The sequence below is a fragment of the Siphateles boraxobius genome, unplaced genomic scaffold (genome assembly GCF_051911475.1).
Source record: "Siphateles boraxobius isolate OS27281-9 unplaced genomic scaffold, OSU_SipBor_1 30, whole genome shotgun sequence".
NCBI lineage: Eukaryota > Metazoa > Chordata > Actinopteri > Cypriniformes > Leuciscidae > Siphateles > Siphateles boraxobius.
The window spans coordinates 9939369-10083547 of NW_027508920.1; the positions used below are offsets into that span (position 1 = coordinate 9939369).

The 144179-nt window shown below is 42.5% G+C and overlaps 1 protein-coding gene and 1 long non-coding RNA gene across 2 annotated transcripts in view; both read right to left on the bottom strand.

Annotated features, from left to right (window-relative positions):
• Window positions 1-1040: 1040 nt before the first annotated feature.
• LOC143757262 (uncharacterized) lies at window positions 1041-64202 on the bottom strand. Its single transcript, XR_013210461.1, has 2 exons — window positions 64011-64202; window positions 1041-1186 (listed from the first exon to the last, which is right to left on the bottom strand). It is a non-coding gene; the product is annotated as an uncharacterized LOC143757262 (long non-coding RNA).
• A 78730-nt stretch (window positions 64203-142932) lies between these two features.
• kiaa1549lb (KIAA1549-like b) overlaps window positions 142933-144179 on the bottom strand; it is a 338844-nt gene continuing 337597 nt past the window's right edge. Inside the window, exon 22 of the mRNA XM_077248220.1 lies at window positions 142933-143437. Within this exon, the coding sequence (XP_077104335.1) occupies window positions 143162-143437 (276 nt within the window). The 3' untranslated portion in view covers window positions 142933-143161. The remainder of the gene's footprint in view (window positions 143438-144179) is intronic.

Consider the following 144179-nt stretch of genomic DNA (forward strand, 5'->3'; position numbering starts at 1 on the left):
TTTCTTTCTTTCTAACTAATCCATCTGTCTTTCTTTCTAACAAATCCATCTTTCTTTCTTCCTAACTAATCCTTCTTCTTTCTTTCTTTCTTTCTAACTAATCTATCTATCTTTCTTTCTTTCTAACCAATCTTTCTTTCTAACTAATCTTTCTTTCTTTCTTTCTTTCTTTCTTTCTTTCTTTCTGACTAATCTATCTATCTTTCTTTCTTTCTTTCTAACTAATCTATCTTTCTTTCTTTCTAACTTATCTATCTTTCTTTCTAAGTAATCTATCTTTCTTTCTCACTAATCTATCTTTTTTCTTTCTAACTAATCTTTCTAACTAATCTATCTTTCTTTCTTAACTACTCTATCTTTCTTTCTTTCTTTCTTTCTTTCTTTCTTTCTTTCTTTCTTTCTTTCTTTCTTTCTTTCTTTCTTACTGATCTTTCTTTCAAATCGATATTTCTGTCTTTCTAACTAATCTTTCTTTCTATCTATCTTTCTTTCTAACTAATCTTTCTTTCTATCTATCTTTCTTTCTAACTAATCTTTCTTTCTATCTATCTTTCTAACTAATTTTTCTTTCTAACTAATCTTTCTTTCTTTCTATCTATCTTTCTAACTAATATTAATTTCTAATCTATCTTTTTTTCTTTCTAACTAATCTTTCTTTCTTTCTAACTAATCTCTTTCATTGAAACTAATCTTTCTATCTATCTATTATTTATCTATCTTTCTACCTAATCTTTCCTTTCTAACCAATTGTTTTCTTTCTTTCTAACTATTCTTTCTTTCTAACTAATCCATCTATCAAACGTCAAACTACTTTAAACTTCAAACTACTTTAAACTTATTCAAACTCTCTGGTCCGGCTTTCTCGAGCCAACTTAAAGTTTGTCTCATCAAACTTTTTTTTCTAGTTCTTCTTCTTCTTCTTCTTTTTCTTAACCAAAATTTTCTGACTCAAACTCCTCCTAGAGTTTTAACTCTACAAACTCCAAACTCGGGTCAGACCTTCAGACTGTTCTGACTCGAGTTGCTATATCTTTTCAGACTGATTTGACTTTCAGTTTTCTTAAAAATTAATATTAAAAACCATAAAAATCCCATTGACTTTCATTGCAACAGTTCAAATTGAGCCAAGGCTACGGTGGCCCAGTAGTGTACAACACAAAAACTCAAATCTAAACTCCCTGAAGCCCTAGATTCAATTAACCTGTTAAGTGTCACCCCCCTTTTTTTGAATAGACATGAAAATGCACATTCCAAACTTAAATGGTATAGGATAAGAATCCTTTGGAATATAGACATAAAATTGGTCTTGTTTTAAAGAAGACATTTGGCAGATTTTTGTAGAAGTGAAATAAATTAAGAAAGTGAAACAGAAAAAAAGTTACAGAAGTTTGAGTTTATGAAAATGTACGATTTAAAAAATTAATTATTCATATTTTATATAAAATATATATTTTCAAAACCTGGACAACTCTTAAACTGCAAAAAAATCAAAGCCAAAAATCTGAACAAGTTGTGTTTCAAATTTTAGGTTGATATCTCAAGAAATGAGCTTTCAGTAAGATTTTGTTTGGGCGCAGTACCAAACTTTTTCACTAGGTCACAACCAGACTCCATTACTGCCCATATAAGGGCGCCTCCATTTCCATATGTGGTTTGAGTGATCTGAACCATCATTTTCACAATTTTCATACAATTTATAGAGTAGACATCCTATTCAGAAGTAGTATTGGAAGTTTGGCAGATTTTGATATGAATTAAACCTTGAATAAACACATAAAAGAACACATATGTGCGTTATAGCTCGCGGCCACATCACAAATGGTGAATCTATTATTTTTTCTTTATTTTTAAAACATTTTCAGACCTTTTTTTTCTAAAATAATTGAATGCTTGCCATCTTTTGAACTCTTGGCATGAAAACAAACTGGTTTCTACCCCTTCTTTCATGATTTTTCATGTTCATTGCTATTTCAAAATAAAGGTCTGAACACGCCTAGGAGTATGAAAATATTCTTGTTGCAAATTAATAAATTACGGCTCCTCTGTAATTTGTTTTGAGAATCAGTAACCAAATATGGAAACTAGAGATTGTAAGCTTTCAAATGATATATAGTTTGTCAAGATTAGTTTAGGTTTAGTATAGGTTATTACTGTTTTAAATATGTAATGGATTTGGGCCCACCGGTGGGCCCATGACACTTAAGAGGTTAAACAACCATTTAGTATTTTGAACTTATCTATCTATCTATCTATCTATCTATCTATCTATCTATCTATCTATCTATCTATCTATCTATCTATCCATCTATCTATCTATCTATCTATCTATCTATCTATCTATCTATCTATCTAATCTTTCTTTCTTTCTAACTAATCTTTCTTTCTTTCTACTTAATCTGTCTTTCTTTATTTCTAACTAATCTATCTGTCTTTCTTTCTAACTAATATTTCTTTCTTTCTTTCTTTCTACTTAATCTATCTATCTTTCTTTCTAACTAATCTATCTTTCTTTCTTTCTTTCTAACTAATCTATCTTTCTTTCTTTCTAACTAATCTATCTATCTTTCTTTGTTTCTAACTAATCTATCTATCTTTCTTTGTTTTTAACTAATCTATCTTTCTTTCTTACTAATCTATCTTTCTTTCTTTCTAACTAATCTATCTTTCTTTCTTTCTTTCTTTCTTTCTTTCTAACTAATGTTTCTTTCTTTCTAACTAATGTTTCTTTCTTTCTAACTAATCTATCTTTCTTTCTTTCTTTCTAACTAATCTTTCTTTCTTTCTAACTAATCTATCTTTCTTTCTAACTAATCTTTCTTTCTTTCTAGCTAATCTTTCTTTCTTACTTACTTATCTATCTTCCTTTCTTTCTAACAAACTAATCTTTCTTTCTTTCTAACTAATCTTTCTTTCTTTCTAAGTAATCCATCTTTCTTTCTTTCTTTCTCTCTTTCTAACTAATCATCTTTCTTTCTTTCTTTCTAACTAATCCATCTGTCTTTCTTTCTAACAAATCCATCTTTCTTTCTTCCTAACTAATCTTTCTTTCTTTCTTTCTTTCTAACTAATCTATCTATCTTTCTTTCTTTCTAACCAATCTTTCTTTCTTTCTAACTAATCTTTCTTTCTTTCTTTCTTTCTTTCTTTCTGACTAATCTATCTATCTTTCTTTCTTTCTTTCTAACTAATCTATCTTTCTTTCTTTCTAACTTATCTATCTTTCTTTCTAAGTAATCTATCTTTCTTTCTCACTAATCTATCTTTTTTCTTTCTAACTAATCTATCTTTTTTCTTTCTAACTAATCTTTCTAACTAATCTATCTTTCTTTCTTAACTACTCTATCTTTCTTTCTTTCTTTCTTTCTTACTGATCTTTCTTTCAAATCGATATTTCTGTCTTTCTAACTAATCTTTCTTTCTATCTATCTTTCTTTCTAACTAATCTTTCTTTCTATCTATCTTTCTTTCTAACTAATCTTTCTTTCTATCTATCTTTCTAACAAATTTTTCTTTCTAACTAATCTTTCTTTCTTTCTATCTATCTTTCTAACTAATATTAATTTCTAATCTATCTTTTTTTCGTTCTAACTAATCTTTCTTTCTTTCTAACTAATCTCTTTCATTGAAACTAATCTTTCTATCTATCTATTATTTATCTATCTTTCTACCTAATCTTTCCTTTCTAACCAATTGTTTTCTTTCTTTCTAACTATTCTTTCTTTCTAACTAATCCATCTATCAAACTTCAAACTACTTTAAACTTCAAACTACTTTAAACTTATTCAAACTCTCTGGTCCGGCTTTCTCAAGCCAACTTAAAGTTTGTCTCATCAAACTTTTTTTTCTAGTTCTTCTTCTTCTTCTTCTTTTTCTTAACCAAAATTTTCTGACTCTAACTCCTCCTAGAGTTTTAACTCTACAAACTCCAAACTCGGGTCAGACCTTCAGACTGTTCTGACTCGAGTTGCTATATCTTTTCAGACTGATTTGACTTTCAGTTTTCTTAAAAATTAATAATTAATGTACAACACAAAAACTCAAATCTAAACTCCCTGAAGCCCTAGATTCAATTAAACAACCATTTACTATTGAACTTATCTATCTATCTATCTATCTATCTATCTATCTATCTATCTATCTATCTATCTATCTATCTATCTATCTATCTAATCTTTCTTTCTTTCTAACTAATCTTTCTTTCTTTCTACTTAATCTATCTTTCTTTATTTCTAACTAATCTATCTGTCTTTCTTTCTGACTAATCTTTCTTTCTTTCTACTTAATCTATCTTTCTTTCTTTCTACTTAATCTATCTTTCTTTATTTCTAACTAATCTATCTGTCTTTCTTTCTAACTAAAATTTCTTTCTTTCTTTCTTTCTTTCTACTTAATCTATCTATCTTTCTTTCTAACTAATCTATCTTTCTTTCTTTCTAACTTATCTATCTTCCTTTCTTTCTAACTAATCTTTCTTTCTAACTAAGCTATCTTTCTTTCTCTTTCTTTACTTCTAACTAATCTTTCTTTCTAACTAATCCATCTTTCTTTCTTTCGTTCTTTCTTTCTTTCTAACTAATCCATCTTTCTTTCTAACTAATCCATCTTTCTTTCTAACTAATCTTTCTTTTTTTCTAACAAATCCATCTTTCTTTCTAACTAATCTTTCTTTCTAACTAATCTTTCTTTCTAACTAATCTATCTTTCTTTGTTTCTAACTAATCTTTCTTTCTTTCTAACTAATCTATCTTTCTTTCTAACTAATCTATCTTTCTTTCTAACTAATCTATCTATCTTTCTTTCTTTCTAACTAATCTTTCTTTCTTTCTAACTAATCCATCTTTCTTTCTTTCTAACTAATCTATCTTTCTTTCTAACTAATCTATCTATCTTTCTTTCTAACTAATCTTTCTTTCTTTCTAACCAATGTATCTTTCTTTTTTTCTGACTAATCTATCTTTCTTTCTAACTAATCTATCTTTCTTACTAATCTCTTTCTTTCTTTCTAACTAATCTTTCTTTCTTTCCTTCTTTCTTTCTTTCTTTCTACTTAATCTATCTATCTTTCTTTCTAACTAATCTATCTATCTTTCTTTCTAACTAATATATCTTTCTTTTTCTTTCCTTGTTTCTAACTTATCTATCTTCCTTTCTTTCTAACTAATATTTCTAACTAAGCTATCTTTCTTTCTCTTTCTTTCTTTCTTTCTTTCTTTCTTTCTTTCTTTCTTTCTTTCTTTCTTTCTTTCTAACTAATATTTCTTTCTTTCTAACTAATCCATCTTTCTTTCTTTCTTTCTTTCTTTCTAACTAATCCATCTTTCTTTCTTTCTAACTAATCTTTCTTTCTTTCTAACTAATCTTTCGTCCTTTCTAAAGAATCTATCTTTCTTTCTAAATAATCTATCTTTCTTTCTAACAAATCCATCTTTCTTTCTAACTAATCTTTCTTTCTTTCTAACTAATCTATCTATCTTTCTTTGTTTCTAACTAATCTTTCTTTCTTTCTAACTAATCTATCTTTCTTTCTAACTAATCTATCTTTCTTTCTTTCTAACTAATCTTTCTTTCCCTTTCAAGGGAACTCGAGCTGCGTTGAGACGCGGTGGGAACGCTCTGCGTGATTGCGTCGTGAAGCACGTGTATAATCAGTCCAATGGAAGAACGAGACGTCACCGGCGGTGACGTCATAGACCAGGAAGCTATAAAGCACACCAGAAATCAGACCGCGACAGCTTCTGTTGCCTTCAGCAAGCGCTCTCTGTATACTGTCCTTGTCTATTTATTGTTGTCTGTCACAAGCACATTATCTATCTATATATATATATTATGGCGAAACAAGAATTCAAGCGTTGTGTTGTCCCTTGCCCTCGTTTCATCACGGGTGGGGACACACATCAGCTTTGTGTTGCTTGTTTGGGAGTGGAGCATGCCCAGTCAGTTCTCGAGGGAGCTGACTGTGAGCATTGCGAGAAGCTGTCCGTGAGGACGCTCCGCTCTCGCCGGGCGTTCTTTGAGGAGGACGGTTCGGTTCGCGCTCCCCGGGGTGCGGGTCCCGCTGCTGCCGAGGCACAGCAAAGGCTTTCATCTTGGGGTTCGCATATGGATCTAGTAGCGGGGCTTGAGACGGGCCCAGCCCTTTCTCAACCCTTACCTGCTGGATCCGGTGCCTCTGCCCAGGAAGGAGCCCGCGCTGCGGCTTCTCCTTCCCAGGTTGGGGCACCATTGTTGCGGCTATCCAGTTCTGAGGATCTGGATGTCGTCAGTGTTGATTTGGGGGATGTTGAGTTTTCGCTAGCTCATGCCTCCGATAATGATGAGGAGCTTATGGAGGTTTTATCTCGTGCTGTAGCTAGATTAAATATTGAATGGCCAGCCGATGATTCTTTGAGTGTTACTAGAAAAAGTTTATTAGATGAAAGATTTTTACCATCTAAAACACAGCCTCCACGTCGGGGACTCCCGTTTTTTCCCGATCTCCACAATGAGGTTTCGAGATTGTGGAATAAACCGGCGTCATTCAGAGTATTTAACCCACAAACTTCCTGTTACAGTAATGTTTTGGGTGCATCTGATTATGGTTATGTTAAGGTGCCTCGGGCTGAAGAGACGCTCGCGAGCTATCTCTCTCCCGAGTCATCGTCATCATTAAAAACCCCGACGTTACCCAACAAGCCATTAAAATCTACATCTTCGCTGGTGGGTAAAGCTTATTCGGCAGCAGGTCAGGCTGCGTCATGTCTGCACACTATGTCTATACTGCAGGCATACCAGGCTGATCTGCTGAAGGATATCGATGAACATGAGGAAGTCAGCGCTGACGTAATTCGAGAATTGCGTCGCGCAACAGACCTGTCTCTCCGGGCCACCAAGGAGACGGCCAAATCAGTGGGCCGTTCTATGGCAGCCCTGGTGGCCACGGAGCGGCATCTTTGGTTAAATCTGTCTGATACAAAGGATAAAGATAGGTCTGTTCTTCTGGACGCGCCACTGTCACCTTCAAGTTTGTTCGGCGACGCTATCAACTGTGTCGTCGATAGGTTTTAAGAAACGAAAAAACAATCGGCTGCGTTCCAGAGGTTTCTTCCTCGACGTTTCAATATCCCCGAGACTGCTGGGCGAAAAATGATTATTAAATCCGAGCAGTCTCATCCGAGTACAAGCTCCTCACAGCACAGAGTGCATCAAAAACAGAGCGTCGCCACTCGGGCTCCTCCACAATCTGGGGAATCTGGGTGGCGGTCGCAGTCCAGGCCAGCTAGGGGTAGGCAAGATCTGAGGACTGTCATCTCTAAGAAGGCTTGGGCCAAGAAGAAGTCCTGACGCCCAAGGCGTCAGGCTTCTGAGGGTGGTCCCCTCCGAGGAGGGACAATTTCGAGAAATCGTTCATCCTCGGCACCCTCTGGGGGGCGATTCTCTGAGGAGAGTCGCAGCGCTGCCACATCGGTTGTTCCCTGCCGGTTCGCCGCTTCAGGGCACCGAGGTGTCAGCGTCCCCATACGATTCTCCGAGGAGGATCGTAGAACAGTCAGTTCGGTTGTTCCCTGCCGGTTCGCCGCTTCAGGGCACCGAAATGTCCGTACAACCGAATCCCGAGGCCAGTCTCGAGAGACTGGTCCCCTTAGTAGAATTTCTGGCAGCGTGGAAACTACTGCCAAATATTTCTCAGTGGGTCCTGCATATAATAGAAAAAGGTTACAGAATTCAGTTCGGTTCTCGTCCGCCCAGATTTCAAGGGGTCCTTCCCACAGTGGTGGACCCAAGGCAGGCTCGGGTCATGGAACTAGAAGTACTGACGCTTCTGCAAAAAGGGGCTATAGAAAGGGTTTCTCCTCCCAGCAGAGAGTCAGGGTTTTACAGCCGTTACTTCATTGTTCCCAAGAAGGATGGGGGGTTGCGTCCTATTCTAGATCTGCGTCAGTTAAACAGCAGAGTTCAGAAACTCAAGTTCAAGATGCTTACACTCAAACAGATTGTATCACAGATTCAGTCCGAGGACTGGTTTGTCACAATAGACTTGAAGGACGCTTACTTTCATGTATCCATTCATCCTCATCACAGGAAGTTCCTGAGGTTTGCTTTCGGGGGCGAAGCATACCAATATCGGGTCCTTCCATTCGGCCTAGGTTTATCACCCCGCACCTTTACGAAATGCGTGGATGCAGCGCTGGCTCCTCTGAGACTCCAGGGCATTCGCGTATTAAACTATATCGACGACTGGTTGATCCTGGCTCGTTCCGAGCAGTTGGCAGTTCGGCATCGAGATGTCGTTCTGTCTCACTTAAAAGGGTTGGGGTTGCGGCTAAACACCAAGAAGAGTGTGCTCCTCCCAGCCCAGAGGACCACTTTTTTAGGGGTGATGTGGGATTCGACAACTATGCAAGCACGATTGTATCCAGCTCGTATTTCTGCGATTCTCACAGCCGTAAATATGGTAAAACTAGGCCAGTCACTCACTGTGAAACAGTTCCAGAGACTGGTGGGTCTCATGGCAGCTGCGTCCAACGTAGTTACTTTTGGCCTTCTGCACATGAGACCCCTGCAGTGGTGGCTCAGGACAAAGGGGTTTTCTCCGAGGGGAAATCCGTTTCGCACGATCAAGGTCACGCGGCTATGCCTACGTGCCTTGGTCATGTGGAAGTAACCTTGGTTCCTCGCCCAAGGCCCAGTATTGGGGGCTTCTTGTCGACGCGTAACGCTATCGACGGATGCTTCCCTCACAGGCTGGGGGGCGGTCATGAGTGGCCGCTCGGCGACAGGTGTCTGGCAGGACCATCAGCTTTCGTGGAATAAAAACCGACTAGAGATGATGGCGGTATTTCAGGCTCTCAAATACTTCCTGCCAGACCTGAGAGGCCATCATGTGGTCGTCCGCACAGACAACACATCGGTGGTCTCTTACATCAACCATCAGGGGGGTCTGAGGTCCCTATTATTATGCAAACTGGCTCATCATATCCTCCTATGGGCCCAGGGAAAATTACTGTCACTCAGGGCAGTTTATATTCCAGGGTATTTGAATGTGGGAGCAGATATCCTGTCAAGACAGGGGCTGAGGCCCGGGGAGTGGAGACTTCACCCCGAGGTGGTGGAGCTCCTATGGGAGAACTATGGTCAAGCTCAGATAGATCTTTTCGCATCTTACGATACAACCCATTGTCCGCTTTGGTTCTCCCTCACATATCCAGCTCCTCTCGGACTGGACGCTATGGTACAGGAGTGGCCGAGGCTACACCTGTACGCATTCCCCCCGATATCATTGCTTCCGGGAGTTCTGGAGAGGGTTCGCCGGGAGGGGGCTCATCTATTATTAGTAGCCCCGCACTGGCCGACCCGAGTGTGGTTCTCGGACCTAGTGTCCCTTCTGCACGGCTCTCCCATGGAGATTCCTGTCAGGGGGGACTTGTTATCTCAAGCAGGGGGCACGATATTTCACCCTCGCCCGGAGTTGTGGAAACTGTGGGCTTGGCCTCTGAGGGGGCCCAGCTCTTAGAATCCGGTCTCTCGACTGAGGTCGTTGAGACCATCCTTCAATCCAGAGCTCCTTCCACGAGAAAACTATATTCATTGAAATGGAAATTGTTCTCTACATGGTGTGGAGAACGTTTTTTAAATCCTGCTAACTGCCCGGTTGGTACAGTTCTCGATTTCTTTCAAGACCGTTTCTCTGCTGGATTATCTCCCTCCACCTTAAAGGTGTACGTAGCGGCTATATCTGCTTATCGCTCCCCTTTGGGGGCTTCTTCTCTTGGGAGAGATCCTCTTATTACTCGTTTTCTCCGTGGTACACTGAGGCTTAGGCCTGCATTGCACTCTAGAGCACCGGCTTGGGATTTGGCCATTGTACTTGAGGGTCTGGCCCTGGCTCCCTTCGAGCCTATTGAAGAGGTTTCAGAGAAGTTCCTTACACTAAAAACTCTATTTCTTCTCGCTATTTCTTCTATCAAGAGAATTGGAGATCTGCAAGCCCTGTCGGTGGCTCCTTCATGTTTGGAATTTGCACCTGCTATGGTGAAAGCATTTTTACACCCTAGGCCGGGTTACATTCCTAAGGTCCCCACTAATGTGGCGGGCCCTATTGTGCTGCAGGCTTTTTGCCCTCCACCTTTCGTTACCCCAGATCAGGAAGGTCTCAATCTGTTATGTCCCGTTAGGGCATGGATGCCTACGTTCACAGAGCTGCCCTGTGGCGTAGATCAGAGCAGTTATTTGTCTGCTTCGGTTCAAACAAGAAAGGTTGCCCTGCATCTAGACAGGTAATGAGCAAGTGGGTAGTTGAGGCTATCTCACTTGCTTATGAAGCGGCCGGACAGCTCTCACCTATGGCTGTCCGCGCCCATTCTACTGGGAGAATGGCTGCCTCCAAGGCTTTAATTTCAGGGGTTTCCCTGCAGGACGTTTGTAATGCGGCAGGCTGGTCCTCACCGCATACATTTGTCAGATTCTACGACCTAGACCTCTCCACTCCCGGGGCTAGGCTGTTTGTTTCTTAGTGTGCGCAAGGACTCCACACAGAACGGGCATTTCTCATTATGGCGTAGTGGACATGGGGTTCCCACCGCGTCTCAACGCAGCTCGACTTCCCTTGAAAGGGAACGTCTCAGGTTACGTATGTAACCCTGGTTCCCTGAGAGGGAACGAGACGCTGCGTTCTCCTGCCATACTTCCTGCATGCCCTGATCGACTTGCTTCAGGCCTTTTCAGAAGCTGTCGCGGTCTGATTTCTGGTGTGCTTTATAGCTTCCTGGTCTATGACGTCACCGCTGGTGACGTCTCGTTCTTCCATTGGACTGATTATACACGTGCTTCACGACGCAATCACGCAGAGCGTTCCCACCGCGTCTCAACGCAGCGTCTCGTTCCCTCTCAGGGAACCAGGGTTACATACGTAACCTGAGACGTTTTTTCTAACAAATCAATCTTTCTTTCTAACTAATCTTTTTTTCTTTCTAACTTATCTTTCTTTATTTCTAACTAATCTGTCTACCTTTCTTTGTTTCTAACTAATCTTTCTTTCTTTCTAACTAATCCATCTTTCTTTCTTTCTTTCTTTCTAACTAATCCATCTTTCTTTCTAACTAATCCATCTTTCTTTCTTTCTAACTTATCTTTCTTTCTAACTAATCTATCTATCTTTCTTTGTTTCTAACTAATCTTTCTTTCTTTCTAACTAATCTATCTTTCTTTCTAACTAATCTATCTTTCTTTCTTTCTAACTAATCTATCTTTCTTTCTTCCTAACTAATCCATCTTTCTTTCTAACAAATCCATCGTTCCTTCTAACTAATCTTTCTTTCTTTCTAACTAATCTATCTATCTTTCTTTGTTTCTAACTAATCTTTCTTTCTTTCTAACTAATCTATCTATCTTTCTTAGTTTCTAACTAATCTTTCTTTCTTTCTAACTAATCTATCTTTCTTTCTAACTAATCTATCTTTCTTTCTTCCTAACTAATCCATCTTTCTTTCTAACAAATCCATCTTTCTTTCTAACTAATCTTTCTTTCTTTATAACTAATCTATCTGTCTATCTTTGTTTCTAACTAATCTTTCTTTCTTTCTAACTAATCTATCTTTCTTTCTAACTAATCTATCTTTCTTTCTTTCTAACTAATCTATCTATCTTTCTTAGTTTCTAACTAATCTTTCTTTCTTTCTAAATGATCTATCTTTCTTTCTATCTAAACTATCTTTCTTTCTTTCTAACTAATCTATCTTTCTTTCTTTCTAACTAATCTATCTTTCTTTCTAACTAATCTATCTATCTTTATTTCTTTCTAACTAATCTTTATTTCTTTCTAACTAATCCATCTTTCCTTCTAACTAATCCATCTTTCTTTCTTTCTAACTAATCTATCTATCTTTCTTTCTAACTAATCTTTCTTTTTTCTAACAAATCCATCTTTCTTTCTAACTAATCTTTCTTTCTTTCTAACTAATCTTTCTTTCTTTCTAACTAATCTATCTATTTTTATTTCTTTTTAACTAATCTATCTTTCTTTCTAACTAATCTATCGTTCTTTCTTTCTTTCTTTCTAACTAATCTATCATTCTTTCTTTCTAACTAATCTATCTTTCTTTCTAACTAATCTATCTATCTTTATTTCTTTCTAACTAATCTTTATTTCTTTCTAACTAATCCATCTTTCCTTCTAACTAATCCATCTTTCTTTCTTTCTAACTAATCTATCTATCTTTCTTTCTAACTAATCTTTCTTTTTTCTAACAAATCCATCTTTCTTTCTAACTAATCTTTCTTTCTTTCTAACTAATCTTTCTTTCTTTCTAACTAATCTATCTATTTTTATTTCTTTTTAACTAATCTATCTTTCTTTCTAACTAATCTATCGTTCTTTCTTTCTTTCTAACTAATCTATCGTTCTTTCTTTCTAACTAATCTATCGTTCTTTCTTTCTAGCTAATCTTTATTTCTAACTAATAATCTTTCTTTATTTCTAACTAATCCATCTTTCTTTCTTTCTAACTAATCTATCTTTCTTTTTAACTAATCTATCTATCATTCTTTCTTTCTCACTAATCTATCGTTCTTTCTTTCTAACTAATCTATCGTTCTTTCTTTCTAACTAATCATCTTTCTTTATTTCTAACTAATCCATCTTTCTTTCTAACTAATCTATCTTTCGTTCTTTCTAACTAATCTATCTTTCTTTCTTTCTAACTAATCTTTTTTTCTTCCTAACTTTTCTTTCTTTCTTTCTTTCTTTCTTTCTAACTAATCCATCTTTCTTTCTTTCTTTCTAACTAATCCATATTTCTTTCTTTCTAACTAACTAATCTTTCTTTCTAACTAATCCATCTTTCTTTCTTTCTAACAAATCCATCTTTCTTTCTAACTAATCCTTTCTCTCTTTCTTTCTTTCTTTCTAACAAATCTATCTTTCTTTCTTTCTAACTAATCTTTCTTTCTTTCTAATCTATGTATCTTTCTTTCTTTCAAACTAATCTTTTTTTCTTTCTAATCTATCTATCTTTCTTTCTTTCTAACTAATCTTTCTTTCTTTCTAACTAATCTATCTTTCTAACTAATCTATCTTTAACTATTCTATCCATCTTTTTTCTAACTAATCTATCTATCTTTCTTTCTAAATAATCTATCTATCTTTCTTTCTTTCTAACTAATCTATCGTTCTTTCTTTCTAACTAATCTATCGTTCTTTCTTTCTAACTAATCTATCGTTCTTTCTTTCTAACTAATCTATCTATCTTTCTTTCTAACTAATCTATCTATCTTTCTTTCTTTCTAACTAATCTATCTATCTTTCTTTCTAACTAATCTATCTTTCAGTGTTAATTTCGTTGACGAAAATAACGACGAAAATTATTCGTCAACGACATTTTTTCACAGACGAAAACGAGACGATAACTAAATAAAACCTAGTTTTGAATGACAAAGACTATGACGAAAATCTATTGACATTTTCGTCAACGAATAAAAACTAGACGAAAATGTTAGATAGTGACGATTTGGGAAGCGATCCGTCAGAACTGATGTCCTGCGTGTGTGGTAGATGCGCACATTTGTAGGCTACTGTAACGTGATCTACCCCGCGGTCATAAAACGTTAAAAAATGTGAACGTCTGGGAGAATGAGTAGAGCAGACATATAGATCTCTGAATAAGAGTGACGATGCAAAAAAGAGCTCTATTCGGTGCGGTTTTCTTTGCGCACACACCTAACCCGAAGCGTGCAGTCATGCACAATACACCTACAGCGCGCAAGTAGGCTACTGAATTGAGCTCTCTTTCGTGTCTGAATGGAGAAATACACAACAGTATGTCTAAATGTCCTTTTTGGAGAGTATTCATGTAAACTATGCTGGTTATGTCTTAAACTGTGAGTGTGTCGGATGTGCATCAGTGCAATTGTATCCGCATGTCATTGGACAAGATCCGACGTCTTAAAGTGACAGTGGCAATAAACCTAATGCGGTCCGTGTCCTTAATTTTGATCAAGCAACAAAAGAAAAAGAGAAAAGCATTCACTGTTTGTTAATAGCTTTAATAAGGATTAATTATATTTAATTCATACAAATAAATATGTCTGCTTGAAAGAACAAAGAATGATGTGTAAGTAGTTATAAGGAATGAATATATCATTCATTGTAAACAAGACTGTGTTGTACTTTAGGAAAAGTGGTTTTATTTCATTTTAAGATATTTTTTAAGTAACAGCAGTTAAATCTGTATCTGTATTGCATGTTCAAACTTAAAAATCATTCATATTAACCCTTCGGAGTCTTGGGCTATTTTGGCCGTTTTTGAGTACTTTTATTTTTTTTAAATTTTGCAACATAAACAAATGTTTAGCATACCAATGTTTGGTATAATTTTTTTCAGCACAACATCACCTATATGATCAGACAATTAGTTTTTCACTTTGATGTACTCTATCAACATACTGGACCCAAAATCACACAAAAAACACAAAATCCGAATAGAAAAATTATAGCTTTTCTACTACAAAAAACACAAACATGCTCAATGAAGCATTTTAAAAGGTTTAAAATGTAAACACAAGTTGTAAATGTCAACATATACAGGTACAATTCAGATATAATCAACCTATATACAAAAAAAATATGATTTACAAAAAAAAAGCGGGTGTAGCCATAGGCTTTTTTTCTTTCTTTTTAGCTCAGCCACTTTTAAAAAAATGTTGTGCACACAATTATTCAGAGAGCTATATTTAAGGCCTTGCGTTCCCAGAGTATGAGGGTTCGCAAATAGTGCAAATACAACATCAAAAATGTAAAATTGAGATAAAATTAAACTATATACAGCAAAAAGCAGGTGTGGCAATAGGCGTTTTTTCTTTTCCTTTTTGCTTAGAAACTCTACAAAACACTTCATGTACAATTACACAGATAGCTACATTACAGGGATTTCATTCCTTGAGTAAGAGGGGTTCCTCAATAGTGCAAATATACCATACAAAAGGTAAAATGAACACAAAATCAAATTATACATACAACTATTTACAACAAATATCAGGTGTTTTTTATTTTTATTTTTTATCTGTGCCTCTCCTCAAAACAGTTTATCTAAATCTACTCCTAAACTACTCCTAAACTACCTAAACTATCTACACTACTCCTAAACTACTCTCAAAATCTACTCAAACTCTTCCAAAAACTAGCAATAATCTCTCTCTATATATATAACGTAAATATGTCTCTCTTTATCAACTCCGTAAAATCCTCTGCCTTTCAATTTTGCGTCTTAGCTCAGTTGGCTCCTCCTCCATTCCCTAAAATGTGCAGCCTGAAGAGCAGAGTCAGCAGATTCACACATTTTTCTCCGTTTTGTTTTATGACAAAAACCGACGAAGTTATTAGAATAAATGCAACGCCTGTCGCATCCCATCTTGCGTTCTTTTACGAACGCGTCAGTATTTTTTTATATAAAGTTTAAATGATCATATCTCCGTTTTTACTTGGTTTATCAACATAAAACAAAAAGTAAAATAGAATTTCAAGCCAGCACTTTCGACAGAAGTGGACGGCAGCGCTCAACGTGACTTTGTTTTTATGCTTCGACGTCTTAAACTGGTCATGTAACTTGATCACGCCGGCGTGATCGGCGACCCCGAAGAGTTAATAGGTTAATAGATGTTTTCTCCGGGAGTATATGGGTTTGGAAATTTTCGAGAAATTCTAAATTAATGCATTACAATTGAACTAAACCCATTATATTTTAGTCGACTAAATCTACTGTAGATTTAGTCGACTAAAATGTCATTGTATTTCGTCGACTAAAACTAGACTAAAACTAAAACAATTCAGATGACTAAAATATGACTAAAACTAAATGGCATTTTAGTCAAAAGACTAAGACTAACACTAAATCAAAATTTGCTGACAAAATTAACACTGCTATCTTTTTTCTTTCTAACTAATCTCTTTCTTTCTAACTAATCTCTTTTTTCTAACTAATCTGTCTTTCTTTCCTTCTGTCTAACTAATCTGTCTTTCTTTCTTTCTTTCTCACTATTCTATCTTTCTTTCATTCTAACAAATCTATCTTTGTTTCTTTCTAACTAATTTTTTTTCTTTCTTTCTAACTAATCTATCTTTTTTCTTTCTAACTAATCTTGTCATGATTCTGCCCTCTTGTCATTTCATTTCTCTAGTCTTGAGGCAGGATCATGACAGACCCATGTTTTGTGTGCAAGCACATGGTCTTGTGTTTTGAGCCATGTGCTTGTGTTGTCTCGTTATGTTACCCCGCCCCCTTGTTATCCTCGTCTCGTCATTATTGTCTAGTCTGTTTCACCTGTCCTTGTCTAGTCAGCTTCACCTGTCTTTGTCATTAGTGTCTCCCTATTTAATCCCCTTGTGTTTGCTGTCCTGTGTCGGTACATTGTCTAACTTTGCGTGTATATCCCTGTGAGTATTTGACCTGAAAACCTGTTCATTTATTGTGAGTTTGCTTGTCAAGTCAGTATCTTGTTTGTCATCGTGTCTTAGTTTAGTTGTACTCTGCTCCAGTCCTGTTTTGCCCCCTCGTGGGTTTTTGTTTTCTGTTTTGTCCACAATAAATTGTGTGTAGTGCATTCAGTCTGCTTTTGGGTTCGTCTATCCTGCAACCTCATAACAGAATGTACCGACCAAGACCGAACCCTGCAGACCGCTTGCCCGTCCCTGCCAAGCGTTATCCGGACCCCCTTAGAGAAGTCTGGTTGTCTTCTCCCCTCAACAAGAGGAGTGTCACCCTTCCATACTCACCCGAGGGTGAGTGGATCTTGTCGAACTTCTCTCGTCTGTATGACCACTTCTCCCGGGAGGAGTCCGAGGCAGCATCCTCGAGGTCTTCACCTTCTGCCCGCCTACCTATCATTCGCGAGGGTCGAATGATAGGCGTCGCGACTCTTGGGGACCAGGCTGGCTCCCTCACAACTCCTGGCACTTCTTCTACCTCCTTCGGTCTTCGAGGGAAACGAGGGAGGCGAACCTCGTGGGACTCTCCTTCAGAGTCCTCAGCGTCGGAGTCTATCCTGCCAGAGATAACCCCTCCTTCGCACGACACAGTTCCCGCCGTGCTTCCCCAACCCGTCTCAGCTCCGGCGATGGTCTCTGCTTCTCGACCTAGGAGAAAGAGGAGGAAGAGGGGAGCCTCTCGTTCTTCAAGCGCCATCCCAGATCCCGCTCCAGCGAATGCAGTCACAGAGCCCGCTGCAGTCACAGAGCCCGCTGCAGTCACAGAGCGCGCTGCAGTCACAGAGCGCGCTGCAGTCACAGAGCGCGCTGCAGTCACAGAGCGCAGTCACCGCGGCAGTCACAGAGCGCGCGGCAGTCACAGAGCCGGCGGCAGTCACAGAGCCGGCGGCAGTCACAGAGCCGGCGGCAGTCACAGAGCCGGCGGCAGTCACAGAGCCGGCGGCAGTCACAGAGCCGGCGGCAGTCACAGAGCCGGCGGCAGTCACAGAGCCCGCGGCAGTCACAGAGCCCGCGGCAGTCACAGAGCCCGCTGCTGTGAAGGCAGTCCCAGCACCCGGTGCTGAGAGAACAGTTCCTGAGCCAACTTCTGAGAGAGCTGTTTCCGAGCTCGCTGCTCCAGCTCCTGAGAGTACTGCACAGGAGAGCGCTTCCGAGTCTGATATGAGCACATCTTCCGAGTCTGTGGATAAGAGCGCTGATTCTAGTTCAGCTTCAGTGAACACTGATCCCTTTGTGGTGGCGCCGCAACCAGTTCCATTGTTGCCCTTCTCCGTTCCTCAGTCGTCTACCTCTCTCCCTGTCATTTGTCCCATGCCGCCTCCTGCCCTGTCCCAGTCAAGTTTCCCCAGCGTTTCTCCTCGCGTCACCCTGTCCCAGTCTGCTTCCCCCAAGGCGTCTCTTCGTGTGCCTCCACCCAAGTCCGCCCGGAATCCTCATCCTAAGCCCACATCCCGTAAACCCAAGACCACCGTCCCACCTACCCACCCTGGACAGTTCCCCAAGAACTTTGTTGTGCCTCCGCCTCCTTCCTTGTTTATTATTTTTATTGATGCATCCCAACCCCATTATTGTATATTCTTGTATGCCGTTGCTTTTATTTGTCATGTTTTGTTGGTTTGTGTCTGTTTCCCAGTCTGTCATGTCTCGTGTTTGATGTCCTCTTTTGGAGCGTCTGGTAGCCGCTCCTAAAGGTGGGGGTTCTGTCATGATTCTGCCCTCTTGTCATTTCATTTCTCTAGTCTTGAGGCAGGATCATGACAGACCCATGTTTTGTGTGCAAGCACATGGTCTTGTGTTTTGAGCCATGTGCTTGTGTTGTCTCGTTATGTTACCCCGCCCCCTTGTTATCCTCGTCTCGTCATTATTGTCTAGTCTGTTTCACCTGTCTTTGTCCAGTCAGCTTCACCTGTCTTTGTCATTAGTGTCTCCCTATTTAATCCCCTTGTGTTTGCTGTCCTGTGTCGGTACATTGTCTAACTTTGCGTGTATATCCCTGTGAGTATTTGACCTGAAAACCTGTTCATTTATTGTGAGTTTGCTTGTCAAGTCAGTATCTTGTTTGTCATCGTGTCTTAGTTTAGTTGTACTCTGCTCCAGTCCTGTTTTGCCCCCTCGTGGGTTTTTGTTTTCTGTTTTGTCCACAATAAATTGTGTGTAGTGCATTCAGTTTGCTTTTGGGTTCGTCTATCCTGCAACCTCATAACAAATCTGTCTTTCTTTCATTCTAACAAATCTATCTTTCTAACTAATCTATCTTTCTTTGTACTAATCTTTCTTTCTAATCTATCTTTTTCTTTCTAACTAATCTATCTTTTTTCTTTCTAACTAATCTATCTATCTTTCTTTATTTCTTTCTTACTAATCTTTCTTTCTTTCTAACTAATGTATCTATCTTTGGTTCTAACTTATCTTTCTTTCTAACTAATCTATCTTTCTTTCTAACTAATCTATCTTTCTTTCTTTCTAACTAATCTCAATCTATCTTTCTTTCTAACTAATCTCAATCTATCTTTTTTCTTTCTAACTAATCTCAATCTATCTTTTTTCTTTCTAACTAATCTATCTTTTTTCTTTCTAACTAATCTCTTTCTTTCTAACTAATCTGTCTTTCTTTCTAACTAATCTGTCTTTCTTTCTAACTAATCTATCTTTTTTCTTTCTAACTAATCTGTCTTTCTTTCATTCTAACAAATATCTATCTTTCTTTCTAATTAATCTTTCTTTCTTTCTAACTAATCTATATTTTTCTTTCTAACTAATCTATCTTTCTAACTAATCTATCTTTTTTCTTTCTTACTAATCTATCTTTCTTTATTTCTTTCTTACTAATCTTTCTTTCTTTCTAACTAATCTTTCTTTCTTTCTAACTAATCTATCTTTCTTTCTTTCTAACTTATCTATCTTTCTTTCTAACTAATCTTTCTTTCTAAGTAATAATTCTTTCTTTCTAATCTACCTTTCTTTCTTTCTAATGTTGTGGCAAAAATTCTGTTAAACATCATCACTGCATAAGAGACACTCAGAGTCAAATTAATAAAAAGGAAAGTATTTATTCTTGCAAGAATAGGTTCAGTCTAGTACACAGAAGTTACGCTGTGCAAGAGAGTGACACACAACAGGAAGATATGAGACAGCCTTTATACTGTTTTCAAGGTTCCTCCTCACCCGCTGTACCTTTCACTCACCCAGATAAGGTCCTTACTGCTGTTCAGTTTCTACTTAAAGACACAAACTGGTACTTAAATAAACTGGCCAAAACTGACCGTCCCTAAGGTCAGAGGTCCTGTCCCATATGTTCCTGAAAAGTCACGCACAAGCACGTACACACATATACTTTTATACATTGAATAGGTTCTTTCTCTTATGATACCTGTTTGGGATCAATGACTATTAAAATTTCTACAACAATTCCCCCCTTTTTATCATTCAGATTCCCCAATCATAATACTAAAAATAATAGAACAAATTTTAAGTCATTTCATCACACTTATACTCTTCATCTCTGGTTTTCACATAACTGACCACTCTCTTAAACATTTGTGAAATAACATTTGGAAAAGTAAAAAGCTTAGGCTGTTTTTGTGGGGATAGTCCCTTAAGTATTAGCAAGCAAGTAAAGACTTTATCTGCGGCCGGGCTGAATGAATAAGCACTGTTATTGCACTCCCGACCTAGGTCGGACCCTCAGTCACCTCAGTATAAACAAGAAATAGTGTATAGTTTAAGTAGGAAACACATCAATTTAACACCCTGGTTATCATTACACATCTTGAAACCCACATGGCATTTCAACAGGCTAAGAAATACGAAGAAATAAAAGTAGAATAAAATCCCTCATTTCGACCCCTCTCCTTTTACGTCATTACATAGCGGATAACCACAGCTTTTAACCTTCTGTTCATATCAAAAACATTCATAGAAAGAAAGAAAAAGAAAAGGAAACATACACTTTAACACATGTCACAGTAGCTCCCACTACTTGTATCATCATATTTTGTTCATCCAATTGAACAGACTCCCAGCTTTAACCAGTCTCTGTACTGAGCTGGAGACACATTATAATGCATGGTAAACATAACAATATTGATAATCCTATCGCTGAAATTGGTAGTACAGTACCCCCAACCCCCCAAAGATTAACCAATCTTATCCATTTACCATCAGTCCACGCCCATTTCCATACATCGCCTCCATTTTCCTAACCATATTTTCTTAACTTTTAACACCATATTTAATAAAATCTATCCTGAAAAGGTTTTATATTTTTTTATCCATTCTTTTAACCAATGTAGTTGTTCAAAATTAACTCTAATATTTCAAATACGGACCATCTTTTAGCTTATTACCATACATATTCTCCCATGATCGGCCTTTCTTACCCTTAATGGACGGCCTAATCAAGTTTCTTCAATAATAATCCCTATAATTTACCTGAAATATTTTCTAATGAATCCTTAACCAATCAAATCATTTGATCTAAGCCCTATTTTGATTCAATCAAATAAAATCATCAAAATCATCACAAAAACAGATTATTTTGCTAAACTCAAACCATTAGTTGGTGCATCTTCCTCCAGGTGTGTTGGTCATCTCGTTTGCCCCATGGACATTCCGTCTTCACCAGGGTGACACTTTGCGTGCCGTAGCCATGGTCTTCCATCGCTGGTTCGGGAGGTACGTTACTAGCACGTCCTTGAATCCCTCACTTTGTGCTCTATTGGATGGTTGAGGCCTGTTGGTGTTGTCTAAGGTTAGAGGCTTGGACCCAGGTGTCACACTCTCCAACCATTTTCTGATCCTTATAAGGTTTTCCCTTAAATCACGATGTACCCCTACTGGAGTGAACCATTTCTTCCCTGCTTTCACCTGTGAATGGAGACCTTAAGTATTTTGTTAGTGACCGCTTGTCTTGCCGCTCGTCCCCTTTGGTGTGACCTGTGGAATTTTCACCATTTGTTCACCTTGCTGATGATATGCATAAAGAATTTCAAGTTTATTCTCAACACTTTTCCAATTAAACTCTGTTTCTTCTCATTTTACAAATCATCTTATCACTAAATAATTTCTTCCTCACTTAATAGCACTCGGGGTCCTTTTACCCTGAAAAACACTCAACCCACTTTGCTCATGTCCACAACACAATATTTATACATTTGGAACAGAATTAGTTCTGTTTTCTGCAATCCTTCCTGACATTCTGCAAAAGGAAAATCTTAAGTTATGCGCTGCGCAGGTGTGGCCTTGTTTCTTTCTGCCACAATAACAATCTAGGCCAGGATAGTTAGTCAAATTCATCCATAACCATTATTTTATTGGGCACATTCTGCCCTGCATCAAAAGTCTGCATGCTCTGTAAAGAAAAACAAATGTCGAGGTTATTTTCAGATAGTAAAGTACACGTAGTTTCTTTTGTCTGCTGTGCTGCCACGGCCTTCGCTGCTGCATCTGCCCTGGCGTCTCCTGTTGAAACAGTCCTGCAATTTTGTTATCAGCGTGTGCGGCACACTTACAGACAGCAATTTTGTTAGGGAGAAGAATGGCTTCTTGCCAGGCTTTTACCCTATTAAGCCCCTTGTCCTCCCAACATATGCCGTCCCTTAATAAACCAAATTTTGTCAATTGTTATCAAAATTGTTACCATCCCCCCTTTTGATGCATGAATCATCTCGTGCATCAATCTAACATAATGGTGTTTGGATAAAGTTTGCCATCAACACTAACCCAAATGTTGTCCCAAAGCCAAAATTCCTCCAGACATCTTTCTCTGCCTCTGAAACAAAAATATTACTTAAAGCCACAAACACATCTTCTTATCAGAGTATTTGGAGGGCAACGGCCCTCAGACTTACAGTGTATCCTGCTTTTCAGGCCTGTTGTTTGGTCTCTTAATCCCGTCATCTACAAACATTGTTTCTGAAAATTCTGTTTCAATTGTTTCTGTCAGGTCAGGTCGTGCTGTACAGACTTGGTCAATGTCAGTCAAACAACATTTTCCCCCTTTTGTTCACAATATTCATAAATGTGAAGGACTCTCTGGATAATTTGATATTGACTTAGCCAATATGTCACTTTGTTATTGCCTTCAAATCTATAACATTTTAGTTTATCTCAACCCATTATGGACGACAATCTACCACTTCACAAATCCAATTTACATAAATGCTTTTAATCCATAGATTGATTCATAATTACCAGTAGCAGACAGAGCTGGATAACTAATCCATTTAAAGCTCGTCCCATGTTCTACATCATCTTTTCATCAAATGGACTCAACAGAATTAACAGCTTCTTTAAAATTTGTCATTTGCCTTACCCCATCTGTAATGATAAAACCCTCATTCCAGAGGTTAATGACACAATATACACACTATTCAGACACAGTATTCGTACCCCAAACTAACACATACAAGACATAGAGTGCAGTCACCATCACACACACTCATATTAGACACATATTTTAACTGTTCATTTTTAATGTTCGCTTTTCATTATATCATCTCTAAAAAGATTTAAATTTTAATTAAGATTTTAAACTTCACATTTTACTGTAGCTTTTACCTAATTTTACATGGTCTCTTAACCAGTTTCAAAGCATGTCTGTTCATTATTCATTTGATCTTAGGAAAGTCAGCTGGATTTTGGTTCATTATCACTATTTTGCTTCAGCTTGCTCTAGCAGGCCGATTACAGAAAGACAGACACAGTTACCATCCCTTCCTCCACTCAAGCAGTCTCTCTCACTATAAACAAATAATCTTTTCAACAGCCTCTTAAGACTGTAATTTAGACAAAATGTAATATTAAATTTATTACATTAACCTTTTACCATTCACCTTTGTTATCCAGACTCTTCTCAAATCTACAAAAGCCTGTCTTCATCTTTAGCCACCACCATGCCTAACGACCTTCAGGAGTTAAAACTATGTTATAAACATATTAGCTCAACATTAACTCTTCTATACATTTTACTTGCCCATATGGCAACCAACATCATGTCCCTCATATAATTAAGTTTTGTTACTGTCTCCGCAGCAAATAATGGCAATCACCTCATGGAATCAGCTGGCTCCTGAAAGCCCACTCCCGTTATCTCTTTATCTCTAATTTTCTTCTCTTCAGGGTGTCATCCCCTGGCATAGTTGCAGACACTTGTCACAATGAAAAACAAGCCATACAATCAATGCGGTTTCTGGTGAGTGGTATAGAGGAACTCACATTTCTGGGTCAGACTGCCGTAACATTAATTTTCACCTCACAGCCCATCTCACCTTCTCAGTGCTCTGCTGACCCCGGTGGCCTCCAGTAATCAGCGCTCAACTCTCATACCTTTCTCACAAATAACACCTCCATCCGGAGGTGCCCAATGTTCGTGACCCCCTGCGTTAGGCTGTCCCCTGGCCAGGAAGATCATCCCGTCATTGAGTAGCCACTCGTACACACGTACACACTGGTGACCGCTCTTTCCCAATACAATCAGTTTTCTTCAACAGAACTCAGCTGTTTTCTGGAGCTTAGGAAAGGCACGTTCAAGAGTCACCAGAGGCATTCCGATTGCCTAATAGTGTTCACAGGGAGACATGTTAATAACAACAGTATTTAATCACTTAAATCCATTAACTATCTTAAAAGCAGCAACCTAGCTACTTAGACTATACTCAGTGAATTTAGATCACAACCGTACATTCAGTGTACTTCATCTATAGCCGGAGCCATCGGTCCTGAATGGTGGAGACTAAAATTAGACAAAGTTGTTACTGGTCCTAAAATACGCTAATCAAAATGTCACCTCTATCGTTTAAGGTCTGCATTATTTTAAAGACTTCTTTAAAGTCATTCAGTTTTACATTTAAAACATTTACAAATACAACTTTGCCCTCTGAACGGCAATTGTTTCTTTAAACATCTCTGTGTCTATGATTCTCAACTGAAACACTGTGCTTTACTTATTATCACAGATGTCAGCTTTTAGCTTACTCATTGAATGAGAGAGACTCTGAGACATTCGGACTGGTACACTGCTCTCTCATATACTTCTAACATCAAACTTTTATCTACCATCTTTTAACTCTATCCCAGCTTAAGGCATCTTTGCCAGAAATTACATGTGTTTTCAAATAAACATAGTTTTACAGTTGTCTTTTGCCCACGTCAGGGAATCTAGACATTACAAATTTCCATTCAGATTGAGTCTCTGTCGCACTGGCTGTTTCAGCCACAGCACACATCAGATTTAGATAAGCAAACTGTTTCATTACAGCCAATAGCAGACTTATCTTTTGAAAGCAAAACATCAGCTTCTAGCTCTTTCATGGTCAACTTTTCAAGCTGTTTGTTTAATCAGATGCCTTTCAACACATTTTACATTTAGCAACTGTTAATTCAGTAGCCTACTACTTCTGCTTATTTGTTCTTACATAAAAATAATTATTCTTGTTCTCAATAACGTTTCACATTTCTCAATCTCAATAACCATAGTTTAATATTTGAATTAAGTTTTCTCTTGGAGTTTATCAATCTCCAATTAGGATTTACTTTTTGACGAGGCAAGCACTCTCTGCTTGTGATACTTTTGCAGTTATTGTAAATCATCTGTGAGATTAGTCTCTCTATATACTCTAAACCCTTTTTAAAATGTTTAATTAACACACAATCATCCTTTTAGTTACTTTTATATATTTTGCAACTCACATTTGTTGGAGTCATTAATTTTACATCAACCTGTATTCATCAATTCACTTTTAAAAATTACTATTATAGATCTTTTCTTCAAAAGGATTCACTTTAAGACTTCAATCTTTTGACCTTGTTTTTATCTCTAGTTCTTTCTCAGACGAAAATGTTAATACCATCATATTAAACACTGATCTACTTTCAAACCTACATTATTATCAGAAATGTGTCACTATCACATTTTTTTTTTACACCACCTCGGTGGGCATTTACAGTTACGTGTTAAATGGTCCTGCTGACCACAATCAAGACACTCTCTGTCATCTAGTGGGTTCATGTGTCAGCCTCAACTACAGCATCAGACACCTGTCCTTGACTATAGTTTGATCACTGTGAGCTTGCAAACGGCTCCAACTTACTGCACACCCTTGAAGCAGTGTGTGTCCCATTCAGGAATGTAAACAGAGCCACTGATTAAGCAGTTCTCTCTATTCTTTTACAGTCCACCAGTGGCGGATTTAATCACAATAGCCAAATCATAATCTTCATCATTATCATTGGCCGCACATTAATTTTGCTGCATCGAAATGCTCAAAATATTCTAAGTTGTTTTCACAAAGTTTTCGTTTAACTTTAGTCATACTTGTCCAGGGAAATTATCCCCGACCCATAATTTCATTTATAAAACAGACAATATCTTTTGCTTCAATTACTTAATATCAACAAATAACGTCTCAGGTTACGTATGTACTGTACCAACAGGGCAGAAACGAGATTAGAAGGCGTTCTCTGCACCAGGCAGAGAACAGCGTATTAGTCTTCTCGTGGAGGGAGCTCTAGACTGGAGTATGGTCTCCACGACCTCGGTCGAGAAACCTGAATCTATGAGCTGGGCCCCCTCAGAGGTCGAGCCCACATTATCCACAACTCCAGAGCTCCCAGGAGCAAAGATATCGGGAAAAGCGTATAGGTGTAGTGGCAACCACACCTATTACATTACATCCAGTCCAAGCGGAGCTGGATGCGTGAGGGAGAACCACAAGGGCAATGCATTGTACAAGCGATGCGAAAGGTCGACTTGTAGTTTGACCGAAGTTCTCCCTAAGAAGCTCCACCACCTCGGGGTGAAGTCTCCATTCCCCGGGCCACAGCCCCTGCCTCAACAGGATATCTGCTCTGATATACGAGACCATCAGTGTGTTGTCCGGACCCTTCGCCGACCAACCACTCATGATTGCCCCCGACTTGTGAGGGAAACATCCGTCGATAGCATTATGCGTCGACAAGAAGCCCCCAACACTGGGCCTGGGCGAGGAACCAAGGTTCTTCCACATGACCGAGGCACGAAGGCAAAGCCGCGTGACCTTGATCATGCGAAAACGGATTTCCCCTCGGAGAAAACCCCTTGGTCCCGAGCCACCACTGCAGGGGTCTCATGTACAGAAGGCCAAAAGTAACTCTGTTGGACGCAACTGCCATGAGCCCCAGCCAAAGACCTTTCACCGAGCGGCCACTCATGACCGCCCCCCATCCTGTGAGGGAAGCATCCGTCGATAGCGTGACGCGTCGACAAGAAGCACCCAGCACTGGGCCCTGGGCGAGGAACCAAGGTTTCTTCCACATGACCGAGGCACGAAGGCATAGCCGCGTGACCTTGATCATGCGAAAACGGATTTCCCCTCGGAGAAAACCCCTTGGTCCCGAGCCACCACTGCAGGGGTCTCATGTACAGAAGGCCAAAAGTAACTACGTTGGACGCAACTGCCATGAGCCCCAGCCAAAGACCTTTCACCGAGCGGCCACTCATGACCGCCCCCCATCCTGTGAGGGAAGCATCCGTCGATAGCGTGACGCGTCGACAAGAAGCACCCAGCACTGGGCCCTGGGCGAGGAACCAAGGTTTCTTCCACATGACCGAGGCACGAAGGCATAGCCGCGTGACCTTGATCATGCGAAAACGGATTTCCCCTCGGAGAAAACCCCTTGGTCCCGAGCCACCACTGCAGGGGTCTCATGTACAGAAGGCCAAAAGTAACTCTGTTGGACGCAACTGCCATGAGCCCCAGCCAAAGACCTTTCACCGAGCGGCCACTCATGACCGCCCCCCATCCTGTGAGGGAAGCATCCGTCGATAGCGTGACGCGTCGACAAGAAGCACCCAGCACTGGGCCCTGGGCGAGGAACCAAGGTTTCTTCCACATGACCGAGGCACGAAGGCATAGCCGCGTGACCTTGATCATGCGAAAACGGATTTCCCCTCGGAGAAAACCCCTTGGTCCCGAGCCACCACTGCAGGGGTCTCATGTACAGAAGGCCAAAAGTAACTACGTTAGACGCAACTACCATGAGCCCCAACAGTCTCAGAGACTGTTTGCAGTGAGTGACTGACCTAGTTTTACATTCTTTACGGCTGTGAGAATCGCAGACATACGTGCAGGAGACAGACGTGCTTGCATTGTTGTCGAATCCCATAATACACCTAGAAAGTGGTCCTCTGAGCTGGGTGGAGTACACTCTTTTTGGTGTTGAGCCGCAACCCCAACCTCCTTATGTGGGACAGAACGACATCTCGATGTTGAACTGCCAAAAGCTCGGACTGAGCTAAAATCAACCAATCGTCGATATAATTTAATACGCGAATGCCCTGGAATCTCAGAGGAGCCAGAGCTGCATCCACGCATATTGTAAAAGGTGTGGGGTGATAACTGTAAGGAACTCAGCTTTTTGGAAATATTAATAATCAATAATATCTTGTTATTATTAATTATAAATATTTGGGTCAGTTAATTGGATTAACTTGATGTGGCTGAATTAATATTACAATCAATTAATCAGTTCTTCCAACGAACTATTTTGATTATTAATTTATTCTAATAAAGGGTATCTTCCATGGCCACCGAAGAATAATTATTTCTTCGCCTGTACAGTACTTTGAGCCAGTAGCAAAAACCGTGATCGTAAAGTGACTTGTATTGCAAACAAAACAGAACCAAATTCATATTATGTACAAGTTTTATTAACTAAATATAGATATTTATATGAATATAACTAAACTAAACAACATACACACATGAATACATAAATAGGTTAGTGATAGGATGAAATTGGAAACCGGAAGAGGGTCTATGAGAAGAACCATCAGAATTTCATTGTCACAATTCATTGAATTGAATACTTGCATTTGTAATGGGAACAATTCTTGAAGTTGTTGAAAATTGGAGTCGTTGATGGTTCCGGCAGTGTCAAGTGGAAGTTGGTTGAGCGTTCTCTTTCTCCAGGAACGCATGACTGGTTTGGTGAAGGCCTGGGACTCTGTTGAGGCCACGCCGAGCACCCAGGAGAAGTGAGGAAGTCGGAAGGATGGGTGATTGGAGTCGTTGTTGGTTGGAGTCTTTGAGAGTCTTCTCTCTTTTCCATGAGGCCGGATCTGGTTGGAATCGAGGCCTGCTGGGCCCTGGGGCCCCCGTGGAGGGGGAGGGGGCTCCCCAGTCTCACCAGAACAGTGTTGCGGCTGGATGAAAAAACTAAGAGAGAGCGGTCACTGTTGCCTGCCTCTGATATACCCTGAGAAAAGAACCAACCCCTAAGGTTTGAAAGGACCTATGAGTAAGGTGACATGTCCGAGAGGGGAAGCGGCTCTTAGTTGATTTATGGTCTTTGTCCCCAGCATGCTTAGACTGTTCATTCAAGCTCAAATAGACATAACAAATTCACATTGCATTCTAAGAGAAGGTGATGTACATCAAAGTGTGTGTCATTAAATGAGGATTAATTTGCTAGGAAGCATGATACAGGTGAGGTTATATTGACCGTTGGGTGGTTGTTCAACCACATACACCCCAATCAAACATACCATGTTGTTATACCTAATAGTACACAAGACAGTAAATCATCACAGTTTCTATGAGGCATGTTCCTTCATAGATCAGAGTAACACCGCAAAGTTTATTTAATTAAAGATGGTCTCTCTCTCTTAAGCATGTGGCGCATGTGGCCACATTCCTTTGAGGTCGTAAAGTCTGTTATCAGTCTTAAAGTGTTCTGTAACCGGACACCCGGCTGACAAAGTAACTTCATTTGTGAGGTTAGTTTTGGGGGAGAGTTTCATAGACCTTTATATTCATTAAATATAGTGAATATGAATAATTAGTGTGTGTCTGATTGGTCCAGACCCTACATCCCCCCCTTTCGACCGTTGTTGTCCCCCTCAAGGACAACCATGATCGAAGTTGAAAGTGCCGACAGATCAGACACACCTTTGTCATAGAAGGCTGGAAGGCCATGGTGGCCTCTGGTTGCTCGCGTCTTCTGGAGTGGTGGTCGTTCCACGGCGGTTGATGTGGACAGTAGCCCAGTACAGGTCTCTGCAGCAGGTGTTGGGGCAGAAGGTGCCTTCACTGGGTATCACCTGTCATTCTGGAGTTAGGGTGAAATTGTGGTTCTTGAAGAAGGATGAGGTTTCCAGCTTTGATTCAGGTTTGGCCTCAGCAGGGCAGCGTGTGTCTTGGATCAGAGACTGCAGACCAGCTGAGTTTGAGTAAAGTCATTCTGGAAGACAGTAAACAGCTGTTTCATGGAGTTCACTGTCTGGTTCAGCCGAACGCTGTGGGTGTTGAGAATTACCACAGTTCCCTTCGATCTCTTGCCGATGGACGGCAGGGAGGCACTCTGTGTTGTGAGTTGCCCTTTTAGCTGTGGGATTTCAGTTTGAATTTCAGCCACACGTTGTCTCACGGTGGCTAGGTTCAGTGCGTTGACACTGGACATGCCAATGTTAACAGAGTTCCGACGGCAGTGGCGGTTGTGTCCATCTGGCTCTGCTTGTGTGACATTTTTTTTTCAAGTTGGTTGAGCATGTGTTCGACATTGGCCTCAGCGTGGGCGAGGGAGTGGAGTCGAACATACACTCTCTGGGTGTGGGTCCTGCAGTTGGTGATAAGGAGTCCCGGTTGTTCCTTCGGGACGCTGCCTGATACCGGACCTGGTGAGATGACCGACTGCGGCTGTCCTCTGGTTGGCTGGAGGCACAGGAAGACTAACCACAGCAGCATCCTGGAACAGACAAAGGGGAGAGGGAGAGAGAAAGGGAGGAAAGATCTCAGCGACTGTCGTCCTTTGTTGGCTAGGACAGTCTTTCCGCTTCGAGGACGCCGGTATGCCAATTGCTTCGGTGTTCTGGTGCTGCGGTGTGCAGCACATGCTGCGTCATGGGCATACACTGGCATGAACCCCCCTTTTGCACTGTGGCACCACAAGCTTTGGCGCAGCAATGTCATCAGGTGCATAACACAGAGTGTTGTCCTGTGCACGCAGCGTGTGCTTGTTGATTTCAGTTGTCTGGGGCACCGGTTGTCGGTGGGTGCAGACGGCGTTTGTGGGTGGTTTCTCATAGTGTCCATTGGTTTGTCATAGTCTTTGGTAAGCTGGAAGGTTGGGGTCAGGTTAAGCAGAGGCTCTGTGACATTTTGGCACACTTGTGGTGAGAGACTAATTCATGACCCTAAAAGTTCAGAACCACTGTTTAATGGGTTCGCTAGATATGTAGCATAAAGTTAGGTGTTTCATGTGTATCTAGCTAGTGATGTGTCTCTTGTATCTTTATCATCTTAGCTGTGGATGTTAGGAGGCTAAGACTTGTGTGGTTCCTAGAGTATTTCCTGGAAAGGGCATAGCCGAGATGAAATAAATGACTTAAGATGGTTCTTATGACTAAATTATTTCTCTGGACTTAAATGGTGGATCATCACTGCGGCTTGACGAAGTGAAGGATAGGAGGAAAAGGGACAGCTTTCCTATTCAAATTATGCTTATTATCAATCCTCAGGACTATAGTTATGCCCTAGTAATTGTTGAAATTACTTGTGTCGCAGGGTCACAAAAATGAGTGCACTTGTTGAAAATAAACACAATCACAAATAAAGGTGTCTCTGTTTCCTTTCTGGTCCCAATGGGAAATAGAACCACTTTCGAACAAGAGAGGAAATGGAATTAAATCATATAGATGACCGAATAGACAAGGGAATAGCTGACTGCTATTATTATCAAAGTGGAAATAAAAGAATAAAATAAAAAAACATAAAGTAAGTAATCAAAACAGCGGTAATGATCTGAAATTGAGAATAATCAATAGCACTAGTGACTAACCTTTAGATTTGCCTGGACCAACACTCCCTAGTGGGTCACAGCTGTTGCGTGTTTAAGACCACACCGTGTGTGTCCCTCCAAAGGTTTAGTCAATATGCTGATGAAAATTCTCATAACTATAATAATTCTTCTCTAGCTACACAGCTTACATGTAATTAAACTTGGGTTTAATTGCCAGGGCATCTGCAAATTTAGCCTACAGCGCACAGCAAGGACTATGCCTAAACTAGTGAAGGTGAAATTCAGCTGAGAAGAATTGAAAGTAAGGAAAGAGAAAAATTAGAAACCCTAAATGGGGTTAAAGAAAGTATTTTAGAATACTTTGCGCTGTATACATAAAAGCTGTAATTAAGGCTTAAAGTAAATGATGCTAACCGCTAACTGTAGAAGTTATTATGTAGCTTAGCCTAAGCTGGATGGATGCTAGGTTAGCTTAGCTTAGCCTAAGCTGGATGGACGCTAGGTTAAGTTAGCTTAGCCACCTAGGCTGGTTTGATTACAAAATGACGTCACGAGTTAGCACTTCCTGTGACAAGTCGTTGTCATGGGAACCAGTGCATGTCAGAACAATTCAACAGTACCTGAAGAATGTCTACACATTTTACTGAGTTATGCATGTTTAAACGGGTTAAAAGGGGGCGCCTATACTTTAAGTCTTTCAAGAACTTGATGTTACATTCAGTAAAATGCTAATGTGTTTTGGCATTTGCTAATTTTACTCATGGAACTCTTCTCTTTACTTTACACAACTTATTCTATTCGTTTACAAAGTAAGGAAATAGATTTGCTGTAAGTCAAAGCTTGTCTAAGCCTATATAGTTACGTCCCTCTCATGCATAAATGCTGACTTTTCAGCGAGTGAACAGTTTTGATCGCTAGGTAGCTCTCTGCTTGTGGATGCAGCTAAAAATTTAGGTGAATTACATCAATCTAACAATAATTTGTAAGGCCTTTACATTGTAGAAAGGGGAGCATCACCCAGGTCTACGTATATATAACACTGTCCTGAGCTTTCTTTTTCAGAAACAGGTTTAGCAATACTGCAATTTGGATTTCTTTAACCAAAGCAGGATAGATATCGGTACAGTTTACAAGCTGCTGAGATGAGATTCCTTTGTCAAACAGACTTACGCTTTAATGCTGAACTTACTGATACCAGTTGGAAATCTAAGACTCTTTCACTTACAGTAGAGATGTCAATTCCCGCTATCGTTTTATCTGCATTTAGACAAGCCAGCAACCAGTGATCAAAATGCGTATCGCATGTTGTGTTCCAGTTGGACCGCAATGGTCAAATGCACGCCTGTAGGTTAACAGTAGTTTAAAACTCAGGTGGTTTTCCTACACTATGGCGTCAAGGTATGCCCTATTTGAGCTAGTGTTTCCTGTAACCCTTCATTGTCATGGAAACTAATGTAGCAGTGCCAATTCAACCAGCATGTAGCAAATGTTTGTTTCAAAAGAGTTGTGCATAGTCTGTTGGCAGGTGAGGCTTACACGTCCATTCAAGATTTTCTTTATATCAGTAAAATTCTATTTTTACTAATGCAGAGTCTTGCTGCTCTTTGAGCACCCATTTTCATCTACTTTAAAAGTTTTATGTCCTATGCTGACCAGGGACTTTTTAGCAGAGTCTTGCATTGTGTTCATGCTGTGTGGCTTCTGGTTTTGCAGTTCAGGATCAATGGGGTCTTAGGAACCCTTTCTGGGGAGGCCTTCTGTGTTAGAGGCCTTCCGCATCAGGTCACACATCGTTGAGTGGGCATTGCGTGGGGGCAGGTGAAAATATGGTGACTAACTGGTTTTGGAGGAAAAGTTTCTTGAAGCTGGTGTCCTCCTCCGTCACAGGTTCGTTGTAAGTTCCACAGACAACTCGTCCGGAGTTGGTGGTGGTAGCACAGGGCCTTCTAGGTCTGTCCTGCTTGGTGTTTGGGCAGGGCCCAGCTGGGCTGGATGTGTCCAGATCAGATGGAGTCTGTCTCGGTGTGCCATACCGGTTGGAGACTGCAGGTGAAAATCAATGTCTCGTAGATTGGCAGGGATGTTTCTGACCTTTCACTTGAGATTGTTGAGTGTCACTTCATGTGCCATTTCAGGGTTTGTCTGATTTACCTTTTCCTCCTGCAGCTGCAGGGGCTCTCAGGGCACTGTCTGGTGAAGTGTTAAGCCGAGGGCTTTGGCTCCTCCCCCCTTTGTGCAGGGCTGGGGAAGCTTACGCTGCTAATGTGAAGGTCAGCAGGGTCCATCTTTCTTGTGTGGTCCATTTGCAGTGGGTTGGACTGTTGCAGCTCTCTTTGGACCACATGGAGTGCGTCAATAATGTTACAGCATCGCTAAGTCAGTGTTCGGACTTCCGCTGCACATTGATGGCTTTAGCTCTCTTTGAGTTCAACCATTTCTTTAAGTTCTTTGAGTGAAACAGTTCTTTACCCGTCGGTTTGCAGGTGCTCAGAGCTGTCGTCCGCCTGAAAACTGATGATCTCTTTCAGTTGCTCTGCTCTGTCAGGGTCCTTGCATCTGTCCTGTGCCTTCTCCCGTTGAGCAGGGTTCGTTCTCTGTGGAGTCCTGTGGCTGGCAGCATTAGTTCATTTACCTCCTGTTTGAGGCCTGCGGGAGCATGGCCAAGGAGAAGATAATGCTGGTCAGCTCTTGGTGGCTCAGGCTGGGTGTCAGACGTCTGCTTTCATTGTTGCCTAACTGTTCCTTCCTCTGCCGTGGCAGGTCGTTGCCTGCTTCAGGCTGAAGGATGTCCATGACACTGCTCTGCCGGGTCTTCAGGTGGTCCTGGTGGCAGGGCTGGGTGTCTGAGGCCTACTGGAACACTTGTGTGAACACGAGAGAGAAATGGCAAAGGCAAATGCAAGTTTCTACAGAGGTGGTGAGCTATCTGTGTGGGAGAATGGCTATGTGGAGCAGCTAAAATTTAGTGTTGGTGAGCACACACAAAAAAAAAAAAAAGTTTTGAGTATCTTAGTTGACGTGCTTTAAGCAGCATCGACTAATGACTGGGCTCTTACATGTCATAACCTATTACTCAAAAATGCTGATGGTTCTTCTCACATGTTGTGCTACGAGAGTAACAGATAGAGCAAAACCAAAATAAAACAATAGGATGAAACCAGAAAAGAAGAGGAAGAAAGGAGTGTTTTACCTATTTAGGTTTAGCTAGGAGACATAGGTAAACAGGAGTCACTTATGGGTTATGCTGCTGTTAGACTAAGCTACCAGGGACACATCAGACATCTCAAGGTCCAAAAGAAGAAGAAGAAACAATGGGAAGTGTTTCCAGTTCTGTCTGGGGCCTACTGTGCGTTTGTGTTTAGCCGTACTTCATGTACTTAGCTTGGTGCTAAGGAGTGAGGATGGGTAAAGCACAGACAGGAAGTAGGATATTAATGACCTGTGTAACTCGCTATGGAAACAACAGTCGCTAGATATTGTAATCCTATAGAGAGAGAGAAGATGAGGATAGTGACTAGTGATCTAAAATAAGGTAAAGGTAAAGTTAGAACGTCCTTATAGCTCTAAGAAAACTAAAAGGAAAGGGAAGCGTATCAAGTAATTTAATTAAATTTCAAATTTAGTTAAGCCCTTCTTTTTTTCTTTAGCTGAATATAAGAATTCAGGCTGAAACAAACGTAAATAACTAAATTGAAATAAAATAAAAAAAAATAAAAAAAAATGTATGTAAACATTGTGTGTTCTCATAGCTCTGGTAACTAGAGGGGAACTTGACTAAGCAAATTGATTTAATTAAATTCCCAATTTAATTAAATTCAATTTAACTGAATAGGACTATTCAGGCTCAACAGGTGTAAATACACAAAATAAAATAGGGGTAGATTTAAGTAAAAATAAAAGAAACACAAATAAAAACCCAAAGTATCTGGGTTTCAATCTGAAAGTGAAACCAAGAGGAAGGGGTCGAGAGAGAGAAAGAGAGAGAGAAGAGGGTGGTTTAACCCTCTTATGAGACGTGCTTCGTGAACCTCTGACACCAGGGTGAATCATTCGTCTCAAATCATTCGGAGTGTATCACTGCTAAGGTCACGTGATTTTATTAAACTGGGCTTCGTTACGCGTCATAGCTGTTTCGAAATTGTTTTAAATTTCAACGGTTCGTGAACCATTGTGTATCTGGTCTCTATGTGATCTCGTATCACTTTATAGATTCGTACACATTTAATGACACATTTGATAAAGGGTCTGATTGACTTTCAAGTCAAGCTTTCATAAAACGAGCCCTACGGTTTACTAAGATATTATGCCTTGAAAGACACCTCATATTAAACGATATTAGGTAGCTCGCGGATTGCCATTACCTGATTACACCTTTTGATAAAACCTTTGCGATTGGTTTGTAAAAGGTGTTCCGTTGATTTGAGTTTCTGCTACACTTCCACTGTTTTGACCAGCAGGGGTCGCCAGCGAGGGCGCTTCAAACAAAGAGTCATTTGTGACTCAGTTGACTCCTTTGATTCAAAGCCTCAAAGAGCTTTGACTCTCATTACTCGTGTTCAAATCACTCAGTTCAAATCACGCAAAATCTATAGTCTTTGGTTTAAGGTTACACTTTACGCTCTAACGTGTCTAGGTTTTTAGGCGGTGCTAAAACTATCACTCGAGGTAGAGGGTTTTACTTGTAAGTCATGCGTGTAAGTTAGGATTGAGGGAGCTATTGGCTACAACCGTCGCTTGTTTACACGAGGGTTTGTGAGATTGGTGCTGTTGTCAGAAAAACTAGATAGGAACGCCTGCTCGCGTTCCGGACGCAATGCCAACCAACAACACAGATCGTTCGGAGCAGCGATCGAGCTGTGCTGACAGTTTGCACTGAGTCTCTCGCTTAGACACGACGTTGCGTGTGAGTGACTCTTTTTAACAAATCAAAACAGCACCGTTCTTTCACAGACAATGGCAAATTACTAGTTAGCTAAGCTAGAATTTATACCACTAATTCGACGCGATTGTTTCATATGAGCGCTTCAGCGGTTTAATATGAATACAATGACGTAACGCATAATAAGGCCTTAATCGGTGATTGAGGAACATCGCTCAGATCACATTCAAAAATGCTGAAAATGGAGATTTCTTCGTCCATATCAGGTTAATTAGTTCTGGTACCATTTATGCGCGCGGCTAATCTGAGATTTCTTCGTCAGAGAAGGCTTATGCTCGATTTATATCTGAAATTAGGCTTTCTTCGCTAATATCAGGAGTTTCTTATCGTACGATTTAAATATGCATTATAGCATTTGTGAACTTTCTGCCATTCGTAGGAAGGCATATTCAAGCTATAGTTTTGCTGATTTACTCAGAAACTTGTACGTGCATGTATGAGATGTTAATAAAACTTATGGGACAACATATGATTGATTACTGTCTGCTTGCATACAATGTTTAATACGATGCCTGCATTCTCCACCATTATGTAAGGAACTCAGCTTTTTGGAAATATTAATAATCAATAATATCTTGTTATTATTAATTATAAATATTTGGGTCAGTTAATTGGATTAACTTGATTTGGCTGAATTAATATTACAATCAATTAATCAGTTCTTCCAACTAACTATTTTGATTATTAATTTATTCTAATAAAGGGTATCTTCCATGGCCACCGAAGAATAACTATTTCTTCGCCTGTACAGTACTTTGAGCCAGTAGCAAAAACCGTGATCGTAAAGTGACTTGTATTGCAAACAAAACAGAACCAAATACATATTATGTACAAGTTTTATTAACTAAATATAGATATTTATATGAATATAACTAAACTAAACAACATACACACATGAATACATAAATAGGTTAGTGATAGGATGAAATTGGAAACCGGAAGAGGGTCTATGAGAAGAACCATCAGAATTTCATTTTCACATTTCATTGAATTGAATACTTGCATTTGTAATGGGAACAATTCTTGAAGTTGTTGAAAATTGGAGTCGTTGATGGTTCCGGCAGTTTCAAGTGGAAGTTGGTTGAGCGTTCTCTTTCTCCAGGAACGCATGACTGGTTTGGTGAAGGCCTGGGACTCTGTTGAGGCCACGCCGAGCACCCAGGAGAAGTGAGGAAGTCGGAAGGATGGGTGATTGGAGTCGTTGTTGGTTGGAGTCTTTGAGAGTCTTCTCTCTTTTCCATGAGGCCGGATCTGGTTGGAATCGAGGCCTGCTGGGCCCTGGGGCCCCCGTGGAGGGGGAGGGGGCTCCCCAGTCTCACCAGAACAGTGTTGCGGCTGGATGAAAAAACTAAGAGAGAGCGGTCACTGTTGCCTGCCTCTGATATACCCTGAGAAAAGAACCAACCCCTAAGGTTTGAATGGACCTATGAGTAAGGTGACATGTCCGAGAGGGGAAGCGGCTCTTAGTTGATTTATGGTCTTTGTCCCCAGCATGCTTAGACTGTTCATTCAAGCTCAAATAGACATAACAAATTCACATTGCATTCTAAGAGAAGGTGATGTACATCAAAGTGTGTGTCATTAAATGAGGATTAATTTGCTAGGAAGCATGATACAGGTGAGGTTATATTGACCGTTGGGTGGTTGTTCAACCACATACACCCCAATCAAACATACCATGTTGTTATACCTAATAGTACACGAGACAGTAAATCATCACAGTTTCTGTGAGGCATGTTCCTTCATAGATCAGAGTAACACCGCAAAGTTTATTTAATTAAAGATGGTCTCTCTCTCTTAAGCATGTGGCGCATGTGGCCACATTCCTTTGAGGTCGTAAAGTCTGTTATCAGTCTTAAAGTGTTCTGTAACCGGACACCCGGCTGACAAAGTAACTTCATTTGTGAGGTTAGTTTTGGGGGAGAGTTTCATAGACCTTTATATTCATTAAATATAGTGAATATGAATAATTAGTGTGTGTCTGATTGGTCCAGACCCTACATAACCTAGGCCGAATGGAAGAACCCGATACTGGTATGCTTCACCCCTGAAAGCAAACCTCAGGAACCTCCTGTGATGAGGATGGATAGATAAGTAAGCGTCCTTTAAGTCTATTGTGACAAACCAGTCCTCGGACTGAATCTGTGACACAATCATATTTAGCGTAAGCATACTTTGAACTTAAGATTCTGAAACCTGCTGTTTAATTGACGCAGGTCTAGAGTAGGACGCAAGCCCTCATCCTCTTTCGGAACAATGAAGTAATGGCAGTAAAACCCTGACTGTCTGCCGGGAGGAGGAACCCCTTCTACCCTCCTCGGAGGATCGTATGGGGACGCTGACACCTCGGTGCCCTGAACGGCGAACCGGCAGGGAACAACCGAACTGGCAGCGCTGCGACCCTCCTCAGAGAGTCGCACCCCAGAGGGCCCCGAGGAGAAACGATTTCTCAAAACCGTCCCTGCCCCGGAGGAGCCCTCAGAAGCTTTATTAGAGTACGACAGTCCTCAGATCTTGCCTCTCTTTAAATAACTTAGTTCCAACGACCCTCCTCGGAGGATCATTGGAAAAAGCAGGCACCTCGGCACCCTGAAACGGCGAACCGGCAGGGAAACCGAACTGACTGCTCTGCGACCCCCCTCGGAGGATCGTTTGGGGACACTGACACCTTGGTGTCCTGAACGGTGAACCGGCAGGAAAACCGAACTGGCAGCGCTGCGACCCTCCTCAGAGAGTCGCACCCCAGAGGGCCCCGAGGAGAAACGATTTCTCAAAACCGTCCCTGCCCCGGAGGAGCCCTCAGAAGCTTTATTAGAGTACGACAGTCCTCAGATCTTGCCTCTCTTTAAATAACTTAGTTCCAACGACCCTCCTCGGAGGATCATTGGAAAAAGCAGGCACCTCGGCACCCTGAAACGGCGAACCGGCAGGGAAACCGAACTGACTGCTCTGCGACCCCCCTCGGAGGATCGTTTGGGGACACTGACACCTTGGTGTCCTGAACGGTGAACCGGCAGGAAAACCGAACTGGCAGCGCTGCGACCCTCCCCAGAGGGCGCCGAGGAGAAACGTTTTTCTCAAAACCATCCCTACCCCGGAGGGGACCACCCTTTAGAAGCCTTATAGCCTCGGCGTCAGGGCTTCCTATTGTCCAAGCTTTTTTAGAGATAAAATAGTCCTCTGATCTTGCATATCTCTAACTGGCTAGACTGCTACCGCCACCCAAGTCCCCTTCGATTGTGGAGGAGCCCAAATGGCGATGCTCGTTCTTGCACTCTGTGCTGCGAGGAGCTTAGTAGACTGAGACTGCTCCGCCCAGCAGTCTCGGGAACATTAGATTGGTGAGGAAGAAACCTCTGGAACGCCGCTGAACGGTTTATTCTTAGTTTTGTTTTGTTTTGTTTTTGAAAGCGGAGCGTCCAGAAGAACAGACATAATTTTATCTTATTTTTCTTTATTTTTAAATCAGAAAAACGTATATATATATATATATATATATATATATATATATAATATATCACTCCGTGGCCACCAGCAGGAAAAACAAACGAACTGGCCGTGCTGCGACCCTCCTCAGAGAGTCGCCACCCAGAGGACGCAGAGGAGAAACGATTTCTCGAAACCGTCCCTCCCCAGAATAGTTTATCTGTTTTTGCACGACGCAATTCTCGAATAGCGTCAGTGCTGACAACCTCACATTCATCCATGTCTTTATAATTTACCCACCAGCGTTGCCTAATAAAAAATTTTATTTTGATGGCTGGTGGATAACGTCGGGGTTAAAAATGATGACGCCGACTCGGGAGAGAGAAAGCTAGCAAGCGTCTCTTTAACCCGAGGCACTGTCATACCATGATACTTAATACCCATAGCATTACTATAGTTAGACGTTGGGCATTAAACACATAAAATAGAAACCGACTTATTCCACGATCTCGACACCTCAGTGTGGTGTGGAGATAGGGAAAAAACGGCAGTCCCCGACGAGGAGGCTGAGATACAGAGTTTTTCTGTTTTTAGATTTATTTCATCTAATAAACTCTTTTTATTTTCACTCTCATAATGTTCAGCTGGCCAGAAAATATTTAACTAGCAACAGCACTAGATAAACCTCCTTTTAAAGCTCCTCTTTATTTATGAGCTGTTATGAGCTGATTTATTTATTCATTTATTGAAAACTCAAACATCTGCCTTTTCTTAATATCTTTATTTGTTTTGTTCTCTTTTTCTAAACAAAACACTAACGATACTGTTGTGGCAAAAATTCATCTCAAACAAACATCACTGCGTAAGAGACACTCAGAGTCAAATTATATAAAATAGAAGTATTTATTCTTGCAAGAATAGGAGCAGTCTAATACACAGTTGTTACCCTGTGCAGAAGAGTGACACACCCCCAGACAGACTGAACTAGCTTTTATCTTAGTTTCAAGGCCTTCTTCCCCCCAGAGCCTTCCTCCCAGTAGTTTTCCATAGACGTCACTAGTTGGCCCACTAAGCTCCCCTGCACCAAATGGCCTTCTGACATCTAGGTCAGAGGTCCTTGTTCGTCTGTTCTCTGGAGTGTCTCCCCCTTCTGCCTCCCCAGGTACATAAACAGAATCTTCTCTCACTACAAGTGAGAGACACACATGTGACATTATTTGAATCATCTATATTTTACTAAAGATCAATGAATATCATTAAAATTGCCACCACAACTCCTCACTTTTTTATCATTCTGATTACCCATAATCACAATAATAAACAATAAGACAATTTTAAGTCATATCATCACACTTATACTCTTCATCTCTGATTTTTGCATAAATGATCACTCTCCTTGAACCTGTGAAGAAAAGTTTAGAATGAAGAGGCATAAGGCTGTTTTTGTGGGGGAAAGGCCCCGTAATATTTTAGCTAGCAAGTAAACATTTTTACGGCACCGGGCTAAGCGAGAAATCACTGTTCCTGCGCTCCTGTAAACAGACCCTCAGTCACGCCAGTAAGGAAAAAGGTAGTTATAACATAGTAAGGAAACCAACAGAAAAGGTATAATAAAAAATCCCTCAGTTTCAACCCCTGTCCTTGTACGCCATCTCGTAACACGGATGACTGCTGCTTGTAACCTTCTTTAAATCTTTTGCCCTTAATTTTTCTCAGAAAATAAACAAATAGAAGAAAAACAAACAGAACATACATTTAACACATATCTCACTGTAGCTCCCGCTACCTGTATCGTCACATAATTTTGTTCATCCTTGGGATAGACTGTCATTTTCACCAATTGAACGGACAGCATGTTTCACCTGTCACTCATACAATCGTATTCCCCCATGAATAACAAAATTATTAGAATAACAATCCTAACTCCCATCATTAAGCCTTTTCCATTAATCTACGTCCATCTCCATATTTCACCTCGGTTCCCTTTCGTTGTCACTCCGAGTTACGTCGGATGACGACGAATGGGGTTTCGCTTAGAACACCTATCGACTTCGAGTATTACAAAACGAGCCAATGGCAAAGAAATGCCATGGGTCTGCGGAATTTGCATAGCGTATCTCCGCCTTACCTCGTGGGTATAAAAGGAGGACGCCGGCAACAGGCAGATATGTTTTCGCTTCGGAGCCAAGAGCATTTCTTCACTCCACAGTCATCTCTGACTTCGCTCTACGAGACGAGCTTCTCTCTCCGGTGTTGGTGTGACGGCGATCTGCAGCGAGCTCACAGTGCCTGCTGATCTGTGCAGTAATCTGCCAGTGTGTGTGTGTCTCCCTGTGCGCTTCAACATCGCGGAGTTTTTTCTCTCCTCTCATAAAAGAGCTCGCACGCGGCACGTCTTTTTAAAGACGGCTCGCCCGTGCATTTCTGGTTGCAGCGGACTGGTATCGGACTCTGATGGGCACGAGCGCTGTCTAGTGTGTTTGATCATGCTTGGACAGCGCTCGTGGGTGACTCATGTTCTCGCAAGGGAACGTGATCATCGCGTCATAAATAGGTCGAGACTCGGTGAACTCGCAAGAGTGAGAGTCCCCTCATCCACCCCCCGATCTTCGGCGGGTGGCCAGGGTGACCTGAGGGTTACGGTCTGGAACAAGGCGCCGACTATGTGTCCGTGACCCCAGCCCCCCTCTTCGATGACGGTGCCCGCTAGTGAACTGCTGATTCCCGCGAGTCTACCCTCTGGTGGCCCGCGTGTTTCAGTTGAAGCTACAGAGGAAGATGCCATGTCTGTTGCAGCATCACTAGGTGGGCTTGAGTCTTCTGGAAGTGAGGGCTCGTCACAGCTGCCACCTTCCGGTGTGCATACGGCTGTGCCTGAGTCTGATCCGGAGATGACGGCCATGCTTTCCTGGGACGATTGGTTTTGGGTAAGGCCGCCGACCCTCGTCCGTGGCAAACCCCAATACCTCTCTTCCCGGACGTGCATGATGAGATCTCGAAGTCCTAGAAGACCCCCTTGTCTTCTTAGGACCGCTCGCTGATCTCATCCGCCTTTCCTCCCCTCGATGGGGCCGCTGCCCTTGGGTACACTGGGGTTCCCCCGGCTGAACGCTCTGTTGCGATGCTATGTGTCCTCAGAGTGCTTCTTCTCGGCGCAATCCTAAGCACCCGCCCGTGGCCTGTAGTTTTTCGTCTACGCTTGTGGCGAGATCCTATAGCGCCACGGGACTGGCAGCCGCCTCACTGCATGCCATGGTCATTCTGCTGGTCCACCTGACCCAGATGCTCATGGACCTGCACGAGGGCGGGACTGACCCAGGGCTCTTCACTGAGCTGCGCGCCGCCACTGACCTTGCTCTCTGAGCGACGAAAGTGGCCGTACGCTCCCTGGGTCAGGTGATGCTCACCAGTCTGTGGCTGAACCTGTCTGATGTGCTGGATGTCGCGCGGACCCGTCTGTCCGACATTCCCATATCCCAGGTTGGCCTCTTCGGCGGTGCGGTTGAGGGCTTGCCCAACAGCTCTCAGCCGCCCATGAGCAGAGTGAGGTTGATTCTGTCCCGACGGCCCCGCCGTCCGCTCAGATCCCTCGTCTGCCCACCGCCGAAGGCGCCCCCCCGCGGCTCCCACCCCGCCCGTTCACGGGCCGGCTCTGGGGGCCGCGGGCGGACGCCACAGCCCTCTCCAGCCCCGCCCCCCGCTACACGCCGGGTTAAGCGGCGCTCGTGAGACGGGCACCTCGGCGATGGAGCAGGCTGAGGTTGATTCTGTCCCGACGGCCCCGCCGTCCGCTCAGATCCCTCGGTCTGCCCACTGCCGAGGGCGCCCCCCCGCGGCTCCCACCCCGCCCGTTCACCCGGGTCGGCTCTGGAGGCCGCGGTCGGACGCCACAGTCCTCTCCAGCCCCGCACCCCGCTACACGCCGGGTTAAGCGGCGCTCTTGAGTTGGGCTCCTCAGAGATGGGACTCAGTTCTTTCCAGGAGTTGGTAGCAGGACCACTCCTTTTCCCGGGGAGGGCCGGGGAAGAATCCTTATTCTCCAAAGAGCTGATTCTCCCGTCTCTGAGCACAGAGTTCTCGGACGTCACAGAGCGCCGCCCACAAGCCGTGCTCTCCTCGTCCCCCTCTGTCCCAGAGGTGGTTGACATGGTGTGCCGTCCACGGACCGCTTCGCCCCTGTCCCCCTCTGTCGCCAGACCCCTGGCAGAGCAGGCCCCCGCGGGACGACCAGCCTGGTCCTCCCCTGGCCCCTCTGCCAGGGCGCGGTTGCTAACTGTGCCCCCACATCGGGCCGCTATGCCGTCCACGTCTGGGACAGTTACTCCGCTTCGCTGCCCCTCCGGGGGGACGCCTGTGGTCGCATGATCCCGCTGGTTCAGTTCCTGGGAGCCTGGTTAGAGCTTCCCCGTCTGTCCCGCTGGGTCGCGCGGACCATCAGGCTCGGCTATGCGATTCAGTTCGCACGGTCTCCTCCCCACTTGGGGAGTCCGCTCCACTTTTGTCGGTGGCTATGCCCCCATCAGGAGAGCAGAGATTGCCACCCTGCTGGCGAAGGGCGCAATCGAGACTGTCCCTCCAGCCGAGATGAGGTCAGCCGGCTTCTCAGCCCCTACTTCATTGTCCCCAATAAAACCGGTGGGTTACGGCCAATCCTGGACTTGCGCGTGCTGAACCGCTCCCTTCACAGGATGCCGTTCAAGATGCTCAAACGCGTTTTCGAATGCATACGGCCTAGGATTGGTTTGCAGCGATCGACCTGAAGGACGCCTACTTCATGTCTCTATTCTCCTTGACACAGACCGTTCCTTCGGTTTTCTTTCAGGGGCAGGCATCCAGTACGCGGTTTTCCCTTTCGGGCTAGCCCTGTCTCCTCGCATCTTCACGAAGGTCGTCGAGGCTGCCCTTGTTCCCCTTCGGGAACACGGGGTTCGCATCCTGAGTTATATCGACGACTGGCTGGTCATAGCTCACTCTCGAGTTCAGGTTGCGAACACAGGGACCTAGTGCTTCGGCACCTAGCTCGTCTGGGCCTTCGGGTCAACTGGGAGAAGAGCAAACTTTGCCCCGTGCAGAGGATCTCTTTTCTCGGTATGGATATCGACTCGGTCGCCATGTCCGCGCAGCTTACGAGCTAGCGCGCGCGCAGTCACTGCTGACTTGCCTGAGACAGTTCGAGGGCAAGAGTGCGGTTCCACTGAAACTTTTTCAGAGGCTCCTGGGCATATGGCTTCTGCAGCCGCGGCAACGCCGCTCGGATTGCTTCATATGAGACCGCTTCAGCTTTGGCTTCGCGACCGAGTCCCGAGGTGGGCATGGCAACACGGCACCCTCCGAGTAACAGTTACTCCGACCTGCCGTCAGACCTTCACCCCGTGGTCGAACCTCAGTTTTCTACTGGCCGGAGTGCCCCTGGAACGAGCTTCGCGGCATGTTGTTGTAACGACAGATGCCTCCTCCACGGGCTGGGGTGCCATGTGCAATGGACGTGCTGCCGCGGGCTCCTGGACAGGACCCCGTCGCCTCTGGCATGTCAATTGCCTCGAGTTGCTGGCCGTACGTCTTGCTTTGCGCCGCTTCCGGGCCGTGCTCAAGAACCAACACGTACTAGTCCGCTCAGACAATACCGCCACTGTAGCGTACATCAACCATCAAGGTGGTCTACGCTCCCGCCGTATGTCGCAACTCGCCCGCCACCTCCTCATATGGAGTCAGAAGCATCTGAGGTCGCTTCATGCCATTTACATCCCCGGAGCCCTGAACTGTGCAGCGCACGGCTTCAGCCCCTCCCGGGAGATTGGCGACTCCATCCCCAGTCGGTTCAGCTGATTTGGGACCAGTTCGGGGACGCACAGATAGATCTGTTTGCCTCTCACGACTCGACCCATTGCGCCCTGTACTATTCCCTGACCGAGGGCACGCTCGGCACGGATGCACTGGCGCACAGCTGGCCGCGGGGCCGCAAATATGCGTTTCCCCCAGTGAGCCTTCTTGCGCAGACCCTGCGCAAGGTCAGGGAGGACGAGGAGCAGGTCATTCTGGTCGCGCCATACTGGCCCGCCCGGACCTGGTTCTCCGAACTAGTACTCCTCGCGACAGCACCTCCCTGGCCGATTCCCCTGAGGAAGGACCTCCTTTCTCAGGGACGGGGCACCCTATGGCACCCTCGTCCCGATCTTTGGAACCTCCACGTGTGGCTCCTGGACGGGACGAAGCAGGTTTGAGTACCCTTCCACCTACGGTGGCGGCTACCATCACTTCCGCTAGAGCGTCGTCCACGAGACACGTCTACGCGTTGAAGTGGAACCTCTTCGTCAACTGGTGCTCTTCTCTTCAAGAAGACCCCCGGAGATGTTCGATTAGTGTCGTGCTTTCCTTCCTTCAAGATAGGCTGGAGCGAAGGCTGTCTCCCTCCACCCTGAAAGTCTATGTTGCCGCTATTGCCGCACACCATGACCCAGTCGAAGGTAAGTCTGTTGGAAGGCACGACCTGATCATCAGGTTCCTGAGAGGAGCGAGGAGACTGAATCCTCCTCGTCCTCCTCTCGTTCCCTCTTGGGACCTCTCAGTGGTTCTAACTGCCCTGCGGAGTGCTCCCTTTGAGCCTTTGCAATCAGTGGAGCTTAAGTTCCTGTCTATGAAGACAGCGCTCCTGGTTGCATTGGCCTCCATCAAGAGGGTGGGGGACTTGCATGCATTCTCCGTTGACGAAGCGTGCCTGGAATTTGGGCCGGCTTACTCTCACGTGATCCTGAGACCCCGGCCTGGATATGTGCCCAAGGTTCCTACCACTCCCTTCCGGGACCAGGTGGTGAACCTGCAAGCGCTGCCCCCGGAGGAGGCAGACCCAGCCTTGGCACTGCTCTGTCCAGTACGCGCCCTCCGCGCCTATGTAGACAGGACGCAGTATTTCAGGACTTCAGACCAGCTCTTTGTCTGTTATGGTGGGAAGCTGAAGGGAAAGGCTCTCTCCAAGCAAAGGCTGTCTCACTGGATAGTGGACGCCATTGCCTTGGCATACCAGCAGCCGTGCCCCCTTGGTGTGACCGGCCACTCCACCCGGAGTGTGGCATCCTCTTGGGCTCTAGCGCATGACGCCTCGCTAACAGACATCTGCAGAGCTGCAGGCTGGGCGACACCTAACACATTCGCCAGATTCTACAATCTCCGAGTGGAGCCAGTGTCCTCTCATGTACTCGCTTCAACCAGCTAGTACTGGACCCGCTCAGGTGTCTTCGCTTGCTCGCCATTCCACTCCACGGACTGGATACGTGCGATATTCTCCTCAGGTGAGCTTCCCCAAAAAGCCCTGAGTTCCTCCAGCACTCCTGACGTTGGCGCCAGTGTCTATTGCCTGTGCGTCGGCTAGGTGCCTCCCGTGTGCATGGTCCCTCCTCTGAGCGACCCCCACATGTGTATTTCCACTGTAAGCCTCTCTGAGCGTGTGTCTTTCCCTTGGCAAGCCACCTTGCCACCCCTGGGGTTGAAATATTCCACCTGCGGCTGGACACCCCAGTGTTCTCCATATGTCTCCTTCGGGTCATATGTGTATTCTCTAAGTCCCCCCCCTCTGGGTTGGCAGTAATTGCATATTTCCCCTAAACTTTGGGATATGCCCCCAGTGTACCTTGGTATTCCTGTGCTAAATAGGAGTCTTTCGTCCGTGCCAGTCTCACGACAGGGATCTCAGATTTACGCAGGGCACTGGAAGACAGCTGAGAAGGTGGCGTGATTAGACTGGTAACCCCATTCGTCGTCATCCGACGTAACTCGGAGTGACAACGAAAGGGAACGTCTCGGTTACGTATGTAACCCTCGTTCCCTGAGTAGGGAACGGAGACGTTACGTCTGCCTGCCACTTTCCGCTGTACCGCGGGGATCGCCTGAGCTCAGTCTTGGCTCCTCAGCGAAGAAACATATCTGCCTGTTGCCGGCGTCCTCCTTTTATACCCACGAGGTAAGGCGGAGATACGCTATGCAAATTCCGCAGACCCATGGCATTTCTTTGCCATTGGCTCGTTTTGTAATACTCGAAGTCGATAGGTGTTCTAAGCGAAACCCCATTCGTCGTCATCCGACGTAACGTCTCCGTTCCCTACTCAGGGAACGAGGGTTACATACGTAACCGAGACGTTTTCCTAACCATATTTTGTTCACTTCTAATTCAATTTAGTAAGCTCTATTTAATGCCATATTTAACAAAATCTAACCAGAGAAGTCTTATAATTTTATCCATTCTTCTAACCAATGCAGTTGTTCAATATTAACTCTAATATTTCCATTACGGACACAATCAATATATTTTCTACATTTACAATCAAATCAATACCTAGTTTGATTCAATCAAACAAAATCATCACAAAAACAGATTCTTCTGTTAAACTTAAACCATCAGTTGTGTTGATCATCTCGTTCGCCCCACGGACGTTCCGTGTTCTTTTACCTTTAACTTTTAATTCAAACATGCTGTGGTTCTACTTAATAAGCTTCAACAATTATCCCTATAATTTACATTAATTAATAGATCTTCTCTTCCCAAAAACATTTTCCTTAAATATTTCCTAATGAATAAGTAACCAATCAAATCTTTTGATCTAGTGTATATCAATACTAAGCCCTATTTTGATTTAATCGAATCAAATCCTCAAAATAATCACAAAACCACATTCTTAAACCATTAGTTGGTTCACATCCTCCTCCAGGCGTGTTGATCATCTCGTTCGCCCCATGGACTATGGGATGGTTGTGGCCTGTTGGTGTAGGTGAGAGGCTTGGACCCAGGTGTCACACTCTCCAACCATTTTCTGATCCTTATAAGGTTTTCCCTTAAATCACGACCGCACCCCCACTGGAGTGAACTGTCACCTGTGAATGGAGACCTTAAGTATTTTGTTAGTGACCGCTTGACCGCTCCCCTTTGGTGTGACCTGTGGAATCAACAACCTGAAACATTATCTCCGGATAATTTCTTGCTCACTTAATAGCACTCGGGGTCCTTTTACCCTGAAAAACACTCAACCCCTGTCCTCATGTCCACACAATATTTATACATTTGGAACAGAATTAGTTCTGTTTGATCCAATCCTTCCTGACATTCTGTAAAAGGAAAATTTTAAGTTATGCGCTGCGCAGGTGTAGCACCTTTCTGCCACACTAATAACCCAGGCCAGGACAGTTAGCCAAATTCATCCATAACCATTATTTTAGTGGGCACATTTTGCCCTGTCTCCCAATCCTGCATGCTCTCTGTAAAGAGAAACAGATTTCGAGGTTATTGTCAGATAGTAAAGTACGTAGTTTCTTTTGTCTACTGTTCTCCCGTGGCCTTCGATGCCCTGGCGTTTCCTGTTGAAACAATCTTTGTTATTGGTGTGTGCGGCACACTCACAGACATCCATTTTGTTAGGCAGAAAAAATGGCTTCTTTCAGGGCTTTTATCAAATTACCCCTAGTGTTCTCCCAACATTTATTCAGCAAATGTGAACCCCTTCATAAACCATATTTGGCAATTGTTATACCATCTCCCTCTTGATGCACGACACAACTCGAGCATCAATTTAACATAACATTTAACATAGTGTTTTTTATAAAGTTTGCCATCAACACTAACCCAAACGTTGTCCTTCAGACAAATTTCCTCCAGACATCTTTCTCTGCCTCTGAAACAAAATATTACATTCTTCACTTAAAGCCACAATCTCATCTTCTTATCGAAGTATTTGAAAGGCAACGGCCCTCAGTCTCACAGCGTATTCTGCTTTTCAGGCCTGTTGTTTGGTCTCTCAAGTCAGTCATCTACAAACATTTCCAAAGTCATCAATTTTCCCTATCAGGTCAGGTCGTGCTGTGCAGACTTGGTCAATGTCAGTCAATCATTTCTCCCCCTTTGTTCACAATAATCATAAATGTGAGGGGCTCTCTTGATAATTTCATGTTGACTTAGCCAATATGTCACTTTGTTGTTTCCCTCAAATCTACAACATTTTCATTTATCTCAGCCCATGCCAGATGGTGATCTACAACTACACAATTCCAATTTACTGATCTTCAAATCTACATTATGTATGACAAAAGTATTACTACCAGACAGAGCTTGATGGCCAATCAACTTAAAGCTTGTCCCATGTTCTGTATTGTCTCTTCATCAGAATTATCAGCTTCTTTAAAATTTGTCATTTGCCTTAACCCATCTGTAATGATAAACTCATTCCAGAGGTTAATGACGCAATATACACACCATTCAGGCGGAATATTAGTGCCCCAAACTAATACATACAAGACATAAAGTGCTGTCACCATCACACACACACACTCATACTAGACACACATATGTTAACTGCTCATTCTCAATGTTCACTTTTCTTTATATTATTGCTAAAAGATTTAAATTTTAAATAAGATTTTAAACTTCCCATTTTCCTGTAGCTTCTACCTAATTTTACATGGTATCTTAACCCCTTTCAAAGCACGTCTGTTCATTATTCATTTGATTTTTAGACAAGTCAGCTGGGTTGTTTTGTTTCATTATCATTATTTTGCTTCAGCTTGCTCTAGCAGGCAGATAACCACAGTTACCATCCCTTCCTCCAACTCAGGCAGTCTCTCTCACTATAACAAATAATTTTTCCACCAGCCTCCTAAGGCTGTAACTTAGACAAAATTTGTATTCATTACAATAACCTTTGAACATTCACCTTTGTTATCCAGACTTTTCTTAAATCAAAAGCTGTCTTCATCTTTAGCCACCACCATGTCTAACGACCTTCAAGAGTTAAAACTATGTTATAGACATATTAGTTCAAAATCAACTCATATATTTTATTTGCCCATATGGCAACCAACATCATGTCCCTCATATAATTAAGTTTTGTTACTGTCTCCGCAGCAAATAATGGCAATCACCTCATGGAATCAGCTGGCTTTTGAAAGTCCACTCCCGCTAATCATTTATCTTTAATTTTCTTCTCTTCAGGGTGTCGTCCCCTGGCATAGTTGCAGACACTTGTCACAATGAAAAACAAGCCATACAATCAATGCGGTTTCTGGTGAGTGGTATATATAGAGGAGCTTTGCTTTATTGGGGAGACATGCCGTGACTCGTCACCGCGTCATCTCCCCTTAACGGCATAAGTACGCTGCTGGCCTCACAGCTCCTGCTCAACCCTCATACCTGTCTCACATAACACACCTCCATTCAGGAGATGCCCAATGACTTTACGTGATCCACTCTGGCTTAGGTTGCCCCCTGTCTGGCCAAAGAAGGTCTTACCCGTCATCGAGATGGTCACTCGTGCCCACTGGTGACCGCTCTTTCCAATCACACAATCAGTTCTCTTCAACAGACCTCAGCTGTTTTCTGGAGCTTAGGAAAGGCACGTTCAAGAGTCACCAGGTCCATTTGGATTGCCTAATAGTGTTCACACAGGGAGACAGGTCAATAACAACAGTATTTAATCACTTAAATCCATTAACTATCTTAAAAGCAGAAACCTAGCTGCTTAGATTATACTCAGTGAATTTAGATCACAACCGTACATTCAGTGTACTTCATCTGTAGCCGGAGCCATCGGTCCTGAATGGTGGAGACTAAATGAGACAAAGAAGTTACTGGTCCTAAAATAAGCTAATCAAAATGTCATCTCTATCTGTATTATTATTTTAAATACTTCTTTAAAGTCATTCAGTTTTATTTTTAAAACATCTCTGTGTCTATGATCTTCAACTGAAACACTGTGCTTTACTTATTATCACAGATACCAGCTTTTAGCTGACTCATTGAATGAGAGACTCTGAGACTCTATTGGATGGTACCCTGCTCTCTCATATACTTCTAACATCAAACTTTTATCTACCATCTTTTAACTCTATCCCAGCTTAAGTCATCTTTGCCAGAAATTACATACGGTTTCAAATAAACATATTATTTATATTTGTCTTTTGCCCACCTCAGGGAATTTAGACATTACAAATTTCCACTCAGATTGAGTCTCTGTCGCACTGGCAGTTTCAGGCACAGCACACATCAGATTTAGATAAGCGAACTGTTTCATTACAGCCAATAGCAGACTTATCTTTTGGAAGCAAAACATCAGCTTCTAGTTCTTTCATGGTCAACTTTTCAAGCTGTTTGTTTAATCAGATGCCTTTCAACACATTTTACATTTAGCAACTGTTAATTCAGTAGCCTACTGCTTCTGCTTATTTGTTCTTACATAAAAATAATTATTCTAGTTCTCAATAACGTTTCACATTTCTCAATCTCAATTTTAATTGTCAAGTTCTCAACCATAGTTTAATATTTGACTTAAGTTTTCTCTTGGAGTTTATCAATCTCCAATTAGGATTCACACTAATTTTGACAAGGCTACTCTGCATCTTTTGCAGTTATTATAAATCATCTTTGAGATCTGTCTCTCTATATTACCTTTACATATTTTGCAACTCACATTTGTTGGAGTCACAAAAAGATTCACTTTAAGACTTCAATCTTTTGACCTTGTTTTTTTATCTCTTATTTCTCAGACCAAAAATTGTCACTGTCGTCATTTAAACACTGATCTATTTTCAACCCCACATTATTATCAGAAATGTGTCACGTGTTAAATGGTCCTGCTGACCACAATCAAGACACTCTCTGTCATCTGGTTGGTTCGTGTGTCAGCCTCAACTACAGCATCAGACATCTTGCAGTTTGATCACTGTGAGCTTCCAAAGGGCTTCAACTTAACTGCACACCCTTGAAGCAGTGTGTGTCCCATTCAGGAATGTAAACAGACCCACTGATTAAGCAGTTCTCTGTATTCTTTTACCGTCCACCAGTGGCGGGTTCAATCACAATAGCCGAATCATAAACTTCATCATTATTATTGGCAGAACATTAATTTTCATAAGCTGCAAAATATTCTAAGTTGTTTTCACAAAGTGTCTGTTTAACTTTAGTCACACTTGTCCAAGGAAATGATCTTCGACCCATAATTTAATATACTTGCTTTTTGTAATCATCGTAAGCAATACTGATATACTTTCAAACCAATATTATTACCAAAAATGTGTTGTCATTTTATCACATTTTAAACACCTTCTCGGTGGGCATTTACAGTTACGTATTAAATGGTCCTGATGACCACCATTAAAACACTCTCGGCTCCAACTTACTGCACACCCTCTATTTCACACAGACAGCCTTATTGCTTCTTCCTACTTCAATATCTAAAACATACATTTCCCCCCATACTTTCCTAGTTCTACAGAAAACCGGTGTATCAAATTTGGCATGCTTACTCTGAGATTTTCCCATACTGGCTGTTTTCTGTTCCCTGTGGATTTCTCTTCAACGCGCGTTTTCTCTAATCTGTTTAGGCGTCCCCAACAGACCCGATTCTTTCTTTTAACCCAAATCGGTCGGGTTGCACTATTAGTGCCCTCCTAATTAAGGTTTACCAAAAACTGTTCTGGTTCCCCCTAATTAGCCTCAGTACCTAAAAACAATTTGCTCCGTCGTGGAACAACTAATTTTCAGGGTACCTATCTGTTTGAAATCTCTTGATCTGTTACAGTTCTCACTTAATCCCAGATTATTTATCTGCTTGAAATTTCTTGTTCTGTTACAGACCTCAATTAATCTCAGATCATTTTCCCTCGTATCTGTTTGAAATTTCTTGATCTATATAGATCTCAATTAATCTCAGATTACGTACCACAGAAACAGCCTTCAGCCAATATGGTTCAATTTCACTCTTCTCCCCAATTAAACTGAATTTAATTAACTTACCCAAAAGAAAATAAATTGAACTGTCTCTTACCAGAGATGCTTCTGTTGCCACCGGGTTCTTTCAATTGATTCCAGTGGAGTTTCTCCTGGCCCTGATAGCGGTCGGCCCCTCTCTCTGAAATTTACGAGGTAGAGCTGGAACTGCTCAGTCCAGGTGGCCAAACACCATCCGCTCTCAGGTCCAGAAGGCACTTCCAAGGAATCCCACTTCTGACACCAATCTGTTGTGGCAAAAATTCATCTCAAACAAACATCACTGCGTAAGAGACACTCAGAGTCAAATTATATAAAATAGAAGTATTTATTCTTGCAAGAATAGGAGCAGTCTAATACACAGTTGTTACCCTGTGCAGAAGAGTGACACACCCCCAGACAGACTGAACTGAATTTTATCTTAGTTTCAAGGCCTTCTTCCCCCCAGAGCCTTCCTCCCAGTAGTTTTCCATAGACGTCACTAGTTGGCCCACTAAGCTCCCCTGCACCAAATGGCCTTCTGACATCTAGGTCAGAGGTCCTTGTTCGTCTGTTCTCTGGAGTGTCTCCCCCTTCTGCCTCCCCAGGTACATAAACAGAATCTTCTCTCACTACAAGTGAGAGACACACATGTGACATTATTTGAATCATCTATATTTTACTAAAGATCAATGAATATCATTAAAATTGCCACCACAATACCAATTCCTCGGAACTGGAAATCGCCAGCACTGGATCTGGCAGGTGAAAGCTGAGATAGGGCGGGGCCCGTTCCAACCCCCGCTGTCAGATCCGTTTGCGAACCCCAAAATGCGAGTCGCCGCCGTGCATCGGCAACAGCGGGACCCGTGCGGGGTGCGCGAACCGAACCGTCCTCCTCGAAGAACGCCCGGCGGGAGCGGAGCGTCCTCACGGACAGCTTCTCGCAATGCTCACATACCCCTTTTCCACCAAAGCGTTTTGAGAGCCGGTTCGGAGCCGGTGCCTGCGCGCGAACCAGTTCTTTGCGTTTCGACAGCCAAAGAACCGGTTCCGGGCCAGGAAAACTGGTTCCAAAGCGGCACCAACTCTTTGCTGGACTAGAACCAGAGAACCGTTCTTTTACCACGTCATGCTTACGTCGGGGGCTGGGGGCGGGTTTAGATGTGTCCTAAACATCTTTTCTGATCGCAAAGCCAGGAGAAACATTTGCAGAAACACGATGTAGTCCGGCATTGTAATTGTTATGCTTGAAGTTGGCGCAAGCGTTTCTAGCTTTTTTAAAAAAAAATTTATTGAAAACATTATGTAAGAAAAGAAGAAAACAGTCACAAAATAGAACAAATAAACGGAGAGAAAAAAAGACAAGACAGGTGTACATAACTTATCAGAAAAGATTACATATCAAAGGAAAAGATTAAAAGACTTACATATTTCAATTGTTTTTAAAGCCTTCTTGGTTCACGAGTAAGAGATAATCCCAAAGTAATGTTGTACTTGCAAGCGTTTCTAGCTGAGACGTAAAGCAACGTACACAGTGACGTAATGACGTCGTTCGCTGGGCGCTCTAGTCAGTGGAAAAACAAACAGGTTCTGAGGAGGTTCGCAAGTTGAACCAACTCCGAACCAACTTTGAACCAGCACCAGTTCCGAACCCGTTCTTTTTTGGTGGAAAAGGGGTAACAGTCAGCCCCCTCGAGAACTGACTGTGGCATGCTCCACTCCCAAATAGTAACAAAAAGCTGATGTGTGTGTCCCCACCCGTGATATAACGTGGGCAGGGAACAACACAAAAGCTGCTTGCTCTCTTTTGCCATAATATATATATATATTGCAACTTGACAGACAACAATAAATATGACAAGGACAGAATACACAGATCGCTTGCTGAAGGCAACAGAAGCTGTCGCGGTCTGTTTTCTGGTGTGCTGTATAGCTTCCTGGTCTATGACGTCACCGCCTATGACGTCTCGCTCTTCCATTGGACTGATTATACACGTGCTTCACGACGCAATCACGCAGAGCGTTCCCACCGCGTCTCAACGCAGCTCGAGTTCCCTTGAAAGGGAACCAACATTATACATTATTGATTTTCAGATTTTTTTGGTCAAAGTTGTCTTTACATTTTACTAATTTGGTATTATCATCAACAACCCTAATTACAGAACAAGTACTTTTATCTAACATCCGGAAACCGGGCTGAATAATCAAACCCTGTTGCTGTACCCCCAGCATAGCTGGACCCTAGGTTCAAAACACAATGGTTATCAAACTAAAACTAAACCTAATTTCAATCATTATTTTACCATTAAAATATAGTATTTTTTCCCATTTTGCTTAATGAAACATTCCTTATCTTTATATCATATTAGTCCCCTTAATCATACTCAATGCCTTATTTTTATTCTGAAACTCATTTTTCATACCATTTTAAACAGTTAATTTGACTTCCATAAATTCTGTCAGACATTTAATTTTCATCACATATAGTTTTCTACTATATTCCTTCCATCTTTCCTTACATGCCAGTTCCTTCTGCATCCTCTGTTCTACATGCTAATTCTTTCTTTTCTCTGCATGCCAGTTCCTTCATTATCTAACCAGTACATGATTGTTTGCACAATCCCCACACAAACATATCTCACACCAACCTTCTTGTTTTTTTTTGTTTTTTTTCGCTTCCTTCTTTCATCAAGTCTCTCACCCGTCATAGTGACACTTGAATTTCCAATCTTTCCCTTGTTTTGATAACAATCCCCTATTTCACACAGACAGCCTTATTGCTGCTTGCAACTCCAATCCGTATCATATAAATTTAAGTTCTCAGACATCTAATGTCATGCTTCCATTTAGTGGATGAAGAAGTAAAAACTTTATTTCTCCTGGCAGTTCAACTTTTTTTATCTGCCCCTTTAAGACACCAATCCATTGTTCCCTTTCGAGGGAACTCGCGATGCGTCACTTGACGCTTTGGGAACGCCCCCAGCGTGCATGCGTCTGAGCATCAATGTCAACTAGTCCAATGGAAAGAATGAGCGTCACGGGCGGGTGACGTCATGACCAGGAAGGGATAAAGGCTCACCCGGTGAAACGCGGCATTAGCTTCTGTGTCTCAGCAAGCGATCTGTGTCATTTTGTCTCTGTCTATTTACTGTTGTCTGTTGCGGAAAAGGATGGAAACTAAACAAGTGTACAAACAGTGTGTTTCTCCCTGCCCGCGTTATTTAACGGGTGGGGACACACACGAGCTTTGTGTCGTTTGTTTGGGAGTGGAGCATGCGATCTCAGCCTTCGAGGGGGCTGAGTGCCAGCATTGTGAGATGTTACCGCTTCGCATGCTCCGCTCTCGCCTGTCACTCTTTGATAAAGTGAGTGGGCAGGCTCGCGATCCACAGGGATCAGGACCCGCGTCTGCTGAGGCGGCGCGGAGAATGCATTCCTGGGGATCGCAAAAGGATCTTTCGGAGGGGTTGGAGACGGGTCCGAGGGCTCTTTCTCCTTCCTTACCCGAGAGATCCAGTGCTCTCTCCCCGGTGTCGGAAGCACGCTCTGCGGTTTCTTTCGCCCGGGGAGAGAGCCCTCCACTACTTTGTTGCTCTTCCTCCGAGGAGGTTGATGTGATGAGTGTGGAGAGTGTAAGCACACACATGGGGGAAAGGGATTCACAATTTATTTCCCCAGCATATGATGAGCTGGTGGATGTTATGTCGCGGGCTGTAGAGAAGTTAAATATTGAATGGCCATCTGAGAATAAGGGCGCTCGTCCTAAAAGCAAATTAGATGAGCGCTTTTTATCTTCAACCACATTATCTCCACCACGAGGGCTTCCATTTTTTCCCGATTTGCACAATGAGATTTCTAAATCGTGGAATAAACCATACTCATCACGTCTTTTCAGCCCTCATGTTAACACTTATTCGAGAATAAGAGGGCTGAAAGAGTATGGTTATGAGGCGATGCCCCAGGCGGAAGAGAATTTAGCCAGTTATCTTTCCCCTGGTCCCGCATCGTCTCTGAAAGCCTCGGCTTTGCCCACTAGACCGCTTAAAGCCACTTCGGTGTTAGTGGGCAAAGCTTATACGGCAGCAGGTCAAGCTGGAGCATGTCTGCATACTATGGCAGTGCTCCAGGCTTATCAAGCTGACCTGCTGGGGGAACTGGATAGTAGTGAGGGAGTCAGTCATGACGAGATTCGTGAACTTCGTCGGGCTACCGATCTTTCTCTCAGGGCTACTAAGGAGACCGCCAGAGCAATTGGGCGGTCTATGGCAGCCTTGGTAGCTACTGAGAGACATTTATGGTTGAATCTGTCTGAAATCAAAGAAAAAGATCGAGCTTTTTTATTAGATGCTCCGCTTGAACCTTCTGGTCTCTTCGGCGACGCAGTCCACGCGGTCGTCGAGAGATTTCAGGAGTCAAAAAAACAAGCGGACGTTTTTAAAAAGTTTATCCCTCGCCGGGTCCAGCCCCCTGGGGCTGCTGGGCGTGAGCAGCCCCAGCCGTCAAGCTCATCATATCGTGTGCATCAGAAAGAGAGTGTTGCATCTCGTGCACCTCCACGTAGAGACTGGAGACAGACGCAACCCTCTCAACCGAAGTCTTCTAAGTCGAAGCCGGATCTGAGGACCGTTCTTCAGGCGAAGAAGACTTCGGTTCAAAAAAAAAAAAAGGTCCTGATGTTCACGCATCAGGCCTGTGAGGACAGCCCCGACCGAAGTGGAGCGGTGTACACCTCATTTTACGGTGCCCGTTCCATTTCGGGGTCCTCACGAGACCGTTCTGCCAACCCTGCCACCCTCGGTGCTTCAGGGCGCAGCGGTCTCCAGCGAGTCGCTGATGCTATGCTGCGGCACAGCATCGGTTTCGCGCCCTCTGAGGGGGGCCTTAGAGCGGCCAGTTCAGGTAGTTCCTGCCATTATGTTTCAGGCTCCGGAATTGGCTGTCTCGATAACACCAGAGACCAGCCTCGAGAGGCTGGTTCCCTTAGTAAATTTTCTGGCAGCGTGGAAGCTTCTGCCGAATATTTCTCATTGGGTCCTGCAGATTGTAGAGAAAGGATACAGAATCCAGTTTGGTTCTCGTCCTCCTCGTTACAACGGGGTGCTGCCCACAGTGGTGCATCCCGAGCAGGCTCTGGTAATGGAGCAAGAGGTAAAGGCCCTGTTAGCAAAGGAAGCTATAGAACAGGTGTACTCACCCGACAGAGAGTCGGGTTTTTACAGCCGTTATTTCATTGTTCCAAAAAAGGATGGGGGGTTGCGTCCCATTTTAGATCTTCGTCTGTTGAATCGTTCAGTACAGAAACTCAAGTTCAAGATGCTGACACTCAAACAGATCGCGACTCAAATCAGATCCGAGGACTGGTTTGTCACGATAGATCTGAAGGACGCCTACTTCCATATCTCCATCCTCCCTCAGCACAGGAAGTTCCTAAGGTTTTCTTTCGGGGGCAAATAATACCAATATCGGGTTCTTCCTTTCGGTCTAGCTTTATCACCCCGCACGTTCACGAAATGCGTGGATGCAGCTCTAGCCCCTCTCAGGCTTCAGGGCATACGTATTCTGAACTACATCGACGACTGGCTGGTTCTGGCGGAATCAGAGCAGTCGGCGGTTCGGCACCGAGGTGTCGTTCTCGCTCATATGCAGATGTTGGGGTTGAGGCTCAACGCCAAGAAGAGTGTTCTTTCTCCAGTACAGAGAACCACTTTCCTTGGTGTGGTATGGGATTCAGTGACGATGCGGGCCACTCTATCGCCCGTTCGTGTAGCTGCTATCCTGACAGCCACCAAAGAGCTAAAGCTAGGCCAGTCACGCACTGTGAAACAGTTCGAGAGACTGTTGGGTCTCTTGGCGGCAGCGTCCAACGTGATTCCTTTTGGCCTGCTGTACATGAGACCTTTACAGTGGTGGCTAAGGACCAGAGGGTTCTCCCCGAGGGGAAACCCACTTCGTATGATCAAGGTCACGCGGCGGTGCCTTCGTGCCTTAATTATATGGAGGAAACATTGGTTCTTAACCCAGGGTCCGGTATTGGGAGCTCTTTGCCATCGTGTTACGATCTCGACAGATGCTTCCCTCACCGGCTGGGGAGCGGTAATGGAAGGCCGCTCGGTTCAGGGTCTGTGGAAAGGTCATCATCTTTCGTGGCACATCAATTGCCTGGAGATGATGGCTGTCTTCAATGCGTTGAGACAGTTTCTCCCAGACCTGAGGGGCCATCATGTGCTTGTACGAACAGACAACACATCAGTGGTCTCTTATCTGAACCGTCAGGGGGGTCTGCGGTCGCGTCCGCTCTGCAAACTGGCGCACCAGATCCTCCTGTGGTCGCTGGGGAAGGTACTCTCCCTGAGGGCAGTGTATATTCCTGGGGACCAGAATGTGGGGGCAGACATCCTGTCGAGGCAGGAGCTGAGGCCAGGGGACTGGAGACTCCACCCCGAGGCAGTGGAGAAAATTTGGGAGTTTTACGGCCAAGCAGAGGTGGATCTGTTTGCGTCTCAGCACACGACGCACTGTCCACTTTGGTTCTCCCTTACTCACCCAGCCCCCCTGGGGCTGGATGCTATGGTGCAGACGTGGCCGAGGCTACGTCTGTACGCATTTCCCCCTGTTGCTCTGCTCCCAGGAGTTCTGGAACGAGTCCGCCAGTACGGAATAAGCCTACTGCTTGTAGCACCACACTGGCCGAGTCGGATCTGGTTTGCGGACCTGATCCATCTCTTAGACGGTCCTCCCTTGGAGATCCCGATCAGGAGAGACCTTCTGTCTCAGGCCGGGGGCACAATATTTCACCCTCGGCCAGAGATTTGGAACCTGTGGGTTTGGCCTCTGAGGGGGCCCAACTCATAGAGAGTGGTCTCTCAGCTGAGGCTGCTGAGACCATCCTAAGCTCCAGAGCTCCAGCTACTAGGAAACTATATGCGCTGAAATGGAAAGTTTTTTCTGTATGGTGTCACCGACATCGGTGGGATCCGGTTAACTGTTCTGTGAACACAGTACTCGAGTTCTTGCAGGAGCGCTTTACGTCAGGTTTATGTCCTTCCACACTTAAGGTTTACGTGGCGGCCATTGCGGCTTACCACGCCCTGGTTGGGGGTACATCGTTGGGTCGAGACCCCCTGATTACACGTTTCCTTCGTGGCACACTGAGGCTGAGGCCTGCAACTCGCACTAGGGTGCCAGCTTGGGATTTGGCATTAGTACTAGAAGGCCTGTCTAGGGCTCCATTCGAGCCCTTAGATTCGGTTTCAGAGAAATTTCTTACCCTTAAGACTATCTTTCTGCTAGCTATTTCGTCCCTTAAGAGAGTTGGAGACCTTCAGGCCCTTTCGGTTTCCCCCACTTGCCTTGAGTTTGCACCGGGGATGGTCAAGGCATTCTTATATCCAAAACAGGGATACGTCCCTAAGGTGCCGACCTTGATTCCGAGGCCTATCGTGCTGCAGGCTTTCTGTCCTCCTCCTTTTACATCTGCGGACCAGGAAAGGCTGAACCTCTTGTGTCCAGTGCGAGCACTGGATACTTATGTTCATCGGACATCTTCTATGAGGAAGTCCGACCAGTTATTTATTTGCTTTGGATCACCTAAGAAGGGTCTTCCTGCTTCTAAACAGACGGTTAGCAAGTGGATAGTCGAGGCTATTTCACTTGCATACGAGTACTCTGACCATCCGTGTCCCTTGGTGGTCAGAGCTCACTCAACGAGGGGTATGGCGGCCTCTAAAGCCTTGTTATTTGGGGTTTCCCTCCAAGACGTTTGTGATGCGGCAGGCTGGTCCTCACCGCTCACATTCGTCAGGTTTTACAGTTTGGACCTGGATGCTGCCCCAGGTTCTCAGGTGCTTAGTGCTTAGTTCCAACAGACTGACACTCAGGTACTTGGAATTCTGGCGTTTTGGGTATTCTCGTTCCCAAAGCGTCAAGTGACGCATCGCGAGTTCCCTCGAAAGGGAACGTCTCAGGTTACTACTGTAACCATAGTTCCCTGAGAAAGGGAACGAGACGATGCGTCACCCTGCCATACTTCCTGCTTCCCTGTGATCGGCTTGCTTCGACTTTTTGAAGCTAATGCCGCGTTTCACCGGGTGAGCCTTTATCCCTTCCTGGTCATGACGTCACCCGCCCGTGACGCTCATTCTTTCCATTGGACTAGTTGACATTGATGCTCAGACGCATGCACGCTGGGGGCGTTCCCAAAGCGTCAAGTGACGCATCGTCTCGTTCCCTTTCTCAGGGAACTATGGTTACAGTAGTAACCTGAGACGTTTGTCCACATTGCTTACACATGTTGAACACAGCCATAACAACCTTTTTTGTTTCTCACTGCCCTGTTCAACTGATTCTCGCACTACTTTCAGTCTAGTTGTGCTCAGTGTTCCCTCCCTGGGGAAATAATGGTATTTTCTCAGTTTTTTCAATATCTAAAACATAAATTTTCCCCTATAATTTTCTCATTTGATAGAAAAACCGGTGTATCAAATTTGCATGCTTACCTTGAGACTTCCCCATATTGGCTGCTTCTCTGTTCTCTGTGGATTTCTCTTCAATGCGCGTTTTCCTGATCTGTTAGGCGTCCCCAACAGACCCGATTTTTCCTTTTAACCCAAATCGGTCGGGTTGCACTATCAGTGCCCTCCTAATTAAGGTTTACCAAAAACTGTTCTGGTTACCCCTAATTAGCCTCAGTACCTAAAAACAATTTGCTCTGTCGTGGAACAACTAATTTTCAGGTTACCTATCTGTTTGAAATCTCTTGATCTGTTACAGACCTCAATTAATCTCAGATAATTTTCTCTTGTATCTGTTTGAAACCTCTTGATCTATATATAGATCTCAATTAATCTCAGATTACGTACCACAGAAACAGCCCTCAGCCAATATGGTTCACTCACATTTCATACCCGAAACAAAATACTTTTCCCCAAAAGAAAATATTTTAGACGTTTCTTACCAGAGATATGTTGGCTGCCACGGGTTCGCTTTCTTTTGATTCCAGTGGAGCCCCTCCCGGACCCGACAGCGGTCGGCCCCTCTCTCTCAAGCTTACGAGGTAGAGCTGGAACTGCTCAGTCCAGGGGGCCAAACACCGTCCGCTCTCAGGTCCAGAAGGCACTTCCAAGGAACCCCACTCTGACACCAAAATTGTTGTGGCAAAAATTCTGTTAAACATCATCACTGCGTAAGAGACACTCAGAGTCAAATTAATAAAAAGGAAAGTATTTATTCTTGCAAGAATAGGTTCAGTCTAGTACACAGAAGTTACGCTGTGCAAGAGAGTGACACACAACAGGGAGATATGAGACAGCCTTTATACTGTTTTCAAGGTTCCTCCTCACCCGCTGTACCTTTCACCCACCCAGATAAGGTCCTTACTGCTGTTCAGTTTCTACTTAAAGACACAAACTGGTACTGAAATAAACTGGCCAAAACTGACCGTCCCTAAGGTCAGAGGTCCTGTCCCATATGTTCCTGAAAAGTCACGCACAAGCACGTACACACATATACTTTTATACATTGAATAGGTTCTTTCTCTTATGATACCTGTTTGGGATCAATGACTATTAAAATTTCTACAACACTAACTAATCTATCTATCTATCTTTCATTCTAACAAATCCATCTTTCTTTCTAAATAATCCTTTCTTTCTTTCTTTCTAACAAATCCATCTTTCTTTCTAACTAATCCTTTCTTTCTTTCTAACTAATCCTTTCTTTCTTTCTAACTAATCTATTTTTCTTTCTATCTAACTAATCAATCTTTCTTTCTTTCTTTCTTCCTTTCTAAATAATCTATCTAAACTAATCTTTCTAACTAATCTATCTTTCTTTCTTAACTACTCTCTTTCTTTCTTTCTTTCTTTCTTTATTTGTTTCTTACTGATCTTTCTTTCAAATCGATCTTTCTGTCTTTCTAACTAATCTTTCTTTCTATCTATCTTTCTTTCTAACTAATCTTTCTTTCTATCTATCTTTCTAACTAATCTTTCTTTCTTTCTATCTATCTTTCTAACTAATCTTTCTTTCTAATCTATCTTTCTTTCTTTCTAACTAATCTTTCTTTTACTTTCTAACTAATCTTTCTTTCATTGAAACTAATCTTTCTATCTATCTATTATTTATCCATCTTTCTACCTAATCTTTCCTTTCTAACCAATCATTTTCTTTCTTTCTAACTATTCTTTCTTTCTAACTAATCCATCTATCAAACTTCAAACTACTTTAAACTTCAAACTACTTTAAACTTATTCAAACTCTCTGGTCCGGCTTTCTCAAGCCAACTTAAAGTTTGTCTCATCAAACTTTTCTTTCTAGTTAAGTTGGCTTGTGAGAGCCAACTTACTGAAATCCTATTTAAACTTATTATTATTATTAAGTTGGCTTGTGAAAGCCAACTTACTGAAATCCTATTTAAACTTATTATTATTATTATTATTCTGAGCGGTAAAATTTCTGACTCTAACTCCTCCTAGAGCTTTAAGTCCACATACTCCAAACTCGGCTCAGACACTCAAACTGTTCTTACTCGAGTTGCTATATCTTTTCTAACTGATCGGACTTACGGTTTTCTTAAATATTAATATTAAAACTCATAAAAATCCCATTGACTTTCATTGCAACAGTTCAAATTGAGCCAAGACTACGGTGGCCCAGTAGTGCACAACAAATAAACTCAAATCTAAACTACTTGAAACCTAGACTCAATTAAACTACCATTCTATATGTACTAATGAACTTATCTATCTATCTATCTATCTATCTATCTATCTATCTATCTATCTATCTATCTATCTATCTAATAATCTATCTTTCTTTCTAACTAATCTTTCTTCCTTTCTTTCTAACTAATCTTTCTTTCTTTCTAACAAATCTCTTTCTTTCCTTCTAACTAATCTTTCTTTCTTTCTAACTAATCTATCTTTTTTCTTTCTAAGTAATCTTTCTTTCTTTCTAACTAATCTTTTTTCTTTCTAACTAATCTTTTTTCTTTCTAACTAATCCATCTTTTTTTCTTTCTAACTAATCTTTCTTTCTTTCTTTCTAACTAATCTATCTTTCTTTCTTTCTAACTAATCTATCTTTCTTTCTTTCTAACTAATCTATCTTTCTTTCTTTCTTTCTTTCTTTCTTTCTTTCTTTCTAACTAATCTACCTTTCTTTCTTTCTTGCTAGCTAATCTATCTTTCTTTCTTTCTTTCTAACTGATCTATCTTTCTTTCTTTCTAACTAATCTTTCTTTCTAACTTATCTATCTTTCTTTCTAACTAAAATGTCTTTCTTTCTTTATAACTAATCTATTTTTCTTTCTTTCTTTCTTTCTAAATAATCTATCTTTCTTTCTTTCTAACTAATCTATCTTTTTTCTTTCTAACTAATCTATCTTTTTTTCTTTCTAACTAATCTTTCTTTCTAACTAATCTATCTTTCTTTTTTTCTAAATAATCTATCTTTCTTTCTAACCATTGTTTTTCTTTCTTTCTTACTAATCTTTCTTTCTTTCTACCTAATCTATCTTTTTTCTTTCTAAATAATCTATCATTTTTTCTTTCTAATGAATATATCTTTCTTTCTTTCTTTCTAACTAATCTATCTTTCTTTCTAGCTAATATTTATTTTTTCTTTCTAACTAATCTTTCTTTCTAACTAATCTATCTATCTTTCTTTCTTTCTAAATAATCTAACTAATCCATCTTTTTTCTTTCTAACTAATCTATCTTTCTTTATGACTAATCTATCTTTCTTTCTTTCAAACTAATCTTTCTTTCTTTCTAACTAACTAATCTATGGTTCTTTCTAACTAATCTATCTTTCTTTATGACTAATCTATCTTTCTTTCTTTCAAACTAATCTTTCTTTCTTTCTAACTAACTAATCTTTCTTTCTTTCTAACTAATCTATCGTTCTTTCTAACTAATCTTTCTTTCTAACTAATCTTTCTTTCTAACTGATCTATCTTTCGTTCTAACTAATCTATCTTTCTTTCTAACTAATCTATCTTTCTTTCTAACTAATCTATCTTTTTTCTTTCAAACTAATCTTTCTTTCTTTCTAACTAACTAATATATCTTTCTTTCTCCCTAACTAATCTATCGTTCTTTCTAACTAATCTTTCTTTCTAACTAATCTTTCTTTCTAACTGATCTATCTTTCATTCTAACTAATCTTTCTTTCTTTCTTTCTAACTAATCTATCTTTCTTCCTTTCTTTCTAACTAATCTATCTTTCCTTCTTTCTAACTAATCAATGTTTCTAATTCTTTCTAACTTATCTTTCTTTCTTTTTTCTTTCTAAATAATCTTTCTTTCTTTCTAACTATTCTTTCTTTCATTCCAACTAAACTTTCTTTCTTTCTTTTTCTTTCTAATTAATCTAACTAATCCATTTTTCTTTCTTTCTAACTTATCCATCTTCCTTTCTTTCTAACTTATCCATCTTTCTTTCTTTCTAACTTATCCATCTTCCTTTCTTTCTAACTAATCCTTCTTTCTTTCTTTCTTTCTTTCTTTCTTTCTTTCTTTCTTTCTTTCTTTCTTTCTTTCTACCTAATCTTTCTTTCTAACCTCTCTATCTTTCTTTCTTTCTAACTAATCTTTATTTCTTTCTAACTAATCTTTCATACTTTCTAACTATTCTTTCTTTCTTTCTAACTAATCTTTTTCATGAATTTGAACTTATGAACTCATGAATTTATACAATTGTGAATTTTCCTAAATTCATACACTTATGAACTTTTAAATTCATAAATAGTTCACCATAGCAACCACCCAGAACACCCTAGCAACCACCCAAAATACCTTACAACACCCTAGCAACACCATAGTAACCACCCAGAACACCCTAGCAACTGCCTAGCAACCACCCAAAACACCCTAGCAACCACCCAGAACACATTAAAACACCCTAGCAACACCATAGCAACCACCCAGAACACCCTAGCAATCGCCTAGCAACCACACAGAACACCCTAGCAACCATCCAGAACACCCTAGCAACTGCCTAGCAACCACCCAAAATACCTTACAACACCATAGCAACCACACAAACTACCATAGAACACCCTAGCAACACCATAGCAACCACACAAAACACCATAGCAACTGCCTAGCAACGACCCAAAATACCTTAAAACACCCTAGCAACACCATAGCAACCACCCAAAATAGCCTAGAACACCATAGCAACACCATAGCAACCACCAAGAACACCATAGAACACCCAAGCAACCATCTAGAACACCCTAGCAACCGCCTAGCAACTACCCAGAACACCCTAGCAACTGCCTAGCAACTACCCAGAACACCCTAGCAACCACCCAAAATACCTCAAAACACCCTAGCAACACCATAGCAACCACCCAAAATAGCCTAGAACACCCTAGCAACACCATAGCAACCACCCAGAACACCCTAGCAACCACGCAAAATACCTTAAAACACCCTAGCAACACCCTAGCAACCACCCAAAATAGCCTTAAGCACACTAGGAACACCATAGCAACCCCCAGAACACCTTAGCAACTGCCTAGCAACCTCTCAGAATGCCCTAGCAACCACCTAAAATACCTTAAAACACCATAGCAACACCCTAGCAACCAAGCAAAATACTCTAGAACACCATAGCAACACCATAGGAACCACCCAAAATACCTTACAACACCCTAGCAACTGCCTAGCAACCACCTAGAACACCCTAGCAACCACCCAAAATGCCTTACCAACCACCCAGCAACCACCAGAACACCTTGGCAGCCCACTAGAAACACCCTAGCAACCTTAAATTACTTTAAACTACTTTAAACTTTAAACTATTTAAAACTTTAAACTAAGTTAAACTACTTTAAACTATTTTAAACTTTAAACTAATTTAAACTTTAAAATAATTTAAACTTCAAACTACTTTAAAATTCAAACTAATTTAAACTTCAAACTACTTTAAACTTCTTCAAACTTTCTGGTCAAAACTTCAAACTACTTTAAAATTCAAACTAATTTAAACTTCTTTAAACTTTCTGGTCCAAACTTTCACAAGCCAACTTAAAGTTTGTCTCGACGAACTTTTTCTAGTTATTCTTCTTCTTCCTTTTCTTAACCAACATTTTCTGACTCTAACTCCTCCTAGAGTTTTAACTCTACAAACTCAAAACTCGGGTCAGACCTTCAGACTGTTCTGACTCGAGTTGCTATATCTTTTCAGACTGATTTGACTTTCAGTTTTCTTAAAAATTAACATTAAAAACCATAAAAATCCCATTGACTTTCATTGCAACAGTTCAAATTGAGCCACGGCTACGGTGGCCCAGTAGTGTACAACACAAAAACTCAAATCTAAACTCCCTGAAGCCCTAGATTCAATTAAACAACCATTCTATATGTACTAATGAACTTATCTATCTATCTATCTATCTATCTATCTATCTATCTATCTATCTATCTATCTATCTATCTATCTATCTATCTATCTATCTAATAATCTTTCTTTCTTTCTAACTAATCTTTTTTCTTTCTAACTAATCTATCTTTCTTTCTTTCTAACTAATTTTTCTTTCTTTCTTTCTTTCTTTCTTTCTTTCTTTCTTTCTTTCTTTCTTTCTTTCTTTCTTTCTTTCTTTCTTTCTTTCTTTCTTTCTACTTAATCTATCTTTCTTTCTAACTAAGCTATCTTTCTTTCTCTTTCTTTCTTTCTTTCTAACTAATCTTTCTTTCTAACTAATACATCTTTCTTTCTTTCTTTCTTTCTTTCTTTCTAACTAATCCATCTTTCTTTCTAAATAATCTATCTTTCTTTCTAACTAATATTTCTTTTTTCTAACAAATCCATCTTTCTTTCTAACTAATCTTTCTTTCTTTCTAACTAATCTTTCTTTCTTTTTAACTAATATATCTATCTATCTATCTGTCTATCTGTCTATCTATCTATCTATCTATCTATCTATCTATCTATCTATCTATCTATCTATCTATCTCTAACTAATCTATCTATCTTTCTAACTAATCTATCTTTCTTTCTTTATAACTAATCTTTCTTTCTTTCTAACCAATCTATCTTTCTTTCTTTCTAACTAATCTATATTTCTTACTAATCACCTTCTTTCTTTCTAACTAATCTATCTATCTTTCTTTCTAACTAATCTATCTTTCTTTCTCTTTCTTTCTTTCTAACTTATCTATCTTCCTTTCATTCTAACTAATCTTTCTTTCTAACTAATCCATAATTCTTTCTTTCTTTCTAACTAATCCATCTTTCTTTCTAACCAATCTATCTATCTTTCTTTCTCTTTCTTTCTTTCTTTCTAACTAATCCATCATTCTTTCTTTCTTTCTAACTAATCCAGCTTTCTTTCTAACTAATCTATCTATCTTTCTTTCTCTTTCTTTCTTTCTTTCTTTCTAACTAATCCTTTCTTTATTTCTTTCTAACTAATCCTTTCTTTCTTTCTTTCTTTCTTTCTTTCTAACTAATCAATATTTTTTCTTTCTAACTAATTTTTCTAACTAATCAATCTTTCTTTCTTAACTACTCTATCTTTCTTTCTTTCTTTCTTTCTTTCTTTCTTTCTTTCTTTCTTTCTTTCTTACTGATCTTTCTTTCAAATCGATCTTTCTGTCTTTATAACTAGTCTTTCTTTCTATCTATCTTTCTTTCTATCTATCTTTCTAACTAATCTTTCTTTCTAACTAATCTTTCTTTCTAATCTATCTTTCTTTCTAACAAATTTTTCTTTCTAACTAAGCTTTCTTTCATTGAAACTAATCTTTCTATCTATATATTATTCATCTATCTTTCTAACCAATCGTTTTCTTTCTTTCTAACTATTCTTTCTTTCTGACTAATCCATCTATCAAACTTCAAACTTTCTTTCTTTTTTTCTTTCTAACTAATCCATCTTTCTTTCTAAATAATCTATCTTTCTTTCTAACTAATATTTATTTTTTCTAACAAATCCATCTTTCTTTCTAACTAATCTTTATTTCTTTCTAACTAATCTTTCTTTCTTTTTAACTAATCTATCTATCTATCTATCTATCTATCTATCTATCTATCTATCTATCTATCTATCTATCTATCTATCTATCTATCTATCTATCTATCTATCTATCTATCTTCTAACTAATCTATCTATCTTTCTTTCTAACTAATCTTTCTTTCTTTCTAACCAATCTATCTTTCTTTCTTTCTAACTAATCTATATTTCTTACTAATCACCTTCTTTCTTTCTAACTAATCTTTCTTTCTTTCTTTCTTTCTTTCTACTTAATCTATCTATCTTTCTTTCTAACTAATCTATCTATCTTTCTTTCTAACTAATCTATCTTTCTTTCTCTTTCTTTCTTTCTTTCTAACTTATCTATCTTCCTTCTTTCTAACCAATCTTTCTTTCTAACTAATCCATAAATCTTTTTTTCTTTCTAACTAATCCATCTTTCTTTCTAACTAATCTATCTATCTTTCTTTCTCTTTCTTTCTTTCTTTCTTTCTTTCTTTCTTTCTTTCTTTCTTTCTTTCTTTCTTTCTTTCTTTCTTTCTAACTAATCTTTCTTTCTAACTAATCCATCATTCTTTCTTTCTTTCTAACTAATTCATCTTTCTTTCTAACTAATCTATCTATCTTTCTTTCTTTTTCTTTCTTTCTTTCTTTCTTTCTTTCTTTCTTTCTTTCTTTCTAACTAATCCAACTTTCTTTCTAACTAATCCATCATTCTTTCTTTCTTTCTAACTAATCCATCTTTCTTTCTAACGAATCTATCTATCTTTCTTTCTAACTAATCTTTCTTTTTTCTAACAAATCCATCTTTCTTTCTAACTAATCTTTATTTCTTTCTAACTAATCTTTCTTTCTTTTTAACTAATCTATCTATCTTTCTTTCTAACTAATCTATCTATCTTTCTTACTAACTAATCTTTCTTTCTAACCAATCTATCTTTCTTTCTTTCTAACTAATCTATCTTTCTTTCTAACTAATCTATCTTTCTTTCTAACTAATCTAGCTTTCTTTCTAACTAATCTTTCTTTCTTTCTTTCTACTTAATCTATCTTTCTTTCTAACTAATCTATCTTTCTTTCTTTCTAACTAATCTTTCTTTCTTTCCTTCTTTCTTTCTTTCTTTCTTTCTTTCTTTCTTTCTACTTAATCTATCTTTCTTTCTAAATAATCTATCTTTCTTTCTCTTTTTTCTTTCTAACTTATCTATCTTCCTTTCTTTCTAACTAATCTTTCTTAAGCTATCTTTCTTTCTCTTTCTTTCCTTCTAACTAATCCATCTTTCTTTCTTTCTAACTAATCTTTCTTTTTTCTAACAAATCCATCTTTCTTTCTAACTAATCTTTCTTTCTTTCTAACTAATCTTTCTTTCTTTCTTTCTTTCTTTCTTTCTTTCTAACTAATCTATCTATCTTTCTTTGTTTCTAACTAATCTTTATTTCTTTCTAACTAATCTTTATTTCTTTCTAACTAATCTATCTATCTTTCTTTGTTTCTAACTAATCTTTCTTTCTTTCTAAATAATCTATCTTTCTTTCTAACTAATCCATCTTTCTGTCTTTCTAACTAATCTATCTATCTTTCTTTCTAACTAATCCTCCACCTAGCTGCCCCATCCCGGGTATGCCTGTGGTGCCTCTGGTCCCCCTGGTCCGGTTCGTCGAGGCCTGGAAAGTGCTCTCCAACCCGTCCAGCTGGCTCCTCCGTACCATCAGGCTCGGCTACACGATTCAGTTCCGCCGGAGTCCGCCCAGGAACAGTGGCATTCGCCACACTTCGGTGTTGAGCAAATCTGCTCCTGTCATGCGCGCGGAGATCGCTGTCCTGCTGGCCAAGGACGCGATAGAGCCGGTGTCTGTAGCCGATATGAAGACCGGCTTTTACAGCCCGTACTTCATTATACCCAAGAAAGGTGGTGGGTTACGACCAATCTTGGACCTGCGAGTCCTGAACCGGGCCCTCCACAAGCTCCCTTTCAGAATGCTAACGCAGAAACGCATCTTCCAATGTGTCCGTCCCCAAGATTGGTTTGCAACGATAGACCTGAAGGACGCGTACTTTCATGTCTCCATCCTGCCGCGACACAGGCCATTCCTGCGTTTCGCGTTCGAGGTTCAGGCGTATCAGTACAAAATCCTACCCTTCGGGCTGGCCCTGTCACCCGTGTCTTTACGAAGCTCGCAGAGGCAGCACTCGCTCCCATGAGAGAGCGTGGCATTCGCATTCTCAACTATCTCGACGACTGGCTGATACTAGCGCAGTCTCAGGAGCAGTTATGCGAACACAGGGATTTGCTGCTCCAGCACATCAGCCAGTTGGGTCTTCAGGTCAACTGGGAGAAGAGCAAACTCGCCCCCGTGCAGAGGATCTCTTTTCTCGGTTTGGAGCTGGACTCGGTCCAACACACGGCGCGCCTCACAGAGAATCGCGCCCGGTCGGTGCTGAACTGCCTGAATCTTATCAAGAGCAGTACAGTGGTTTTTCTGAAACAATTTCAGAGGCTCCTGGGGCATATGGCAGCCGCAGCCGCAGTTACGCCGCTCGGCCTGCTTCATATGAGACCACTCCAGCACTGGCTTCGCGACCGAGTCCCGTGGTGGGCGTGGCAGAGAGGCATGCTCCGTGTGAAAATCACCCCGGCCCGCCTCCAAACCCTCAGCCCGTGGTCGGACCTTTCGTTTCTCCAGGCCGGTGTGTCCCTAGAACAAGTGTCCAGTCATGCTGTGGTTTCCACAGACGCCTCCAACACCGGCTGGGGGGCCACATACAACGGGCATGCAGTAGCTGGCACCTGGACAGGGCCCCACCTGCATTGGCACATCAACTGCCTCGAGTTGTTAGCAGTGCTCCTTGCTTTGAGACGCCTCAAGACGACGCTGCTCGGCAAGCATGTACTGGTCCGTACGGACAACACGGCGACCGTTGCGTACATCAACCGCCAAGGTGGTCTACGTTCCCGTTGCATGTCACAACTCGCCCGCCACCTCCTCCTATGGAGTCAGAAGAGGAGCAGGTTTTGCTAGTTGCCCCTTATTGGCCCAACCGAACCTGGTTCCCCGAACTTTTTCTCCTCTCGACAGCTCCTCCCTGGCCCATTCCTCTGAGAGAGGACCTACTCTCTCAGGGACGGGGCACCATATGGCACCCGCGTCCAGACTGTTGGAGACTCCATGTGTGGTCCCTGGACGGGACGCGGAGGTTTTAGGTAATCTACCACAGGCAGTCGTAGATACCATCACTTCAGCGAGAGCTCCCTCTACGAGGCTTGCTTACTCCCTGAAGTGGAACCTGTTCGTTGAGTGGTGTGCTTCTCACAGAGAAGACCCCCGAAGGTGTTCGATCATTTCCGTGCTTTCTTTCCTGCAAGAGGCTTTGGAGCGTCGGCTGTCCCCCTCCACCCTCAAAGTGTATGTTGCCGCTATTGCCGCACATCACGATGCAGTAGACGGGAAATCCCTGGGGAAGCATGATCTGATCCTGAGGTTCCTGAGGGGAGCGACGAGATTGAATCCGCCTCGCCCCCCCTCTATACCCTCTTGGGACTTATCTCCGGTGCTAACCGCACTGCAGAGACCGCCCTTCGATCCTTTGCAGGTAGCAGAGTTAAAAATTCTGTCCCAAATGACAGTTCTCCTGCTTGCTTTGGCCTCCATCAAGAGGTTAGGGGACCTGCACGCATTTTCGGTCAGCGAATCGTGCCTGGAATTCGGACCGGCTAACTCTCACGTTATCCTGAGACCCCGGCCTGGATATGTGCCCAAGGTTCCTACCACCCCCTTTCGGAACCAGGTGGTGAACCTGCAAGCGCTGCCCCCGGAGGAGGCAGACCCAGTCCTGGCTTTTCTCTGCCCCGTTCGCGCTCTGCGCTTATACGTGGACAGAACGCAAAGCTTTAGGACCTCAGAGCAGCTCTTCGTCTGTTACGGAGATCAGCGGAAGGGAAAGGCTGTCTCCAAGCAGATGTTGGCCCACTGGATAGTGGATGCCATCATCTCGGCGTATGAGTCCCAAGGTGAACCCCGTCCCCCCGGACTGCGAGCTCACTCCACAAGGAGTGTTGCCGCTTCTTGGGCGTTGGCGCAGGGTGCCTAGCTGACAGATGTCTGTAGAGCTGCGGGCTGGGCGACACCTAATACGTTTGCTAGATTCTATAGCCTTCGTGTCGAACCAGTTGCTTCCTGTGTGCTCTCTTCTCATAGAAGCCAGTAACACCGTGAGCCCCGGTTCAGTGTCGGCTTGCTGCGCCATTCCCCTCCTACGGACCGGATACGTGCGCCATTTTGCTCCACTTGAATTCCCTTATCCGGAACCTGTTGAGCTCCTCCGCACCCCTCCAACATCGGACGTGGCGGAACGTCCGGTGTTACGCCTACCACTCGTATGCAGTGTGGAACCCGTGTTAGGCTGGGTCCATATGTTGCGGTCCCTACGGCGACCCCATATGTGTATTCTTCCACGATACGGCTCCCCGAGGTGAGCACGTGTCTTTCCCTTGGCAGAGTCCTGCCGTCACTGTAAATCGGTGTTGTCTCCCCCCTCTCTAGGCTGGAGCCACCCCAGTGATATTCCATATGTTATACTGCCCGGTCCTCCGCCCAGTTCATATGCGTATTTCCCCCCCCCTTTTTTTCGGGTTGGTTGGGCTTCCGCAGCGTCCCTTCCTTCCGATGTTGGGCACGCTTTCCCAGTGTTACCAAGTCTAACTGAGTGGGTCTTGTGGAACAGCAGCGACTTCCTGGCCTAAGCCCTGTCCTTTTCCGCTAAAACGATCGGGAGGATCAGAAGGCTTTTGTCTAGGCAATGGAAGGTGGCAGCGTTAGTGGCGTGTTCAAAGGGTGATCCCATTTCTGTCGACCGTCGACTACGTCTGACGTTATGGACTGAAAGGGAACGTCCTGGTTGCGTATGCAACCCACCGTTCCCTGAAGGAGGGAACGGAGGACGTAGTCCCCTTGCCACTACCACTGGACCACCGCTGACTCCGAGTTCCGCTCGGGTCCTCAGCGAAAAGCAAATGGTGCGTGCATCTACTTCCGTATTTATACTAACCCTTCTTCAGGGAACGGTGGGTTGCATACGCAACCAGGACGTTCTTTCTAACTAATCTTTCTTTTTTTCTAATCTATCTATCTTTCTTTCTTTCTAAATAATCTATCTGTCTTTATTTCTAACTAATCTATCTTTTTTCTTTCTAACTAATCTGTCTTTCTTTCATTCTAAAAAATCTATCTATCTTTCTTTCTAACTAATCTATCTTTCTTTCTAATTAATCTTTCTTTCTTTCTAACTAATCTATCTTTTTTCTTTCTAACTAATCTATATTTTTTCTTTCTAACTAATCTATCGTTCTTTCTTTCTAACTAATCTATCGTTCTTTCTTTCTAACTAATCTATCTATCTTTCTAACTAATCTATCTATCTTTCTTTCTAACTAATCTATCTTTCTTTCTTTCTAATGAATCTATCTATCTTTCTTTCTAACTAATCTATCTATCTTTCTTTCCAACTAATCTATCTTTTTTCTTTTTAACTAATCTCTTTCTTTCTTTCGTTCTTTCTAACAAATCTGTCTTTCTTTCTTTCTTTCTTTCTTTCTCACTAATCTATCTTTCTTTCATTCTAACAAATCTATCTTTCTTTCTAACTAATCTGTCTTTCTTTCATTCTAACAAATCTATCTATCTTTCTTTCTAACTAATCTATCTTTCTTTCTCTCTAATTAATCTTTCTTTCTAACTAATCTATCGTTTTCTTTCTAACTAATCTATATGTTTTCTTTTTAACTTATCTATCTTTCTTTCGAACTAATCTATCTATCTTTCTTTATTTCTTTCTTACTAATCTTTCTTTCTTTCTAACTAATCTTTCTTTCTTTCTAACTAATCTATCTTTCTTTCTAACTAATCTATCGTTTTCTTTCTAACTAATCTATGTTTTCTTTTTAACTTATCTATCTTTCTTTCTAACTAATCTATCTATCTTTCTTTATTTCTTTCTTACTAATCTTTCTTTCTTTCTAACTAATCTTTCTTTCTTTCTAACTAATCTATCTTTCTTTCTAACTAATCTATCTTTCTTTCTTTCTAACTAATCTTTCTTTCTTTCTAACTAATTTTTCTTTCTTTCTAACTAATCTATCTATCTTTCTTTCTTTCTAACTAATCTATCTATCTATCTTTCTTTCTAACAAATCCATCTTTCTTTCTAAATAATCCTTTCTTTCTTTCTAACTAATCCTTTCTTTCTTTCTTTCTAACAAATCCATCTTTCTTTCTAACTAATCATTTCCTTCTTTCTTTCTAACTACACCTTTCTTTCTTTCTAACTAATCTATTTTTCTTTCTATCTAACTAATCTATCTTTCTTTCTTTCTAACTAATCTATCTTTTTTCTTTCCAACTAATCTTTCTAACTAATCTATCTTTCTTTCTTAACTACTCTATCTTTCTTTCTTTCTTTCTTTCTTTCTTACTGATCTTTCTTTCAAATCGATCTTTCTGTCTTTCTAACTATTCTTTCTATCTATCTTTCTTTCTAACTAATCTTTCTTTCTATCTATCTTTCTAACTAATCTTTCTTTCTATCTATCTTTCTAACTAATCTTTCTTTCTAATCTATCTTTCTTTCTTTCTAACTAATCTTTCTTTCTTTCTAACAAATCTTTCTTTCATTGAAACTAATATTTATATCTATCTATTATTTATCTATCTTTCTAACCAATCGTTTTCTTTCTTTCTAACTATTCTTTCTTTCTTTCTCTCTAACTAATCTTTCTTTCTTTCTTTCTTTCTTTCTTTCTTTCTTTCTTTCTTTCTTTCTTTCTACTTAATCTATCTTTCTTTCTAACTAATCTATCTATCTTTCTTTCTAACTAATCTATCATTTTTTCTAACTAATCTGTCTTTCTTTCATTCTAACAAATTTATCTATCTTTCTTTCTAACTAATCTATCTTTTTTCTTTCTAACTAATCTCTTTCTTTCTTTCTTTCTTTCTAACAAATCTGTCTTTTTTTCTTTCTTACTCACTAATCTATCTTTCTTTCATTCTAACAATTCTATCTTTCTTTCTAACTAATCTGTCTTTCTTTCATTCTAACAAATCTATCTATCTTTCTTTCTAACTAATCTATCCTTCTTTCTTTCTAATTAATCTTTCTTTTTAACTAATCTTTCTTTCTAACTAATCTATCTTTCTTTCTAACTAATCTATATTTTTTCTTTTTAACTAATCTATCTATATTTCTAGCTAATCTATCTTTCTTCTTTCTAACTAATCTATCTATCTTTCTTTCTTTCTAAGTAATCTATATTTCTTTCTTTATAAATAATCCATCTTTCTTTCTAACAAATCCATCTTTCTTTCTAACTAATCTATATTTTTTCTTTTTAACTAATCTATCTATAATTCTTACTAATTATCTTTTTTCTTTCTAACTAATCTATCTATCTTTCTTTATTTCTTTCTTACTAATCTTTCTTTCTTTCTAACTAATCTTTCTTTCTTTCTAACTAATCTATCTTTCTTTCTAACTAATCTTTCTTTCTTTCTTTCTAACTAATCTTTCTTTCTTTCTAACTAATATTTCTTTCTTTCTAACTAATCTATCTTTCTTTCTTTCTAACTAATCTATCTTTCTTTCTAACTAATCTATCTATCTTTCTTTCTAACTAATCTATCTTTCTTTCTTTCTTTCTAACTAATCTATCTTTCTTTCTTTCTAACTAATCTATCTTTCTTTCTTTCTAACTAATCTATCTATCTTTATTTCTTTCTAACTAATCTTTCTTTCTTTCTTTCTAACTAATCTATCTTTCTTTCTTTCTAACTAATGTTTCTTTCTTTCTAACTAATCTATCTTTCTAACTAATCTCTTTCTTTCTTTCTTTCTAACTAATCTTTCTTTCTTTCTTTCTTTCTTTCTTTCCACTTAATCTATCTTTCTTTCTAACTAATCTATCTTTTTTCCAAATAATCTTTCTTTCTAACTAAGCTATCTTTCTTTCTAACTAATCTTTCTTTCTTACTAACTAATCCATCTTTCTTTCTTTCCTTCTAACTAATCCATCTTTCTTTCTAACTAATCCATCTTTCTTTCTTTCTAACTAATCTTTCTTTCTTTCTAACTAATCTATCTAGCTTTCTTTCTTTCTAACTAATCTTTCTTTCTAACTAATCTATCTTTCTTTCTAACTAATCTATCTTTCTTCCTTTCTAAGTAATCTATATTTCTTTCTTTATAAATAATCCATCTTTCTTTCTAACAAATCCATCTTTCTTTCTAACTAATCTTTCTTTCTTTCTAACTAATCTATCTATCTTTATTTGTTTTTAACTAATCTTTCTTTCTAACTAATCCATCTTTCTCTTCAACTAATATATCTTTCTTTCTTTTTAACTAATCTATCTTTCTTTCTTTCTAACTAATCTATCTTTCTTTCTAACTAATCTATCTATCTTTCTTTCTAACTAATCTTTTTTTCTTTCTTTCTAACTAATCTATCTATCTTTCTTTCTTTCTAACTAATCTTTCTTTCTAACTAATCTTTCTTTTTTCTAACAAATCAATCTTTCTTTCTAACTAATCTATCTTTCTTTCTTTCTAACTAATCTATCTTTCTTTCTTTCAATCTAATCCATCTTTCTTTCTAACTATTCCATCTTTCTTTCTTTCTAACTAATCTATCTATCTTTCTTTCTAACTATTCCATCTTTCTTTCTTTCTAACTAATCTATCTATCTTTCTTTCTAACTAATCTTTCTTTCTTTCTAACTAATCTGTCTATCTTTCTTTCTTTCTAACTAATCTATCTTTCTTTCTAACTAATCTATCTATCTTTCTTTCTTTCTAACTAATCTATCTTTCTTTCTAACTAATCTATCCATCTTTCTTTCTTTCTAACTAATCTATCGTTCTTTCTTTCTTTCTTTCTTTCTAACTAATCCATCTTTCTTTCGTTCCTTCTAACTAATCCATCTTTCTTTCTAACTAATCCATCTTTCTTTCTTTCTTTCTAACTAATCTTACTTTCTTTCTAACTAATCTATCTAGCTTTCTTTGTTTCTAACTAATCTTTCTTTCTTTCTAACTAATCTATCTTTCTTTCTAACTAATCTATCTTTCTTTCTTTCTAAGTAATCTATATTTCTTTCTTTCCAACTAATCCATCTTTCTTTCTAACAAATCCATCTTTCTTTTTAACTAATCTTTCTTTCTTTCTAACTAATCTATCTTTCTTTCTTTCTAACTAATCTATCTTTCTTTCTTTCTAACTAATCTATCTATCTTTATTTCTTTCTAACTAATCTTTCTTTCTTTCTTTCTAACTAATCTATCTTTCTTTCTTTCTAACTAATGTTTCTTTCTTTCTAACTAATCTATCTTTCTAACTAATCTCTTTCTTTCTTTCTAAATAATCTTTCTTTCTTTCTTTCCACTTAATCTATCTTTCTTTCTAACTAATCTATCTTTTTTCCAAATAATCTTTCTTTCTAACTAAGCTATCTTTCTTTCTAACTAATCTTTCTTTCTTTCTAACTAATCCATCTTTCTTTCTTTCCTTCTAACTAATCCATCTTTCTTTCTAACTAATCCATCTTTCTTTCTTTCTAACTAATCTTTCTTTCTTTCTAACTAATCTATCTAGCTTTCTTTCTTTCTAACTAATCTTTCTTTCTAACTAATCTATCTTTCTTTCTAACTAATCTATCTTTCTTTCTTTCTAAGTAATCTATATTTCTTTCTTTATAAATAATCCATCTTTCTTTCTAACAAATCCATCTTTCTTTCTAACTAATCTTTCTTTCTTTCTAACTAATCTATCTATCTTTATTTGTTTTTAACTAATCTTTCTTTCTAACTAATCCATCTTTCTTTTCAACTAATATATCTTTCTTTCTTTTTAACTAATCTATCTTTCTTTCTTTCTAACTAATCTATCTTTCTTTCTAACTAATCTATCTATCTTTCTTTCTTTCTAACTAATCTTTTTTTCTTTCTTTCTAACTAATCTATCTATCTTTCTTTCTTTCTAACTAATCTTTCTTTCTAACTAATCTTTCTTTTTTCTAACAAATCAATCTTTCTTTCTAACTAATCTATATTTCTTTCTTTCTAACTAATCTATCTTTCTTTCTTTCTATCTAATCCATCTTTCTTTCTAACTATTCCATCTTTCTTTCTTTCTAACTAATCTATCTATCTTTCTTTCTAACTATTCCATCTTTCTTTCTTTCTAACTAATCTATCTATCTTTCTTTCTAACTAATCTTTCTTTCTTTCTAACTAATCTGTCTATCTTTCTTTCTTTCTAACTAATCTATCTTTCTTTCTAACTAATCTATCTATCTTTCTTTCTTTCTAACTAATCTATCTTTCTTTCTAACTAATCTATCTATCTTTCTTTCTTTCTAACTAATCTATCATTCTTTCTTTCTTTCTTTCTTTTTTTCTTTCTTTCTTTCTAACTAATCCATCTTTCTTTCGTTCCTTCTAACTAATCCATCTTTCTTTCTAACTAATCCATCTTTCTTTCTTTCTTTCTAACTAATCTTTCTTTCTTTCTAACTAATCTATCTAGCTTTCTTTGTTTCTAACTAATCTTTCTTTCTTTCTAACTAATCTATCTTTCTTTCTAACTAATCTATCTTTCTTTCTTTCTAAGTAATCTATATTTCTTTCTTTCCAACTAATCCATCTTTCTTTCTAACAAATCCATCTTTCTTTTTAACTAATCTTTCTTTCTTTCTAACTAATCTATCTATCTTTATTTGTTTTTAACTAATCTTTCTTTCTTTCTAACTAATCCATCTTTTTTTCTAACTAATCTATCTATCTTTCTTTCTAACTACTCTATCTTTCTTTCTTTCTAACTAATCTATCTTTCTTTCTAACTAATCTATCTATCTTTCTTTCTTTCTAACTAATCTTTCTTTCTAACTAATCTATCTATCTTTCTTTCTAACTAATCTTTCTTTCTTTCTAACTAATCTTTCTTTTTTCTAACAAATCAATCTTTCTTTCTAACTAATCTATCTTTCTTTCTTTCTAACTAATCTATCTTTCTTTCTTTCTAACTAATCTTTTTTTCTTTCTAACTTTTCTTTCTTTCTTTCTTTCTTTCTTTCTAACTAATCCATCTTTCTTTCTTTCTTTCTTTCTAACTAATCCATCTTTCTTTCTTTCTAACTAACGTTCTGGTTGCGTATGCAACCCACCGTTCCCTGAAGGAGGGAACGGAGGACGTAGTCGACGTCGACTGAATTGGGATCTCGCTAGAGAGCCTGTCTTCTTCGAGTACTATTGAACGAGCCAATGTAATTGGCGTGCGTGATTCGTATCACACACTCCGCCCCCGCGGCGCGGGTATAAATACGGAAGTGGATGCACGCACTAGTTGCTTTTTCGCTAAACCAAAGCCTCCTGATGCCCCCGCAAATTTAAGGCGGGGAAGGACAGGGCTTAGGCCAGGGAAGTCACTGCTGTTCCTACAGGACCACTGGGAAAGCGTTCACCGTACATTGGAAGGAGGGGACGCTGCGGAAGCCACGTCCAACCCAGAGGGAGGTAACATGGAAAATACACATATGAACTGGGCGGAAACCGGGCAGTCTAACATATGGAATGACACTGGGGTGGCTCCAGCCTAAGACGGGGGGAGACACACCGGACAGTGACGGCAGAGAGACTCTGCCGAGGGAAGACACGGGCTCACCGCAGGGAGCCGTATCGTGGAAGAATACACATATGGGGTCGTCGAAGGGACCGCAACATATGGACCCAGCCTAACACAGGTTCCACACTGCTTACGAGTGGTAGGCCTAACACCAGACGTTCCGCACGTCCGACGTCGGAGGGGTGTGGAGGAACTCAACAGGGTTAAATTTTAAGGGAACTCAACTGGATTAGAAAGGAGCACGTATCCAGTCCATAGGAGGGGAATGGCGCAGCAAGCCGACACTTGAACCGGGCTCACGGTGAAACTGGCTTCATGAGAAGGGAGCCCACGGGAAGCAGCGGTTCAACTAGGTGTCGTCCAGCCCCCAACTCTAGAATCTGTTTTAGCAAAGCATATCGTCAACGCCCAGGCGGAGCACTTTACACTCATCATAGAGGAGCTCAACACCTAAGTTGACATGTTGCATCTCGGATCTTTACCGAAATGAAGGCAAGCACTAAGTGCAACTTTGCATGGAAACAGCCTTCCCTCTCTGCTGAATTCCAACAGATATTTGTAGAGCTGGTCTGAGGTCTATGACTTGCATTCTGTACACGTCCAAGCGAACGGACAGAGAAGCCAGGGCTGGATCTGCCTCCTCCAGGGCAGCGCTTGCAGGCTCACCACCTGCTCCTATTACGGGAGAGGTAGGAACCTTGGGCACAATCCGAGCCGGGGTCTCAGCTTGTGAGAGTTAGCCGGCCCAGACTCCAGGCACAATACGTTGACCGAAAGCGAGCAAGTCCCTACCCTCTAGTAGAGACCACGCGAGCAGTAGAACTGATATAACAGATTTTTTAACTCACTGCCTGCAGTGGCTCAGGGGCGGTCTCTGCAGTGCAGTCGCACCAGGGACAAGGCCCAAGAGGATAAAGAGAGACACAAGGATTTACAAGACCTTGCTCCTCAGGAACCTGATGATCAGAACGTGCTTCTGCATACTTCTGCAACACGATGAGCGTTGTTTAAACACCGAGGCAACATCATTTTGAGGGTGAAGGAAAACAGCCTACTGTAACCCATTTTGCAGGAAAGAGAGCACTGAAGTGATCGAAAGCTTTCAGGATCTCCTCTGAAGAGAAGACGCACTCAACGACTAGGTTCCACTTCTAAAGGCGTAAGCACGCTACCCAATTCTAGGGGGTGCTCGCAGAAGTGATGGTAACTATCACATGTTCTTGTGATAGCCACCTGAACCTCCGCGTTCAGATGTAAGACCGCCCGGAATCTCCGGGGGCAGAACGCGTGTGCCATCGTGCCCCGTCCCCGAAAGAGTTTTCAGGGGAAGTCAGGAAGGCTGTTGATGGGAACCAGGTCTAGTTGGGCCAATAAGGGGCAACTATGAAGACCTGTTCCTCTCCTGACTTGGCACGTAGGTGCAAGCGACGGGCGCAAAAGACAGGAGCATTGCTCAACACAACATGTGAAGATCACTGGGCTTCAGGAGCATTTTCTGCTCAGCACTTGGGTGTGACAAGTTCACTGAGCTTCAGGAGCATTCCTGCTCAACACCTGAGTGTGATAAACTCACCGAGCTTCAGGAGCATTTCTGCTCAACACTTGAGTGCGAAGAACTTCACTGAGCGACAGGAGCATTTCTGCTCAGCACTTGAGTGTGACAAGTTCACTGAGCTTCAGGAGCATTCCTGCTCAACACCTGAGTGTGATAAACTCACTGAGCTTCAGGAGCATTTCTGCTCAACACTTGAGTGCGAAGAACTTCACTGAGCACCAGGAGCATTTCTGCTCAGCACTGCGTGTGACGAATTCACTGAGCTACATGTGATGAACTCACTGAGCTACAGGAGCATTGCTGCTCAACACCTGAGTGCGATGAACTTCACTGAGTTTCAGGAGCAATTCTGCTCAACATGAAGAGTGATGATTTCACTGACTTGAGCAGGCGCAAGGCGACCATGAGTCGCAGTCACTTTTAGAAGGCTCACTGGGGTTAAACGCATTTCTGCGGGCCCCTGGGGCAGCTGAGACCCAGTGTTTGTCCAAGGGTAGTCCGCTCGGTTTACACAAACACTGGCGGAAAAATGAAACCGGGGGGGGGGCAACTGAGCGGCCCTGGAATGGTCATGACCCAGTCGGACCCAGGGGACGGAGTCTCCACTTGGCCTGGCTATAACTGTCGTGAGGCTCGATGGCGGCACGATTGAGTAAGCGGGAGGAGTGGAACAAGGCGCCCTCAGAAGCGTCTGACTCCAAGGAGGAGGTGACGGGTGAGTTGTGACATGCAGGGGAAGCTTGCGCAACGGTCGCAATGTCTAACAACTCGAGGCACGAATGCCCGTGTAGTCGGGGGTCGCCCAGGCCCCCGTTAAAACACGCCCTTTGTACATGGCCCCTCTGTTGAAGAGGGTTTGGCAGCTGACCGAGATGAACTATAGTCACACAGGGTGAGCTGCTCTGCCACTGTCACCTCGGGACTCGATCATGAAGCTAGCGCTGAAGGTGTCACATATGGAGGAAGCTAATGGCTGCAACTACCATATACCCCAGGAGCCTCTGAAAGTTCTTCCAGTGGGACCCTTTCTCACTTCAAACACCAGCTGAACACATTCTCATTGGAGAAACGTGTTAGACCGAGTCCATCTCCAAAACTGAAAAAGAGATACTAAGCCCGTGGGCGAGATTACTCTCTTCCAGTTGACCTGAAGACCCAACGGGCTCTGGAGCACTCGAAGGGAAGGACACTGTACTGATACTCCACCCTTACACGCAACCCACAGGATGGCCTGCGGTGCGTAAGGTAGAGATCTGTTTTTAAGCACATGTCTTTCAGGTCGGAGCTGCAGACCAATCTTGGGCCAAGATGGTCACGACCCACCACCTAGTAGCACGAAGAACGAGTTTACAACTGGCCTTCGTACCGGCTGGAGGAGCGGCTATATCAAATCCTTCGCCAGCAGGATAAGATAAGCACTCACAAGTCAGGAGCACTGCTCAACGCTCGGTGTGTTGTAGACAACAGCACTCTCAGAGACATCAAACGATCGGCTCCGAAGCGAAAGGCAACTAGTGCGTGCATCCACTTCCGTATTTATACCCGCGCCGCGGGGGCGGAGTGTGTGATGCGAATCACGCACGCCAATTACATTGGCTCGTTCAATAGTACTCGAAGAAGACAGGCTCTCTAGCGAGATCCCAATTCAGTCGACGTCGACTACGTCCGACGTTATCGATTGAAAGGGAACTCATCTTTCTTTCTAACTAATCCATCTTTCTTTCTTTCTAACAAATCCATCTTTCTAACTAATCCTTCTTTCTTTCTTTCTAACTAATCTTTCTTTCTTTCTAACGAATCTATCTTTCTTTCTTTCTTTCTAACTAATCTTTCTTTCTTTCCAATCTATGTATCTTTCTTTCTTTCTAACTAATCTTTCTTTCTAAATAATCTATCTATCTTTCTTTCTAAATAATCTATCTTTCTTTCTTTCTAACTAATCTATCTATCTTTCTAACTAATCTATCTATCTTTCTTTCTAACTAATCTATCTATCTTTCTTTCTAACTAATCTATCTATCTTTCTTTCTTTCTAACTAATCTATCTATCTTTCTTTCTAACTAATCTATCGTTCTTTCTTTCTAACTAATCTATCGTTCTTTCTTTCTAACTAATCTATCGTTCTTTCTTTCTAACTAATCTATCGTTCTTTCTAACTAATCTATCTTTCTTTCTTTCTAACTAATCTATCTATCTTTCTTTCTAACTAATCTATCTTTTTTCTTTTTAACTTATCTCTTTCTAACTAATCTATTTTTTCTAACTAATCTGTCTTTATTTCTTTCTTTCTTTCTTTCTTTCTTTCTTTCTTTCTCACTAATCTATCTTTCTTTCATTCTGACAAATCTATCTTTCTTTCTTTCTAACTAATCTTTCTTTCTTTCTACCTAATCTATCTTTTTTCTTTCTAACTAATCTGTCTTTCTTTCATTCTAACAAATCTATCTATCTTTCTTTCTAACTAATCTATCTTTCTTTCTAATTAATCGTTCTTTCTTTCTTTCTAACTAATCTATCTTTTTTCTTTCTAACTAATCTATATTTTTTCTTTCTAACTAATCTATCTATCTTTCTAACTAATCTATCTTTTTTCTTTCTAACTAATCTATCTATCTTTCTTTCTAGCTAATCTATCGTTCTTTCTTTCTAACTAATATATCGTTTTTTCTTTCTAACTAATCTATCGTTCTTTCTTTCTAACTAATCTATCTATCTATCTATCTATCTATCTATCTTTCTTTCCAACTAATCTATCTTTCTTTCTTTCTATCTATCTATCTATCTATCTATCTTTCTTTCTAACTAATCTGTCTTTCTTTCATTCTAGCAAATCTATCTATCTTTCTTTCTAACTAATGTTTCTTTCTTTCTAACTAATCTGTCTTTCTTTCATTCTAACAAATCTATCTATCTTTTTTTCTAACTAATCTATCTTTTTTCTGTCTAACTAATCTTTCTATCTTTCTAACTAATCTATATTTTTTCTTTCTAACTAATCTATCTTTCTTTATTTCTTTCTTACTAATCTTTCTTTCTTTCTAACTAATCTTTATTTCTAACTAATCTTTCTTTCTTTCTAACTAATATATCTATCTTTCTTTCTAAATAATCTATCTTTCTTTCTTTCTAACTAATCTTTCTTTCTTTCTAACTAATATTTCTTTCTTTCTAACTAATCTATCTGTCTTTCTTTCTTTCTAACTTATCCTTTCTTTCTTTCTTTCTTTCTTTCTTTCTTTCTAACAAATCCATCTTTCTTTCTAACTAATCCTTTCTTTCTTTCTTTCTAACTAATCCTTTCTTTCTTTCTAACTAATCTATTTTTCTTTCTAACTAATCTTTCTTTCTTTCTTTCTATCTAATCTATCTTTTTTCTTTCTAACTAATTTTTCTAACTAATCTATCTTTCTTTCTTAACTACTCTATCTTTCTTTCTTTCTTTCTTTCTTTCTTTCTTTCTTTCTTTCTTTCTTTCTTTCTTTCTTTCTTTCTTTCTGATCTTTCTTTCAAATCGATCTTTCTGTCTTTCTAAATAATCTTTCTTTCTATCTATCTTTCTTTCTAACTAATCTTTCTTTCTATCTATCTTTCTAACTAATCTTTCTTTCTAACTTATCTTTCTTTCTTTCTATCTATCTTTCTAACTAATCTTTCTTTCTAATCTATATTTCTTTCTAACTAATCTTTCTTTCTAACTAATCTTTCTTTCATTAAAACTAATCTTTCTATCTATATATTATTCATCTATCTTTTTAACCAATCGTTTTCTTTCTTTCTAACTATTCTTTCTTTCTGACTAATCCATCTATCAAACTTCAAACTACTTTAAACTTCAAACTACTTTAAACTTATTCAAACTCTCTGGTCCGGCTTTCTCAAGCCAACTTAAAGTTTGTCTCATCAAACTTTTTTTTCTAGTTGCATGTATTGTTGATGTATAACTATATCATTGACTTTTTGATTGAACTCTGCTCACTGTAAGTTCAATTCATTTCAATTCAAATTGATTTGTATAGCGCTTTTCACAATACATATTGTTTCAAAGCAGCTTTACGGAAGTGCATTTCAGAAATTTACATAGAAAAATACAGTTAGTTAATCATGTCTTAATTTAGGGCATAACATATCGCCGGCGTTGAGTCGTCTCTTCACAGGCGTTTAGTCATCTCATCGCAGGTGTTGGGGCATATGAAGTCTCCGTGAGAGGCTGGATACAAACTGGAGCTGACGAACGCTATTTACCTCAGGACTAGCGTCCCGAGATAACAGCAGAAAAGCAGATGGGAAATAATTAGCATAGCTGCTGTTCATAATATTAATGCATTTGAACTGATTCAACAGTAGTATAAAAGGTAAGCATTATGTGAATGCTTGGCTAAAGAGATGCGTCTTTAATCTAGTTTTAAACTGGGACAGCGAGTCTGAGCCTCGAACAATATCAGGAAGGCTATTCCAGAGTTTAGGAGCTAAATGTGAGAACACCCTCCCTCCTTTAGTGGACTTAGATATCCTAGGAATGACAAGCAGCCTCGAATTTAGTGATCTTAAAGAACGCGATGGATTGTAGGGCGATAGAAGGTCCATTAAATACACAGGAGCTAAACCATTAAGGGCTTTATAGGTCAGAAGTAATACTTTGTAATTGATACGGAACTTAATAGGTAACCAGTGTAGAGATGATAAAATTGTTGTTGTATGATCATATTTTCTTGACCTAGTAAGAACTCTAGCAGCTGCATTTTGCACTAACTGTAGCTTTTTTATTGAGGATGCAGGACAGCCAGCTAATAAAGTATTACAGTAATCTAGTGTTACGGTTGTGACGTAATGCAGCTATGTTGTTTCTGCTGTTGTTGCTGCTGTCTCCTTCTCCTTTAGGATTGGTCCTGGATCTAATGCAACGCTATGGGTGGTTGGATCAGAGAAGAGGCCTGCACTATAAATTCCCTGGAATTCCTGCTGAGGTGTTTGTCAGCCGGTGAAAATGTAGCCCAATCGTGTGATTTATGTGCTTTTAGCTTGTGTTAGCAGAGTGTTGTGTAACTACTTTGATACTGTGTGATCTGTACCCAGCACATCAGTGCCCGTGATTGTATCTGTATGTTTATGATTAATTTGAGAAGCTAGGGGGTGAGTGCCTTGTTTTCTTTGTAGGCCGAAAGGCCGTTATTTTTCTCCTGGTTATTGTGCTAGTTAAGGAGATAGGGTATTTCATTGTATGTTTTGTTTCTTTTTTTTTTTATTCAAAGGAAATGTAGTTTTCGTGGGAAAGTTAGTTCTGTTTGGTTTATTGTTTTGGCATTAGCTCACCCCTGAAGATCTTGCTTCCAATCTTTTTCCCTGCTTGTTTGATTGTTTGATTCTGTATTTTCAAGATATTGTTCTATGAATGTCAATACAATGCGGCCCTAAAAACAACTCAGAGGGCAAGAAAATAGCAATAAACTCAAGCTAACTAAAGGAATTGGTTTTGTTGTTTATGTTCCACCCTGATCTAGACCAGGGATCGTAACACTAGTCTCGAGGTCATGAATGCATGAACTAATTTTTCTGCATCAGAAACAGATAGCATGTTACGTAGCTTAGCAATGTTTCTAAGGTGGAAAAGGCTGTTCTTGTAACATATGAGATATGATTTTCGAAAGAAAAGTTGTGGTCTAGTATTAACACCCAGGTCTTTTACTGTAGTGGATAAAGTAACTGGACATCCTTCTAAATTAAAGTTGCATTGTATGAGGTTTTGTGGGTAGTGTTTTGGACCATTAAGTAATTACTCTGTTTTATCTGAATTTAATAGCAGGAAATTACACGTCATCCAGCATTATATATCTTTAAGAAACTCTGTCAATTTAGATGAGTTAGTGTTTTCAACTGGTCATGATGAAATATGTAATTGAGTGTCATCAGCATAACAGTGGAAATTAATTCTTCAGTGGAAATGTTTTCTTATAATATTACCAAGTGGCAGCATATATATTGAGAATAGCAGAGGGCCTAAAGCCGATCCTTGCGGCACTCCATAGTCTACTGACGTTATCTTAGATTTTTCCAAAATTAAACAGACAAAATGGTAACGGTCTGATAAGTACAATCTAAACCAGCTTAATGCCTGTCCCTGAACACCAGTGTAGTTTTGTAGTCGATCCAAGAGAATTTTATGATCTATAGTGTCGACTTCTGCACATTGTTTTTTCCATAACTTTTGTGATGCTTATTTATTTAGTGCATTTAATAATGTAGAAAAAGATGCTTTATTCTAACACTTTAATGATTTTTTAATGTATCTAATTACAGTCAGTAACAACACAGATGAAACTCAAATAAGCATGCAAAACAAAGGAACAGAGAATTAAGGTAGATGCACCATTGTTTGAAACTGGGCTAGAGAAGTCATGTAAGTAAGTCAGGTGCTTCAACAAACAAGACTTCTGTATAGGATGCACCTGTGTTTTCTCTCCGAGGAAGCATAGAAGCAATCATCAAAATTCCAATGCTGATCCAATACACTTTAAACTTGAAATGTCAATCTCAACCAAAATGATGGTTTGGATCAAAACTCTTTTCAACTACCTCCTCCTCCACCCCCATTGGTATATGATGAGCCTGAGCATGCAGCACCAGATCCTAAACCAACCATAATCAATGAACTTACTAACCGTCTTGATGCTCTGGAAGAAAACGTCAGTAACATTCAACAACAGGTGAGAGACAAAATATCTGGGAAGGATTGCAAGGCTCTGTGTAAATCCATTGAAGAGAAAGTGACATATCATATTGATCGTGAATGTGGAAGAGTGAAAAAATATCTAGAGATGCTGGTGCAAGATCTGGGTCTGTATATGGTGGATTGTCTAAAAAGGCAAGACAAGCAGATATAACATAGACTACAGACTTACAACCCATCAATTTATACTCCCCATTCAACCACAAATAGACTGGTTATCTACAAATATGCTAAAGACATTCATTCTAATACCTACTGTACTGCTGACAGTATGTCAGGAAAGAGACGCAAGTTGAAAGAGACATTAGCGAATCAAAGAAGTAGTGGAGCATGATGAGCAGCGGAAGAAGAATGTCATGAGTCAAGAGTCACAAAGAAAAAGCACTGCATCCTATACCAGATAAGTACAAAGCATTAAAGAGAATTCACAACATAATCCTAGAAACCTCACCATACCAGTTAACATTCAAGGTAAACAGTTAGCTGCACTCATCGACACTGGTAGTACGTTGTCTTTAATACAAAAATCACTTTGGAAACACTTTTGTAAGGAAGACTTCTTGTGTCAAGTGGAAGAAAAACGTTTCTTCTTGCCATTGGCCACCAAGCTGCTTTGGGGAAAGTAATCTGGATGATGAAAGTGCACGATATTCCAGTGGATGTTGAATTCTACATAATGAACGATTCTGACCTGGCAGTACCTGTTATACTGGGAATGGATTTTTTTGTTGAATTCAGGAATGATAATAGACTTTCAGCATGTCTGTATACCTTACCCGCAAAAGGGGATAATGCAGTTTCTGTTACCCATCCCTTTTCCTGGCAGGATACCATTCCAGCAACACATGCTGTCAATTTCTACCTTGCCCTGTCTTTACCACCATGTAATGAAGAAGATCTTCTTGCCATCCACAATCTGACAGTTAAAGCAGACACAAGCACAAAGGGGCAAATTCAGTTAGAGGGTCTGATGTTGGGTTGGCCCACAGTTTGTACTCATGACATAGGGCATACAAGGGTTGTCAAACATCGAATCCTCACCACTGACGAGGTGCCTGAAAGGAAAAGAGCTTAAAGAGTTTCTTAGGAAAAGCAGGCATACTTTAACCCTCTGAGGTCTAAGGGATTTTTGGGGTCCTTGAGGTGTTCTGACATGCTCTGACATTTGTGCTTTTTTCAGTTATTTATTAACATGTTAATGGCAAAGGTGTAAATTCACTCTATATAGCACAAACAGGGCTACCGTAATATTTGAGCAACATGTATGTACATGTTTGTATTTTTTAGAGAATAATGTTTATGCGTGGTTATTGAAAAAACTAAAACTTAACGTGTCTGAAATAAGGCCACAAAACACATACTAAATATGTGTCCACAAGACTTTTGACTAATGAGTGTTGTAGCCTAGAATTTTTGCTTCAAAATGATCTGAAAATCATCCTGCCTAATCATTTACACAAAACAATACATTGATTTAAATTTTATAAGACACCTTTTGTTTGGAAAGGCAATATGCGTAGAGGCGTGTTCACACCTGAGAAGACAAAGGCCGGATAATGTGCCGCATAATGAGCTGCATATTAAGTAGCCTTTCACACAGGCTTGTCACAGGATCGCAAAGAATGCAAGGACAAAATAAATTATCTATATATACATATTTTACAATTAGAAATTGTAACCAATTACAAATAGGTTACAATTACAACAACAATTACAATTTTAACAATATTTCAAGTGTATTTCTTTGTAAAAGTATACATTTTATCATACGTATTAAAAAAGGTAAGGATTCATTAGTTTGAATATTGGAACAAACACTATAATAACATCTTAGTTGATAATTCAATATACCTAAATTATTTTTGACAAAACATCATACTATAGTATATTTAACTATGAGCAGAAATTGGTGAACAAAAGCGTACCTATTTAATGTGACAGTAGTCTTTTTTTACAGTCAAAACTTTATAATCCATCCAAAACTAATCACAAAATCTTTTCTAAACATTCATATTTAGTCTGTAACATATTGTGTATGTTATATTAGCATATACATGTGAATTTGCAGTTTGTTGCTTACACAGACATTTTATTTCAACATATTTCAGTCTATTTTTACTCATCTTAGTAGGCTATAGCAATATAGTTTGGATGTGTTCATGTAAACATAACGTTTACTAATGTAGGTGCGAGAGTAGATGAATGGCACAGACACGCGCTGTATAACTGTAGTAAACAAAGTGCGCGCCTGTGCCGTTCATTCATCATTTAGCCTACACACAGACACGCAATTCATATTTAAACAGTCTTTTTGCGGTTTACAGTCAGACACTATTCAATATCGCGATTAGAACAAAGCACTTAAGAATAAATGACTACATCAGCTGGATCCGTTGCACCTCGAAATGAAACTACCAGCACTTTTGATACATTTTCCAGGGTTATCACTGCGTGAAAAGAGCTGTAATCGGGCATGTAAAACTCTTGAGTACTCCTGTGTGTGTACGGGAGTTTGCTGTCCCGTCACACAATCCCGAATACTCCTGGATATGTACCAAGTTTGGGGCACAGCAGGGAGCCACTAAGGGCCATCAGTTACCATGGTGAATAATCCCCCGGTCGGGGTCAATGCAAGGGAATATTAGCATTTCACACATTTGGGACACAAGGCAGTGGCCTCCTTCAATTGGTCAGTGGTCTTACATAGGATTGGCTGCTCAATGCTTTGTCCCTCCTCTAAACCCCCACACTATTGGTCCAGTTTATGGCCTCATTTGGGTTTATTATTACTCATTATTAATATTTATTATCATTGGTGTTCATGGTTATAATGTCGAGACAATCAGATAGACAAAGTTGAGTTTGTTATTTTTATTATTTGTAAATGACACTGGGCACATGACATATATATACACACATTCAAAATTCTATAAATAAAAATACATTAGCACAGAATACACTTTACTATTAGTCATACAATATATAACCCCATATAATATATAAGGTCTGTGTATAATATATAGAAAACAATATAATATACAAATACTTTAGAATATATAAATAGTACAATATATAAATAATACAATTTATAGATAGATAACAATATGGAATTGTATAGAATATACGAATGCAGTATATATATATAGAAATCTATATAGAATTATATATAATACAATCTATAAATAATACTTTATAATATAAATAATACTATATATAAAAAACAACAGAATATTCAAATTATACTATAGAATAATATTTAGATGCGTAATACTAAAATAATTCACAGGCCAGCTACTGAGGTCTCCACCGCGACTCGATCTGCACCAACTCATGCATGATGAGTTCCCAAGTACTTCTGGTCTGCTTCCAGTCTTTTTTGTAGCACCCCACACAGCGCAGACAAAACTGTACTGCGGGTTGGAGGCCGAACAACCCACACTGACTTTCCATCCAAGATAGCATCCTCCTCTTCAGACATGTGGTCAACTGTTGTAGTCTTCCAGATAGCTGCCTCTTCCTCTTGTCTGGAGAACGCCAGTCCTGCTGCTCAGCAGCTGCAAAATAGGAGGGAAAAAAGTAATTAAACCACTAAAAATATCAAATTGGTTGGGATGGGAGCCTCTCCCAGGCTGAGTCTTTTACTGAGATTTATATTTATTTACACTTACTCTTCTTTTTCTTTGTCTCATGCGCTATATGATCCTGCTGTCCTCCATCTTGTCTTTGTTCTCATCTTGGGCCATCCTGTAACCCCTTCTAACAGTTTCAAAATACGTCTTGCAGGATGCTAGAGAGAGGAAGATAGTGAGGGGGGAGAATGTGTTTATTTATAACTAACTAATCTATACAGATAAATAGTTGTAGCCTTGGGACATTCTCTTGTGACTTACCTTTAAAAACAGCAGGATCTACGTCCAGTACAGCCATGGAGACACCATTATAAAGATAGGTTGTGACCTCGAGGTTGTGGGGGGAGGATAGACTGTGGAGCAGTAATTAAAGAAGGTTGATTAAAAATATAATTTAGAAGAAAGGACTGTTATGAAACAATAGTTTTAAAGATATACCTTGTCTGTGGGTCATATTTGTGTATGTTGTTTTCCCCATTGTGCAATCTCCGTACAGCTTTCTGTAAACATCCAACATAGTATGAGGGCTCAATTCAAATACATTAATAAATAAAGCACACGAAGTTAAGCGGACACCGTCAAATGTTTGTGACGGTCAGAAAATAACTTACCGCAACAGAATTATTCCCAGCTCTCTTTAATTTCTTTGAAGCAGGCTCCTCTTTTGCCTCTTTGAGCTCATTGATGTCAGCCTCCATCTTATCCAACCTCTTGTCCATCGTCTCCAGCTTTTCAAATATCCTCTTCAAACTTGCATTTACCATATACACCAGTCTGTTTTCGTTCGGACTCGGAGTTTGAATAGCCACATTGTCCCGACGTAAAGGAGTAACATCTCTACTCTGCTCTCCGTAAAACTCCAGCGATCTTTTGCAAGCCATCTTGAAGAGCAGAGGACACCTAGATACAAACTGCTTTTCAGGGTCTACAGTCTTTGTTGTAGATTGACACAATGTAAAGCACTTATCAGCCCACCTTTCCTGAATACTAATGAGGGGGGCAGGGGAATAGGGGCAATCTTGAGCTGCCAGTCCCAAAATAAATTAGCATTTACAAAGCAAGCCATCAACTAACAGCATGTGGTCAGACAAGTTCCTGTTTTCGGGCCTTTGCGGGCATTTACAGGTACGCGTAACAAAGTTCCAAAGATCCCTGCCAAACAGCACATTTAGCGGGCGTATTCATTGTCTGAATTCTCCCGTATACACGCCTTTTGACGCAGTGTATTAGATAGTATTATTCCTCACAGTGAAAGGATACGCTGTGTACACAGCTGTAGTAAGATACTTACTAAACACGATGTGTTTTATAATCCAGTTGGTGGGCGTTGGCATGTTTGCATGGCTTGCCTTAGATCATTTGTGTTTGAATACCGTGCGCTCTCCATGGGCGTGGCACATTAACGCGTAATGAGGTATAATGAGCTGGAAAGAAAAATACTGACATCTCTCTCTGTTTTCATACAGATTACATAAACTGAGAATATTTGTTTTTTTATATAAATTAATTCATTTAAAAGAAGAGAGTTCAAGCTTCATTTTGGACAAACACTCGTGCCTGTATGACAAGTAACCCCTAAGTTACAGTTAATTTTCGGACGCGTTTCAGAATGGACTTCACTCACAGAGTAAAAGCAAAACGTGCATCATGTTTATTTTTCTTTATTTGGCGAAAAGCACAACACTTTGTTTTTATTGTGAGTATCCACAAAAAAAATAGACACTTATCAAGATCTAATGATGTACAACACTTAATATGTAAGATCAAAATTAACAGAGTATTTTGAGTTTCTTTTGCACTGATAAGAAAAAAAGCAAGACTAGCCGACTCCAGGGGGTTAACCCTCTGGTGTCGGCGGTCGGGCCAGCTCGCTTTTTTTCTTATCAGTGCAAAAGAGACTCAAATAACTCTGTTGATTTTGATCTTACATATAAGTGTTATACATCATGCGCTAAGTGTCTATTTTTTGGTGTATACTCACAATTAAAACAAAGTGTTATGCTTTTTTGCCAAATAAAGAAAAATAAACATTCTGCCTTCTCTCTGTCAGTGAAGTCCATTCTGAAACCCGTCCGAAAAATTAACTGTAACTCAGTGAATACTCAGTCACACAGGCATGAAGTTTGAATTTTCTTCTTTTAAATTAAGTAATTTATATAAAAAACAAATATTCTCAGTTTATGTAATCTGTATGAAAAGAGAGGGATGTCAGTCTTTTTCTTTTCAGCTTATTATAGCACATTAAGTGCTAATTGTACACGCTCAAGGAGAGTGCGCACTATTCAAACGCAAATGATCTGAGGCAAGCCATGCACACATGCCAACGCCCACATCAGCTGGATAAAACGCATCAAGTTTAATAAGAATCATGTACTTTACATCGTCTAGCTACTTTTGTGAATCACCAGTCTCAGAATGATCCATTTGCAGCGTAAGGGAAGTCAAGCTGTTCGTGGTATTTTCCCCATTCATTTAAGTTGCCATTGTCAGCACCGACACTTCGAGGTCCGCGTGCTCGAAATGGACGACACGAGCTGCTTATTCAGTGGTGCCGTGTCACTTTTCCAAAATCGCATATAAAGTGGCCGAGATTAGCATATATTAACATAGGCTCTCTGTGGACGCCTCTGGGGTGCCATTGCACCACGTGGGCGTCCACCAAGTGCTTTTGGGGTCCGCCAACTACCTACTCTTCACCATAGTCCTCCTCAGTACCACGAAGTGCCTATTTTGACCCCTAACCACCTATTTTCTTCTTCATTGCCACGAAGTGCCTATGGGGTCCCCTAACCACCTAAACTTCACCATAGTCTTCCTCAGTACCACGAAGTGCCTATTTTGACCCCTAACCACCTATTTTCTTCTTCATTGCCACGAAGTGCCTATGGGGTCCCCTAACCACCTAAACTTCACCATAGTCTTCCTCAGTACCACGAAGTGCCTATTTTGACCCCTAACCACCTATTTTCTTCTTCATTGCCACGAAGTGCCTATGGGGTCCCCTACCCCACCTAAACTTCACCATAGTCTTCCTCAGTACCACGAAGTGCCTATTTTGACCTCTAACCACCTATTTTATTCTTCATTGCCACGAAGTGCCTATGGGGTCCCCTAACCACCTAATCTTCACCATAGTCTTCCTCAGTACCACGAAGTGCCTATTTTAACCCCTAACCACCTTTTTTCTTCTTCATTGCCACGAAGTGCCTATGGGGTCCCCTAACCACCTAAACTTCACCATAGTCTTCCTCAGTACCACGAAGTGCCTATTTTGACCCCTAACCACCTGTTTTTTGTCTCAAGTCACTGTGTCTCTAACTCTGAGCCGAAAAGTCACAGGGCCTCGAAATTCGGCGTGAGGGTAGCCCAGCGGGCCCCGGGGCGAGATCTTTAGTTTCAAGGTTCTACGTGGTTCCCAAGTGTGCGTTTCGGCGGTTCGGCCTGATCCACACATGGCTCAGCTTTCTCCATCCCCCAGGGTCTTTCTGGGCCCCAGTGACAGCAGGCAGATCAAGTTTGGGGCCGCCAGGGCCCCCGGGGGCCAAACGGCAAAGCGTCCCACGTACAACTTATCCCATTGATTTTCATAGGTGTTCTTTGGACATTGGGCAACAAGTGGTTTTTTGTGTGACTAGACGTTCCCCTCTCTGTGTGCTTTCCGGGGCCGAGTGACGCAGCTTTCCAAGAAGTTTCGGGCCCCTAGCACCTCCAGGGGCCGAACGAGGTTCAGTGACACGTGCAACTTATTCAATGCGATTTCACAGGTACTTGGTGGACGGTGGTCCGATTGGCCCGAAATTGACACGTACGTCCCGTCACGGCCCCCTGGGACGGGTTCTAGAGTTCCGCGTCCCTCTGACCTTTTTTCGCGCTAATTGGCCACCAACAGCCCCATGGAACAAGTTGCACGTGGGACGTCAAAATAACAGGGGCCAAAAGGGGTCGAAAGGTCGCAGCGGCCCCAAATTCGGCACGGCGGTGGTCCGGGGGCCCCCGGTTCTAGATCACGGGTTTGGTGGTTCTAGATCGGTTCCAAGTATGTGTTTCATCAAAACGGTTCGAAGGAAACGCCCGATCGGCCCGAAACTGACGTATGCATCCCGTCACGGGCCCCTGGGGCGGGTTCTAGAGTTCCGCGTCCAAAGCTGCTCGTTTGGCCAAAAAACACCCCCTTGACCTGGAAGCGCCTGTGAAGTTTGAACTGAACAAGTTGCACATGGGCGGCCGGAAATACAGGGGTCGAAAGGTCGCACCGCCTCCAAATTCGCCGCCATGGTAGTCGAGGGGCCCTCGGTTCTAGATCCCGGATCGCAGGGTTCTAGATCGGTTCCAAGTGTATCATTTTTTTGTGCAAAAATCTCCTCACTTTTGGTTCTACTGAGCATATGTCTTTCTGTGTGTGCAAGAGGGCTGCCATTAATTGGACCATGTGCTCAGTGAAGGGTGGACAGAAAGGTCCGATCGGCCCGAAACTGACGTATGCGTCCCGTCACGGGCCCCTGGGGCGGGTTCTAGAGTTCCGCGTCCCTCTGACCTTTTTTCGCGCTATTTGGCCACCAACAGCCCCATGGAATAAGTTGCACGTGAGACGTCAAAAAAACAGGGGCCAAAAGGGGTCGAAAGGTCGCAGCGGCCCCAAACTCGACGCGGTGGGTGTTCGGGGGCCCCCGGTTCTAGATCCGGGTTTGGTGGTTCTAGATCGGTTCCGAGTGTGTTTTCAGTTTGACCCTTCAAGAGAGAATGCCAGTCTATGAGCTGACTATGAGTGCAAGTGGGCTTTGAAGAGAAACTTGAACAAATGTGGAAAAAAAAATTGCCCTGAGTTCTAGAGACTCGTCCTCCTGATATGTCGTTCGGGGGCCCGAGGGGGCCCAGCACGCAGTGTTTGGGGCCCGTGGGACCTCCGGGGGCCGAACAGGGGACACTGACACGTGTGACTTATCCCATTCATTTTCACAGGTGTTTGGTGGACGTGTGACAGAAAGGTCCGATCGGCCCGAAACTGACGTATGCGTCCCGTCACGGGCCCCTGGGACGGGTTCTAGAGTTCCCCGTCCCTCTGACCTTTTTTCGCGCTAATTGGCCACCAACAGCCCCATGGAATAAGTTGCACGTGGGACGTCAAATAAACAGGGGCCAAAAGGGGTCGAAAGGTCGCAGCGGCCCCAAATTCGGTAAGGCGGTGGTCCGGGGGCCCCCGGCTCTAGATCACAGGTTTGGTGGTTCTAGATCGGTTCTAAGTATGTATTTCAGCAAAACTGTTTGAAGAAAACGCCCGATCGGCCCGAAACTGACATATGCGTCCCTTCACGGGCCCCGGGGACGGGTTCTAGAGTTCCGCGCCCAAAACTGCTCGTTTGGCCGAAAAAAGCACCCCTTGACCTGGAAGCGCCTGTGAAGTTTAAACTGAATAAGTTGCACGTGGGAGGGCGGAAATACAGGAGTCGAAAGGTCGCACCGCCTCCAAATTCGCCGCCCTGGTAGTCGAGGGGCCCCGGTTCTAGATCCCGGATCGCAGGGTTCTAGATCGGTTCCAAGTGTATAATTTTTTTGTGCAAAAATCTCCTCGCTTTGATTCTACTGAGCATATGTCTTTCTGTGTGTGCAAGAGGGCTGCCGTTAATTGGACCATGTGCTCGGTGAAGGGTGGACAGAACGGTCCGATCGGCCCGAAACTGACACGCGGGTCTCGTCACGGGCCCCGGGAACGGGTTCTCTAGTTCCGCGTCCCTCTGACCTTTTTCGTGCTAATTGGCCACCAACAGCCCCATGGAATAAGTTGCACGTAGATCGGTTCTAAGTATGTGTTTCAGCCAAACGCTTTGAAGGAAACGCCCGATCGGCCCGAAACCGACACGGGGGTCTCGTCACGGGCCCCGGGGACGGGTTCTAGAGTTCCGCGTCCCTCTGACCTTTTTTCGCGCTAATTGGCCACCAACAGCCCCATGGAATAAGTTGCACGTGGGACGTCAAATAAACAGTCGCCCTAAGGGGTCAAAAGGTGGCAGGACCTCGAGATTGGTCACGGACGACCGCCACGGGCCCCCGAATCGGGCCCCAGAGTATCGTGGCTTTAGATGCTTCCTGAGCCCAGTAGGCCGTCTAATCCTAACTGCTGAATTAACCCTTGCAGACACATGCTCCCATAGAGATCAATGGGAGACAGAGAGGTGCATAAAAAATAGCTAAAAATAAACTTGGCATGTCTCGACCTAGCCCGCTCTGTCTGTCGCAGAGGGCCACGTGACGCAACTTTTTGTAGAGTTTGGGGCCCCTCGGACCCCCGGGGGCCGCGCGGGAGCCACTGACACGTGCAACTTATCCCATTCATTTTCATAGGCGTTTGGTGGACATCCCCACGCAACGGTCCCAATAGCTCCGAATGGCTCCGATTTGAAATCTGTGGCCCCTCAGGGTCCCCTCAGACGGTCCGCAAAGACTGGGGTCCGTAGTACCCCGTTAAGTGCGTTACAGTCAAAAACAGCATCCCATCTGTAACCTATTTGACGGGTGCCCTAAATGCTGTCTGTGGACAGTCCATTTTTAGGCTAATTATGCATAATTATTAGCTTTAATGTACATCAGTGTGTTGTATTGTGTCCCCTGTGTGGTGTACAGTAGGTTTCACCTCATAAAACCACTGTAATTATGAAATATGACCTGTTAATGCATTGACCACGGACAGCCTATTTGGACCCCGTCAAATAAGTTGCAGGTGGGATGCTGTTATATATTTTGATGTCATGACTATTAAAAATGAATAAAATTGATTAAATATCAATTTTACGTTAATATCTGGGCCCCCCTGAGCGATTTGCAGCCTTCAGAAACCCAAAATTCCACTGTCCACGAACAGCCTAAATTTTTGAATGGGATAGATTGTACGTGGGACGTCCAGATCTCAGCCTCTGGACACAATTTGGAGCTGAAACCTGCGCTCCTGCACTCATCTATACGTGCTCAGACAGTGCTGTGAATTTCAGGGAGTTTGGAGAAACTTGAAAATCTGACCCAAAAAATCTCTGAGATTTTTTGGGTCGGATTTTCAAGTTTCTCCAATCTCTTTGAAATTCACATCATGGGCAAGGCATGTCCAGGTGAGCACAGGAGCGCAGGTTTCAGCTCCAAATTGTGTCCAGAGGCTGAGATCTGGACGTCCCACCTGCAACTTATCCCATTCAAAAATTTAGGCTGTTCGTGGGCAGTGGAATTTCGGGGTTCTGAAGGCTTCTAATTGCTCAGGGGGGCCCAAAGATGAACCTAAAATTGATATTTAATCATTTTTATGCATTTTTATCAATCATGACAACAAAATATAAAAAAGATCCCACCTGCAACTTATTTGACAGGGTCCAAATAGGCTGTTTGTGCACAGTCCATATTTAGGCTAATTATGCATAATTAATAGCTTTAATGTACATCAGTGTGTTGTATTGTGTCCCCAGTGTGGTGTACAGTAGGTTTCACCTAATAAAACCACTGTAATTATGAAATATGACCTATTAATGCATTGACCACGGACAGCCTATTTGGACCCCGTCAAATAAGTTACAGGTGGGCCCTTATTTTGCCCACCTGTAACTTATTTGACAGGGTCCAAATAGGCTGTCTGTGGACAGTCCATTTTTAGATTACAGTTGGCCCTTAATTTGCCCACCTGTAACTTATTTGACAGGGTCCAAATATGCTGTCTGTGGACAGTCCATTTTTAGGCTACAGTGGGCCCTTAATTTGCCCACCTGTAACTTATTTGACAGGGTCCAAATAGGCTGTTTGTGGTCAATGCATTTTTAGGCTATAGTGGGCCCTTAATTTGCCCACCTGCAACTTATTTGACAGGGTCCAAATAGGCTGTTCGTGGACAGTCCATTTTTATGCTAATTATGCATAATTGATAGCTTTAATGTACATCAGTGTGTAGTATTGTGGCCCCTGTGTTGTGTACAGTAGGTTTCACCTAATAAAACCACTGTAATTATGAAATATGACCTGTTCATGCATTGACCACGGATAGCCTATTTGGACCCCGTCAAATAAGTTGCAGGTGGGATGCTGTTATATATTTTGATGTCATGACTGATAAAAATGAATAAAATTGATTAAATATCAATTTTACGTTGATCTCTGGGCCCCCCTGAGCGATTTGCAGCCTTCAGAACCCCGAAATTCCACTGTCCACGAACAGCCTAAATTTTTGAATGGGATAGATTGTACGTGGGACGTCCAGATCTCAGCCTCTGGACACAATTTGGAGCTGAAACCTGCGCTCCTGCACTCAGCTGGACGTGCCCAGACAGTGCTGTGAATTTCAGGGAGTTTGGAGAAACTTGAAAATCTGACCCAAAAAATCTCAAAGGCCCTTTGAGATTTTTTGGGTCGGATTTTCAAGTTTCTCCAATCTCTTTGAAATTCACACCATGGGCAAGGCATGTCCAGGTGAGCACAGGAGCGCAGGTTTCAGCCCCAAATTGTGTCCAGAGGCTGAGATCTGGACGTCCCACCTGCAACTTATCCCATTCAAAAATTTAGGCTGTTCGTGGACCGTGGAATTTCGGGGTTCTGAAGGCTGCTAATTGCTCAGGGGGGCCCAAAGATGAACCTAAAATTGATATCTAATCATTTTTATGCATTTTTATCAATCATGACAACAAAATATAAAAAAGATCCCACCTGTAACTTATTTGACAGGGTCCAAATAGGCTGTTCGTGGACAGTCCATATTTAGGCTAATTATGCATAATTAATAGCTTTAATGTACATCAGTGTGTTGTATTGTGTCCCCAGTGTGGTGTACAGTAGGTTTCACCTAATAAAACCCCTGTAATTATGAAATATGACCTATTAATGCATTGACCACGGACAGCCTATTTGGACCACGTCAAATAAGTTACAGGTGGGCCCTTAATTTGCCCACCTATAACTTATTTGACAGGGTCCAAATAGGTTGTTCGTGGACAGTCCATTTTTAGGCTACAGTGGGCCCTTAATTTGCCCACCTATAACTTATTTGACAGGGTCCAAATAGGCTGTCTGTGGACAGTCCATTTTTAGACTACAGTGGGCCCTTAATTTGCCCACCTGTAACTTATTTGACAGGGTCCAAATAGGCTGTTCGTGGACAGTCCATTTTTAGGCTACAGTGGGTCCTTAATTTGCCCACCTGCAACTTATTTGACAGGGTCAAAATAGGCTGTTCGTGGACAGTCCATTTTTAGGCTAATTATGCATAATTGATAGCTTTAATGTACATCAGTGTGTAGTATTGTGGCCCCTGTGTGGTGTACAGTAGGTTTCACCTAATAAAACCACTGTAATTATGAAATATGACCTATTAATGCATTGACCACGGACAGCCTATTTGGACCCCGTCAAATAAGTTACAGGTGGGCCCTTACTTTGCCCACCTGCAACTTATTTGACAGGGTCCAAATAGGCTGTTCGTGGACAGTCAATTTTTAGGCTACAGTTGGCCCTTAATTTGCCCACCTATAACTTATTTGACAGGGTCCAAATATGCTGTCTGTGGACAGTCCATTTTTAGGCTACAGTGGGCCCTTTATTTGCCCACCTGTAATTTATTTGACAGGGTCCAAATAGGCTGTTCGTGGTCAATTCATTTTTAGACTACAGTGGGCCCTTAATTTGCCCACCTGCAACTTATTTGACAGGGTCCAAATAGGCTGTTCGTGGACAGTCCATTTTTAGGCTAATTATGCATAATTGATAGCTTTAATGTACATCAGTGCGTAGTATTGTGGCCCCTGTGTGGTGTACAGTAGGTTTCACCTAATAAAACCACTGTAATTATGAAATATGACCTGTTAATGCATTGACCACGGATAGCCTATTTGGACCCCGTCAAATAAGTTGCAGGTGGGATGCTGTTATATATTTTGATGTCATGACTGATAAAATGAATAAAATTGATTAAATATCAATTTTACGTTAATCTCTGGGCCCCCCTGAGCGATTTGCAGCCTTCAGAACCCCGAAATTCCACTGTCCACGAACAGCCTAAATTTTTGAATGGGATAGATTGTACGTGGGACGTCCAGATCTCAGCCTCTGGACACAATTTGGAGCTGAAACCTGCGCTCCTGCACTCATCTGGACGTGCCCAGACAGTGCTGTGAATTTCAGGGAGTTTGGAGAAACTTGAAAATCTGACCCAAAAAATCTCAAAGGCCCTTTGAGATTTTTTGGGTCGGATTTTCAAGTTTCTCCAATCTCTTTGAAATTCACACCATGGGCAAGGCATGTCCAGGTGAGCACAGGAGCGCAGGTTTCAGCCCCAAATTGTGTCCAGAGGCTGAGATCTGGACGTCCCACCTACAACTTATCCCATTCAAAAATTTAGGCTGTTCGTGGACAGTGGAATTTCGGGGTTCTGAAGGCTGCTAATTGCTCAGGGGGGCCCAAAGATGAACCTAAAATTGATATCTAATCATTTTTATGCATTTTTATCAATCATGACAACAAAACATAAAAAAGATCCCACCTGTAACTTATTTGACAGGGTCCAAATAGGCTGTTCGTGGACAGTCCATATTTAGGCTCATTATGCATAATTAATAGCTTTAATGTACATCAGTGTGTTGTATTGTGTCCCCAGTGTGGTGTACAGTAGGTTTCACCTAATAAAACCACTGTAATTATGAAATATGACCTATTAATGCATTGACCACGGACAGCCTATTTGGACCCCGTCAAATAAGTTACAGGTGGGCCCTTAATTTGCCCGCCTGTAACTTATTTGACAGGGTCCAAATAGGTTGTTCGTGGACAGTCCATTTTTAGGCTACAGTGGGCCCTTAATTTGCCCACCTGTAACTTATTTGACAGGGTCCAAATAGGCTGTCTGTGGACAGTCCATTTTTAGGCTACAGTGGGCCCTTAATTTGCCCACCTGTAACTTATTTGACAGGGTCCAAATAGGCTGTTCGTGGACAGTCCATTGTTAGGCTACAGTGGGCCCTTAATTTGCCCACCTGCAACTTATTTGACAGGGTCAAAATAGGCTGTCCGTGGACAGTCCATTTTTAGGCTAATTATGCATAATTGATAGCTTTAATGTACATCAGTGTGTAGTATTGTGGCCCCTGTGAGGTGTACAGTAGGTTTCACCTAATAAAACCACTGTAATTATGAAATATGACCTATTAATGCATTGACCACGGCAGCCTATTTGGACCCCGTCAAATAAGTTACAGGTGGGCCCTTACTTTGCCCACCTGCAACTTATTTGACAGGGTCCAAATAGGCTGTTCGTGGACAGTCCATTTTTAGGCTAATTATGCATAATTGATAGCTTTAATGTACATCAGTGTGTAGTATTGTGGCCCCTGTGTGGTGTACAGTAGGTTTCACCTAATAAAACCACTGTAATTATGAAATATGACCTATTAATGCATTGACCATCGACAGCCTATTTGGACCACGTCAAATAAGTTACAGGTGGGCCCTTACTTTGCCCACCTGTAACTTATTTGACAGGGTCCAAATAGGCTGTCTGTGGACAGTCCATTTTTAGGCTACAGTGGGCCCTTAATTTGCCCACCTGTAACTTATTTGACAGGGTCCAAATAGGCTGTTCGTGGACAGTCCATTTTTAGGCTAATTATGCATTATTAATAGCTTTGATGTACATCAGTGTGTTGTATTGTGGCCCCTGTCTAGTGTACATTAGTTTTTACCTAATAAAACCATTGTAATTATGAGATATGACCTATTAATGCATTGACCACGGACAGCCTATTTGGACCCCGTCAAATAAGTTACAGGTGGGCCCAGTACTTTGCCCACCTGTAACTTATTCGACAGGGTCCAAATAGGCTGTTCATGGACAGTCCATATTTAGGCTAATTATGCATAATTAATAGCTTTAATGTACATAAGTGTGTTGTATCGTGTCCCCTGTGTGGTGTACAGTAGGTTTCACCTCATAAAACCACTGTAATTATGAAATATGACCTGTTAATGCATTGACCACGGACAGCCTATTTGGCCCCGTCAAATAAGTTACAGGTGGGCCCTTACTTTGCCCACCTGTAACTTATTTGACAGAGTCCCTGTGAGCTGTCCATGGACATGCCATTTTAAGTCTAATAATGCATAGTTCTTCTGATGGGACACATAGGCCATTCGTGGCCACACAGGCGGTCAGTGGGATGAATAGGCCGTTCGTGGTCACATAGGTGCACAGTGGGATGAATAGGCTGTTCGTGGTCACACAGGCGGTTAGGGGGATGAATAGGCTGTCCGTGGTCACTGGGCGGGGCCACGGGCCGTCACTTAGATTGGCCGTGGACAGACGGGCCGTTCGTGGTCAAACAGGCTGTCAGTGGGACGAATAGGCTGTCCGTGGTAACTGGGCGGGGCCACGGGCCGTCACTTAGATTGGCCGTGGACGGATGGGCCGTTCGTGGTTAAGCAGGCTGTCAGTGGGACGAACAGGCTCTCCGTGGCCAGACAGGCGGTCAGTGGGATGAATAGGCCGTTCGTGGTCAAACAGGCTGTCAGTGGGACGAATAGGCTGTCCGTGGTCACTGGGCGGGGCCACGGGCCGTCACTTAGATTGGCCGTGGACAGACAGGCCGTTCGTGGTCAAACAGGCTGTCAGTGGGACGAATAGGCTGTCCGTGGTCACTGGGCGGCGCCACGGGCCGTCACTTAGATTGGCCGTGGACAGACGGGCCGTTCGTGGTCAAACAGGCTGTCAGTGGGGCGAATAAGCTGTCCGTGGTCACTGGGCGGGGCCACGGGCCGTCACTTAGATTGGCCGTGGACAGACGGGCCATTCGTGGTCAAACAGGCTGTCAGTGGGACGAATAGGCTGTCCGTGGTCACTGGGCGGGGCCACGGGCCGTCACTTAGATTGGCCGTGGACGGACGGGCCGTTCGTGGTCAAACAGGCTGTCGGTGGGACGAATAGGCTGTCCGTGGTCACTGGGCGGTCGGTGGGATAAATAGGCCGTTCGTGGTCACATAGGTGGTCGGTGGGATGAATAGGCTGTTCGTGGTCACACAGGCGGTTAGGGGGATGAATAGGCTGTTCGTGTCAGTGGGCGGGGCAAGGGGCCGTCACTTAGGTTGGCCGTGGACGGACGGGCCATTCGTGGTCAAACAGGCTGTCGGTGGGACGAATAGGCTGTCCGTGGTCACTGGGCGGTCGGTGGGATAAATAGGCCGTTCGTGGTCACATAGGTGGTCGGTGGGATGAATAGGCTGTTCGTGGTCACACAGGCGGTTAGGGGGATGAATAGGCTGTTCGTGTCAGTGGGCGGGGCAAGGGGCCGTCACTTAGGTTGGCCGTGGGCGAAAAGGCCGTTCGTGGTCACACAGGCGGTTAGGGGGACGAATAGGCTGTTCGTGTCAGTGGGCGGGGCCAGGGGCCGTCACTCAGGTTGGCCGTGGGCGAAAAGGCCGTTCGTGGTCACACAGGCGGTTAGGGGGACGAATAGGCTGTTCGTGTCAGTGGGCGGGGCCAGGGGCCGTCACCCGGGTTGGCCGTGGGCGAAAAGGCCGTTTGTGGTCACACAAGCGGTCGGTGGGACGAATAGGCTGTTCGTGTCAGTGGGCGTGGCCAGGGGGCTGTTCGCAGGTCACAGGTGGGACGGACGGGCGCTCCGTGGTCGGTGGGGTGCGGTCAGGGAATTTCGCGAAAGGGCGGTCAGGGGGATGCGCGTGCGCTCCTGTGGCGGACGGCCGTATCGCGGGCGAGGGGGCCGGATTTCGTCGGGCCTAACCCGAAAAATCACCTAGGGGGCGTCGCGCAGCTGTCTACCTTGACTACCTTTCAAGCTGTCCGCGGACCCCTTCCCTAACCCGGTGGCCTAAAGGGCGTGTGTTTATTTGGAGAATCGTCAACAAGGCAGAGGTCAGTGACAGCTAACACAGCAGTAAAGGTAAGGCATAATCGGGGTCTAATACCAGGCAGAAGATCGTCCTGGTTGCGTATGCAACCCATGAAGGAGGGAACGGAGGACGTAGTCGACGGTCGACTGAAATGGGATCACGCCAGGGAGCCTATTGTCTTCAAGTATTAGTGAATGAGCCAATACACATTGGCGTGCGAGATCTGCATCTCACATTGTTGTGAGAAAAACCACTGTACTACTCTTGATAAGATTCAGGCAGTTCAGCACCGACCGGGCGCGATTCTCTGTGAGGCGCGCCGTGTGTTGGACCGAGTCCAGCTCCAAACCGAGAAAAGAGATCCTCTGCTCTTCTCCCAGTTGACCTGAAGACCCAACTGGCTGATGTGCTGGAGCAGCAAATCCCTGTGTTCGCATAACTGCTCCAGAGACTGCGCTGCGTTAGCATTCTGAAAGGGAGCTTGTGGAGGGCCTGGTTCAGGACTAGCAGGTCCAAGATTGGTCGTAACCCACCACCTTTCTTGGGTATAATGAAGTACGGGCTGTAAAAGCCGGTCTTCATATCGGCTACAGACACCGGCTCTATGGCTTCCTTCGCCAGCAGGACAGCGATCTCCACGCGCATTACAGGAGCAGATTTGCTCGACACCGAAGTGTGGCGAATGCCACTGTACCTGGGCGGACTCCGGCGGAACTGAATCGTGTAGCCGAGCCTGATGGTACGGAGGAGCCAGCTGGACGGGTTGGAGAGCACTTTCCAGGCCTCGACGAACCGGACCAGGGGGACCAGAGGCACCACAGGCATACCCGGGGTGGGGCAGCGGGGTGGAGGACAGGGACCCGGCTCGGAAGGCCCGTGGGGGGCCCGAAGCGGGGTCTGAGTGAGCCGTGCTGCACTTACCTGACTCCAAGGGGCAACAGAGGAGAAGGTGGATGACCGGGTCCTCGAACGCATCTTGTTGCCGGCTGGCGAACAAGAGGGGGCTGGGGGGAGCAAGGCTGTTCCACAGGGTCGCAAACCGCCAGCCTCGTCCTCTTGGGACCCAGGGACGGAGAAATTCGCTCTTTCGACAATTTGGGTACCACTCGACTCCGGAGAGCCAATTGTGGAACGGTGACCATCTGAAGAGATAGTCCCCCCATCCCTGGGTGGCCTGTCTCAGGAATGCTTCTGACACTCGCCTTCTGGCTGGGCAGTGACTGAGACAGACCGGGCGGCCTGCCTGCTGCTGGTTCTACGCTGGGGCCTGGGTGAAGGCTGTTGCGGAGACCCAGCGGAACCGGAGGCAGCGGCAGGGGGACGCCCTCGGCGACGAACGGGCCGAGGGACTATCACCGGCGGCAGGGTGGAGGCAACAGCGGGCCTCCGGGATAGGGTGTGTCGGGGAGCCTCCGTCCGAACCTGGGTGGCAGAGAACTGTTGGGCGCAGCTCTCCACCACGTCGCCGAACAACCCAACCTGGGAAATTGGGGAGTCCAGGAACCGAACCTTGTCCGCATCCACCATCTCAACCAGGCTGAGCCAACGATGGCGTTCCTGGACCACCAAGGTGGACATCGCTAAACCGACCGCACATGCCGCGACACTTGTACCCCGGAGGGCGAGGTCAATGGCAGTGCGGAGCTCACTCATGAGCGCCCGGTCTAAACTACCCTCGTGCATGTCCCTGAGTGTCTTGGCCTGGTAGACCTGCAACAACGCCAAGGCATGCAAAGAGTAAGCGGCTTGCCCGCAAGCTCTGTAGGCTCTGACCGCCAATCCTGACGCGAACTCACAGGCCCGCGAGGGGAAACAAGGATCCCCCATCCAGGATGCAGCGGCCGTTGGACATAAGAGTGTCGCAACAGACCGCTCCACTGGAGGGATAGCCTCATAACCCTTCACCGCTCGTCCAACAAGGGTAGTGAGGGAGGAAGAACTACTTAAGTCGTTTTCAGCAGTAAAAGGTGCCGTCCACGACCAAGTAAGCTCTTCATGCACTTCGGGAAAGAAGGGCACTGGGGCGGCGGGCTGAGAACCAGACTGGCCCGCCTTGAGATACCAATCATCCAACCGAGACTGAACAGGACACGGTGGAGGGTTCCACTCGAGCCCGACAGCCTCGGCGGCCCGTTTCAGCATAGCTGAATTCTGGATCCGGCTCGGGCAACATTGAACTCCCAGAGGGAGACAACGCAGAAGTCAGCTCACCCTCCGATGCTGCAATCGACGTCCTGTCCTCCAGGGGAGCCCCGAGTGAAACCGCTGGCCGACCCATTACAGATGGACCAGCGGACAACACCGGAGGCTCCAATGGCAGCAGTGGAAGGGAGGGGTGAGGAGCCCACAGGGAAAACATGAGCTGTCCACAAAAGTTGTCTCAGCGTGCTGTAAGCCCAAACACGTGATACAACAATTGTGACCATCAGAGAGAGACAGGGAACGACCGCACCCAGAAACGCACGGGCGGAATGACATCTTGAAAAAGACGCAAACGTTCCGTGTTGCTCTTTTAGGAAGTGAAAAACTCTCACCAGTGCCGGAGCACACAGGGGAATGACCGCGGCAACACTAACACAGGAATGGTGCACCCTGTGTCAGTGAAGCACTCACTTTCTCGCCCTCAACCGACCGTCAGACAAACAAACACAAACAGAAACTTGGTTGCTGTGAGAACAGCAGTTGAGAGCTTGAAGCTAACACCGACACAAGGAGAGACTTCCCAAAGAAGCGCCGACACACTCGCTCGTTGTACAACAACACTCTTCAGATCCAGACATGAAGCTCGGCTCCGAAGCGAAAGGCAAATGGTGCGTGCATCTACTTTCCGTATTTATACCCGCACTGCGGGGCGGAGTGTGAGATGCAGATCTCGCACGCCAATGTGTATTGGCTCGTTCAATAATACTCGAAGACAATAGGCTCCCTGGCGTGATTCCATTTCAGTCGACCGTCGACTACGTCTGACGTTATCGACTGAAAGGGAATGGGGCAGGCAAATAACAGGCAAAGTCCGAGAACCAGGCAGAGGTAGCGTAGGCAGCTGTTACGTCCCCAGAGCTCTGGGTACGTATTATAGTGATTATTTTCTGGCATTGCTTGTGGTTTGTGTGTTTGTATTTCTTCTAACAGGTAAGATGGCTTCTGTAACAGTTCCGGCAGCTGATTGGTGGTTCAACGGCTGATTGGATCTTGGAACTCCTCCCGCTCGTCAGTGGCTGCAGCTGGCTGGGCTCTTTAAAAAGCCTAGTTTGAATCAGTTCACTCTCTGCTCTGTTCTCTGCTTTCTGCTCCTGCTGTTGGTGTGGTTGGTATCCCTCTGTGGGTATTTTTTTGTGACTTTTTTTTTAGATAACTTTATTGTTCTCTATTGAGAGTATGATTGGAACGTTTGACAATGTTTTAATCTGATTTTCTAGCTAGTAAATCTAGCTTTGTGTTCAGCTTTTGGAACTTGTAAACAGCAGGACTGAGCATTTGATGTTTGTATAGTATTATTGTTTGTTAATTTATTTTTCTTTATTGTTTATAGGGAGTTGGGGGAGTAGATTTAGAGCTACCCCGGGGTATACATCACCCGTAGGCATACTTCTCTGTCTAGAAACACCAGCTATACCTGGGCGGACCACCATCTGTAAGTTTGGTTAGGGCGCCTTGACCGTGTGCCATATAGGGGATGTGTATAATTAAAATAGGTTAGCGGTGGGGTATCTTTTGTTTATTTCTTTTCTTTGGTCCGTCCAGATCTCCCCTTCCACCCTGAAAAATTGTTTATCATTCACATCATTACCGTGGCAAAAATAAAAGTTTAGTTTGTACGGTATTTGGAAATTGTGTCCTTTTCTCGCACCGCGACTCCATACCTCCTTTACTGGCATTTGTGGGCCCGAGCGGTGGTTTATCAAGTTCCCCTCCCTTTTGGGGGCTGGAACGTAACAAATGGGGGCTCATCCGGGATCTTGGTGCCCCGTTGCTCGGACCACTTAATGCTTGGTGATTGAGGTGTGGTGTTGAGGTGTGAGAAAGGCCAAATAGTGTTGACTTGCATAGTAGTTGTTGTTCTGTCCTGTAGTTTGTTAGTATTTGTAGTTTGTAGTGTTCGTTGTGTACTGAATAGTGCAGGATTGTACTGGATGAGGTGTGAGCATGGCGGCTACTTCAGATGTGGCAGGCTTTATTGCGGAGCCCTCATTGGGTTCATTGGTTAACCTGCGTAAGGTGGATTTGTTAGCACTAGCGGACTACTACAATATTACAGTTGATAGGCAGGCTCGTAAAGCAAATTTAGTAATGGTGATCAAAAACCATTTGTTGAGTCTGTCAAGGGCAGGAGTGATGGCTGTGGAGGATGTGGAAACAGAGGATGAGAGGGAGGACGAGGGTGCCGTAGAGAATCCTTCGCCTGCACGGTCTAGGGGCGGTGTGGGAGGTGGGGAAGCTCCGGTGCCTCGAACTCTGCCAAAGTACAACCCGTTGTCTCCTGTGTCCCCCGAGTCTGTAGAGGTCGCTCGGTTGAAGCTCAAAACTGCCCGTCTGGAAGCAGACCTAAAAGACAGGGAAGACAAAAGGAGGTATGAGATAGAAATTAGGAAAATAGAGGCAGACAAGGAAGCTCGAATCCACATTCGGCGAATGGAGCTTGAGGCTGGGGCATCTTCTCACCCAGTGGGCAAGCCAGATCATTTTGATGTGGGGAGGAACATTGCGGTGGTTCCCCCATTTCGTGAGTCTGAGGTAGACTCCTACTTCTCTGCCTTTGAGCGGGTAGCTGCTGCCCTAAAGTGGCCAAAAGAGGTCTGGCCTCTACTCCTCCAATGTAAGCTAACTGGGAAGGCCCAGGAGGTTGTGGCCTCTCTCTCTATAGAGGACAGTTTACATTATGATGTGGTTAAAGCTACCGTGTTGCGTGCCTATGAGCTGGTGCCAGAGGCTTATAGACAACGGTTTAGAAATTATAAGAAAAGTGGTAGTAAAACATTTGTTGAATTTGCCAGGGACAAAGAGTCCTTATTTGACCGCTGGTGTGCAGCCAATAAAACATGTACTTATGAAGCTTTGAGAAATCAGATATTGTTGGAAGATTTTAAGAACAACTTACCTGAAAGAATAGTGATGCATTTGAGTGAAAGCAAGGTGGCGACGTTGGGTCAGGCAGCCGTCCTGGCCGATGAATATGCCTTAACGCATAAAACGGTGTTCACAACATCCAGCCAGAGTAGGACGTTCGTTTCATCAGCGGTCGGTGCATCACGCTCTTCGGATCCTTCTACTGTTCCTAGGAAAGAAGAGAGGGAATGTTTTTATTGCCACCGGAAAGGCCATTTAATCTCAGATTGTTCCTTACTTAAGAACAAGTCTAAGTCACCTCCGCCTTTCTGTAAGAGTGTTGGTTTAACTCAATCTGTTTCTTTCCAGGAAGCTAGATGTGCTAGCGAGGTACTCACAAGGACACCAGACCTGCTGTATGCTCCATTTGTGTCTGTAGGGTATGTTTCATTACCAAAAACTCGAACAGGTAACCAGTTTCTGCTTACCATTATGTGCAGCGCCACTCGGTATCCAGAGGATATTCATCTCCGGACAATTACAGCTAAGACGATTATAAAGAGTTTAATCAAGTTCTTTTCCACCTTTGGTCTCCCCAGAGTGATCCAGACGGATCAAGGAACTAATTTTATGTCCAAACTGTTTTCTTCTGCATTAAAAACGTCTCAGGTTACGACTGTAACCTATGTTCCCTGAGAACAGGGAACGAGACAATACGTCAACGACGCTATGGGGAACGCCTCAGGCGTGACAGGTGTCTGAAATCACTATCAAATCACGTCAATCATATTGACCGGCGACAGCCCGTGAATCATTAGCGTGAATGATTAACGTGCGACCTGGAAGTATAAAGGGGCGCCTTGCAAACATGACAAATCACCTTATCGTCTGAAGGGACTGTACGGTAGGCAAGCCCCGCGGCATGGCAGGGAGACGTATTGTCTCGTTCCCTGTTCTCAGGGAACATAGGTTACAGTCATAACCTGAGACGTTCCCTTTCGAAGGGAACTCAACAATACGTCAACGACGCTATGGGGAACGATATACCAACGCCGCCATGCTAAGGGGAGTGCATGCCAAGTGGCAGTGACAACTGTCAGAACCAGCAACTTCAAATGAAACGCTAGAACCACTCACCCTCAGGTCACACTGGGCTGTCAGTGACAGCATTCCCTACGGTCATAGCCCAAGCTACAGCCTCACAGAAAAACCTTCATAAACATGGTTAAATGAAAGGTCTACCTGGGCCGGCTCCGGGCCTGGAACCTCAGCTTCCAATTAGAAGGGGTCCCTTCTAGGGAATGTGGCTAGGGAACCCAAGGGAACCCCAGCCAGTCACTATTCAGGGGAACGTACTCACCCCGAAATGCCACCAGGACGGCCTGACCTGGCGCCAGTACATAGACACTTAGTCTGGCCAAATCCTGTCTGTCTGAAGACAGAGCCTCTGGACAAATGCCTTAAGTAAGGCATCCAACCCGAGGGACTGCGAAGCTGGCAGTGAACCACTCGGCCCGGATCTCAGAGACGGGATATCCCGGAGAGTATGACTCAGCATAGTGCTTTCCGACCCTTGCTAGCGAGGGGAGTTTCTCTACTCGATCCACGGATCAACCCAGTGTCTGTGTTTCAAAACACTGAGGAGGCCTGTGAAGGCCTAAGGGCTGATCTAACTGGGAGGCCTCACGAGAGGCCTACGACCATCTGACCAGACTCAGGAAGCCGCATGCTCAAAGAGACCCTCGTGAGGGGAGCACAAGGTCTGCCTGGTAGGCAAACCAGGCTGTAGGCAGAAAAGGTTCCGGGAGGGAACCTTTAGCAGAGAAGGAACACTTTAGCGAGCCAGGGCGCAAGCTCGCCTTCAGCAGCTGCCTATTAAGGCTAGCTGAAACTGATAGCAAGAGACCACTAGCTTCATAAACCCAGCACCACTAGGGAGCGTTACAGGGAGGCCCGGAGAGGCCTACTACCTGATCCTTTAGGGAGGCACGTGAGGCCTACTACCTGATAACCACAGTACGTGGGAACTCACCTTCAGGGAGGCCCGGTGAGGCCTGCTACCCTACGACCACAGTATGTGGGGAGCTCACCTTCAGGGAGGCCTGGAGAGGCCTACTACCTGGTAACCACAAACTGTGGGAACTCACCTTCAGGGAGGCCTGGTGAGGCCTACTACCTGACCGTTCTCAATCAAGGAGGCCTGGAGGAGCCTACTACCTGATAACCCCAGTATGTGAGATGCTCACCTTCAGAGAGGCCAAGAGAGGCCTACTACCTGATAACCACAGTACGTGGGAACTCCTCCTTCAGGGAGGCCCGGTGAGGCCTGCTACCTTACAACCACAGTATGTGGGCAGCTCACCTTCAGGGAGGCCTGGTGAGGCCTACTACCTGGTCACCACTATCTGTGGGAACTCACCTTCAGGGAGGCCTGGTGAGGCCTACTACCTGACCGTTCTCATTCAAGGAGGCCTGGAGGAGCCTACTACCTGATAATCACAGCATGTGGGAACTCACCTTCAGGGAGGCCTGGTGAGGCCTACTACCTGACAGCCAAAATATTTGGGAGACCACATCCAGGGAGGCCCAGAGCGGCCTACTACCTGACAGCCACAATATTTGGGAGCTCACATTCAGGGAGGCCCAGAGAGGCCTACTACCTAATAGCCAACGTAAGTGGGAATTCGCCTTCAGGGCGGCCGGGTGAGGCCTACTACCTGATAACCATCTTAAGTGGGAATTCACCTTCAGGGAGGCCTGAGTGGCCTACTACCTGATAACCACTGGTAGCTTTGAGCCCTGAGTCCGGGTGAAAGTATAAGGTGGCCTGCTAAGGCCAGCCAGCTGGGGACTCGCCTATCAGGGAGGCCTGGTCGGGCCTACTAGCTAATAGCAAGTCATATTCTGCCATAAAGTACACTGTTGGAAACCATACTACACAGCATAATTCACTAATGGGCTTCCAGTAGCGCTATAAGGTATGTCCCACAATGTTGGGACTCACCTCCGAGGAGGCCTGTTTAAGGCCTACTACCCATCAGTGAGTCAACTGCCCGAACCACCAAGGCCAACCACGTAAAGTGAGCTGGCCTACAGTGCCCTCTGGGGGGCTGTCCAATCAAGGAGGCCTGCTGAGGCCTACTACCTAATGGCGCAGCCTTCGTTGGCAGAAAAACTGTTTACACAGTGCCTACAGCATCCTGGTGCCTAATCACATTGCCCATGGCAGTGTACTCCGCAAGAAAGCTAGCACCCTTAAAACAAGGGGAGTACAACATACGCCACTCTGCCTCAACGGAGGCCCCAGTTAGTCAGGGGCCTACCATCTATGCATGGGCGTCAGCTCAGGGCAATGCTCTGGCTTCAGGGGAGCGTACTTCGACCAAAGAAGAAGTGAAGCTTACTTCATACTCGACCCGAGCCATAGTGGTGCGAGGTGGGATAAAACAGAACTGGGAGTGAAGTGCTCAGACCTACCCTGTATCACAGGGGAATACTCACACCTCACCCTGAGGTTACCAGGGTGCGGGCCTGCCAGCGGCTCTAGGGGTGACAGAAATGTATCTGTGCCCAACCTAGGGGAGTGGGGCTTGAATGAAAGCCAACCACCTACAACCTAGCGCTCGAGCAGTAGCTCAGCGAGGTGAGTGAAGCCTAAACTGGCGGCCTAAATCCGTAGGCCAGTTCTGCATGGCAGAGTCGGGCAGGAAACCCAGTCTTCTTCGTGAAGCGAAAGACGGCCTAACCCTGCTCAATAAAGACATATATACCACGGAGGCCTGTTTGAGGCCTACCATGTCCTTACAAACCATCCTCAGCACCACGCTGCATTACTCTAGGCACCCCAGAATGCAGAGAAGGGGGCGGGCCTTGGCCTAACGACTCCCACGGGAGGAGGCTGTTTATACAGGGATGCTAGAAACCAACATTCACACAGTGAAGGGTCAGAGGAAGAAATGCTAAAATTTTTAGCAGAGCGCCTCTATTATCCCTGGCACAGCCTAGGCCAGCTACAGAGGCGGCCCTGGTGAGGGCCAGCCTGCAAGCATAGATCAATCTGAGGGCTCGGAGGAGCCACAGCCTTACTAAAGAATATAGTCTGTATTATTCCATACAAAGGGCTGCAGAATCGCTCAGCCTAATGAAACCCAAACAGAGCTCAAGGGGCGAAATACTCAGGAAGAAGTCAACGGACCCGTGGGCCGGACATAAGATCTATCTGAAGCTCTAGCGTCAGTCATCACTCTAAGTAAAAAATTCTAAGAGAGAGACCAACTACTCTACCCTGAGGTGGCTAACAGCCCGAAGGCTAACATAGTTATCGTTCTGGCCACCTAACGGGGAACTTCAGGGCCCTAATGATCCAGGAAACTTCTCTTACCTTATTACCTTGACATGACCCCATAGCTCTATACAGGGAACGAGGTCTGTAGAGAGATACATCTCGGAATTTTAATTCACAAAAAAATTACTCTTAAAAGACCAGTCAGCTCACCTGCGGCGTGCGGAGTGAAGACTCGCCAGATAGTTCTTTATGACCCTGGGGTCCACCACTTTACATGCCTGAAAGAGGCGTTTCTACTAGCCAAGCCTAGGCGGGCCATTGGAACATCGTTCTTATCATAGGCCCAGCCCCAGGCCTGATGTAATGAACGTCTGGGGAGTCAGAAGAGAGGAGAGGGCTGGATTTCTTTTTAATGAAGCCCTCCGGGGAGATTATCCATCAGCGACACTGTGTGCGCTTGTGCTGGATAACCTCCCTCAGATCCCTCTTCTTGCGGGAGTCACGCCTCTTCTGCGCCCTGTTCCTCCATGGAGGGGGCGCACGAGAGGCGACACTGGCTCTCTGGCCCTGTCTACGGTCCTCGGACCGTGAAGGGCCAGGCCCTCCCGCCTGCCTGGGTGTGGAACCGGATCTCAGCGGTATGCAGGATCCTGCAGCAGGTCGGCCTGATATGCCTGCAGCACCGCCATAGTGTGCAGGGAAGCACCAGCCTGAACCGCTGTTGTGTATGCTCTGCCATTCAAACGTGCTGTTGACTTTAGCGGTTTGGATGGCAGGGTTGGAGCTCTCAGTGTCGACGCCTGCCCAGACACGAGATAGTTCGCAAACGACTCGTCAAATGGGCGGCATCGACACATACCCATGCTCTGCGATCCCCTCAACATCAGCTAAATTAACCCGCTGATGTCGGTGAATACGGGCAGAGTATGGGCTCTTCCATGCCCTCTCGATCTCCGTGTGAAGATCAGGAAGGAATGGAAGGCTCACCTGAGCTGGTGTGTATGGCAGGGGAGAAACCGATCGCCAAGCCTACCGCGAGCGGTCTCTCCTCTAGCGCGTCGCCATGGCAGCTACAGCCTGTTGGCGGCGCGCTCCACAACATCCACCAGGTCTGCATACACGGGGCAGGGTGGCTGAGAGGGTTCAGGATCTACCTGATTATAAACCTCCTCAGCCATCTCCTGCTCGTCCTGAAGAGCAGCAACTGCAGGAAACCATTGGTGCCTGCAGTTCGCCCTCGTCAGCCGTCGAATCATTTGAGAGGTTTACAGGACTCTCAAGATGATCGATGAGCTCTATCTGGAAGCCCATGATGCAAGTCGCCGCTCTGCCTCGGCACGAGCGGGACCACGCGGACCAGACGTTGAACCCCCTTCACTCGAGAAGAGGGCCAGACGAGAGCGGAGCGTTTTAAGAGAAAAAACGCTCACAGTTCACACAGAGGATTCCCTCGAGAACCTCTCGTGCGCGCTCTTCTCCCAGGCAGGAAAAAACACACTCGTGTGCTGTACATTTCATTTTCTTACCGTTTCATTGAGTAGCGTTTTCAAACAGACAGTCCCTGAAAACGATGAGATGATTTGTCATGTTTGCAAGGCGCCCCTTTATACTTCCAGGTCGCACGTTAATCATTCACGCTAATGATTCACGGGCTGTCGCCGGTCAATATGATTGACGTGATTTGATAGTGATTTCAGACACCTGTCACGCCTGAGGCGTTCCCCATAGCGTCGTTGACGTATTGTTGAGTTCCCTTCGAAAGGGAACATTGTCCAGGTCTCCAGCACTTACCATCCAGAGAGTCAGGGGGCTCTTGAACGCTGGCACCAGACACTCAAAACCATGCTGAGGAAGTATTGCATGGAAACAGGTGCTGATTGGGATAAGGGGGTGCCCTTTGTTTTGTTTGCTGTTAGGGAAACAGTGCAGGAATCGTTGGGGTTCAGCCCTGCTGACCTCGTGTTCGGACACACACCTAGGGGTCCGTTAAAAGTGTTAAAGGAGCGTGTTCTATCTGATGTGCCTAGTAGCAACCCTAAGAATGTGTTACACTTTGTAAGTCAGATGCGGGAGAGGCTGCATGCTGCTTGCATGCTAGCTCAGGAGTCTCTTTCTTCCTCTCAGTCACGTATGAAAAAACAGTATGACAAACAAGCAACAGACCGTGTGTTTTTGCCAGGGGATCAAGTACTGGTTTTGTTACCAATTCCAGGTTCATCACTGTCTGCCAGTTTTTCTGGACCGTATGTTGTGGAGCACAAAGTTAGTGATACTAACTACATTATTAAAACACCAGATCGCAGGCGCTCTTCTCGTTTGTGTCATGTTAACATGCTGAAAGCCTATCATGTGCGTAATTCTTCTGACAATCCCTCTAGTGTTCCGGTCCAGTCTGCAGCTTCCAGCATGGCATTGGTGGTGCCTGTGCCTACTGTGGACCTAGAAGAGAGCAATAATTTGAGTTATGCATTCCACGTTGGTTTGGAATTGCGTCACTCATTACAACAGTGTAAACGTCTTAGTAATTCAGAGATGCTACAAAACTTACCTTCGTTGATGGAACATTTTGATGGCAGTCAAAAAAATGATCTGGTGTCATTAATACAGTCTTTTCTTACTGTGTTTCAGTATGTACCTAAGAGCACGTCTGTTTTGATGCACGATGTGGATGTTGGCAGTACATTTCCTATTCGCCAACATCCCTATCGGGTTAATATAAAAAAACGCGAGTTAATGAAAGATGAGGTTGACTACTTGTTAAAACATGACATGGCAAAACGTAGTCATAGTGCTTGGAGCTCTCCGTGTATTTTAGTTCCAAAACCGGACGGCACGTCCCGTCTATGCACGGATTACCGTCGAGTCAATGCAGTAACTGTGCCAGATTCCTATCCGCTGCCCAGGATAGAAGACTGTATTGACCGGATTGGTTCGGCTGTTTTTGTAAGTAAACTCGATTTGATTAAAGGTTATTGGCAGTTGCCTTTAACCCCACGGGCTTCTGATATTTCGGCTTTTGTGACCCCCGATACCTTTGTACAGTATACGGTTATGCCGTTTGGAATGTGCAATGCACCCGCTACATTTCAGCGGTTAGTTAATATTGTGTTTGATGTCGTCCCTAACTGTACAGCTTAACTTGATGACGTAGTAGTATACTCACCCACGTGGGCTGATCATCTATCCACGTTGAGTTTGGTGTTTCAGCGGTTGGAGAACGCTTCACTAACCCTTAACTTGGCTAAATGTGAATTCGGTAAGGCTACTGTAACATATCTGAGGAAACAGGTGGGTCGTGGGCAAGTGCGTCCCATTGCTAGCAAGGTGGAAGCTATTGCTAGCTATCCTACGCCTAAAACAAGCCGTCAGTTGCGTCGTTTTCTTGGAATGGTGGGTTACTACCGGACTTTTTGTAACTACTTTTCAACGGTAGTAGCACCCCTAACCACTTTGCTCAGTCCAAAAGTAGCTTTTAAATGGTCTGCAGAGTGTAACTCTGCTTTTGAGTCAGCAAAAGTACTGCTTTGTAGCGCTCCTGTGCTAACCGCTCCTAACTTTGACAAACTTTCAAATTGGAGGTAGAAGCCAGTATGGTGGGGGCTGGGGCAGTCCTTGTGCAAGAAGATAAGGAAGGTGTAGATCGGCCAATTTGTTTTTTTTCCAGGAAGTTCAATCCATGCCAGTCCCGGTATTCTACTATTGAACAAGAAACACTTGCTTTATTGTTGGCCTTACAGTTTTTTGAGGTATATGTCGGTTCTAGTGTTGTGCCTGTAAGAGTATTCACAGACCATAATCCTCTTACATTCCTCAAAAGAATGTACAATCAGAACCGTCGTCTTATGCGGTGGGCTCTGATCCTACAGGGATATAATGTCTGCATCACTCATGTCAAAGGAACATCTAACGTAGTTGCTCAACGGTGGTTCAACGGCTGATTGGATCTTGGAACTCCTCCCGCTCGTCAGTGGCTGCAGCTGGCTGGGCTCTTTAAAAAGCCTAGTTTGAATCAGTTCACTCTCTGCTCTGTTCTCTGCTTTCTGCTCCTGCTGTTGGTGTGGTTGGTATCCCTCTGTGGGTATTTTTTTGTGACTTTTTTTTAGATAACTTTATTGTTCTCTATTGAGAGTATGATTGGAACGTTTGACAATGTTTTAATCTGATTTTCTAGCTAGTAAAAAGGCACAACACTCCAAAGTACATCGACTGACCACAGGGGTTCCCCAGGGGTCAGTCCTTGGACCCCTCCTCTTCTCCATTTACACCACATCACTGGGACCCATCATACAGGCACATGGTTTCTCTTACCATTGCTATGCTGATGACACCCAGCTCTACCTCTCATTTCAACCAGACGATCCCACAGTAGCTGCACGTATCTCTAGCTGTCTGGCGGACATCTCGGCATGGATGAAGGAACATCACCTGCAGCTCAATCTGGCAAAGACTGAGCTTCTCGTTCTCCCTGCCAATCCGTCTCTACAGCACGACTTGACTATCCAGTTAGACTCATCCTCAATCACCCCATCAAGGTCAGTCAGAAATCTTGGAGTAATCTTTGATGACCAGCTAACCTTCACAGACCACATTTCAAAGACAGCTCGATCATGCAGGTTTGCAATGCACAACATCAGGAAGATCAGGCCTTTCCTAACTGAGCATGCAATACAACTTCTTGTACAGGCCCTGGTTATTTCTAGGCTTGATTACTGCAATGCTCTTCTAGCTGGTCTTCCATCATGTGCAACTAGACCCTTTCAATTGATCCAGAATGCTGCTGCTCGTCTTGTATTCAACGAGCCCAAAAGGGCCCACGTCACTCCGCTGTTCATCTCCTTGCATTGGCTACCACTCGCTGCTCGAATCAAGTTCAAGGCGCTGACACTTGCTTACAGATTGTCCACCGGCTCAGCCCCCTCCTACTTTCACTCGCTCCTACGGGTCTACATCCCTACCAGAAGCCTACGATCGGCCAAGGAGCGACGGCTCGTGGTGCCTGCACAGCGAGGCAAAAAATCACTGTCCAGAACATTCTCATTCACGGTTCCATGCTGGTGGAATGACCTACCCACCCTCGTCCGTAATGCAGAATCCCTGACAGCATTCAAAAGACAACTGAAAACTCATGTCTTCCGTGAGCACTTAACATAAAAAAAAAAAAATAACAAAAAAACCTTTCTCTTGAAATCTTCGCTTGTCTGGTTTATGCTACTCTGAGCAATGTTTGAACTTTGTATTCTGAGCACTTCTTGCGTTGTTTTTTGCCTCTCCACGATGACTCGCTTGGTTTAATCCTCAAATGTAAGTCGCTTTGGATAAAACCGTCTGCTAAATGACTAAATATAAATGTAAATGTAAATGTAGTAAATCTAGCTTTGTGTTCCACTTTTGGAACTTGTAAACAGCAGGACTGAGCATTTGATGTTTGTATAGTATTATTGTTTGTTAATTTCTTTTTCTTTATTGTTTATAGGGAGTTGGGGGAGTAGATTTAGAGCTACCCCAGGGTATACATCATCACCCATCACCCATTCTCTGTCTAGAAACACCAGCTAGACCTGGGCGGACCACCATCTGTAAGTTTGGTTAGGGCGCCTTGACCGTGTGCCAGATAGGGGATGTGTATAATTAAGCCTTTAGGCGCCAGAGGTTTTTTCCTAAAACGTCCAATTTTGACATCTTAATTTCAAAAGTCTATATATTAAAAGTGATAAAAGATAGAGACTTTCTGTAAATTAGAGAAATATTAAGGATGACCCAAAGTTTATGTAGGGATTACATTTTCCCATCTAATTTGCATATTATGACGTCATATGGTGGCGGCAATCTTGGATTATAGAATTTTCATGAAAAGTCACGTTTAAATGATAAAATGCAGCACTTCTTTCCCCCCAAAATGTCCATCACCTTCTGTATGCTATATTGCACAATACTGAATGCTCAGGTATATATTAAGTATTAAACAAACTGTAAATCATTACTAATAAATGGTAGAAACAAACCGAATGCATGTAGTGGTTGGACTTTTGCTGTAGAGATACATTTACTAAATACAGTAGGCACTCTGATTCCATGTATGGGGCACATATATATTATTCATATGACATACAAACACAAGTAGACAAGACCTGTTTAGTTCAAACGCTCACTCGCCACGGCAAGGCACAGATCATGAGTGAGATGATACGAGCAGCGCGGCCAGATCTGCCTCGCGCGCGCGCCGAGTATGCACAGCTCGGACTACTTTCATTGTCATTGCGACTCCTCACCCTGCTTCCACGTTGCCTCCTAACTGTCCTATGAATACTTCGACCTCGTCTAACATACCCAGTGGTATTAGACAAAGTCTCCACCACAATACTGTCGCCGCGATTGTGATGGCGAGAGGCTCTGATAACATGGCTCACTCGCACACTAGCTCCGCTTTTGATCGCACTGATTCAATGCGCTCTAACTCGAACATTTTGTATAGAAACATTACGTTTTTTTGAGTCGGGGGTGAAGAATGACATGTCTGCCATCCAGTGGAGGGGATGTCGAACGAAATTTGACACCCAATTTGAAAAAAATCGGCCGTTTTATCCAATGCGCGATCTTGTCGAGTAAACTCGACCGTGGCGCCTAGAGGGTTAAAATAGGTTAGCGGTGGGGTATCTTTTGTTTATTTATTTTCTTTGGTCCGTCCAGATCTCCCCTTCCTCCCTGAAATATTGTTTATCATTCACATCATTACCGTGGCAAAAATAAAAGTTTAGTTTGTACGGTATTTGGAAATTGTGTCCTTTTCTCGCACCGCGACTCCATACCTCCTTTACTGGCATTTGTGGGCCAGAGCGGTGGTTTATCAAGTTCCCCTCCCTTTTGGGGGCTGGAACGTAACAGCAGGCAAGGAGAAGTCAGAAGCAGAATGGGTCGATAAACGGTCAGGCAGTCACAGGGTTTTAACGGTCAGGCAGTCACAGGGTTTTAACGCTCCGTAGTGTCCGCAAAACAAAACTTTGCCTGAGAGCTGTTCGCGGTGCAGTTAAATAGTTTGGAGTATAGGCTGCAGCTGGGCAAGGTGATGAGAGTCATTAGAGGCTGCAGCTGGGCTTGATGATGAGAGTGATTAGAGGGCTTATGGGGAATGCAGTAAGAGAGAAGATCAGTACTCGGGCGAGGGTGTCCTCAGCTGGCCAGAGAGAGAGGTTACTGAGTCCGGGATTGTGACAGCTATGCTGTGAGGAATAATACTATCGTAATAATCCTGGAAAATTTACCTCAGAAGTGCTGGTAGTTTCATTTTGAGGAGCAACGGATCCAGCTGATGTGAATAACAAGTTTATTCTTAAGTGCTTTGTTCTAATCGCGATATGGAATAGTGTCTGTAAACCGCAAAAAGACTGTTTAAATAAAAATAGCGTGTCTGTGTGTGAATGAATGGCACAGACACCCGTGTGCTGTTGTTTACTACAGCTGTACAGCCTGTATCTGTGCCGTTCATTCAAACTTGCACCTACATTAGAAAAAAAAATATTTTTTAGGGCTGGGTGGTATGACGGTATTTATCGTTACCGCGGTAGAAAATGTCAACCGCAACAGATTTTTTTATTCCATGTAAGTTATACCACCACATGTAAATAAGTGGGCATGGTTAACTCATGTGCAGTGTGCGAGACTGAGACACTGAGATTTGTCAAAGAAACATGGAGAAAGCAGATCAAGAGGATCCACAAAGGAATTATGTTTTCTAAAGGGTTGTTGTTAAAGTGATATTTTTGGGGAAAAATGAGCAGCAGTCAACTAGCAGTGCAGCAACCGTAGGCTACAGTTTAGAGGAGTGCACGTTTGCAATGGGGAAAGCATGAAGCTTACTTGACAACATCAGCTCATATATCAATATTGTAACGAATAGAAATAACCTTAAATAACGTATAGTTATCTGCATCTTTCCATCTCAAGTATAGTTACTTTTTAAGCACGAAAATCGCATTCAGCATGACAACCAAGCTGTTGCCGTGGTAATGAACAACCTGCTTGTTAAAGCGAGTGTATAATCCTGTATCTGAGGCTGCAGCGCGGGTTATATATTACTAAATCCAAACAACTGGCCACTGAACCAGCTGATAAAATCGTCCTGTGATTCGATACGTGATTACAACTTGACACTCAAATGAACCGATCGCATTTTACTGATGCAAAAGACGCCGTGAGTGAAAAGTGTTCACTAGGCTATGGTAAAATAATGACGCAGTTACAAGGTGTGTATAAGTGTATACTTAGTCAACACTAACAGTATCTCCTGTTCGGTTTTCATACTGCTGCTCTCCTTCTTGTCACGTCTGAACTTGATGAACTTGACACTTCTGAATTTCTCTTGATTAAAGCTCCAGGTGACTGGTTGCCAGATATCACAAAAAGAGCAAAATAAGCCCCTTAAAAACACAGTATAATAAGCAGATATGGCAAAAATGTACCAGGGAACACATATAAACATAACTAGTATTACTAATATCCGACCAAATTAAAAGGAAGTAACTCATTTATTATTAATATAGAATAGTTCATTATAAAATATTCAGATATTATAAACTAATTGATGAAGGAAAGCAATAACATGAAATTTAAAAATTATTCAGCAACACTTTATTTAACGTTGAATTGCACCTATGAGTTATATTTAATGTCAATCAGTTGGGGGCAGTTCATCTAAAAGTTGATGCGTGTGTTTTGTTTACTATATTTTGCTAACAAAATAGTTTACCAAAGAAATAATTTACCATAGAAAATCAAAATCAAACAAGGTGAAATACTTTTCATTTCTAAAGTATTTGGGTTTATTTATTATACAAAGCCCTTTGGTGGATAAACATATCATACGTCCATCTACCTCATCTTGTGCTTCACCAGTAGTTGTGGTGCCAAAAAAAGAAGGAGGGGCACGTTTCTTTGTTGACTATTGGGGACTTAATGCCAAGAAACCTTTGGATGCGTACCTGATGCCACAAATACAAGACATTTTGGAGACATCTGTCCATCTGCACCCCCGGGATGCCCACCCCCCTCCCGTGTTCTGTCTTGTACGGCGCGGGTCGCGCCTAGCGGGATGTGGGAGTAATGTCACAGTCCTCGTCTGCACCAGCCTGTCTTCGTTTTCACTACACTCCACAGAATCTTCCTGGTCTCCGCACCTGAACTCACTCCCTCAATCACCCACCTGTTCTTTGTCTTCATCATCTGTGTCACCTGTCTTCACCTCGTTAGTGTTAATTTGTACTTGTATTTAGTTCACTCTGTTCAGTCAGTCTTTGTCCGTTCTCGTCTGTGTAACGTTGATGTGTGACCGGCTATATCTCTGAGTACTTGTTGAATAAAACACTTTGGATTGGAACCTTCAGTCTTCCTCGTCATCTTCAGCCTGCATAACCCTGCCAATATTCAGATAGAAAACAGCTGTTTTACATTGAAATAATATTTCACAATATTACTGGGTTTGTTTTGTATTTTTAATCAAATAAATACAGTCTTGGGTGAGCATAAGTGACTTTTAAAAACATTAAAAATCTTACCGACCCCAAACTTTTGAACGGCAGTGTATATATGTATTTTGTAAATATATATACAAACACCTAGTTTGGTGTGCCTTGTATATAGGCACGTGTAGGGCTGCATAAAATAATAACAATAGCCTAGATAGCAGGCAGCCAATAAATCATTAAAAATGAACACTTCAGTAACACTACACTAGACAAACATATATTGTTTATCATATGTTACTTTAAATATTTCTATTCGTTATGAAATGAGATGAGTTTGGCGTGAAGCCTAATGTGTGGTGTGTTTTGCTTTTCAAACACACTGCGTGACTCAGACCCAAACTCAGAGCGTGCAGCGATCGAGCCGCTCCAAACTATGAAACATTATTGTTACATTATACATCTACGTTTGAGCAGATATCCACAAACACAGTATTTAACAGTAAACACAGGTCTAAACATTAAGATATTCACCATATTAGAATAAACCCTCACACTAGCATACTTGTATCTCATTTCATAACATTTTAGGCTGGTACCAGTTTAGTAGCTACAATGTAAAGTTTATGCAACAATAAAACACTTACTATTATGTCTCTTACCTTAAAAATTGGGTAACACTTTATTTGAAGGGGATTGCATAAGATTGACATGACACTGTCATAAACATGACATAACACCTGTCATGAACATGGAGTCTTTATGAATGTTTATGACTGTTGTCATTAAGTGTCATTCGGTAAATTATGACACTTTTAATGCAAAGTTGACATTGTTTAAAATGTCTTTGTTATGACAACTTGATATTAACAAAGACAAAAATGTCTTTGTTATGACAACTTGACATTAACCAAGACAAAAATGTCTTGATTAAGACAACTTGACATTAACCAAGACAAAAATGTCTTTGTTCGTTTCAGAATGAACTTTACATTGAGAGAGAAGACAGAACGTGCATCATGTTTTTTTCTTTATTTTACGAAAAACACAACCTTTTAGTTTTTATTATTAGTGTACACAAAAAAAGAAGGCATTTAACAGTTTTTAATTATGTATAACACTTGCCTGTATGACAAAAATCGACGGAGTTATTTGAGTTTCTTTTGCACTGATAAGAAAAAAAGTGAGACTATCGCGCCGGCGCGATAGCCGACTCCAGGGGGTTAACCAAGGCACCTATTCTGGCAGCCCCTGATCTCTATAAGCCTTTTAGAGTTTAGACCGATGCGAGTGAAGTAGGTTTAGGAGCTGTGCTTACGCAGGAAACAGAAGGAATAGAACGTGTTGTCGCCTATGCATCTCGGTTAATTGAGGGGGGCAGAAAAGGCCTATTCAGTATCAGAAAAGGAATGCTTGGCAGTCTTGTGGGCAGTTGAAAAGTGGCGGCCCTATTTAGAGGGAAGACTAGTTGAGGTCATCACCGATCATGCGGCTTTAACATGGGCTTTTCAACATCTCAAACCATCATCACGTCTGATCAGGTGGACAATTCATCTCCAAAGGTTCCACTTTTTTGTCAAGTAAAGAAAAGGCCAGTGTAACATCGTTCCAGATGTGCTTTCCAGAATCCCAAAGTGTGACAACTCTCATCTCATTGCCCATACCCAAGTTAGTGGAGAGGGCAGCAGGTGTGGCAGTGTCCTCTGGTTTGATCCAGGTCTCAGTCAGGGCTAATAGGCTGAGACCTGAATGACTAGAAATAGATGTAATGATATCAGCTTTGTTTACAGCGGACTGGCAATTCCTGAGACTGATGGGAAAAGAGAATAACGTTCTAGAAGACACCAAAAATGTACGCAGGTTGCTAGGATTGTGTTGCCTCCTACGTGTGACATTTGATTTACGTGTGTTATTAGGGATTTGTAAACACATAGTGAAAGAGATGTCACAAGTAGAAAGATGAGAAGAAAAGTTGTGTAGAAGAGAGTAAACAACATAACAGTAGCTAACACTGATGCTAGCTGGCGCTGAAGGCCGAGCAGACAGCGGCACTCAGCTCAGAGCGCAGCCAAGCACAGGACTCTGATAATGGGTGACTCCATAATCAGAAACATTTGCAGCAGGCAATACTACGTGCTGCCTTACACAAAAAACAACTTCTGATGTAAACAGGGAACTTCAGAACATTCTGATGAAACTTAAGACTGTAAATCGACTTATCATTTATGTGGGAAAGAATGATACTCAGAATGAGCAGTCAGAACTCCTCAAGAGTGATTTCAATGAACATTTTGAAACAATTAGAAGACCTAAAGTTCAGATGTTCATCAGTGGACCACTTCCAGCGAGAGGAACAAATCGGTTTTCTCAAAAAACCTGCAATATAAAACGAGTAAACTTCATTGACAACTTCAATCTTTTCTGGAGTCAGAGACAACTGTTCAAACAGGATGGCCTCCACCCAAACAAACTTGGTGCAAGAGTGCTAAAAGACAACATTAACTTCTTCCTCCATCACCATTCAGCAGTGCGTGCAATCCACTCAACCTGAATGTCACACACACACCTGGACACAAACTGAACTAAATGAACAAACTAACAAACTAAATGAACACAGGACTTCACTTCAGCACATAGACATGTGGTTGACATGTGGACTGAAAAATACCATGCAGCCAAAACAACCTCTGCTCACGGACACAATCTCATCTGAGCCCTGCCCACAGAGCTCACCGTAGACAGACTGTAGCCGCGTTTTCATTACCCTTCAAATTGCGCAATTTGAAATTGCGAATTGAAAATACGCCCAATGGAAACACGTCAAAAAGTTTCTACGCTCACATGAGGTGGTTTTTCAGGCAATTCGAAATAGAAATATTTTGCGAAACTACAATAGAAACATGTTTTGCACCTTTATAGGTCACTTGACGTAGATAACGTTGTATATTTGGACAGAATACGAGTCAAGTCAAGTCACCTTTATTTATATACTACTTTTTACAATACAGATTGTTTCAAAGCAGCTTTGCAGAGATAAAAGGAAAATAATGTTGTAATAATATTGTTAAATATAAAATTAAATGTCCCCAACTAAGTAAGCCAAAAGCCAATGGCGAAGAAAGGCGAAAAAGGCGACAGTGGCAAGGAACCATAACCAAATCAGGTGACAGAATGGAGAAAAAAACCTTGGGAGAACCCAGGCTCTGTCAGGGGGCCAGTTCTCCTCTGGCCAACGAACGAACATTGTATGATTATGATTCAGGCAGCATTTTTGGTCAGAAGTCAGATTGGATCAGAACTTTCACAATATTTATCCAGTTCCATCTGGTTGGAGGTCGGAGTCATCACGCCGCAATGGAGACAAGTTTGTTGAGGTGTCCATGAGGCCTTCACAGGGCTGATGAGGCTGGCACTTCAGTGATGCGTTGTCGTCTTGTCCATAACATTATAGAAGTCTATAATGTGTCATGTGAATGCTAAGCCAAAGTGATGTGTTTTTAGTCTAGATTTGAACTGACAGACTGTGTCTGCTTCCCGGACCATGTTAGGAAGATTGTTCCAAAGTTTTGGTGCTAAATAGGAAAAGGATCTACCACCAGCAGTCGATTTTGATATTCTAGGTATTATCAACTGGCCATAATTTTGAGATCGCAATAGACGTGAAGGACTATTCATGCGTTAAGAGCTCGCTCAAGTGCAGGGGAGCTAAACCATTTAGTGCTTTGTAAGTAATCAGCAATATTTTAAAATGTATATGATTGAGTCCCAAACCAAGCCAAAAAGCGGTCCTCTGTAGTGGAGAAAGCACACTCTATCTTCTTGATGTTTAGCCATAACCCCAACTCTTTCATGTGGGCGAGAATGAAATCTTGATGCCGAACCGCCAACTGATGCGACTGAACCAGAATCAATCAATCGTCGATGTAGCCCTGAAGCACAGGAGGTGGCAGGGTGGGCAGAACCATCCCCTGAGGGCACCAAAGGGAGACGAGCACCGTATAAAGAGGTGTTGACCACTCTCCTTCGGGGAGGACTGCCCTCACTGGCCTGAGCCCTCGGTCTTCAGGACCTCTTCCCCGCAGCCTTCTTAGAAATAATGACGGTCCTCAGATCCGTCTTACCCCTTGAAGACTGCGGTTGAGAGCGCCCTCCGTGTCCCCAGTCATTCTGTTGGGAGCAAGGGAGGCAACACTCTGCTTTTGGGTGGCACAGTGTGAAGAGCTGGCTTTTGAGGTTTGGGGCTGCTCCCGCTCAGCAACCCCGGTTCACAGCCGAGGAAACCGACGTTCTCGCCAGGGCCGTAAAAGACAGAGAAGTGACATTGTATGGGGATGGGAGAAACCCACCCAAATTAGCTTCGGTTAAACAAGCGTATAATAATTTGGGTAAATGAGTAAGCTAGATGTATGCCTATTTTTTCACATCTTCATGGACACCACAATGATTTCCCTCCTGTGGTAATATTTTTCCTTGTAATTATGTATGGTTTGCAAAAATGGGAACTGCTGCGTCTGTATAAATGAGAGAAGCAAAGTGTATGCGCGTTGTGCACACGCTACATTATGGCCAAGCATGCGCCCTTAAAATATCATCTGAATAACGCCCCACTGACTTTAGACTAGGTTTTTCCTGGTCTGTGGCAGAATTGTTTTCTGAAACTGCAAAATAGAACCAGGAAAGGGTTTGTGGCGGAATACGCCACCTCTTTTCGCTGAACCGCCCCAGGGAGTGCAAGTTCATTCCCTAATTTACCGACGTGTGTCTATGGAGGGAAAAGTCTGTTGTGCTTCGGATGCAAAATAGGAATGATACATGCGTCGGTGTACAAAGTCAATTGTGCTGGGTGCAAGATAGGGCCCATTATGTGTAATCTTAGAAGCATATAATGTGTTTGCTGTAATGTCCATTTGATTACCAAGATATTAGATTTAGATTTGTAATGTAAAGATGAAGCAGAACCCTTTGCACTTAAGTAATCATCTGTGAGGTTAAACAGTAGGCTACAAAGATTTAGAAGCTGTGTGTATGGCAGAAGGCACTGATGTATTGTTCTTCAAGGAAACGGTTGTTACAATTATTATTGAAAGCCAGTGTGTTGCAGAATAACACTGCAGTTTGTTTTAATTTAACTTTTTGAATTCACTGCTTTATTTCCTGTTGTGAAACATGTTAAATGAATTTGAGTAAGAAAGTAAGAAAACATAACACATACAAAATGTTTCAGCTAAAGTGGATTTCGGATACCTAGTACTACAACAATGACGGATGTTGGATTAGTTTGACATTTTAATAGTTTTGGTTGAAAAAGACAAGTGGGATTTGAGAAGACATTAGAAACTGAGTTTAAAGCTGGAGTTTAGAACAGGTAATAAGCCAGGATAAAGATGATTACAGGGGTTTATGTGTCAGGGTATAAAGGGTTTAAAAAAAACTACAAATTTTCAATGTACATACAATAAAATTATTAGAAAAATGTAAATATATACATTTCTGATCTGTACAACTTTCCATGCTGCTGGAAAACAAAAGCATACGCGTTATTGTACGATAGCTTGTTTTGGTAGCAAAGACTATGTAAAAAAATAACAGTTACCCTCAGGAATATTTAAAGAGCATCACAGTTTTTTTCCGCATTCAATAAAAGATTCCAATTTTAATGCTGCCTATCTATTTCTGTCCTTTCTAGAGATATTGATTAATAGGGTGACTTTATTATTATTATTATTATTATTTTTTAATAGTAAATCATCAAGTCTAAATAGAGCTACACCTCTCTTAATTCCCTTAAACCCACACACAGGCTAAAATGCTCACCAGCATGGGGCAAAAGGCACACATTATTTATACAAATACTTTTGCTAAAATAATATGTGTTTAATAATGTCTTTAATACTTGTTAGAAATAATCACTTTAGAATCACTTTAAAGTTTGCACTATTTTCTGTTTATTTTGATCAATAAAATAATATTTTTTTATTCAATAAATATATATTAATATAAAATATATTAAAAAAAATACATAAAATTATTTTAAAAAGTAAAGATTTTGAAAGCGTTGAATGAGATCCCATAATAATTTAATATAGTGTAGCGTTTCGCTACTAGGAGTAACCTGTCGCGTAATTAATTCTTCTGTGACTTTATCATGGTTTCCCTTTCAAGGGAACTCGAGCTGCGTTGAGACGCGGTGGGGAACGCTCTGCGTGATTGCGTCGTGAAGCACGTGTATAATCAGTCCAATGGAAGAACGAGACGTCACCGGCGGTGACGTCATAGACCAGGAAGCTATAAAGCACACCAGAAATCAGACCGCGACAGCTTCTGTTGCCTTCAGCAAGCGCTCTCTGTATACTGTCCTTGTCTATTTATTGTTGTCTGTCACAAGCACATTATCTATCTATATATATATATATATATATTATGGCGAAACAAGAATTCAAGCGTTGTGTTGTCCCTTGCCCTCGTTTCATCACGGGTGGGGACACACATCAGCTTTGTGTTGCTTGTTTGGGAGTGGAGCATGCCCAGTCAGTTCTCGAGGGAGCTGACTGTGAGCATTGCAAGAAGCTGTCCGTGAGGACGCTCCGCTCTCGCCGGGCGTTCTTTGAGGAGGACGGTTCGGTTCGCGCTCCCCGGGGTGCGGGTCCCGCTGCTGCCGAGGCACAGCGAAGGCTTTCATCTTGGGGTTCGCATATGGATCTAGTAGCGGGGCTTGAGACGGGCCCAGCCCTTTCTCAACCCTTACCTGCTGGATCCGGTGCCTCTGCCCAGGAAGGAGCCCGCGCTGCGGCTTCTCCTTCCCAGGTTGGGGCACCATTGTTGCGGCTATCCAGTTCTGAGGATCTGGATGTCGTCAGTGTTGATATGGGGGATGTTGAGTTTTCGCCAGCTCATGCCTCCGATAATGATGAGGAGCTTATGGAGGTTTTATCTCGTGCTGTAGCTAGATTAAATATTGAATGGCCAGCCGATGATTCTTTGAGTGTTACTAGAAAAAGTTTATTAGATGAAAGATTTTTACCATCTAAAACACAGCCTCCACGTCGGGGACTCCCGTTTTTTCCCGATCTCCACAATGAGGATTCGAGATCGTGGAATAAACCGGCGTCATTCAGAGTATTTAACCCACAAACTTCCTGTTACAGTAATGTTTTGGGTGCATCTGATTATGGTTATGTTAAGGTGCCTCGGGCTGAAGAGACGCTCGCGAGCTATCTCTCTCCCGAGTCATCGTCATCATTAAAAACCCCGACGTTACCCACCAAGCCATTAAAATCTACATCTTCGCTGGTGGGTAAAGCTTTTTCGGCAGCAGGTCAGGCTGCGTCATGTCTGCACACTATGTCTATACTGCAGGCATACCAGGCTGATCTGCTGAAGGATATCGATGAACGTGAGGAAGTCAGCGCTGACGCAATTCGAGAATTGCGTCGCGCAACAGACCTGTCTCTCCGGGCCACCAAGGAGATGGCCAAATCAGTGGGCCGTTCTATGGCAGCCCTGGTGGCCACGGAGCGGCATCTTTGGTTAAATCTGTCTGATATAAAGGATAAAGATAGGTCTGTTCTTTTGGACGCGCCACTGTCACCTTCAAGTTTGTTCGGCGACGCTATCAACTGTGTCGTCGATAGGTTTCAAGAAACGTAAAAACAATCGGCTGCGTTCCAGAGGTTTCTTCCTCGACGTTTCAATATCCCCGAGACTGCTGGGCGAAAAATGATTATTAAATCCGAGCAGTCTCATCCGAGTACAAGCTCCTCACAGCACAGAGTGCATCAAAAGAGCCCAAGGCGTCAGGCTTCTGAGGGTGGTCCCCTCCGAGGAGGGACGATTTCGAGAAATCGTTCATCCTCGGCACCCTCTGGGGGGCGATTCTCTGAGGAGAGTCGCAGCGCTGCCACATCGGTTGTTCCCTGCCGGTTCGCCGCTTCAGGGCACCGAGGTGTCAGCGTCCCCATACGATTCTCCGAGGAGGATCGTAGAACGGTCAGTTCGGTTGTTTCCTGCCGGTTCGCCGCTTCAGGGCACCGAAATGTCCGTACAACCGAATCCCGAGGCCAGTCTCGAGAGACTGGTCCCCTTGGTAGAATTTCTGGCAGCGTGGAAACTACTGCCAAATATTTCTCAGTGGGTCCTGCATATAATAGAAAAGGGTTACAGAATTCAGTTCGGTTCTCGTCCGCCCAGATTTCAAGGGGTCCTTCCCACAGTGGTTGACCCAAGGCAGGCTCGGGTCATGGAACTAGAAGTACTGACGCTTCTGCAAAAAGGGGCTATAGAAAGGGTTTCTCCTCCCAGCAGAGAGTCAGGGTTTTACAGCCGTTACTTCATCGTTCCCAAGAAGGATGGGGGGTTGCGTCCTATTCTAGATCTGCGTCAGTTAAACAGCAGAGTTCAGAAACTCAAGTTCAAGATGCTTACACTCAAACAGATTGTATCACAGATTCAGTCCGAGGACTGGTTTGTCACAATAGACTTGAAGGACGCTTACTTTCATGTATCCATTCATCCTCATCACAGGAAGTTCCTGAGGTTTGCTTTCGGGGGCGAAGCATACCAATATCGGGTCCTTCCATTCGGCCTAGGTTTATCACCCCGCACCTTTACGAAATGCGTGGATGCAGCGCTGGCTCCTCTGAGACTCCAGGGCATTCGCGTATTAAACTATATCGACGACTGGTTGATCCTGGCTCGTTCCGAGCAGTTGGCAGTTCGGCATCGAGATGTCGTTCTGTCTCACTTAAAAAGGTTGGGGTTGCGGCTAAACACCAAGAAGAGTGTGCTCCTCCCAGCCCAGAGGACCACTTTGTTAGGGGTGATGTGGGATTCGACAACTATGCAAGCACGATTGTCTCCAGCTCGTATTTCTGCGATTCTCACAGCCGTAAATATGGTAAAACTAGGCCAGTCACTCACTGTGAAACAGTTCCAGAGACTGGTGGGTCTCATGGCAGCTGCGTCCAACGTAGTTACTTTTGGCCTTCTGCACATGAGACCCCTGCAGTGGTGGCTCAGGACCAAGGGGTTTTCTCCGAGGGGAAATCCGTTTCGCACGATCAAGGTCACGCTGCTATGCCTTGGTCATGTGGAAGAAACCTTGGTTCCTCGCCCAAGGCCCAGTATTGGGGGCTTCTTGTCGACGCGTAACGCTATCGACGGATGCTTCCCTCACAGGCTGGGGGGCGGTCATGAGTGGCCGCTCGGCGACAGGTGTCTGGCAGGACCATCAGCTTTCGTGGCATATAAACCGACTAGAGATGATGGCGGTATTTCAGGCTCTCAAATACTTCCTGCCAGACCTGAGAGGCCATCATGTGCTCGTCCGCACAGACAACACATCGGTGGTCTCTTACATCAACCATCAGGGGGGTCTGAGGTCCCTATTATTATGCAAACTGGCTCATCAGATCCTCCTATGGGCCCAGGGAAAATTACTGTCACTCAGGGCAGTTTATATTCCAGGGTATTTGAATGTGGGAGCAGATATCCTGTCAAGACAGGGGCTGAGGCCCGGGGAGTGGAGACTTCACCCCGAGGTGGTGGAGCTCCTATGGGAGAACTATGGTCAAGCTCAGATAGATCTTTTCGCATCTTACGATACAACCCATTGTCCGCTTTGGTTCTCCCTCACATATCCAGCTCCTCTCGGACTGGACGCTATGGTACAGGAGTGGCCGAGGCTGCACCTGTACGCATTCCCCCCGATATCATTGCTTCCGGGAGTTCTGGAGAGGGTTCGCCGGGAGGGGGCTCATCTATTATTAGTAGCCCCGCACTGGCCGACCCGAGTGTGGTTCTCGGACCTAGTGTCCCTTCTGCACGGCTGTCCCATGGAGATTCCTGTCAGGGGGGACTTGTTATCTCAAGCAGGGGGCACGATATTTCACCCTCGCCGGAGTTGTGGAAACTGTGGGCTTGGCCTCTGAGGGGGCCCAGCTCTTAGAATCCGGTCTCTCGACTGAGGTCGTTGAGACCATCCTTCAATCCAGAGCTCCTTCCACGAGAAAACTATATTCATTGAAATGGAAATTGTTCTCTACATGGTGTGGAGAATGTTTTTTAAATCCTGCTAACTGCCCGGTTGGTACAGTTCTCGATTTCCTTCAAGACCGTTTCTCTGCTGGATTATCTCCCTCCACCTTAAAGGTGTACGTAGCGGCTATATCTGCTTATCGCTCCCCTTTGGGGGCTTCTTCTCTTGGGAGAGATCCTCTTATTACTTGTTTTCTCCGTGGTACACTGAGGCTTAGGCCTGCATTGCACTCTAGAGCACCGGCTTGGGATTTGGCCATTGTACTTGAGGGTCTGGCCCTGGCTCCCTTCGAGCCTATTGAAGAGGTTTCAGAGAAGTTCCTTACACTAAAAACTCTATTTCTTCTCGCTATTTCTTCTATCAAGAGAATTGGAGATCTGCAAGCCCTGTCGGTGGCTCCTTCATGTTTGGAATTTGCACCTGCTATGGTGAAAGCATTTTTACACCCTAGGCCGGGTTACATTCCTAAGGTCCCCACTAATGTGGCGGGCCCTATTGTGCTGCAGGCTTTTTGCCCTCCACCTTTCGTTACCCCAGATCAGGAAGGTCTCAATCTGTTATGTCCCGTTAGGGCTTTGGATGCCTACGTTCACAGAGCTGCCCTGTGGCGTAGATCAGAGCAGTTATTTGTCTGCTTCGGTTCAACCAAGAAAGGTTGCCCTGCATCTAGACAGGTAATGAGCAAGTGGGTAGTTGAGGCTATCTCACTTGCTTATGAAGCGGCCGGACAGCTCTCACCTATGGCTGTCCGCGCCCATTCTACTAGGAGTATGGCTGCCTCTAAGGCTTTAATTTCAGGGGTTTCCCTGCAGGACGTTTGTAATGCGGCAGGCTGGTCCTCACCGCATACATTTGTCAGATTCTACGACCTAGACCTCTCCACTCCCGGGGCTAGGCTGCTTGTTTCTTAGTGTGCGCAAGGACTCCACACAGAACGGGCATTTCTCATTATGGCGTAGTGGACATGGGGTTCCCACCGCGTCTCAACGCAGCTCGAGTTCCCTTGAAAGGGAACGTCTCAGGTTACGTATGTAACCCTGGTTCCCTGAGAGGGAACGAGACGCTGCGTTCTCCTGCCATACTTCCTGCATGCCCTGATCGACTTGCTTCAGGCGTTTTCAGAAGCTGTCGCGGTCTGATTTCTGGTGTGCTTTATAGCTTCCTGGTCTATGACGTCACAGCCGGTGACGTCTCGTTCTTCCATTGGACTGATTATACACGTGCTTCAATACGCAATCACGCAGAGCGTTCCCCACCGCGTCTCAACGCAGCGTCTCGTTCCCTCTCAGGGAACCAGGGTTACATACGTAACCTGAGACGTTTTGGACATGCGCATCATAATAAACAGACTTTTCCAATAAATGTGTCATATATCACTGAAAATGGGAGAAGCTCAGCTTTAATGTGGCATATGGCACATAGTCCTGATAATTATGGTTCAAATGTGTTGTGTAAATTTTAAAAATAAGTTTCAATACTCAGTCAATATTAAAGATATCAACGTTATATTTTCACAGAATGTTCTTTTCATTATGTTGGATGATATATGTTGATATATGATGATACAAACGTCACATATGTTCAGAGTGTGTATGAGGTTGATTGACAGGCCTAGTTTACATTGACAGAATGCATGTAACTATAAAAAAGAGCAAACTCACTCCAAAGACTCAAAAGCAAAGACTCACTCCAAAGTATCTACTTTTTCTTCTTAAAAAGACTAGTTTTAGGGCATAGTATAAGTAGGTGAATTGGGACGCAGCAGTACTGATTGGTACTGTGTTCCGTCCACATTGGAGGAAGGATCCAGATAACAAAACCAAAATTCATAAGCTGACTTCTTTATCCCTGCCAGATATTTCATGCAATGACTTCCACAGATTTTTAAGTGTAACATAAGAATTCTATTATATTATTTGGTCACTTTTGTCTAACATTTTAACTCAATCTTGCAACAGCAAACTTACAATGCCTTAACATGATTGATCGTAGATTATGCCACGTCACACAATTACAATTGATAATTCCTGAACCAAAAAAACAGATGCTGGAAACAAAATAAAATGAAAAACTATTTAAAGAGTTCAATAAACAAGAATCATGTTCATTCTGTTATATTTTTATTACAAAATGTCTCATCAAAAATGACTCAAACACACTTTTTAATAGTGCTTTATTAGACATGTGGTTCCAAATCAGAATAACATCAGAATGTTGTTTTTATAATAATATTAATAATATAATATAATATTAATAATAATTAATTTAACAAATTCAAATAAATGCAAATTATTTTTAAAAAGTTACTTTGACAATAGTGAAATTTGCACAGGATTTGAGTGTGACCACTAGATGTTACTGTGATTATAACTGCCTGCTACTGACTATAGCCAGCTATCAAAGTTTTCAAATATGGAAAAATCTAAATTCAGTGTGAAAATAACGTAAATTAATCAAACTGATATAAAAGGAAAAATTTTTTTTTCTTATTTAACAAAATGGACCACATTTTAAACATTTAAATGTTGTTAGTTGAAGAAAAGTTTGGGAGAGAATGTTGGGATTATAGTTTTAAAAAAGCATACTTATTAAGTGTAGGTAATACAAGTATAATGCATTGCTGTTGCCGCTTCAGCTGTGATATACAGCTGTGGGAACAGTATGTCCTATAAAACTCAATTTACATACAATAAATACACAAAAACTGTCAAACACTCTTGTTCCCTTTCGTTGTCACTACGAGTTCCGTCGTGACGACGAATGGGGTTTCGTTTATAAAACCTATCAACTTCGAGTATTACAAAACGAGCGAATGGGTCTGCAGAATTTGCATGGCGCAACTCCGCCCCACCTCGTGGGTTTAAAAGGAGGACGCCGGCAACATGCAAATATGTTTTCACTTCGGAGCCAAGTTTATTCTTCACCCCACAAGCCATCTCTGATCAACTGTCAACTACGAGACAAGCGACTCTCTGGTGTTGGTGTGACGGCGATCTCCAGCGAGTGCACACTTTCCTGCTGATCTTTGCAGTGTGAGTGTGTTTCTCCCTGGTCGCTTCAAAATCCGTGGAGTTTTCCTCTCACAAAAGAGCTTTGCACGCAGCATGTCTTTTTAAAGATGCCTCGCTGGTGCATTTCTGGTTGCGGTAGACTCATTTCTGACTCTGATGGGCACAATCGCTGTTCTGTGTGTTTGGGCATTGATCACGCTAGAGCAGCGCTCGTGGATGACTCATGTTCTCTCTGTGGGAACATAACAATCGCGTCACTACGGTCGAGACTCAGTGATCTCGCAAGAGTGAGAGTCCCCTCATCCACACCCCGATCTAATATCTCCACGAGAGGTATTACTTCGGCTGCTGGCGAGGGTGACCTGAGGGTGACAGTGTGGAAACAAAGCACCTACTATCAGTCCGCGACGCACACCCCCCTCTACAGTGACGCAACCCACGAGTGCTCAGGGGATTCCCACGGGACCATCTTCTGATGCCCCGCGCGTTTCCTTTGGCGCTCCAGAGGAAGATGCGATGTCTATCGCAGCATCACAGGGCGGGCCTGATTCATCAGGAAGTGAAGACTCAACCCCAATACCTGTCTTCCCGGATGTGCATGATGAGATCTCGAAATCCTGGAAGACCCCCATGTCTAACCGCGATCACTCGCTGATTTCATCAGCCTTTCCTCCCCTCGATGGGGCAGCTGCCCGTTGGTACACTGGGATCCCCTCGGTTGAACGCTCTGTTGCGATGCAACTGTGTCCTCAGAGTGCTTCTTCTCTTCTGAAGGCTGTCTCCCTCCACCCTGAAAGTATATGTTGCTGCTATTGTCGCACATCATGATGCAGTTGATGGTAAGTCCTTGGGAAAGCACGACCTGATCGTCAGGTTCCTGAGGGGAGCGAGGAGACTGAATCATCCTCGCCCTCCTCTCGTTCCCTCTTGAGACCTCTCAGTGGTTCTAACTGCCATGCAGAGTGCTCCCTTTGAGCCCTTGCAATCCGTGGAGATTAAGTTCCTGTCAATGAAGACACCGCTCCTGGTTGCATTGGCCTCCATCAAGAGGGTAGGGGACCTGCACACAATCTCTGTTGACGAAGCGTGCCTGGAATTTGGGCCGGCTTTCTCTCACGTGATCCTGAGACCCCTGCCTGGATATGTGCCCAAGGTTCCCACCACTCCCTTCTGGGACCAGGTCGTGAACCTGCAAGCGCTGCCCCTTGAGGAGGCAGACCCAGCCTTGGTACTGCTCTGTCCAGTACGCGCTCTCCCCGCCTATGTGGACAGGACGCAGTGTTTCAGGACCTCAGTCCACCTCTGTCTGTTATGGTGGGAAGCTGAAGGGAAAGGCTCTCTCCAAGCAAAGGTTGTCTCACTGGATAGTGGAGCCATTGCATTCTCTAAGCCCTTTGGCTCGTTTTGTAATACTCGAAGTTGATAGCCTTTCTAAGCGAAACCCCATTCGTCGTCACCACGGACCGTCTCCGTTCCCTACTCAGGGAACGAGGGTTACATGCATAACCGAGACGTTTTCTTTAGCCACTTCAGGGTACATACAGCATGCTCAAACTAATGAATAGTTAATTACTTATAGTTTTATTTGGGAAGATAATGTGGGCTACTTTCAGACCCATGTTGATTTATCATCAAACATCTGGCAATTTTTTAGACATGTATGCAGAAGAGACATGAGTAAAGTGCATGTCAAAGTTACAGTCAAATCAATTCCTTTATGTGGAATTTTTATCTATGAATATCTGACTCATAAACTGATAAGTTGCTTTAAATGAAATAGATAAATTGTGTCAGTATATAAATAAAAGACTTGTCTACTTAAAATGCAGTCTGTTACAATAAAGAAAGCACTTATGCCCAACAAACAATGAGTTAAAAAAATAAAAAAATTATGTGATTGTTATAATGCTCTTTCATATTTCACTTTCACCCACAATAGCACCTTTGACACATTATTTTAAGGGTATATTGTCATATCTCAAATTATTAAAGCATAGCACATTCCATTTGTAATTTGTGGAATGAAAATGATACTGTGAGGCCCCTGTCTAAACAGACACAGATGCATAAACCACTCAGTAGGATTGGATGTAGTTAACATCTAATTTTTTCGAACGATGTTTTCTAAAGTTGTTTGTGCACAGTAACACAGTATATATTTTGAACAGACTGTATTTCGGTCACTTCATTGCCTCATTTTTGTTTGCCTCAAGTTAAATATAGGTTCTACCCTGACTAAGGTCCTCACAAATGTGTCTACATGGGAAGTGCCCAATGTGGCGCATCACCTTCAGTTGGCCTAGTTTAGATTGTTGACATGTTGCAAAGCTACTGCAGGCCCAATATTTTCCTGTCTGAATTGTATTACAACTATCACTTGTGAATTGATTGATATGATTTTCTTTTCTTTTTTTTATTATATGTTCTTATATTTTCCCATATTTGTATGTTAGTATACTATATTTTTATGTTATTTAATTTTATTACACGGCTCTGTGGAATACTTGATTCTGATTAGTCAATAGTGCCATCCAGCAGTATTTTATTCCCAGATTACAACTGCTCAAAACGGATAACACAGGCTCATCCGGGTTACTGAAGTCAGCAGAGCTAGGAAGGGTTTTTCTTCTTGGAAATTTTGCGTTTGGTGAGCTAATAAAGTATTAAAACTCAGTCGAAACAATACTTTGTGTACAGTTTTTTAATTATGCCATCCAGTATCGTGGACTTGCTCTCTCTTGTTTCATTCAAACGTAGCTGCTGCCATTTTGTGAATATTGTTTAGTGTACTGTTGGATTATGAGAAACAAACAGGTTAGATTTTAAAACAGTTTAATCTGAAATCAATATCTATAGTTATTTATGTGGCGAAATGCTGTGTTATAAGTGGTATGACTGTTTAGCGTATCTCTTACTGTGAATGTCCGTCTAGTTTGAATTTGCCAAACTAGCAACTTCTCTCTCCATGGAAGCTTTGCGTTTAAAGACCTAATAAAATATTTCGGCTCAGACCAATATTTCATGTCTAATTATTTACTTATGTGGCAAGTAGCCATGTAATAAGCGGGATTATGTACATCCAGACGGTTGTTCTCAGAATATACCGTATAACTTCTTACATTATTTTTCTTTTTCTCGCCTTCATTCGCCATTGGCTTTTGGCTTGCTTAGTTGGGGACATTTAACATTTAATTTTGAATTTAACAATACTATTACAACTTTACTTTCCTTTTATCTCTGTAAAGTTGCTTTGAAACAATTTGTATTGTAAAAGCGCTATATAAATAAAGGTGACTTGACTTGACTTGACATATAACTTCTGATCATTACATTAACTAAATTCATTTAAATAATTTTTAGCCATAGAAATACACTTACGCTTGTAAAAATACAAATATCATAATAATAATTTAAAATAATAACAATAATAATATCAATTTTAATATCAGTGAATTTCCATAAAGTTTTAAACATTCTGGATAACCAGTGTAGACAACCTCAAGACCTCACTGTGACAGTTACACCCAATTGCGGTAATGCGTTCCAAATAATTCATTCATGTTCTGAGCCTTGAAAATGACTTTGTTGTTTCAAATTGTGTTTTGTTTGCAGAACCTGATTTTACCAATCAGATTTGAGGGACAAGTTTACAGTTCCTATCAAGTTTAGGCTCCCCTATCATTTTCCTCTGTTTTTAGGGATAACTTATGAGTAGGGGTAGGTTTAGGGGTAGGGATATGATTATGATTACATTTTAAGACAGGAATGTTGTTCCAGGATCAACAAAATATGTTGACCCAGGAACACATCTAACTCTGTAAAATCAGGATGTGCGTTCTGCATGCTGTAATTTGTTGTGTCTGTTTGTTTCTGATTTATAGAGATAGTTCGCTCCAGAAAGAAGATTGATTCTCTAATCATTTACACACCTTCATATTGTTCCAACTCAAAACAACACAAATGAAGATATTAATAATCTCTCATAATTTTTTTTCAGTTGTACTTGCTAGATTCACAAGAAAAAAAATATTTTGTTCTCCTGTTGACCATATTTTATGTGCTATTTGTATGTATTTTATGTATATAAAACCCTAAATTAAATCTGTTTACCATATAAATTGACCGTGTCTCTACATAAGACTTGGCTTAAACTGCTTGATTCATATGGATTACTTTTAGAATGTCTTTATGTACTTTTTGAAGCTTAAAAATGTTGGTTGCGTGGACAAAAAGAATGAGAGAGTATTAAAAATATCTTAATTAGCGCTCAGAAAATCAACAACATGATGGTGAGTAAATGTTTAAGCAGGTAGCAGGTTTCATAATTAAACCTTACACAGCTAAAATAGGAAAACGGTGTAAATTTTCATATTGTCCAATTAAATTAAATCTTTAATCGTATATTAATGTTAAACTACAATAAAGAAAAACTTTAATTACATAATGTTATATAGTACAATGGCAAAGAGAACCACACAAAACACTGAAGGAAAAAAATATCCAGTGAAATATGATTAAGTCCACTGAAATTAGAAGTCTAATCTTTACAGAAGTTATAAATGTATCAATGCAGCTGATCCATGTATCCATTGGAAGTTCTACACCTGGAACTCAAAAATGTCTGCTTGTGTCTTGGCCAGTTTGGCCACTTCATCACGGATGGCTTTGACCAAGGTTGAAGTGGAAAGGCTGCTGAGAGGGATGCTGCTGATCAGATCTCCGGGCTCTGCTAGACTCTGCTGGGACGCTGCGGTGGAGGAAGAGGGTGGATGGTCTAGACCACCCTGAATGGCCTGACGGTGGTGCCACAGGAGAGGGCTGCCCTGAGGATAGTGAGGGTGAGGAAAGGCCTCTGCGTAGCCTGGTAAGGGCATCTGAAATAGAAAACAGGTAACATTCAACAATGTCTGTACTAAAACCAGTCAGCAAGGGTGTATTGTTATTTTTTACTGAGTCTTGATCTGTGCTGCAGTTGACCAAACTCTCCACTTAAAAAAGGGAACCAATAGACAAATGCACAAGAATGAGACACTCACGATATGGAAAACAAAAAGCTTAAGGATCTGTTAATATAATAAGTATCATTAGTGACACTCCATTCAAACAAGTTTGAATTGTGTGATTGATCATTTTCATTAAACTATGAATTATGAAATCATAAACGCTCTGAACAAGGGTCACATTGTCACCAGGGTTGGGCATAGTTCAAAATTTAAGAATTGACTCAAGTGTAAATTTGAATTGAATTGGCCACCCCATTAAAATGCTTAACCATCTAAAAAATAAAATAAAATAAAATGTCCACTGGCAAATTTTTTTCAATTTAATTCAGAAAACTAAATATAAATACCTAAAAATGTGGCAGTTCATTTGGGGAAATAATGGTATTTTTTTTCACATTCACTATTAAATACAAATGTAATTTTTTTTTTTTTTACATATAATTACTTTCATCTGACTGGACAAGGAGGTAATTTCATTGTTTGTTTGTTTTACTCTTCTTGTCTGTGTTTACTGCAAAAATTTTGAAACTTCTTGTTTATTGAACAGGGTTGATGAAAATCTTAAGATACTTAAGATCATTTCCAATAAGTATGTAAGTATGTTCCTAAGTGC